Source organism: Aedes aegypti, chromosome 3 (assembly GCF_002204515.2).
Source record: "Aedes aegypti strain LVP_AGWG chromosome 3, AaegL5.0 Primary Assembly, whole genome shotgun sequence".
Taxonomy (NCBI): Eukaryota; Metazoa; Arthropoda; class Insecta; order Diptera; family Culicidae; genus Aedes; species Aedes aegypti.
The window spans coordinates 401,453,545-401,573,340 of NC_035109.1; the positions used below are offsets into that span (position 1 = coordinate 401,453,545).

General features: G+C 37.7%; 3 protein-coding genes across 5 annotated transcripts; 1 reads left to right on the top strand and 2 right to left on the bottom strand.

Moving 5' to 3' along the window:
• Positions 1-11,446: 11,446 nt before the first annotated feature.
• Positions 11,447-63,511, bottom strand: LOC5564131. 3 transcript variants are annotated; one of them, XM_021855363.1, is made up of 7 exons: positions 63,111-63,511; positions 25,430-26,173; positions 18,015-18,223; positions 12,767-13,538; positions 12,417-12,697; positions 12,211-12,357; positions 11,447-12,073 (listed from the first exon to the last, which is right to left on the bottom strand). In XM_021855363.1, exons 2-7 carry the CDS (start codon positions 25,774-25,776, stop codon positions 11,955-11,957), a joined length of 1,875 nt encoding a protein of 624 aa, XP_021711055.1. In that variant the 5' UTR covers positions 25,777-26,173; positions 63,111-63,511; the 3' UTR covers positions 11,447-11,954. The 3 variants fall into 3 exon arrangements, with proteins under 3 accessions (XP_021711055.1, XP_021711054.1, XP_021711056.1); XM_021855362.1 differs by lacking the exon at positions 63,111-63,511 and adding an exon at positions 41,674-42,006; XM_021855364.1 differs by lacking the exon at positions 63,111-63,511 and adding an exon at positions 26,243-26,326.
• An 8,155-nt stretch (positions 63,512-71,666) lies between these two features.
• LOC5564111 lies at positions 71,667-73,158 on the bottom strand. Its single transcript, XM_001648419.2, has 2 exons — positions 73,013-73,158; positions 71,667-72,950 (listed from the first exon to the last, which is right to left on the bottom strand). The coding sequence occupies exons 1-2, from the start codon at positions 73,110-73,112 to the stop codon at positions 71,803-71,805; spliced, it is 1,248 nt and encodes a 415-aa protein (XP_001648469.1). The 5' UTR covers positions 73,113-73,158; the 3' UTR covers positions 71,667-71,802.
• A 9,803-nt stretch (positions 73,159-82,961) lies between these two features.
• LOC5564107 lies at positions 82,962-84,383 on the top strand. Its single transcript, XM_001648418.2, has 2 exons — positions 82,962-83,113; positions 83,177-84,383. Exons 1-2 carry the CDS (start codon positions 83,014-83,016, stop codon positions 84,322-84,324), a joined length of 1,248 nt encoding a protein of 415 aa, XP_001648468.1. The 5' UTR covers positions 82,962-83,013; the 3' UTR covers positions 84,325-84,383.
• The last annotated feature ends 35,413 nt before the right edge of the window (positions 84,384-119,796 follow it).

Here is a 119,796-nt window from a genome sequence, read left to right on the forward strand (position 1 = left end):
AATACTTTAACTGTTATAAAGAATTTATCGAGTGCGCAGAGTTAGGAACCTAAATGCGCAGAATAAGGAACATTGCAAAAATGAGTGCGCAGAGTTAGGAACACGGACACCCTTGGGAAAAAATAAAAATTAGCAATAAAAATCATTACTTAGTGAAGCTTTTATATTTTTTCCTTATACATAAGATCAATAAGTATTTACTCCCAAAATTTCAGACTATTAAGACGGGGTTGGTGGTCTGATGGCTACCGCTTCTGCTTCATATGCAGAAGGTCATGGGTTCAATCCCAGGCATCTCTCACTTGCTTTTATCTTCCATTCTAAATATATCACACTCAAACTATTCGTTCATAGCAATCGCTAGAACCAGAGACGGACAAGAAACCGTTTCCCTAACGCTTCCTACTTCCAGGCGCACGCCTTTCTTACGCCTGATACATAGGCAGTCTGCTAACCACAAAAGCAAACCTCTCTGCCATGCCTTTCCCCCAATCCATACACTCCCGCATGAACTGACGTGGATGCAGTGGAATATACGGTCTACGTGGGAGTCAGTTCAATGCATCATCAATTCCTCCCCCTTCCCCTCATTGGTCTGCATTCTGACGTGGCAGGTGCCATTGTTGCCTAAAAATAGAAGATCACCAGCACTTATACACTGAGGATGCCTGTTAGTCCGATACTGGAGTGCATCCACGGGCGGCCAATCAAGCTCAAGCTCAAGCTCAAGCTCAAATTTCAGACTATTGTGTTTTGTTTTCAATTAATTACAGCTCTTTGAAATTTGAAAAGCTTAAGTGCTTAGAGTATGGGGCCTTCACGGTACATTTGTAATGTAGCGTTAATGCTCTTTTGCTTGACAGCTCTTGTAATTTATCGAATAAAAGCAATGTTGCATCAGTATTGTTGATATGTAGTAGAATACGTGCAATGTTAAAATGCTTGGTGTTACTTGGGATTGATCAGCGGGGTAACATTGATCGCAATGACCCTCCTCGTAAAAAATTCAAATCAACATTTATCGATGAAATATTTTCAACGCATGAATGGTGATTGTTTTTCTTCTACTTATGAGCTAATAAACCTTAAGGTTTTTGCGAAAACTAAATTGTGATCATGCGTAAATTTTTCAACTTTTGTAAACAATGATTTTCATGATTATGAATGACACGATCAAAGAAACATGTATCACATGTGTTCTCAGCGGCTCGCAAAGGAAGAGCGAACTAAACCGAGCGAACGGGAAAAAGAGCGGTTCGCTCCCTGTTGCACGACATGCGTCGCGACGCCGTGGCGCGCAAAGCAAGACACGTGTCAAGCGTAGCCGAGAAACGAACGAAGGAAAAGAGGGGAAAAGAATCGATTTGTTTATTGTCTGGGTCACTTTTTGCCTGATCCGAGCTGGTAATATGAATCGACTCTCGCAAAAAAGTGCCACGGATCACTTATTAACGTTAACGATTTGAACGGTTTTTGAAAGTGTTGTAGCTGATAAACTGTGGAACTGTTACAATACTAATTCTCGATGACACATGACCATAACTATGACCGGTTGAATGTGTTATTTGGATTTCCAATGGCAATTTCCATACAAATAAGTCCTTCAATTGTGCAGTCTCAGTTTTCATAGAAATGAGCTCAAATTTGACCTAGAATCGCATGGGCGGTATTGAGTAAAAATTGTTTTTTGAACCACCTTCACGGTCTATCTATTTGAAATGCATACAAGTTGCAGAGGGGTGAGAGAAAATAGGTAATGTATGTGCATTAGAGGCAATATAAGGAATGGAAGCTCATAGGTATACAGTGGAGAAAAAAATGGGAATTCAAAAATGACGTCCATATTTTGGGGGACGGGGGGTCTACGAAAGTGTGACAGTACGCGTGTAAGGTATTGGAAAAGCGTGACAGAGGAGGGAGGGGGTCTAGAAATCCCGGAATACGATGGACGTCATATTTGAATCGTCCCTATCGCCCAAAATCGTATTAAATGTTACTGAGACTACTGCAGAAACTACCGTGTAGTCCTCCAAGTATTTAGATAGGTATCGATCAGAGCGTTAATGATTAACGGGTCTCAATGATTGATTAAGTGATTAATGATTAAATTCAATTTTATCATGATTAATGATTATGAATAATGATTAAAATTTTTGAAGTCATGATTAATGATTGTGATTGATTATTAAGCTAAAGTATGATTAATGATTATGATTAATGATTAAATTACAATTTTAGATGATTAGTGATTATGATTAATGATTAAACTCAGTATGATTAGTGATTATGATTAATGATTATGATTAACCCTTACGTGCCTAATATCAAATTTGATCAAAACTTTCAATTTCAAAATAATACATTTTTTAATTATCATTTATCGTTTTTATATTGAGAACGTCGCGACCCATTGTGAGCACTATACAAATCTCGTCCAACAAGTCGTTGGCGAGTAGAGTGTGATTATTGAGTTCAAATCGAATTCAGGTTAACTTCTGCGTTCATTAGTCCTCTCGTGGTATGTCTCGATTCTCATCGAGAAGACGTGTAAATGTATCGCAAATTTCACTTTTTTACACATTTTCATTTTTCCATTTAATCCAAATGCGAAGTGTATACAGCGTTTAGTTTGGCGGTAGTTGTTCAAAATTATGTTTTTCAGTTGTATTCTAACGTAATTCCGAAAATATTAGGATTGCTGTTTGTCTTTAAAACTGAGGGTATCGATTCAAAAATTACAATAGTTCCGAATTCAATTACGGGGAGTACTGGAGTAGTCCCCCCTAAGATTCAGTAGCCACTTTCATATCGAGTCCCAAAAGTTATTAACGATTAATCAAGCTTCATTTTTGGCAGACCGAGTTTAAAGAAGAGCAGAACATAAGTTAACCATGATTGAAAAATCACGATGAGAGATATTTGATTCATATTTGAAGTGTGAATTCGAGAGAGTGATGCATTCGTTGCATACTTAAATGTGTTTTGGGCATCTCAAGTCATTTATTTATTGTTTTTATGATTAACCTTTGATTAATCATTAATCATTCATCAACTAATGATTAAATTCCCAAAAAGATGCACTAAGCGGTTTGAAGTATGCAACCAATGGGTTATACACTAAGACTAGATAATGATGATGATATTACTCATGATTAACAAACAATCCTATATAATTATCTTGACGAATTCCATCCAGAATGAGTCGAAAAAAATAAAAATCGTGCTCGATAGTCTTAGATTTGGATTAAATTTTGCACATGTTTTTGGTATGGTAGAATAAGTGTTTTCCATTGAAAAATTGATCATTTTGACTCAAGTGTAACTTTTGAAAATGGCCTATAAATTTTTGCATGCAACTTATTTGAAAAATTCTAACTTCAAAACTGTTGATTTTAGAGAAAAATGTTCTAAGAAGAAGTTGTAGTTAACCATTTGGACTATAAGAAAAAAATATACACTGAAAAAATATTTTATTTATTTTCATAGAAAAATCAAAAATAAAACTTAAATTTTTAATTACACAAAAACCCCATTTTTAATATTTTTTAAATTTTCACCACGTAATTTTGATAGCAAACAGATCTTTAAGACACAGTTTCATGATGGGGAAATTATTAATAAGAAAGTTTTTCTAAGAACAACTTTTGGTCGATTTTCAAAATTTTGATATTTTGTCAAAATAAATACATTTTGATGATACAGTAAGCATCTTGAAATGATTCTAAGCCATAATGATTATGTGAATAATTTCTATAGAAGAAGCCGTTTTCGAATTATGCCGAGTTTAATGCAAACATATTGTTTAAATATTAGAATAGGCCGTTTTCATTAATTATTCGTGATTCTTCATCAAGGAAAATAAGTAAATGGAATGAAATATGGTCTTTACTCTCGAAAACGTATTATTATTAATAGAGAAACGCAAATAAATTATAAAAAATGGCCTATTTTAATATTTTAACTATATATTTTTGCATAAAACTCGATATACAGTCGACTCTCCATAACTCGATAACTCAAGGGAATTATCGAGTTATAGAACATACCGACGCAAAAAATCCCAAAATCGAATGAACAAATTTCTGTATTTTCAGTACATGTATGATTACTTCTGTAAGAAAACAATATTATTTTGTTGATAGTATTTTACAAACTATTATTTGAATACTTTTTTCACATTGCTCGAAAAATCATGTTATTTTCACCTACAATATTTTTTTTATTTTCATTGTTTTCATCTCTTATTACAACTTACTAGTATTTATTCACCTCCAAATAAGAATTAGTCCAAGCTTCCCCTAATAAGAAGGATTTTAAAATAAATATCGAGTTATGGAGAGAAATTTACCTCTCACGTAACATCGAATAGTGGAGATATCGAGTTATAGAAATATCGACTTATGGAGAGCTAGATGTATGGAAATTTGAAGGGACCGAAAAATCCATCGAGTTATAGAGTATATCGAGTTATAGAATATCGAGTTGTGGAGAGTCGACTGTAATTCGAAAATGGCTACTTCTAGAGAAATTATTCATATAATCATTATGACTTAGAATCATTTCAAGATGCTTACTGTATCATCAGAACGTATTTATTTTGACAAAACATCAAAATTTTGAAAGTCGACCAAAAGTTGTTCTTAGAAAAACTTTTTCATCAATAATTTCTCCATCATGAAACTTTGTCCTAAACATCTTTTTACTATTAAGATTGTATGGTGAAAATTAAAAAAAATATTAAAAATGGGGTTTTTGTGTAATTTGAAATTCAAGTTTTATTTTTGATTTTTCTATGAAAATAAAAAAAATATATTTTCAGTGTATATTTTTTTCTTATAGTCCAAACGGTTCACTAAAACTTCTTCATATAAATTTTTTCTCTAAAATCAACAGTTTCGGAGTTGGAATTTTTCAAATAAGTTGCATGCAAAAATTTATAGGCTATTTTCAAAAGTTACACTTGAGTCAAAATGATCAATTTTTCTATGGAAAACACTTATTCTACCATACCAAAAACATGTGCAAAATTTAATCCAAATCGAAGATGGTCGAGTTCTGTGACTGACCGATTTGACATGGAATCCGTCTCTTTTGAACTTCGTTATGGCAAATTGATCACAGTGTTTAATTATAACTCAAGATTAATTGCTCTGGTTCAAAAGTCAGTATCCTGGAGGTAGGTGGTCAATATATTGGCTTTGCGAAGCGTAGCTTGTGACACATCCAACTTCATGAATATCAAGTTTTAAACGGATGTTTCAAGCGTTATTGATAAGAAGGATGCCGGGTTGTTAAGGTTTGTCGATTTCCCGGAGAAAGTATTCAAAATATTGGTAATTGAATTTCAACACTTTACTTCAAGTTAGAAGAGTGTTGAAAAACTCATTAGTAAGGCGAGCAAATCCCGGTAAACTCTAATATGCTGCTTATCTTGTGATTATAATATTATCATAGGGGAATAGCTCGAATTTTCGACCAATAAGTATTCTGTGCCAATTTTCGGATTTCTATACAATCCTATATGATTTCTATACAATCCTATATATAAAAGTTTAATGGTATTTGCTCGCCTTCCTAGTGATTATTAGTATTTTTTTGTAAAGTGAAGTGTTAAAATTCAATTAGTTGTTTATTCATACTCCAAAGTGAAAGTGAAGCACTATATTGACAGTTCTGAAACCTAGCTTTCCATATATTGAACTTCATGAATTTTTCAAACCAAGCCATTGAATTCCTTTTCAAGGGAATTATTGAAGTATTAGATATACAATTTTTCGGGAGAATTTGCTTGTTTTATGTATATTCTGAATCTACGTTAAAGTTTGAACCAAACCCAAAATTTTAAAATTGTCCGTATCCTGAAACTATTTTAATAACGCGTTTAATATTAGTATGAAAATCACTTTTGAATTACCCCCGGCAAATTGTTCTTCGAGCGAGCTGTCATTATGTACATTGAAATGTCTTTGAGCAGTTGAGAGTTGATCTTTTGAACAAGCTACAAAGCACTGCAAATATTTCATTACTTCTTCTTCTTTTTGGCATTAACGTCCTCACTGGGACAGAACCTGCTTTTCAGCTTAGTGTTCTTAAGAGTACTTCCACAGTTATTAACTCTATGCCCAGGGAATTCAAGGAAATTTCATCACTAAACAATTTGATTCTTGGAGAAATGTTGGGCGAAATCAGTTTGAACATTTGCTAGAAATTTCCTAATCAGATCTTTATGAAAAACTAGAAAATATTGTTTCAAACAATTTGCCATAACACTTTACTCATTATTGAAGAGAACAGTTCAAGTTGAAAAGCTTTAAGCATGATTTATTGTTTATAATCATCAAATGTTTAATCAAGATTGACTCAATGCTCTGTTACATTCAGTGGATATCTGCAGGCGATGTTAGATTGCAAACATCAAACGTGAACATAAACAGCGAGGAGCTATTGACAGGAATACCACCTACTAGGGGAAAAGGAATAATTTTTGATCTCGCAAATGTTGCGCCAATTTTCGGAATTTCATACAAAGTATACACAAATCTTATGAACGGCTTAAAAGCTAGTGCTAGGTCGAAATTTGGTGATCTGCCCCTTCATGTAGAATGGTACCACTCACAAGCTTCCAACCGGATCTTCGGATTCGGATCAAATACAACTGAGAAAATGCACCGTCTTATATGAAGGACATATTTAAGGGTGTTTTTAGTCTGTGGGAGGATTTGTCACGGAGCGGACGGATTGCGGTTCTACGGAACGGATAACGAATAAAATATACGCGACGTTTACTTTACAAACTACTTGTCTTTTATTCAAACAGAATTCGATGCGATACTCGCGAAAGCTTCTCACTTACTGCTCTTTCTCTCTAGGTAAGCTGCGGTTGTCGTTGGGTGGCAGTGTTGCCACAGAGTCCCCTTCCAGTTACGCCAGAAATCGGACCCTATGACCCGATGGCGTAACTTTGGTTTTGTTGGATTCCTCGTCGTTTTCCAATCCACAGTTGTAAATGTATGCTGGTTTGATGCGATCCAACGAGATTCTTTGTTTCTTCCCCTTCATGAACACCAGGACCGATTTGTCGCTCCGCTCAAGGACTTCATATGGACCGTCATATGGATGCTGTAGTGGACGCTTGACTGTGTCGACTCGAACAAATACGTGCTTGCAAGTCTTCAAATCGTCGGGTATGAAAACGTGACGTTTAGCATGATTACTGTTGCTGATAGGACCAACTTGCTGCATCATATTTCGTAACGATTTTACAAATTCCGTCCGATCGATGTCCTTAGAAGAGAAATCGTAGAATTCTCCCGGTATACGAAGCTGTTGTCCATAAATCATCTCTGCTACCGAACAGTTGATATCTTCTCGTACGGCTGAACGCAAACCCAGGAGGATTAACGGCAATCGATCACACCAGTGTTTAGGATCTACGCACATTACGGCTGATTTGAGAGTTCTATGGAACCTTTCGACTAACCCGTTCGACTGAGGGTGATAGGCTGTTGTTCGAACGCGATGTGTTCCTAGAAGTCGAGTCATTTCTAAGAACAACTCAGATTCGAATTGCCTACCTTGATCGGTGCTAATGATCTCCGGTACACCGAAACGGGAAATCCAAACACTGCAGAACGCTTTCGCGACAGTCTCAGCAAGCATGTCTGGTAGAGGAACTGCTTCTGGCCAGCGACTGTACCGATCCACCATTGTCAAAAGGTATTTGTTTCCTCCTGAAGTTGGCAGTGGACCAACTAGGTCGATGTGCACGTGCTTGAAGCGGCCATTGGGCAGATTAAAATCCTTCAATGGGGTCACAGTATGCCGCTGAATTTTTGATCGTTGGCATTCGGTGCACGATTTGACGAAGAGACCTACATCTCGATTGATAGATGGCCAAACAAATCTTGCTGATACCAACTTCCTCGTAGCACGAACACCCGGATGCGACAGACTGTGAAGCGTTTTCATAACGTGCTGCCTATGTTGCTTTGTCACGAATGGTCTAACTCGATAGTTTGTCACATCGCAGTAGACAGGTTGATCCAAATGATCAGTCTGTTTCAACTCAAGATTTAGAGATGTTTTCTTTTCATTTAGAAGTCGGTTTAGTTCATCGTCGTCTTTTTGTGAAGCAGCAATTGACGCAAAGTTTATTCCGGATGGAACAACAACTGCATCTACCCTAGATAGTGCATCCGCTGCAGAATTGTTTTTACCACTGATGTGCCGAATGTCTTTTGTAAAACTTGATATGTATTCCAGGTAACGTTCTTCGTGCGGTAGGTGATTTGAGTTGGAATTTAGAGCATACGTTAGCGGGCGATGATCTGTGTAGATAACGAAGTTTCTACCTTCTACGAGATACCGGAAATACTTAACGGCAAGCTTCATCGCTGTTAGTTCACGGCCAAACACGGAGTACTTCTTTTGCGAGGGTGAAAATTTTTGAGAAAAGAATCCCAGAGGTTTCCAAACACCATTCACGAGCTGCTGTAGAACCGCTCCTGCTGCAACATCCGAGGCGTCGACCATTAAGCCCAGCGTTTTTGACGCATCTGGATACTGCAGTAAAGCTGTATTTGCCAGGCTGTTTTTGCACTCCAGAAAAGCTCGTTCAGTCGCAGAGTTCCAACATAATTTACGCATATCGTTCCTGCGATTACCAGGAATCATCTCCTGTAAGGGTTTTTGAATTGCTGCTGCTCGGGATATGAAACGTTTATAACCGTTTACCAGAGCCAAGAAGCGCCGAAGCTCCTTAACGGTTTCAGGTTGCTTATACTGAAGTACGGCACGGACGCGTTCGGGGTCAGGTTTAATTCCATCGCTACAAACACGATAACCGAGGAAGTCTACCTCGGTTTGGGCAAATTTGCACTTAGTCAAATTCAAAACCAGTCCGTTTTGCTGGAGGCGCTCGAATACTGTACGTATATGTTCCCGATGCTCTTCCTCCGATGCAGATGCAATGCATATGTCGTCGACAAATACAACAACAAAATCAAGATCTCCGAAAATGCGATTCATAAAACGTTGAAACGTTTGGCTAGCGTTACATAACCCAAACTGCATCCTCGTGAACTCGTACAGCCCGAAAGGCGTGATTACCGCAGTTTTTTCTATATCCGAGTCTTCGACTGGGACGTGATGATACGCTCGAACCATATCCAATGTTGTGAATATGTGCTTTCCCAGGAAGTTGTTCAGAAGATCGTGGATGTGTGGGACGGGATAACGGTCTGGAATTGTAACCCGATTAAGACTACGGTAATCCCCCACAAAGCGCCACTCACCATTTTTCTTCGGGACACAATGCAACGGACTTGCCCAACTGCTTTTGGATGGTCGACAAATTCCGAGCTCCATCATAGTTTCGAACTCCTTCCTTGCAGCCTTCAGCTTGTCGGGTGCCATTCGACGTGACTTGCATGCGGTAGGCGGACCTTTTGTTTGGATATGGTGGGTTACCTCATGATGTACTGCTGTTCGCATTGTTGGAGGCATCGTGATTTCTCGAAATTCCGCAAGAAGATCATGGAACGGATGACACTGATCAACAGTAGTTACGCTATGCAATTTTGCATTTATAAACCCACCGACAGAATGTAGCTTCGTACGCCCATCAATCAGTTGGCGGTTTGCGAGGTCAATGAGGACACCAAAATTTGCCAGAAAATCGGCGCCTATGATCGCTGTAGTGACATCCGCAAGAAGAAAATTCCAAGAAAATCTGCGACGTAAACCGAGGTCCGTAGTGATGAAACGACTTCCGTAGGTGCAAATTTTCGATCCGTTCGCAGCATGTAGTTGAAAAGGTGACGGACCGTTTAATTTATCCTTCCTTGATGCTGGTATTATTGACACGTCGGATCCAGTATCCACCAAAAACCGCACATTTGACGTCCTATCGTATATAACCAGCCGACGGCTTTGTTGTCCTGCGCCCACTTCACACGTTTCTGGTGGGCGGCATACTAGTTTTTTGGCTGTTGATACTTACAGGGGCTACGGCAGCGTTCAGCTTGGCCACCGTACTTACGATGATACCAGCAGATGTCAGTTGTGTTTTCACTTCGGCGACGAGATGCTGAACGGGAACGTGATCTTTCCGGGCCAGATTTTAGGCGGCGTATTTCTGCAGTTAGTGCAGCAATTTGTCCAGCGAGGTCTTCCTGAGAGTACAGCTCTGCATGTGCTGATGCCGGGATCACTTTAACTTCTTTAACGACGTGTGGAACGAGGTCAATCATCTTGTCCCCCATTTCAGCGATATTAGCGAGACTGCTTTCGTTGATGCTCAAAACTGTCCGGATGTTTGCCGGAAGCCTTTGGAGAAAAAGCATTTTCAGGAATGCATCGTCCACGTTCAGTCCAGAAGACAATTCCTGCATCTTGGCCAGCAGGTGGGTGGGCCGCAAATCACCCAGGTCGCAGGCTCCTAGTAGTTTTTCCAATTTTGATTGCGGACTGAGCTCGAATCGTGAAATCAATCGTGTTTTGATGGCGTTGTATTTACCATCGGCGGGTGGTTCCTTGACAAGATCCGCGACATGACAGATCACCGATTGATCAATCTTGGCGACGATATGGTGGAATTTTGTCACGTCTTGTGTTACGCCAGCCAATGCGAATTGCGCCTCGGCTTGTGCGAACCACATAGTAGGATCCGATTTCCAGAAGTCGGGTAATTTCACTGCGACGGCAGCTGTAGCGGCTGGCTCTGGATTTGCAGCGGGAGTCGCCATTTTGTTTTCTTTTCGCGTCGTAATCGTTTCGATTTTTTCCGGAAACAACCGTCGGAGGTCACCACTTGTGGGAGGATTTGTCACGGAGCGGACGGATTGCGGTTCTACGGAACGGATAACGAATAAAATATACGCGACGTTTACTTTACAAACTACTTGTCTTTTATTCAAACAGAATTCGATGCGATACTCGCGAAAGCTTCTCACTTACTGCTCTTTCTCTCTAGGTAAGCTGCGGTTGTCGTTGGGTGGCAGTGTTGCCACAAGTCTTATGGTAACGTCCGCGGATACCAAACAAAGCCATGCTTGGTTGGATTTTAAACTTCCTTGAGCATAAACTATCATTGTTCATGTCATAATATATAAAAATGCAAAATTTATTTTGGAAGGCGATTTTGTAAAATTTGTTTAATGATTGATTAATGATTGATTAAATGTTAGACTTATGATTAAGATTATGATTACTGAATAAAATCAGCGATCTTTATGATTATGATTAATGATTAAAACATAATATTTCAATGATTATGATTAATGATTAAAGATTAACTTTTGATTTTTTGTAATTAATGATTAACATTTTTGATTAATCATAATCATTAATCATTAATCATGATTAAATTTATGATTAATCATTAACGCTCTGGTATCGATAATGCTGTGATATCTTGTATAAAAATTTAAATTTCAATTCCAGTCGGTTAGGTTTAAACATGCTAATCTCTATTTATCACATGACTTACACGGTTGACCATTACGATAATACCCTACGATTAGACTAATGACTACAGTTACAAATCGCGCTTCGATAAATGTGGAGCATTTTCCGTTTTACTTCATTCACTGAAAATTTTCAAAACCACTTTCCTATTCCTACTTTTTTCAGAAACTTTTTTTTTGCTTTTTAAACAATTTGAAGGTACTGCGCTTAGGTAGCGATTATACACTGTCCTCTTCTGCGTTAATATCTGATTGAATTATTGCTCTCGTTTCATTCAACTGGTTTGCTTGGCTATGCCGCATTAAAACGTATTTTCGACGTATGATAACTATTCGACATTTAGAAATTGAAACAAATCACTAACAAAAACGTACTTGAACCACTTCGAACAAGTAGCTATAGAAAATATTTTAGAACAAATATAATCACGCGAGCGGTCGATCGCCTAGTTGGCGTTCTGGCGGGTTGCTCCGGTGGGGTTCTCTTCTTCAGCTCACCTTTTTGATCATTTTGACCAACTCGGTGTAGAGTATGCAGTTACGGCTGCGAGGTTTACAAATTTCCCGATGGTCAAGGTGTACGCCGCAAACATCGCCAATGCCGGGATCTGTCGCAATCCGCGATGCGCGCGTTCGTGTTCGTTGTCGATGGAAAAATCGAGAAAGAGAATGAAACAATCCAAGCATGAAGTTACAATTTGCTGTCTATATGCACCTAGCACGTGTAAGGAAACTGAGCACTTACCGGCCGAGTCGATTCCAACGATACGAAGGTATAACACCGACATCAGTGTCAATGCCGTTTCGACGAAGCTGAACACATCGATCTTGAGGTGGCCGCCCTGGTAAAGGGCTACGAAGCGACGGTGCAATTCCAGGATGCTGGGACAGTCTGCGGAAATTAGATCGATTAATTTTAGGGGTCTACGAGGACAATTCTAGGGCACTCACTTTTCTGTATTTCAGTTAGCTCGATCGACTGTCGTAGCAACGGTAGATTAAAATCCGCCAACGGAGATCCTCGGTGTGGTACTGAGTAGAAGAACGTACCACGTGAAGACCGCCATAGGGGTTCTGCAGCTGGACGACCGCTCTCCCATGCATCGACGATTATCTGCTTGATGAAAATCCCTCCCTTTGAGTGGCCAACCCACACGATCGGGTGCCCTTTGCCCACTCCCTTCTCGATAAGCATATTGGCCATTTCTCGCGATCGATCTACCAAGTTGGACCTATGGAAAAACGGAAATATAAATGGGATGAGCACATGATCACAATCAATTCCCGATCGCCAAACTCACCTATTGCGCTTCGTTATCCACACCGGTCGCCACAGATATGGATCCGTAGTGTAGTTGATCGCAATCACTCGTACGCCGGGACAATCCAGTGGCAACCAATCTCCTGGCCAACAGGGTGACCACGATTCATCCTTCTTAACCTTCATTTTCCGCTTACCATGGTGGCGATTTTCCGTGTATCCTTGAGCAATTGTATGACCACCGCCTTCCTCTTCCATCCTCAGCCTAAACGTGGGAAAGCTGTACTCCATGTCATCGGCAAAGTGGATCTTGCTTGGTTCACCACATTCGTAGGTGATCTTCCGTTTGGCAAATCTGTACGACGTCGAGCGGGACTCGTCGTACTGATCATCTTCGTCGCTCCGATCGGCAGAGTCTTCTTCGATCTTTGGCTTCTTGAATACGTGTGGTGGGGCTAGAAGATTCGATCGCGAGTGACGCTGCCGCTTTGGAGGTCGTATTGGAGGCTTCGGAGGCCGCTCGAAATGCTCCAGTTTGCCTTCACTGTTCCACAAGCCTTGCTTCCAAGTGTTGACCAGCGATCCGTGAAGACCATGAATCAGTACAATATCCGCACGTATCGGAACTCCAGCAGGAGGTTCAGCCAGCACAACTAGGTCCACACACTTGTCCGGAATCTCCCGCAAGTTAGTCTTCGCATGCCTGAGCTTGCCACCAGTTGACAAGGACTGTTTTCCTGGCTCGATCGCACTCTTGGAAGAATCCTTTCGCAGCTTGATCACCCGTAGCAAGGGGTCAATCCGGTGGGCAACTAGAAGTATAATGAGGAACCACGTAAGGTACGATAACTGAGGAAAGGATCCATCTCCGTTTTCACGGATCGGTCCGAAAGAGGGTATGTTGCGCAGTGACGGACTGAGGTCACCTAGCGTCTGAACCATTCCGATTCTGAGCGTAGAGTAAGAATTGTCCCGTGGTGTCAATGAGTAGGTGTGGAAAATGGCCAAGAATGGCTGTTTGTTATGACCATGGATTCGGACGTAATAGTGAGCTAATTGGATTTGAGCTGCGTCAGCTGATCTTGCAAAAAGCGTGTATTTTGAATGGCTATTTCTGTCCAAGCAGTATCGATTTTGTATTTGAATAACTTTAGGTAACATACAGTAGCAAGGTTGCAATGTTTTGTTTCTTCTTCAGAAGTCTGAGAAAATCAATGCATTTGGTAAGAGGAGCTTAGAATATATTTCATTTCATATATCGAAACAATGCAACACATTTCAAGTTGTCGGTGAGACAAGACATTAGACTCATGAGTATATTGATAAACCAAAGCTTTATATACAGTGGCAACGTTTTTGGCAACAAAGTCGAAATTTTCAGTGGTGAAATAGGGGACCGTTCAAAAATCGGAACCCATTTTTTTTTTAATTTCAACAATATCATTAGGATGTTGTTACCTCATCTTTATGAAACGAAATGATAACTAGACTTCGAAGACCATTTCGAAGCTGTGCTATGGGGCCTTCCTTAGCCGAGTGGTTAGAGTCCGCGGCTACTAAGAAAAGCCATGCTGAATGTGTCTGGGTTCGGTTCCCTGTCGGTCCAGGATCTTTTCGTAATGGAAATTTTCCTTGACTTACTTGGACATAGAGTATCATCGTACCTGCCACACGATATACGAATGCGAAAATGGCAAATTTGGTAAAGAAAACTCTCAGTTAATAATTGTGAAAGTGTTCATAAGAACACAAAGCTGAGAAGCAGGCTCAGTCCCAGTGAGGACGTAATGCCAAGAAGAAGGAAGAAGAAGGGAGGATGTTGTTAACAATATGTCACAAAAAAAACTTAATTAAGTTTTGCCAAATTAGGATGATAGTGTTATCTAACAACATTTAGATATCATAAATAAGTGTAATGTTTAAGATAATACTGACAAAGGAATTAAAAAAAGACAAAAAGGATCCGAAGAAACAATCAGTAGGTTTAGAAAGAATACTCAATGTTATACAGTAATGACCCGATTTTGTCAGCCCCCGATTTTGTCTACCCCCGGTTTTAGCACCCTTTTTGAACCGATGAATGCAGCATGGGGCTGACAAAATCGGAACATTACTGTAATACGTGAAACTTTCTAATTACATAGTATACTAAAAATAAATCTATTCAAGTAGCTCAACCTACAGACCTATATTTAGAGATCGTGATAAGTGATTGTACCCCGTTTGGCATAAAGTCATTTGGCATAAGGTCGTTTGGCATAAAGCCGTTTGGCATAAAGTCGTTTGGCATAATGGTCGTTTGGCATAATGGCCGTTTGGCATAATGATTGACTTGAAATAAATATCGGCATTTTTAAGCTTTTACCGAGATCAACACCACCGAGCCCACAGCAAAAAATTTTGGTAGGTTCTAAACAAGCGTGGTGTTCGTTCAGAGATTATCCGAGCTAAGAATTGTTGTGACATTATAGAGCATTACTAAATAAAACTCGTGACGGGTCTCTACATCTCATAACATAGAGTACCCTTAAGCTTGTTGCGATATACATATTTGAAAACAGTAAATTGGCAAGGAAAGTTCGCAGTTATTCATCAAGGGAACGCTCATAGAATATTTCGCTGCATATCAAGCTCTGTCCCAGTTTGGACGTAACACTCGCTGAAAATTACTTGATAAAAAAATGTTTTTTTTTGCAAAATATCAAAAGCTCTAATCAAAAGATCTATTAATGCGACTTAATGCAAAAATATCTTTTATACGAGAGCAGATTATTTTTCGTTTAAAATGTTTCAGACTCTATCGGAAAAAAATATCTTTTCACAGCACAGCTCAAATGAACAACACATCTTTAAGAGAAAATATTTGTGGCAAAACTTTTCAACGGTTCAATATAAATTCTAATTTTGGAAGTGTACATCAAAAACACCGTCTATTATCGAGAAAAGGGAAAATTTGTGATTGTAATAATATTTTTTCCAGCATATCTCGTAAGGAGATCACGCGTTTGCCCCAAAAAACAGAATATATTGAATATTGGCAGGTTCTGAAATAATTATAATTCTAACAACACATCTGGCAAGAATTGATAATAAAAATGGTTCACAATTAGCTTTACTAAATAATAAAATTTATAACAGTATAAACATAAAGAACAGCCTATTTTTAAAAGAAGGCAAAATTTACAATTGAACCAATAAAAGAATTGACGCCAAAAATTATTGCGGTAATGACTGGTTCCCCCGAAAAGTGGTGACGAGAAAGAACGATAAACAGTCAAAAGAAGGAAGTCATTCTCGGCTATACACATGTTGGCAAAAATGCTGAAGACGGTAAAACTCGAAAGAACCGCCAATTAAATAAAAAAGGGTGCATATTAGATGGTCAGTTCGTTCACCCCCCTGAAATGTATATAGTTACGACAATTATGGGGAGTGGGCTAGTCGAGGAAACGGGATATTCGGGAAATGGCATTCGGAGAAACGACATTCGGGGAAAAGTAGCACAACCCATCAAAGTAACTGCAGTAATCGATTTCTCTTTTCGCTGATAATTTGAGCAGATCAATGTTATCGATTGCCGCCCTTTTGTCAGTTGTATACAAAAATACTTAAAAAATATAGCTCCAAAGGACAGCCTATGCATAAGAGAAAGAGAAATGTATTGAAATTTAAAATCAACAGTTTTCATACCTATAATAATGGTTACATCATATTTAGGAAAAAAAATAGAACAATTAATAGTAAATTTGTGCTGAATACATAAAAATCTTCAGTGCAAAAATTTGTTCCAATAGCGAAACTCAAAAGATGAATTAATATATGAAAGAAGGGTAATTTCTGAATAAATAATAAAATACTATCGGCAATAACTTTCCTAATATGCTTAAATTTATTCAAGAGCGAATGATTGTTGAATAGAGTGCCATTTTGCATCAATGGACTCCAAAACAAGCCTTGTGTCATCAGAAAGATTCAATAGAAACGTAAAAACGAAAATTGAGGAATTCTAGGTTTCAGACTCATTATGCCAAACAACCATTATGCCAAACGACTTTATGCCAAACGGCTTTATGCCAAACGACTTTATGCCAAATGACCTACCACCGTGATAAGTAACCATTTAGAAAAATGTAACTTATTCTTTTTATTCTTATTCTTCTTTTGTTTAACAAATGAATTTTAAATAGGTATGCCAATATCTATTCGAGTTTTATGACCAAAACTCAAACATGTGCCCAACCTACAGACTTTCGTCTTTTCTCTGGCGTTACGTCCCAATTGAAGCAGAATCTGCTTCTCAGCTTCGTGATCCTATGAGTTATTTAACCGTTATTTATTGAAAGCTTTCTCTGCCTATTGACCATTTGTTCATGCCCTGGGAAGTCGAGAATATTTACTTTACAAACATGTCCTCGACCGGTGGTATTCGGGGGCCATCGAAACCTTACTTTTACTATGGGTCTCCAACTCAATATCGATAATGTCGAGTAAGGGAGAGTTGGCTATATAAAATATTCGAGATAGGGAGACTTGACTGTACTTAATTTGTGTTATGGCAGCATAGTTATTCTAAGGCCTTCAATATACTTGTGAGTTTGTGCTTCAAATCTTGAACAACCAACAAAAAATATTGCGGGATGATTTGCGAGATTACACAAAAATTACCAATGATAAATGCAATTTTCTGTAATATAAATCGTTAATTGACAAATAGTTTGTAAGAAATGTAATATGGCGAAATAGAACTCCTCATAACGCAGAGCAACCAAAAGAATGATATGCATCTCGGCATCGGAGGTGATAGATAAGAAAAACACTCCGAAAGCAATTGCATGTCATGTTTCAATTTTCGCTAATGATGAGTTGTGAGGGTGAAAAGTGCTTTCGAGTTGAAGTGCGACTTGTTTTGCCATCGTCGAATCGTACCCGCTACATTTAATTCTCAATTGAAGAAGCCGTATCGGCAAAAGGAAAATTGCCCCACTCAATTGAGTCAAATGCAGCGCAATGTTCCTCGCACATGGCAACAACTTGGTGTATGAGCGCAGGTGCATTATCGATTTCTAGAAACATTTTTGCGTTTCAGAACGTCAGATTGGCGGGCAGCTACTTTGTAGTATCAAACGAAAGAGTCATCCTAGTTCAATTGTTTCTCCTAATAAATGATGGTCATCGTCAATTGTCATTCTGGCAACATACCTACAATTAGATATCTACAACTGCTAGTGTATTTCGAGCTAGCGACATCAGCGCCGATGCTTCGCTCTCTACACATCAATCAAATTCACCTTGAACCGAGGACAGGCTCATCGAGACGGTGTTGGCGGCGAAGGCGAAAAGCGTCGTCAGTAGGCCGCGACTTTCTCGGATCTTTCGCATCAGTTGCAGCAGGCGGAAACCACGTAGGCCGTTCCATCCTCGAGCTAGACCATGCGTCAAGGGTACCAGCAGGCGGATCAGTACGCTCAGAGCCACGCGGATTCGGTTGTTGGGCGATCTGTGGGTAGCAAGAAATAAAAATAAGTCAAATTCATGTTAAAGTACGGCAAAAGGTTTACAGTATGGCCCATAAAACAATGCGAAAATTGTTTGACCGTGAATATAGCATCCACAGGTGTTATTTTCATTAAGGGTATTAATTTAATTTAACATTCTGTAATAGAAGATATGCATTATTTTTCTAATTCTAGCGGAGAAATGCTTGTGGCTAAATAATGACTTCCGGAGATTGAGGCTCTAGGAGCAGCCATACATACTACTGATCGATTTGGAAAGGCTTCGTGGAACCAGATGCAACATTTGTTTGTTCTTCCGTAGAATTTTGTGTTAAAATTTGCCTTTCCTGTTTGTAATTTTATTATATTACTTTCAATGTCGTGCTAAGCTAGCCACTGGGTAAATACTTTAACCCAAATGAAAAAAATAATAAAAATATTCAGTTATACCTCATTTACATGACACAGAAAAGTTTAAGTGCGTACCCCGACATCCAGAATGTACGTATAATCAAATCACTTTTTGCTTTATGCGACGCTTATATGTGCAAAGTTTCACGTATAAGATGTCGCGAAAAGGTTTTATGCGTACAATAGTGGAGGCGATATACATACATATTTCATGTGATGAAACATAACATTCAATGCGAGTGTGCAGATTTTCGTGCGAATTGGTATGTACTCTTATGCGACTTAATTTATGATAATAAAGATTATTTGACTGCTGTTACGGATTGATCCGATGAACTCATAAAATAGCGTTTTATGCGAGGTAACTCATCGATCAAGCAATTTCAACCACCATTTAGTGATGTAGTTTGTACAAATAAATTACTTTCTTCGTATACTGTTATGCGACTTCTGGTTGTCTGGGCATGGATTAAAATTTCCTTGACTTCCCTGGGCATAGAGTAGCATCGTATCTGCCACATAATATACAAATGCGAAAATGGCAACTTTGGCAAAGAAAGCTCTCAGTTAATAACTGTGGAAAGGGACGAATGACTTTCGGGTTAAAGTCCCTCACAAACAACAACAACAACAACAACAACAACAACAACAACAACAACAACAACAACAATAACTGTGGAAATGCTCATAAGAACACTAAGCTGAGAAGCATGCTCTGTCCCAGTGAGGACGTTAATGCCAAGAAGTAGTAGTACGTGCTATTTTTCGATACTGATATTCTCCATTCTCTTGACAAAAAGTACGCTAATTTGTAACGGAATTACAAAATAATTTTTTCAAGGCATAGTTCATTTGACGGCGAAATTCTATCTCTTTCGCACTTCCACAAAACATGAAAACAACGGTGCCAGTACCAAGGCGGGTTCAGCCCCTGGCTACAGAGTACAATGATTTTGACTGATACTGGCACCATTGTTTTCAGATTTGGAACCCCTCTCATCGTGACAACATGTCTTCTTGATGGTTTCAAATAAAGAGCTTTTAGTTTATGATGGAATATTATTAGTTGAGTTTTGGAAACATTAGGAGAAATTTTACATTTTTGCAAGTATGAAGAAAATATATCCAAACTTTTTTTGCAATCGATTACAGATGACACGCAGACTTCGTCCTTTGGCGGAAAGGCCTGTGTCATCCGCAAGCAAGGATTTTCGACATCCCTGAGGTAACTCACACACTCCGAAAATATCATGTGATTTTACGTCTTTTGGATGCACATAAAAGAAGCGAACCGAATGCCGTGAATTTATGTCACATTGCAAATACCATAGCGTCTGATTCGGGAAATGCCGGTCATAGTGACATCTTTTTCGTTTCCTTTAACGTGTAAAATTACGTTTTTTGTTCAATACATCTTTAAGGACACATTTTTGTGTCGTTTTATCATTTACATCATGTGTCATTCAGTCATACTATGAATTACGTCCACAGTAATTTCCATTATTTTTAAGAGTGCAGGTAAGTCAGATGTGAAAATATTGTATAATATTGGTCCCAATATGCTGCCTTGGTGAATACCAGCTCTTACAGGAAGTTTTTCAGATCTGGAGCTCTGGTAATTAATCTGGAGTGTACGATTTGACAGATAACTTTGAATTAATCTAACAATGTTTGTTGGAAAATTAAAGTTTTTTAATTTTACGATCAAACCTTCATGCCAAATACTGTCGAATGCTTTTTCTATGTCTAGAAGAGCAAGACCAGTAGAATAGCCTTCAGATTTTTTTTGGAACGGATCAAATTTGTTACACGTAAAAGTTTAGTGATCTAATGTTCATAGCGGAATCCAAACTGTTCATTGGCAAAAATTGAATTTTCGTTGATGTGGGCCATCATTCTGTTCAAAATGACCTTTTCAAAAAGTTTACTGATGGAGGAAAGCAAACTGATTGGACGATAGCTAGAAGCTTCTGCAGGATTTTTGTCTGGTTTTAAAATTGGAACAACCTTCGCATTTTTTTATTTGTCAGGAAAATATGCTAATTGAAAACATTTGTTAAATATATCAACTAAAAATGATAAGCTAATTTCTGGAAGTTTCTTAATGAGGATGTAGAGAAATTCCATCATCACCAGGAGCTTTCATATTTTTGAATTTTTTAATAATAGTTCTCACTTTTTCCAAAGCAGTCTCACAGGCATTTTCGAAAACGTTCTCTTGATTGAATATTTTCAAAGTCCTGAGTAACTCGATTTTCAATTGGACTAGTAAGTCCAAAATTAAAATTGTGCGCACTTTCAAACTGCATAGCAAATTTGTTAAAGTTTCACGAGCATTGTCAATTACAAGTTTTGGTTGTAAAGAAATGTTAACATCAAGATTAGAGTCAATATGTGTTTCATATATATTCCAGTCGGCTCGAAAATAATTGAAAGTGGAGCTGATAGAATTGAGAATCGCTTCATGGGATATGTGAAATGTAACAGGGACATGATCAGAATCAAAATCAGCATGATCAATCAGTTGGCTACAAAGATCACTAGAGTCGGTTAAGACCAAGTCAATCGTAGAAGGATTTCTAGAAGAGGAAAAACATGTAGGGCTCATCAAATAAAATTCTGCCGTTGGAATTACTTTGAGAATTATTCCATGACCGATGTTTGGCATTAAAGTCGCCAATGACAAAATTTTTTGACTTATTGCGAGTCAATTTTTGCAAGTCAGTTTGGAGCAAAAGGTAAATAGGCAGCTATGAGAGTATATTTACAAAGCTGTGTTTCAACTGAAACTCCTAAAGTTTCAAAAACTTTAGTTTCAAATGACGAAAACAGTTGATGTTTTATACTCCTTTGAAGGAATGCAACTCCCCCACATGCCTCATCAAGTCGATCATCAGCTTTAGCTTAGCTTAGCTTAGCTTAGACTGACCACACTATTATGTGCTATTATGTGATTGACCGAAGTCAGTGAAAATGCACAAAGAATCAACTAGAAGTTTGGCTGGGATTGGCCATAATCTTCTTCAATGTGCATAATTCAGTGCCTCTATTTATACAGGGTCAATAACGGCGCCGGCCACGTCCTTGCAGTCAGGTGGGATTGGGGGATGGAATGTTAGTGTGTAACTTTTGCTATTTGGAGACCGTGTTTGCCTCTGCATCTCCACAAAGGTTACTGGGAGGGATGTTTGTTAATGAGAAGGATCGTTGGGTCACAGGATTCACTTTGATAAGCGATTAGACCATGATAAATAATGATTTATGAGATATATACATGCTTATTTGTAAATATAATATTTTCATTTGATATGAACAATTTCTATGTAGTGGAAAATTATGCCGACACTTGGGGTGACGAACCATTCAAAGTTTGTTGAACAAATACCTAAATGTAACATTCCTACAGCTGTCAGGACGAAAGCATGTGTTATTATATTTTACTTATTTGAAAAGAAACAAAAACCTTGATTGGTTGGAATATCATAGAACACTCTTATTCTTATGCCGACACTTACAGTGGCAAACCATCCAAAGTTTGGTGAATAAGGTGAACTTTTCGCAAGTCTACACTTGTAGTGTCGAACCATTCAAGGTTTTTTTTTTATTACAAAAATAAAGGTAAAAAGGGGTGTTCTGAAAATAAAAAAAAATGTAAAACATAAATAATTCATGAATCAGAGTTTGTGTCGACACTCACAGTGACGAACAATTCATAGTTTGTTGAAAATTCATATTTACGTCCCCCAATTGTAACGATTAAATGTGCAGTCATACATATTTTATAGATTAGAAACAGTAGCATGAAACGAGCTCACCAATTGATCCTTTATCCTTCACTGTGCAGCCACAATCCACTCTCAGCCTCACTCGTTTGCTCGGCTATATAAAAGCACTCAGAAAAAAAGGCGCGCGACCCGAAAAGGAAAAAAAACTTGGCTTTCTTGACGCACTGCCCAGCAGCAAGCGTCAAGGTCAAAGGATCAAAAAGAACTAACCGATCACGCCACTTTTTCACTTACTAGACCGACGCGCGACATGTTTGATCCTGCCTCCGTCGCTTGCCCCCGTAGGAGCAAACGTCAAGGTCGATAGATCAAACAGAACTCACATGCCTCATCAAGTTGACCATTACGATAAACAAAAAAGTTAGAATCTCTTTTGAGTTTAGATCCAGGTTTCAAATTCGTTTCAGTAATAACTGCTATATGCACGTTATTAGCTGTAAGAGAATTAAACAGCTTGTCCTCTTTACCATTCAGAGAACGAGCATTCCAATTTAAAATATTTAAACTATAATTTGGATTCCCAAAGTTTGAAATGATTTGGATGAATTTTGACTGTGCACACGCCATTTGAAGTTTATATGGAGATTACTATGGAAAACGCCAACATTTTGTATTCTGCCCTCTCTCTACGTTATAATATTTTATGGAAAAGTAATAAAACTCTTCTCATGTGAAATTCTTCCAGCTACAACTTTGCTGAAGACTACATTTTGATTGGACGTCTAGATAAATTGTTATTCATCATTATAAAGTGGGTTTGCATTTTACATGCTGCTCCAACTGTTCAGCAGGCAACAGTAGAGCTCCTGAAGAGAAGAATAGAACAAAGTAGTCCAGGCTACTATGTTCTACAGCAAAAATGCAGAGCTGCTCTGAAAGTAATTGAATGATCATCTCAGCATGATTTAGACTTAAGTACCATCAAAATGTAGTCTTCGGCAAAGTTGTAGCTGGGAAGATTTCACATGAGAAGAGCTTGTTCACTTTTCCATAGATTATTATGATGAGCAGTTAGAGGACTGAACACAAAAGGTTTGACTTTTCCATAGAAATATCCATGTTAACTTCAAACGGCGTGTGCACAACCAAATCTCTTCCAAATCACTTCACATTTTGGGAGAATGATTTTTATCATAATTGACACCGTTTAAGCATAGGAGAGCAAAAACTTGAATATTTGCATCAGTTTAATGTACATTCATTGCCCTTTTTTATTTTTGCGGTTAAATTAAGTTGAATCGTGCTTAATACCTCTACTTTTCGAACATTTACCTTAGATGCACAAAAATATATGTATAAGAAAGTGAGATAAAGCCAAAACAAGCATTTAACAGCAGCTGAACATTTTTTTCAACTCCCCATGGTCATCAGCTACTCACTGTCCCCTAAATAAAAATTTAAGTACTATACTAGCCATCAATGATAATTGAAATAAAGATAAAATACATTGACATTTTTGAGAGCACAACTCTAGATAATTAAAAAAAGAGTAGTGCTTCGTGAAGCCCAAGCAGGACAGTTCGGTTTTGCGTCGTCCGATAGATTTAGCTCACGGTTTCGCGCGTGTTTTCGTCGCCGGAGATTTTTTTTCCTGTTTTGGAGCGTCTTGCTGGGTAGTGCTTCGTGAAGCCCAAGCAGGACAGTTTTTACATTCAGAAATGGAATAGTGAAAAGTGAAAAATGAAAAAGTGATTTGTTTGATTTGTGTCCTCAGTACTGTTGGTTTTTGGCTGCCCTAAGTTCACCGAACCATCCGGAAGTGACAGGCAGCACATAAATTTAGAGAATCAATCCGGTGAGTTTGTTCCAGTATGATACTTTTTCTTTTGTGAGCCTTCCGGATCGTTTTTATCCGCGTCGTAGAACTTCTGATCGTTTCTTGAACGGGAAATGTTATTTTCGGAGTTTGATAATTATGTTCAGATTGCGCATTCTGTCCGGGCGGATGTTACGCAACTAACAATCGGTTGTGGATGCTTTTTAACCGTTCGATGACCCTGGAGGGATCGATTCTGCTTTTCGTATAATTTTGAGCAGAAAAACCGACTGTGTTATCCTAGGGTGTTTAGTTCGAACGCGCTTCCTTTCGTTTTTCGATTATCTGAAAATACAGTACCACCCAGTACAGTTTTTCAATGGGCACAGTACAGTTTTTCAATAGGCGTGATTTTTTTTATTACGCGTATCGTTGTTTTATACAATCTGATGACCCTGGAGGGATCGGTTTTGCTTTTTTCTGGTTATTGAGCAAAAATATTACTGCACAATCGACAAGCATTTCGCGAAATACTATTTATACTATAAATAAGCTATTGTTTTCTCTTTTGATTGCCGGCATTCAAAAGATTAATTTAAAAACGCTTAAACAACAAATATTTATGGTCTATCGCCAGATTTCTAGGCGAATCCTGACAATATACCTTCCCCAACCTCCAACTCCGTAGCACTTATGAGGGTGTCGCTGAGTCGGTGGCCTCTCATTAAGTAGGTGCTACATCAACATTTCCTTCCCCTATCCCAAGTTACGGCAAAGATGGGCGTGGCCGGGAATAGTGATATTCATGCTTTTAGTATTCTTGTTTATGATTTGAACAAGGTATACTCCCCTGCCTTGTTCTTGAAAGTAGTCAGGATGAGATTATTGAAAAGAAACATGAATGTTGCTAGTATCCAATCTACGAAGTATACCGTAACTACGCTAACGCTAACAACTCTAGATAATTAAAAAGTGATCTGCTTTAAAAATTTGATCGATTGGTCATAACCATTGAGTAAAAGAAAATACATTTGTGGAGACAATATTAGATAGGATTCTATTGTTATAACCTCACGGTTTAACGAGGAATGTGGATGACATACAAGTTCCAATAATACAGTCAGTGCTTTGTTCAAATTGGATTTGCTTTCCACAGAGTGACCTAAATAATAATTTCACTTTTTTACCATCATTTCAAAATTTGCTTGATTTGAATATCAACGAGCTAACTGCGCGGGAAACAGAATCATACTCACTCCACCATGACGGCAAATCCATCCGGCTGGGCGGTCATTTTCATCTCACAGTCGGCATTCTTCATACTGATCTGGTCCGATTCAGTGCCACATTCCGCGGAAGTTCTCGCCGCAGCAACAGTGATACAGTGGCTGAGCATCGTTTCGTTCTGCTGCATCATGCTGCTGTTGGCGCTTATGGCAAATTGTATGGCATGCCGGTTCCTCTCCTGGCCGTCCTCACCTTGACATTGCAAATCACCCGAACAGAATAACTCCTGTATCACCTCACCCCCAGTCGACGTTTTCGAATACCGCCTACGAATATCACTTTGTGATTGAACATTTTTCATCAGACTCTCTTCCATTCCACCCAATTCCTAATTTGCGGCACGCACTCTTCCGTTTCTTCTGCTTTTGCTTCTTGGTTTAATATCACAGTTTACGCAAAGCTCTCCCACACCGTCTTTTTGTGATAAGTAACTCAAGCTGTATAGCTCACACTACCCATAACTTATCTCCTACTTATATAATTTGGAGAGTAGAAACTTTGCCACAATTTTTCTCCCGTATTAAATTTTTCCGTTTAAAACCACGTTGATCAATTTAAAACAAGACACTTTAAAACTTTTAAAAACTTCTGCTCTCTCTGTTCGTACTTCGTTTGCGGCGCTGGCTGCTAGTCCTCATCGTCACAGAATGCACTTCCTACGCCTAGCAAGCAGCTGATGCAGTTGGTCAAGATGTTAATTAAGCTTGATTGATCTGTAATAGAGGAGAATTTATGTGATTAGTTAACTGACACGGCCGTATGTGTTGGGAATTGCTATTTACATATCATCATTTAACGGAGTGATGCTCTACAATTGTACGTGCGGGTCGAGTGGGAATATTCCATCGACTGACGACGAACTTATACTAGAGATCGAAGTCGTTGCTGGCTCTAGTTGATTGTTCATAGGTGTAGGAAATTTGAATGCTTTGTTCAATATTTTTAAAAACATGTTAGGGTATAGCAAGCCTACTTTCGGAGTTATGGAATTCAGGGCAATGGCACATTCAGGGTAGATGACATTCGGGGAGATGGCACTCGGGATAGTGACATTCGGGGTTATGGAATAGAATCGGCAATCGGCCGCTAGAGTTTCCCACTTTGGGCATTGAATGAGATAGGCTGTGCTCCATCCTTCCATGAAAAAATGGAGTGGAGGAGGCGCATGGTTGTTAATTGGGCAATGTCGTAAAAACAGTGCAAGATGGCTTAAATCTTGTGCGCTGTACACTCCACATTATTTCGAAATGTGGCAAACCTTAAGGCCCAAACGCAATGATAGCGGAACGGCAACGGAATGCGGAACCGGTTCGCCAGCATGAACTATAATCAACTTGTCGACTCAGTGTTGATCAAGTTTCATTCGTTGTAAGCTCAGTCGAGATGTTGTGATACATGCTGGCGAACCGGTTCCGCATTCCATTGCCGTTCCGCTATCATTGCGTTTGGGCCTTTAGTCTTCCCTCATTGCTTTCAAATTAACCCTCTAATACCCATTTTTTTTAATTTTGATCTAAATATTATCTTAAATCAATCTAAGCGCGTTTTCAATAATAATTTATTTTTAATCGCAAATTTGTTAATTTTGATTTTTGATTTTTATAATTTTTATTTTTAACATCCCTATTTTTTCTATTTTTTTGAAGCCTTTTCTGGATACCTCTTTTTGACAATAATAAAAATTTGAAGTTTTACATTACCTTAAAATATTTGATATTTTAGAATTTTTCTGAAACATATTTTATTTTCCGCGCAACTAATGGAAAAACATATTTGGAGCAAAATTATTACAACCAAGCTCTACTTTCGTGATAGGTTGATAGTGGCATAATATAAAATGTATGATTTTTAGATTACACATCAAACGAGAATCAAGCATTTGTAGGTGTTCGGGCTCACCGCAACGACATCACCCATTCGATGAATGCTAGGCGCACTCAGCAATAGCAGCAGCGCTGCAGTGTGCATTCAATTTGTCTCCTTTCGCCCCAGCTAGCAGCAAGCAGCCCGTTTGCTTTCATGCTGTTGCTTTGGGCTGCGTGATGCTAGCCGATCGGCGCATTACAGTATTGTGATGTTACACTCTGCCGTACTACCTCTCGCATATATAAGCGAGACCGTTTCCATGTAAGTTAGTTGTAAGTTGTGATTGTAACGAGTAGTATCCCCCACCGAGCAGGAGCACTGCCTCTCGGTGGTGGGCAATAAATTACCGTTGGAGTAATTAGTTTGTTCGTTATTCGTCTGCCCCTTCGGGACCAAAAATCACACAACGTAGGGCCTGGTCACCCCTGTACGAAACAGTAGGTTATAAAAATCAATTTTTCAGTCATATTTCAAAAACACAAAAATGGTCCAAAAGTCACGAAAAACTTTCCTCATATGCGTGTAATAGGCCAAAGTTATAAAAAAAATATTTTGATTTTCGAACTTTGAACGAATTGAACTATATTGGATCTAGTTTGTGTACATCTGCAGCAAATATCTTAAATATGAACAAATAACAACAAGGGATTTTGTCCCCGGAGGGCGTTTTGGAGCACGTTCCCCTACTTCACAAAATTATCTTGGAAAAGCAACCTAGGTCAGCCGCGTAGAAAACCACGTCTGCTCTACATATCAGAAGAGGCGTGACATTGATGCTATCCTGGCTGAATTTACAGCCAACATAACAAAAATGAGAAATCAAATTAGTTCGTCGGATAAGAAAGTCACAGTATATTCTGTTATCAATGAGTTTGAGTTGATAACCAAATTATTTACCATCATATATTTTTTTAAAATATTATAGTAATAAATCACAAAAAAAAAACTTACGCTCTAAACAATTTTTAAAAATGTTATATGACTTAAAATCTACTTTGTTTACAATATCCGCTTTATAAAAATATATGGAAAAGATGTGTCATTTTGTTATCAAACATGTCTGTCACGGATACAATGATAACAAATTTGGTTATCATTCGGTTATTGTTATCAATAAACATCAAAATGATAACAGCGATAATGAGAGTAGTTATCAATTTGATATCATCCAGTTATCTGACTTTCCTTGGGATGACGGTGCACAACGGTCGGGCTCCATATAAAGAGACGGCCAAACCTACCAAAAGCTTTTTTGAGATTTTTATGTTTTTTATGATTTTAAAATATACATACTGTATTATATTTTAATGATCCTTAATTAAAATTGAATTAAAATTTAAATTACTTCGATTTTTTTGGCGTCAAATTGGCTGAAGTCAAACAACTGAAACATGTAACAATAAAATAAAGTACAAAATTCATATTTATTCATCTTATTATGAATGGAAAGATATTCTTGACATACCACCCAATGCCTGTACCCACGGATAATGCTGGAATCCTAACAAGATAGTCTGGATCCACTAAGTATATTAGCAGGAGTCTACCAAATATCATCCCAACTTTTAAAAAGGATATTACAAAATCTAATTAAAATAAGATTGTTGAGAAGCCAGCGATTTGTCAAAAATATTTCCAAGAGTACAATGATTTTTTTTAGTTATCTTCAAAGTTCCATCAGATTCCGCTTCCATGTTCAAGGCAAGAAATTTTCCATAGTTAACCACTCTACCGGCAGCTTCATTTTTTACCGCTAAAAAAATATTCAAATCGCGATAACTTTTTTGTTTCTCGATATTTTTGCACCATTTTTTCACAACATCTCAAAAAACTCTTCTAGTTTAAGAATCCGCGTCGATATTAATCATTGGTGATCTAGTTTTGAAGATATTCCGATATTCCTAGGGGGACCGACATTCTCCATACAAAATGTCTTTGGCGACATTTTTGTTTTTGGTCAATTTATCAAAAAAATAAAATGTGTACTATACAATGCCAGGTAATAAGGAGCTACTCTGAAAAAATCATACAAATCGGTTCAGTATTCTTGGAGAAAACTAAAAATTACGATATGAGGTTTTTTAGAGTATTCAAGATCTTCATTTTTCCAGCGTGGTACCAGAAACATAAATGCTTATTACTCAAAGACGGCTGCACCAAATTGCTTCATTTTTTCATAACATACTCGCATTAATATATAATTCCGTGGAGTGAATATCCGAATACGATAAAAATTTTGTAGCCTGAGAAATTTACGTGGGTTATGGCTACGCGTCGGTCCCCCAAGGAATTTTAGAAATATCTCCGGATCCAGATGATCAATTATCAATATCGACGCATATTTCTAAACTAGAAGAGTTTTTTGAGGGCTTGCGAAAAAATGGTGCAAAAATATCGAGAAACAAAAAAGTTATCGCGATTTGATTTTTTTTAGCGATGAAAAATGAAGCTGACGGTAGAGGGGTTAATTTAGGTACCCAATAAATACCGTAATCCGGGGCCAAATTGATCACTGGGGCGAATTTGATCAGGTCGGTACCAAAAGACATTTCCTTCCAAGGATGCTGAAGGTTTCGATGGCACCACAGACATTCTGTGTTTTCTAGTTCATAGATGTCTAATGATGATTTTGAACTATTTTATTTTTATTAGGGTTACTATGGCATAGAAATATTCACACTTTTTAAAGGTGTAAGTAATACAGTTGGAAATGTCGGTGCTAAACAATCCGCTGGTGCTATGCCTACATGTCAACTTTGAGTGTTCAAAATGTTGTGTAAGCTTAAGCTGAACTACTGAACCCATTTTTGATATCATACAGCATAGCAAGTATAGTTTTCTAATCGCAAAAACGTTTATTCTCAAATAATGTGCTTATTTCAAAGGACATTGCCTACATTTAAGCGTAGTAGGCAGATTTTAAAAGTTTAATTTTACAATAAAATTATCAAATACTCGAATTGTGAGAATTTTGACATCATTTTCAGAATCAGGAGACCCAAATTAAGTAGATAGGAAATTTTTTATTCTTAAACCTTCTTTGTTATATGGTGATCAATTTCGCCCCAGTGTGTCATTTTGATTTTTTGACATTAAAACTATTTTTATGATATGCTAAATATAATTTCATGAAAAGTCGATAACGTACACTAATAAAGATCAACGGATTATTGATTTTATCGAAATTTATTTGACAATATTTCATTTCCGAAGGATAACACAACAAAAAGTTGTTAATTGTGGTCAATTTACCCCCGGATTACGGTATCACCTCTGGAAGCTGCTTTGAATATGTTCAGAAACTTGCTTATAGATTTGTAAGGAGTGAACTTACTGATTTTGAAAGAATTGTTTTCAAAAATATTGACTGATATTCAAATTTCTACGCCGAAATTTTCCGACGAACATCACATCAGATATTAGTAGAACACCTCTTCAGTAGTGATGGATTCGAGAAGATTACGCCTGTAGTTTGTGTAGAAATAGTGAGCAATTTCGAACTTCTCTAGTTTTGTCTAAGAAATTTTACAAAGATCTCTAAAATTTGGTTTGTTAGTAATTGTGTAAAGTAAGTTTAAAATAATTTTAGTTTTAAAAAACTGAAGCCAGCGAGATAAGATATGTTTTACATTTATTCATCAATCTTCAAAAAGCTTATTTTCAATGGCTTCGCGGACCCCCTGAGAAGTTGGCACGGCCCCCTATTGGTCCGCGGACCACTGGTTGAGAAACCCTGATTCAGATGATTTGTTTGGTGGCGAGTTTGTTCTGGATAGTAAGGGATATGAAATCAGCTTAAGGAAATCTGGCAAGTGTTCCTTCCAATTACATATAACTCCAGCCATTCAGTAAAGAAATCATCGAAGCTTTCCCCTCTCAACAAATCCTCTGAATTGTGTTCAGAGATTTCGGTAATATCTCCCGAAATTCTTTACTCCAACAACTTGAGACCTTTCTGGGAAACAAATCCTCAAGGTATTCAAGGTAAAGGTATTTTTTCTAAAAAGCACACGGAATTAATTCATGATTTTTCCAGGATTCAACAAAGAATGCTCAATAAACTGGGGGGGGGGGGTCTTAAAAGTAGATTGGAGTACCTTGTACCTTTTAATTCCTCCTCAATGCTTATCTTTGAAAGATACGTGTATTTCGACTACAACTTGCAGTCTTCTTCAGTGTCAGTTACTCTTATCCACTGAAGAAATCGTCGCATCTCTCTACCTTAAATACTAACACCAGATAAGTACCTATACAACTAATCTGCCTAGGAAAGTTGTTGATTATTAATAAATTAATAATTAAAAGGAACAAGGTACTCCACTCCAATCTACCTTTAAATTTCTCTATTGAGATGGTGGACGTTTCGCATAATGGACGTTTGACATAACCGTGGGACAAGTGGGTAATGAAAATCTATACTTGAGATTCTTGAAATTCTAAAGACTTTAAATTGAAATAAATGAGGTCATGTATATTATTCAGCTTGACTTCCATCAAGTATCTCTTCTTCTTCTGTTCAGTTATGTTTGTCAAATGATTCGACAATATTTTCAATGTTAGTTCTTACATCATGGGACAGCAATTGCATTACGGCGCTATAGGATTTCCACTGCTCGTTATTTGTATTTAAGAAAGTCGGATATGACGTCGAATAACCGTTCGGGAGAAATCATTTCTTCAATAAAGTATTAAGAATCTTTTTTGTGCGGATAGACCTATACCCCATTTTAATGTTTGGACCTAGCTTTACATACACATTCCACGGGATTCCCGTGGGTTTTCTTAATTTGGAACTTTTCAATCAATGTATTCTTTTAAATCGGCTGTCCGAACTAGGCACATGAATATTGTAATGTTTTGCAACCTCTTTTAGAGAAGTTCCATAATTATCAATAGCTTTTAACGCATTGAGTAAGGTGATTCTTGAATTATCAGCACGTTCAGTTTTTCTATGTTAAATGCGTATCTTGTTTACTTATAGCTACACAAAGAGCAAACAAAAATTCAATCTCTAATCAGAAACTTTTCACTTGCCCACTGTGATTAGGAAATTGAGGGTTTTTTTATTTAGTTATTTTTAGGTCTGCGTCGAATTAAACTTTTTTTTTATTTCAGTTTGAAACTGTCAGAGAGAACATAGAAGTGGTACAGAAAATTATTTCTCGTAGCTTTTTTTCCACTGAAAATATTTAAATGGGATTGCACCCCACCAATTCATTACGGAGTTTTAGTTGAAAGCCTAACAATCTTTCGCCTTATTATGCAATAAAAAATGAAAAATCTCAGGAATCTTAGCTATCGTAATGTTCTGAATAACCTCAAAGGTTTGAGTTTAAAACGTTAATTCACATATTCAGTAAAATATACAAATTATTTCCACTTACCCCACGGTAACTTATATTTTTCAAAATGCTACCTGTTCTTATATGAAACTGCTTAATGCCAAACGTCTTTATGCGCAATGGATCATCATCCTCAAGAAACTCCATCAGAACTTCATACAGAGATTTTTGCACGATTGTTACCAAAAGCTCTCTGAAATTTTCAGCAAGCGTTTGATCGAAAATTCCTTTTGGAATAACTATAGCATTTTTTATAATGACTTTTGGAGCAATTTTTTGTGGATTCCAAGAAAAAAGATTCTGAAGAATTTAATTGTCTGTATCTATTCTACAGTCATCTCTCCCTAACTCGATATTGAAGGGACCATCGAGTTAGGGAGGTATCGATATACAGAACACAATTTTTTCAATTTTTGAAATTTTGAATATTTCGAAAAAGTACATTCAAAACAGTAAATTAAATGTGAAAAATGGTAAATTTTTAGTACATTTAGCAATGTGACACTTTTTGCATAGGCTTCAAAAATTCAATTTTTTATCACCCTGAAATGACTTGTATACCTTCATTTTACTATCACTATAATCAAAATTATCAAATTCATGAAATTTATTAACATTTAGGGAATATTTGAAACAGTTCATGAAAATATCGAGTTAGAGAGGTAAACTTGCATAGCAAACTGAAACAGATCGCATCGAGTTAGGGAACATCGAGTTAGAGAAGTATCGACTTACAGAGGGATCGAAGTATGCTAGATTGAATGGACCGCGCATTCCATCGAGTTAGGGGAAATATCGAGATACATAATATCGAGTAAGGGAGAGTTAACTGTATATGTATCCCAAGACGAATTTATTATCTTGTGATATTGAGAAATCCCGGCATCATATGTTGGGAAAATTTTGTCATGTGTTTGATCCTTTGGTTGCGTCGCATGTTCCTGCGGAGGCGGGTGATGCGATCAGGATCAATCGTGTTGCGCGTCGCTCGTGTAGCACGGTGAGTTCGGTCGTGAGCCCAACGTTTGTAGGCGGAGTGATAAACCGGGAGAAAGGGATACCAGAACCAATTCCAGAGCAAGGAAAACACGAGCAGCTCACTGTACTGCTGCTAATACCAGGCTTTATTACTAACGGCTTACAACCAATTTCGGTGTTAACTTCACTATTCACTTGTTGACTTCCATATTGATACTGACTCGCTCGAGCCGGGTACCTACTTTTTATAGTGCTGAAATTGGCACGGAAAATAATAACCAGTAAATATTTTAAAACCATTGAAAAATTCCCAATGAGTATTTAGAAACACACATGAAGAGTTAGAAAATAAAATTTTGTTTACCTCTCTTTTGACTTTGGCTCATGACCCCACTGGGAAGCCCTACTCACTACTTTGGGTTTTCAATGAAAACAAATAAATGTCAATGAAAAGTTTAGTTATGTCACAACGACTGATTAAGTGTTATTTATTTTTGAATAAATAAACTCTGATCTATAATTTGAGAATTTTCTTGAAAATACAGCTCTTTCTTATTAGTCTCTATGCTGGATCAGCTGGATTGCCGTATTTTACAGTAAGTGATACACAGAGTTCGCCTAGCGATTGATATGTATTGTCATTATTTTTATAAACCATTGTATTCTTTGCTTTTCATTTATTAAAGGATTCCTATCTCCAACGCAACTCTTCTTGTGAGAATGAAAAATGCCTGGGATTAATGGCTCTTAAAGCACATCCTGGGGAATTCCCTGAAAAAAATTACTGATTACTCATTTTCAATGTAAACAAACGAATGTCAATGAAAAGTTCAGTTACGCCATAACGACAGATTAAGTGTTGTTTAAGGACTGTGACGAAGTTAATTTGTAAAATATAAACAACGATAACTTTGGTACCAATGCATCTCGCTTCAGGTGTGTTTCAATTAATAAGTAATAGTCTCAAACATATGTCAAACATGTAGATAGACCTCTTTTTAGCTCTTTTTATCTGTGACAATGAATCGAAAAAAGCTTTCCTGCGAAAATTTCAAGCACCCACGTGGTTTTAGAGAAAAAAAATGGAACAATTGTAATATATTTTTGTTAATTTTCACTTAAACCGATAATTTGAAATGATTTCATTTAACAGGACGTTAACGTTACAGATTTGATTTTTTTTTTCGGAGTCCTAGCAGGCGTGCAAAAAAGAGGTTACAATGGCAATTGCTAAGCTTTTGGAGTTCTCTATGAAATATGTGGCAAACGCAATAGAAAGAAAGACTTAAAGTAACAGAAAACATCATTAATTCAAGGGTACACCGAAAGTTAGTTATTTATGGACAAATATCGGGACTTGATTTTTTGTTGAAAAAACATTGATTTTTTATATGTTAACAAATAGAATTCGTGCTCATAACATGGATGTAACTATTAGTTCGCGACTGTTGTTTAAACATAATATAGCAAGTGCAAATAATTTTCAGTCATGGGACAACAATTTTGAAGCATATACTCAAACATCAATAATATTTGAAGTGTAGAATTGAAGCTTAGAAAAAAGATACAGGACTTTGAACTTTACAAGTTTAGTTCGTCACAGTCCTTATTTTGGAATAAATAAATTCCGCTTTACAACTTATGAAGTTTCTTGAGAGTGCACTTTTTTCTTATTTGTCTCTATTCAATGCCGCATTCTGCAGAAAGTGATACACAAACTCCACCTAGTGGTGCTATCTATTATCATTATTTTTAAAAATCATTGTGTTACTTGCTTTCCATTTCTTAAAGGACTCTTATCGCAACTCTTCTAGTGAGAATGAAAAATGCCTGGGAGGGATAGCTCTTAACCCTCTAATACCCAACCCCGCCTTTAGACGGGGTACACTTTGGAATTTTGTGTATTTTGTCGTAGCTCGCAAATCAAAATGATTTTATTTTTGGCTTATACCTTGACTCATAACACGCATATAAGGAAAGTTTTTTATGACTTTTAAAACTTTTTTGTATTTTTAGAAATTGTTTGAAAAATTGCATTCTTATATAACCTACAAATGCCTGGGCTTCATTTAACGTGTAATATAAAACATCGTACCTTTTATATTTTTCTACGGTTAACCAATCACAAACGAAGAGCCTGGTGATATTAAAATCATTACAAACCTGTTTTTCCGTTAGTTACACGGAAAATAAAATACGCTCCGAAAAAAATAAAAAATTTAATATTTTTACAAATACCGTAACAATTTAAATTTTTATTATTGCCAAAAATCAACAACTAGAAAAGGCTTCAAGAAAAAATGAAAAAAGCTAGGGATGTTCAAAAATAAAAATTATAAAAATCAAAAACCAAAATTTAAAAATTTGCGAATAAAAATAAATAAATGCCCAAAACGTGTTTAGAACGATTTTAGATAACGAAAAATAATACTTAAATCGAAAATAAAAATTTGGGTATTAGAGGTTAAAGCACATCCTGGGGAATCCTCTGCATAAACTTATTGATTTGCACTGTAATTAACATAAATCATTTTCAATGAAAACAAGCAAATGTCAATAAAAATTTTTAAGCTACGTCACAACGACTGATTAGGTTTCATTTATTCTTGAACAAATGAATTCCACTCTCTATCTGGTGAATTCTCTTGAGAATACACCCTTTTTCTTATTAGTCTCCTTGCAAATTGCATCAGCTGAAGTGCCGCATTCTTACAGTAAGTGACACACAGAGTCCGCCTAGCGGTTCATATATGAATCACGTGCCATTGTCACGTTGAACGGCATCAGATTGCATAAAGCGTCCTATATGCAATTAATCCAGAGCTGGAGTACGAATGGACGGCGCGGCAGTAGAATAGAGGCTTCCACATGTAGAACCGGTAGTCTGACCTTATTGTTTCATTCATAATTGGTATTTGTGGCAATATGAGTGGGACTCGATCTCAGTACAGGGAACTTACCGATAGAATGGAAGATTTCTTTTGATTGAAGGAAATTGGCGTTGATTGCGATGGAATGATTTATTTGTGTTCGATTATTTCCAAAGGAATCCGGTGAAACCTCGACAATGACACACTTGCCCAAAAGGCAAACTCGACACTTCGTTATCGTGTTCGGTAATAGGCACAAAGCACACAATTGTAGAGATAACCTTTGAGCCGTACGAATGAAACTAATGTAAATAAGCGGGAACAGATAAGCAAACCATGCGGTCAGCTAAAACCGATTGCTTGGATCAACCAAGCAGGTATACGCATGGAGAACAAAAAGTTTACACAAAGCGAAGAATTTGAAATCCAATTCTTCAAACGTAAATAGACCAGCTTATCATTTTGCTCGCTGCAGACATACCAGCTCACAAATTGGCTCGAGGTTATTGCTCCTGTAGAACTATGTCATCTGGTCGGCTGTTGGAAGGCATTAGAAACGCGAGAAGCCGTTAAAATGTGTGTGCTTTTTTTTTTCTCAACAGGACGGCACATTGAAGGAGCTAACAGCGCACAGTGGCGGGCCTATTTATAAAATTCGGACATAACGTCAAAAATCGTCCAAGCTGGTTGAAAATTTACATATTTGTTAATTGTGGTTCTCTGATTCCATTTTTGCTGTTATCTTTTCAAAATATATCATGGGTGTTTTCAGTCATTGAGGACTGAGCCTAAAGCATGGTTTAATTTAGATTTAAAATTTAGATTTTCGCTCTAGCCCACTTTTGAGAATGCATTTAGGCCCCATAACAACTGTGCAAAATTTCATCTCGATCGATGAAACTATATTTACGCACCAGCCGTTCAAAGTTTGTATGAGATTTACTATGGGAAAACTTATTTCTGCAAATAAAAATCGCCATAGGTTGCCAATTGACCAATATAAAAATTCTAAACACAGATCTCGATAGGTATTTCTACGATGAAGATTAATGCCGAAGACCGCGAAACAATCATCGGATCTTGTTAAAAAAGTTATTCAATGAAAACCTCTTAGCAAGGCGACATTGATTAACACGTTACGGAATAACAATAAAAACAAAATTGGGCAAAATTTCTGAATAGTATAGTGTTTGACAATATTGTTTATAGTAGAAATACCTATCTTGATCTGTATTCATAATTTTTATAGAGTACAATGGGCGATCTCTGACTATTTTTCTTTGCAGAAGTAAGTTTTCCCATAGTAGAGCTAAAATTTTGCACAATTATTATGGGATCTAAAAACATTCCAAAAAGTGGGCCGGAGCAAAAATCTATTTTTTTTTTGTATAACCGTGTCCGTGTTCCGTAATGGAAAATGTTAGAAGATTCGATTGGTAAAGGTCCCATTGACCGGCAGTCAAGCCACGGTTTATAAGGATTTCGTAAAGTTCATCCAAGGGGAATTCCACATGCATTTTTTTATAAGAATTTCTCCCGGCATCTAGATAGTATTCCTCCAAGGAATTGGACAGAAATGATCTACGGAAATTGTCTACGAATTCATGCAGAGATTTTTCTAGTATTCGGTTTTGATTTTTCCTTCGGGTAATTTGTAGTCTTCAAGAATAATTTTCAGAAACTCCTTAGATAATTTATCAAATTGATTGATTTAAAAACAGAAGGCATGAGTTCATAAGTTTCTTACCAACATTTATTGGAGAGACTCCTCCGTAAACTATTCCAATGATTTTGTTCTGAACTCCACCTAACTTTTTTAGAAGCTTAACTAACAAAACATCTATTTTCTCAACAAATGGCTTCAAATACTTGCTTTCGAATGTATTCAGGAATTTCACTCGAAATTACTCTAAAAAAAATTTAAGGGTATTGTCGATGTATTCCAAGAATCGATTTAAGATTTTCAAGAAACTCTTTCAAATTTCTTCTAACATTTTTCTCTGGTAATACTCAAGGTATTTCCTCCTGATAATATTGGAGACCTGCCATCTCTTCTGCGAGGAATTTTTCTAGATATAAAACTTTCTCATCATAAAATAAGTTAAGATGTATAAGATGTAGTCCTGAAAAGTCTCTGAATTCCTAGTGCATTTTTGGGATAATTCCTGTTTGAATATTTCGAGAAATCCTGAGAAAATTCATTTCATTTTTTCTAGGGAACAACAAGAGAAACTCTTGGACAAATCAATGCGATACGGCTTAGATATAATTCCTGTAGGACCAAGAGATTCATCTCGTAACTTGTTTTTATCTTCTTTTAAGAAGCCTCGAAATATATACAGGAGAAATTCATACATAAATTCCAATTGAGGGCAATCTGCAATCCAAAAACTGTTTAAAACTAGTTGTTCCGACAAACCTTGTTTTGTCCCAAGGCTGTTTGATAATGTGAAACAAAATTCTACTAAAAAGTTCAATTTCCTACCCCTGTTTATCCTATTTTTCCCATGAAGTTCTTCGACTTTTTTACACAATAACACGTCGGAACACTTCAAGAACCCTACTGTGAAAGAATCAGACAAATCCGTTGACTTGTTCTCAAGTTAATTTGTGACATACAAACACCATTCCATTTTTATTTATGTAGAATAGAAATGAATTAAATTGACGCTTATATTGAGCTGTTCGGCAATCTAATCCGCATGGTTTTTAAATTATTTAACTCATAACGCGTGGTTAAGATGAATAAATTATAGGTGAAATTATGAAAAAAATCCACGTGCTCGGCTGGGATTCGAACCCAGGACTCTTGAATGCTAGACGAGAGTTTTACCAACTAAGTGGCTCGGTAGCTTAGTTGGTAAAGCGCTCGTCTAGCATACAAGTGTCCTGGGTTCAAATCCCAGCCGAGCACGTGGATTTTTTTTTTCATAATTTCACCCATAATTTATCCATTTTTGCCACGCGTAATGAGTTAATTAATTTAAAGATAAATTAGTTTGAAGAATCCATTTAGCAATTTCTTGTGAAATTCCTGCCTATGGTAATGCCATATTTGGAGATGTTCCTAGTAAAATTCCTTATCGAATCCTTGAACATTTCCAGGAACATATCCTGCACGATTTTATTTTTATAATATTTGCAGTGTCTGGTTAAACTGTTCAGAAAGATCCTAAGAATTAAGTGTGGTGTAAATTTGGCAAAAAAAAAACCAAACAAAACTTATTGTTATTTCTGGAATCTTTGAAAGAGTTCTTGGAGGAGTTTCGTGAAGGGGGACTATGCACCAGAGAAGAACAGTAACCGCCTATCTCGATGCGTGAAAATGTTCTTCTCAGAAATCGTCACGAAAATCACATTTTTTGATCGCAGTACTGAGAAGAAATGTAATTTCAAATGGGGCTCTCTGTAGGAAATTTTTTGACCTATTAAATCAAGGAATTCCTTTACTTCTCTTGAGTGAAACAGCATACTCAGATTAATTTTACAAAAATCCCGAAGACTAAATTTTCGTTCAATTTATTCAAGTTTATATTTAGGTATTTTCTTACTTAAAGTACAGTGCCAATCCGATTTTGGCAAAATGTCCAAAAATAGCAATGTGTTAAAATTGAGAGGATTTTTTTTAATTAACTGTAACCATCATTAAAATCAATAAACTAAATACAATACATCTGTAGATTCGTCTACAAGATAATCATTGGAACAATCACAAAAAAATGTTTTACCAAAATCGAACCGTTCCACAAACGATTCGTGCAAAAATCTCACGGCACTTTCATTGCGAGAGATATGTATTGCTTGATCCTTTATAGAAAAGATGCTAGGATTGATCGATTGGATGTTGCATACTGAACCGGAGCAGACAAAAAGGTTGATACAGTCAACTCTCTAAAGCTCGATATTTAAGGTACCATCGAGTTAGGGAGGTACCGAGATACAGAACACAAAACCACCCCAGCAACACACATGTTATAATTGTGTATTATTGACTGATATATGACCAAAACTAGTCATATTAGAGTTGATAATACACAATTATAACATGTGTGTTGCTTGGGCAGTGCAACTGCGATACAAGGGACCATCGAGGTAGCCATGAAAACCAACTTTTACTATGGTTCTCTAACTCGATATCGATGTACGGAATATGTAGTAAAGGATATTTGACTGTAATATAGTTAAATGAGGGGACCTTCCTTAGCCGAATGGTTAGAGTCCACGGCTACAAAGCAAAGCGATGCTGAAGGTGTCTGGGTTCGATTCCCGGTTGGTCCAGGATCTATTCGTAATGGAAATTTCCTTGACTTCCCTGGGAATAGAGTATAATCGTACCTGCCACACTATATACGAATGCGAAAATGGCAACTTTGTAAAAGAAAGCTCTCAGTTAATAACTGTGGAAGTGCTCATAAGAACGCTAAGCTGAGAAGCAGGTTCTGTCCCAGTGAGGACGTTAATGCTAAGAAGAAGAAGAATATTTAAATGAGACATTTTGATATCAATTTTTTAGGTTTTGTCCGGCTTTTCACCACTGTGCAACGTCGACGTTGAGTAATGCGCTAATGAAGCTGACAAAAGCACACAGACAGCGCCTGTCTGACTCGCGAAAAACCATATTGAAGCGGAGTGACGATTGCACAGATAAAGACAAAGACGGACAGGAATAAGTTTTTTTTTTCGATAGCAGGAACGTCGTTTTCTTGAGTTGGTCAATACCTTCCATTGTACAAATACAACACACGCGGAAGGTTGAATACCGAACAGTTTACAACTCGATTCGGCATGTGTGTACATCAAATACGAACTGCAAAGCCTACTTAATCGAGTTTTCGCCGTCAAATGCCAGCCAAGAGAAGCGAGCAAAAGTTTGTGTTTTTCACTTACGACATTGAAGTAACAACATGCCAATTAGCCAACACCGAAGGATTACCGACAACAAGAATGATAATCGAGAAATTTTTGAACCGTAGTTAGAGGGGCGTACGTTGTCAAATTCGTTCGCAAATGATATGGAGATTTATAGAAATGTGACCTACTTTGGCTGTTGATTCATTATCTACTTATACTAGAACGTGATTAGTGATAAGCCTATTTGTACATCCTAACTTTGCAGAAAAAGGGCAAATATTTTGAAAGATAGCAACGAGCTTTTACCTTAGATGTTTATCTTCTCAATCGAAAACAACTTGCATCAATCACATCGTAAACACAAACACTTTTAATATGGCCAACTAAGATGATTCTGATATTAGTTTGGCATGCTTTGTTGTTGACGATTTCTCACTAGTTATTTATGTTCCTACCAAACAGCTTCAACTCGTCCCCTCTGCCCGTTCTTCATTTTTTTTTCCACAGGTGGGTAATGTACGATTCGCGAACGCGATCTTTTGTGTAGTACGCCTCGCGCTCGCGCTTTGAATAATTATTCGACAGACACTGGCCGCTGCCGAGCCGTTCGAAAGCTCGCTCACTACTACTGACTGGCACAGGCGATGCGCGGGAGGCAAACCCAAGCGCTTACCTCTAAGACAAGATACCTAACACTCGGCATAGGTCCTTCCGTCGGTGGAAACCTCAGGGAGGTTCGCAGTAACTGAGTCAGTTTGTTAGAATCACTCAAGACTGAACAGGCTCTGAACCACCCTATGCATAAGCGCTGAACAGGTCGTTGAGACGTTCTCACACAGCTGTTTCTTATCGCAGAGACTCACATGGAGAGTTGTCTATACAAACACATTCCATATTTCTTGAACTGATAAGGGTATATGTGAGTCACGATAAGAGCCTCCATCATGTATAAGAACGCAGGAACTTGAACGCTGTGTACTTAATAGGTCTGATAAAATCAAATTGCCAGGGAACAAGGAAGAACTGGAAAACGCACGCCTACTGCGGTTGAGAGGCACTGTAATCGATCAATTGTCACTGGCGGTGAAACCCAATCCGGTTATGCTAATTAATTCGCACCAGGTGAATCGAATCAGTCAACCAGAAAGAATAGAATGGAATATTATATTCTCTCTGGGATGTGAAATACTGACGTTTCCATATGGGTTGCCGTTGCATAAACCAGTCGCTCTAGAGTAGATCCCAAGTTATAATCTATTTAAAATACGCTAGTCCGCGAACGGTTGAACGCTCAACGAACAGATGAATGGTGACTTGCGAAAAATACATTACGGCTTGAAACTAATCGGCTTCTAGCTACAGCCAACTCTCCGAAGATCGGTATTTTACTATGCGACTTGAGCGCATTAATAACACAGTCAACTTTCCCTTACTCAATATTTCATATCTCAAAATCGCGTTGGTCTCTAACGGTTTTCAAGGCTTCCTCGATAGTCCCTTAGATCGCATTTGCACTGGTTTTGTGTTCTGTAACTCGATACCTCCCTAGCTCTATAGTCCTTTCAATATCGAGTTATGAAGAGTTGACCGCAATTTGAAAAAAATGTGTAATTTCAATTAAACTGACTGTTTCATAATTGAAATCCGAGTAGGCAGAGTCGACTGTACGTCGAAGGTTGTCGTGTGCCTTGCAAGCCAATGATTGCTTTGATTCAATGGGAAGTAAGAGTGAACTTTCATTCATTGCAATTATAAACACAACCGGTTCTTGACGGAGAAGTTAATGCGTTGCGACCATAACAGTTTTTTTTGACATTGAATCTGTCGCATCGTATAGTTCGTGATCTTTGGACATGGCAGGCGGTTGGCAGTTCTATTGCGTGAATAATCATAGAAAACTTGTATATCTGCAATTTTTATCCAATAATTCTCGCGGAACATTACTAAAGGACCTATGTACAAATGAGAGATTCTCTCCTCTCTCTGTCTCTTTCGATTATAACAGTGGAACACTAAAGATTTTGGGAAGTTTTTCACTATAGATCGAAAGTCAATTTCCTTGACTAGCGTTTCATACAGAAAACGCAACAGAAGAGATTAATGTGACTTAGTTATTAATGAAAGAGAAAGTAAACAAAGAGAGCCTCTCAATGTTAGATAGGTCCTTTAGTTATGTTACGCGAGAATTAATCGATAGCAAAAAACGCACAACTACAGCTTAGAATTCATGCTCTTGAGATAAGGATTGCAATAAAAAAGTCCACAAAAAAACTAGTATATTGCTTCTGCTTTGTGATAAAAAGGGTTGTTTTCTTCTCCTATTATTCCATGATGATTTATGGTAATCTGCATTTTATATACTTAATTAGAATCAGAAGTTTTTGAAGAATTTGAATTCTACTTATTGGACACTGATTATGTATATAAAACTGCCATTATAAAATCATATACATGGTGATGGGCAATGGACGGGTGGTTAAGTGACCTTTGAGTTTCTGAGGGCCACATCGATGACGAGAACGGGTAACTATGGGATGTGATGCTGCCGTTTGCATTAGTAATCCTTTATAAGAGAGATTCGCGGAAGCTGACATTTCTGTCAAAGTGTGAGCCAATCGAGCAGCGAGAGCTGTCAAATTGTGAGCCAAAATGTTTTGAACTTTTCTAGAAGAGTAATGTAATCCGCTTGAAATTATTTCGGTAAAAGAAATTTTACATGAAGCAAAACAAATAAAGTTTTTTCTTTTTTAATTTTTTTTAAGGCGATTTTTAGTTGTTGATTATTTTTGGCTGTTTATTAGGATCACTGTTTATAAAGGATCACTAGTTTGCATGATACAGGTACTCATCAACCTCAGCGACAGTGGGACGTGGAATAACAACGGTCGAAAGAACATTGCTTCAATCGAGCAGATCGACGTATTTCGGCACTATCACATACACCGACAGCGAGAATTCCATCCGGCTGTGGTAATCTTCGGGATGGGGCACGCTATGTCTAATCCAGCAGATTATGCAAATCGAATATACCTCGGATTTTTGCCGCTAGAGTTCAGTAATTGGGTTATATTTTCATAATCGGAAGGTTTCAAAATATTCCATCGGTGAAATTTAGATTTTTTTTTCCATTTTTTAGCCATTTTTTCATATACAGACTATGAAAATCACGTTTTCCTACACATTTCAGACCATACAAAATGTATGGGAAAAATTTCACCGATAAAATATTTTATAACCTTCCGATTATGAAATTATTGACCAAACATTCGATCTTTATAATCTGCTGGTTGAGACATAGCGTGTGGGTTTAATGGCAAACTGACAGTTTTTCGGATAGACCACGCATTGAGACTTGCACATATGATAAGCTCTTTGTTCTAACTGTATTTCGATGGCATAAAATGACAAGCATCAAAGAGGAAAAGAAGTGAAAGGTTCAAATGTTTCAGACACAGGGGTAGTTCAATTTGAGCTTGAGCTTGAGCTTGAGCTTGAGCTTGATTGGCCGCCCGTGGATGCACTCCAGTATCGCCAGATCAGCTGCACTTACACAAGGAACCAACCGAATGACTGCTTGGGACTAACAGGCATCCTCAGTGTATAAGTGCTGGTGATCTTCTATTTTTAGGCAACAATGGCACCTGCCACGTCAGAATGCAGACCAATGAGGGGAAGGGGGAGGAATTGATGATGCATTGAACTGACTCCCACGTAGACCGTATATTCCACTGCATCCACGTCAGTTCATGCGTGAGTGTATGGAATGGAGGAGAGGCATGGCAGAGAGGTTTGCTTTTGTGGTTAGCAGACTGCCTATGTATCAGGCGTAAGAAAGGCGTGCGCGTGGAAGTAGGAAGCGTTAGGGAAACGGTTTCTTGTCCGTCTCTGGTTCTAGCGTTTGCTATGAACGAATAGTTTGAGTGTGGTATATTTAGATTGGAAGATAGAGAGTTCTGTTTGATACTTCGACCTTGACACTTGCTTTTCCCGGGGCAAGCGACGAGGGCAGGATCAAACATGTCGCGCGTCGGTCTCGTAAGTGAAAAAGTGGCGTGATCGATGAGTTCGGTTGAAGAAAGTGAAAAAGTGCCGCGATCGGTTAGTTCTGTTTGATACTTCGACCTTGACACTTGCTTTTCCCGGGGCAAGCGACGAGGGCGGGATCAAACATGTCGCGCGTCGGTCTCGTAAGTGAAAAAGTGGCGTGATCGGTGAGTTCGGTTGGAGTAACTGAAAAAGTGCCGCGATCGGTTAGTTCTGTTTGATCCTTCGACCTTGACGCTTGCTCCTGGGCAGTGCGTCAAGAAAGCCCGAACAGTTTTTTTTTTTTATTCTTTTTGGGTCGCGCGCTTATTTTTTTTTTTTTCCTGAATGCTTTTTTATAGCCGAGCAAACGAGTGAAGCCGAAAGTGGATTGTGGCTGCTCAGTCAAGGATAACGGATCAATTGGTGAGCTCGTTTCATGCTACTATTTCTAATCTATAAAATATGTATGACTGCACATTCAATCGTTACAATGGTGGGATGTAAATATGATTTTTCAACAAACTATGGATGGTTCGTCACTGTGAGTGTCGACACAAACTCTGATTCATGATTTATTTATGTTTAACATTTTTTTTTTTCAGAACACCTCTTATATACCTTTATTTTTGTAATTAAAAAAAACTTTGAATGGTTCGACACTACAAGTGTAGACTTGCGAAAGGTTCACTTTATTCAACAAACTTTGGATGGTTCGCCACTGTAAGTGTCGGCATAAGAATAAGAGTGTTCTATGATGTCCCAACCAATCGAGTTTTTTGTTTCTTTTCAAATGAGTAAAATATAATAACACATGCTTTCGTCCTGACAGCTGTAGGAATGTTACATTTAGGTATTTGTTCAACAAACTTTGAATGGTTCGTCACCTCAAGTGTCGGCATAATTTTTCTCTACATAGAAATTATTCATATCAAATGAAAATATTATATTTACGTATAAGCATGTTTATATCTCACAAATCATTGTTTATCATGGTCTAATCGCTTATCAAAGTGAATCCTATGACCCAACGATCCTCCCCATTAACAAACATCCCTCTCAGTAACCTTTGTGGAGATGCAGAGGCAAACACGGTCTCCAAAAAGCAAAGGTTACACACTAACATTCCTTCCCCCAATCCCACCTGACTGCAAGGACGTGGCCGGCGCCGTTATTGACCCTGTATAAATAGAGGCACTGAATTATGCACACTGAAGAAGATTATGGCCAATCCCAGCCGAACTTCTAGTTGATTCTTTGTGCATTTTCACTGACTTCGGTCAATCACGGAATAGCAACCATTGATATGTGTAGTCAGTCTAAGCTAAGCTAAGCTAAGCTAAGCTAAGCTAAGCTAAGCTAAGCTAAGCTAAGGTATATTTAGATTGGAAGATAGAAGCAAGTGAGAGATATACAACTACAAAGTACGAGGAAAGGGACGGGCCTGGGATTGAACCCATGACCTTCTGCATATGAAGCAGAAGCGGTAGCCATCAGACCACCAACCCCGTCTAATTAGAGCAGGTCACGGTATCATTTTGCGGTTTACCGTTTTGTGTGTTTCAGACACAGGGGTAGTTCAATTTAATACCAAACACACTGTATATGATTTTGTAATGTGGCTACTGCACACATTTTGCTTGCGAGTTTTGATTTCAACACGGATTGTTGGAAATTTCTTAAAGATTTTATCAAAGGTAAACTGTAGAAATTAACTCTTTTTTGATTATAATACTATTTTCTTAATATATTTCAGCATATTTAACCACTCTTCACGAGGTTTATCTTGTTCGTTGAAGTATTATACAGTTAAACCTCCATGAGTCGATGTTCCTTTATTCGATATCGACTCATGGAACCATACTAAAAATCAAATTCCATGGTTCCCAAGTAACACAACTTGTCATATAACTGTTTGAAATGCACGTTTTATACATGTTCGATTGTTATTTTCTATTATTACTGACTTAATATCGTACGCTTGTATAGTTCGAACAGCGCAAAAAATGGCGGCTTATATAACATCTTACTTATGTCCCGTAGTCAAACCAGAGCACGTATAATTCTGTTCAATGGACGATTTATAGACGTATTTTTAACATAATAGAAGTAACGACTGAATCTCAAACAGCAGTTAGTTATATTAAGGAATTCTGTAAGAAATACATGCAAACAAAAGATGTGAATTTGGCAGCTACTTTCATTTGTTGTAATCAAGCTGATTTCAAGCAATATAACTTGCAAAGCCCATTTATATTACAGCAAGGTGTATCAGTTGCAATGTAGCTGTTTGCTAGTGATTGTACTTGCAGAAAGCATTTATATAACAAAACTTCTTATCATCAATTTCAATAACGTGGAAATCAAAATAGATTGTACACATAAATACAAAAAAACATTTCTGGTTATACTTATACATCTTATCCCAAAAAGTTATTTCTAAGTAATGATGTCGATGATTTTTTATTATTTGGTTTTACTATTAAAGAATGCATTATTTTCATTATTTTTATTAATATGAGTCATGTTTCCAATGCGGTTCGACATATACGGTGCAGTTTTTAATTTGACTCTCAGAAAAATCATGCGCCTTTGATGTAATGAAATAATGGAATACAAAATTATTAAAATTGCAGTTTTTTGTCAGATTAGTTTTGACTCACAAAAAAACAATATGGCACGAAGCTTATAGTGCTGTTTGAAAATGTTTGGAATACGTATGAAATATGAACTTGTATTATATTTCAATAACTGGATATTGAATCGGTCATATTAATTCCATATGATAATGTTTCTAATTTACAAAAAAAAAAACACATCTGGATCGCATAACAAAATTGAATTCAGATCCCTTATCTAAAGTTTGGAGTTCATCTTCCTAGCTATCATAGTTGCATATTTTTAATCGGTACTTTGATGTTCATTTTTTCTGATTCAACAAATCTTACTTCAATAGTGGTCTCTGCTCTCGTGTACATACACGTTTCATGTCACCAACACTACTTAAAGAGTGCTGGTGGAAAATATAAACAAAGATCAGCTGTTCCCAGCAAAATCAAACGGCGGTATTTTTCACCAGCAAATTTGCGCATGTGTTCGTGACACCGTTCGGCGAGAGCTCAATTAAGATGTTGACATTACGTTCAACATATGTCTTGATGACAGCTTAACAACAGGTATGCGAAAACACTTATAATATACGTTAATAAAACATCTTAAGAGCAAATTCAAAAAATATTCTCGAATAAGCTATTATTTTGTTTTTGCGATAGTCATTATAACATCCTAATAATTTAATTATAGCTTCTTTTTCAAAACCAAATAAAACGTCAAAATATTATTTGTTTGTAAACAATGCAGTAATAATGATGGAGGCAAACAACACAAAAGCTTCCATTTCATCAAAAAAAATATTCTTTGATTTTAAACCAATTTCGGGACTTTCAAAAATGGTAGAAATGTATTCGAACGAGAGTGTAGCGGGCTGTTGGTGACAAAGTGAAAACAGTGATACGGCATAAGCAATAGTGTAAGTTCTAGCGTAAAACTCGAGACGAAACTGTACGGTACCAGATTAAAAAGCCATCAATGGAGCAAAACGCCTTTAAAACATTTTTACTTGTGTAGTACACCATTGTTTTCAGGATGCTACAGTATTTCAATAAATAATTCCAACCTAACGAGGCTGTTGACCTGGCACACGTGAAAATACTACGAAAAGTGAGTTGTTTCTGTCGTGTCGTCTTTGAAGCTTTTACCAGCTGATCTTCCATTGCTATGGCGAAACAGGACTATCAGAATTTGGGAAGAAAACACTGGCAGACGGGATTGGGTAAAAAATGATGCAGGTCAATTCGAACAATCATCTGACGGCAATTCACTTTTATGTTTATGAATTCGGTAACCAATCAATCATAAACAAAAATCTTTGAAGCTTATTTTTGTCAATGGTTATAAGTACTTATGAAGTTATAATAACGCTCATGGAACTATATTTTTACCAAGGCAATTGGTCACTTCTTGATTTAATGTGATTATAATATGTTTTAGGAAAACTATTTTATAGCTTCAATATTGCAAAAGTTGTCATGGATTTCATTTATAAACCTCTTATATAACATCATCTTCTACCTGTCACTTATAAAGATGTTTTTGGTGTTACTTGGGTTACTATGATGGTTCCCTCAAACGCCTTTCATTGTTATTCAATGACTCGATATTTCCATGAGTCGATGGTCCCTGCAATATCGACTCATAGAGGGTTGACTATACTTCAAATTCCATGCAACTATGAAACTTCTGAGATCTGCCTGACGTTATATGAATGATTTATTTTATTTGACAGCTAGTTTTGGGCTTCATATTCAGGGAAATTTGTCATTATTTACATATTTGATAATTTAATTTTCTATGACTTCCTAATCGAATATGAATCGAAATATGAATATAAAATGATAAAAATTTTATTAAAATAAATGTAAAAAAAAAATTAAACCGGTTTCTTACGTAATCAAATTAAGAAAAAAATTACAACCTTTTGTCTATATATATTAGCTTGGGAGCAGGAGCTACTAACCAGGACTGCAAATTGAAGCGAGTATATGCTTCCAGTATTATTCCAATTATCTACCAATCGGCGGATTACTTCTGATGCTGCCATTGGCTGAAAGGCAAACCGTTAACATTCGTTCAACACTCCAACTATTGTGAACGGGTTTTCAAGGATGTAGAGAGCAATATCTGGTCAAAATAGATGTATGATAAGTTATATTTTCTTGCCACTCGTTATGTCTGAAATAATAATTTTTACATTTTCATCGATTTTTTCAATTTTGCGATGGCCTATTTAATCAGGTTCAGATATCTCGGATCAACCAAGTAATCCACCATTCCTCAAAAGTTCAACAAATTATATCGATTTTACATTGCGATCAACAAAGATTTGTAATGTTGTTAAATGTAAAGATGAGTTTGTCTTTAAAATTCGAAGCTGTATGATTTGGCCGAATTTGGCGAAGCTGGACGCCTTTTAGTATGTCTTTGAGGTCTTTGTGAATTCCACGAAGACCGGTGCTGTGTATGATAATAGTTTAGTTTGCAGTCTGGCCTTTAAGCTAAATGCTTGGACTTTTGTCCATAGCCTCTGCGTTGTGGCCGCAATCAGTCTTGGGAACTGTGACCACAATTCACCACAGTTCATCGATTCTGCCATTCCACCAAAACACAAAGCAGCAGCAGCATCAATACCATCAGGCGTTGCGCTGCCAACGGTTCACACACTGCTTGACTGTTTTTGTCTCTCCACTATGACCATTTTCGGGCAGCCATTCCAAGCTGAATGATTGAAAAAAGTGTTAAATCATTCAATCGCTAATATTTCGCTTGTGTTTTCAACTAATTGAAATCTATTAGCTCTAACAGAAAGACCACAATCATTCCGTTACGATACATATAAACAAGTTCAATTTCATACTGCCTTTATCGAGCAAAAATGCAAAACCCCGAAAACCGCAAAAATCGTGTCACCACTGTGCTCGAGTCATTTCGCATTCGGGGTTGAAAAACGTTAGGAAGAAGAAGATTACATTTTTTGAAGAGCCGTGACATTTTTTGTTTTGAACCGTCATGGTTTGCTTTGGATTTTGATGGTCGTGTAGAAAGATGTAAATGTAGAGGCGGTAAATGTTTGCTCCAGTACTTTTCTCATCCCTGGCCGCAATACATGATTAAACTAGACAATTTGTAGACTGCAGTATCTGTTTTTGAAAAGCACATAAAACTTCAAAATTGATTCTTTAAGAAAATCAGCATTTAAGAGTATTTTGCAACAGGCTCCCTACTTCATATAATTATTCGAATTTCAATGCAGCAACTATCCCATTTTTGTTTATTTATTAAAATAAATTAAATGGTATGTAGTACTAAATTCGGGTTTGTTTACTTAAAGGTATTCCACTTAAAAGCTCGATGATTTATTATCATTGATTTTAGTGTTAAAGGAATTTTACTCTTCTAAAGTTTGTTTGGTTGTTATTATTAGGCATACAGTTAACTTTCTCTTACTCGATATTCCGTATCTCGATATCGAGTTAGAAAATCAAAGTAAAAGTTATATCTCTTGAGATATAGCCTTGAAAAACATACACCAATCACATCGGAGTCCACCAGTATCGGAAATATGTAGTTGTAGAAATATTTCTACCCAATGTCTTTAGTAATCATTTTAACAAAATTTCACCATTTATTATTTTTCCTTTAATTTCTTAACCCGTATAGGCCTGAGTGAAAGAAAAATTACTAAAACTTTCACCGCTCAGTGAATACTTAACGGATTTCAATTATTTTTTGTCAGTATACTCGTACACATATCTAGTTTCTAAAAGTGGTCAAAGAATCTCGGTAATGTTCCTGTGGCCGGAGTTATTGCGGTGGATCACTGGGTCAGGTCTGGTGACAAAGGATTTGTGCTTCTGTGCCCCTGGAGGTAGGCAAAGTTCAAGTCACAGATAATTTACAGAATCGACTATAATGTGACCACTATATCAAGGAGTTTTAAGAAAAACGCATCAGCGTAAACCTTTTGATAATCGATTAAATTGAATAATTATGTCAACTGCATTTGATTGATCCTACAAATGACCTTTTTCGGGTCCTCGGGATGCCTCAAATTTATGATAAAATGCACAATTTGTATCTTAACATCTGTGTCAAGCTTACGGGAACGCATATTAGTGAACTATTATGTTCGATCTATACTTTTAGAGTTTAGAAACAGTTTAATACCTTACAAATCTAGAGCCGGTTCTTCAGGACATTAAGTCCGAATGGCCTCATCTGGTACACTCTAAACAATGCAAAATTATGCATTTGTAATATTGAATATCAGATCTTAATGATTGGAAATAAATAAAGATAACTTGGTATGTCCCAAAAAATCGAATTTTTCTACCCGACTTGACCCAGTGACCCACCGTGATAACTCCGACTACATGATTATTCCCGAGTTCCTTCGGCCTTTTCTAGAAACTAGTTATGTGGGCCAGTATACTGACTAAAAAATATTTGAATCCGTTAAGTATTCGCTGAGTGGTATAGGTTTTAGTATTTTTGCTTCTACTCAGGCCTATACGGGTTAATCAACTACGCAATGGAAGCGTTAGGTCATTCCTCATTCTACGCAATCTTCTTCTTCTTCTTCTTCTTCTTCTTCTTCTTCTTCTTCTTCTTCTTCTTCTTCTTCTTCTTCTCCTTTTTGGCATTAACGTCCTCACTGGGACAGAGCCTGCTTCTCAGCTTAGTGTTCTTATGAGCAATTCCACAGTTATTAATTGAGAGCTTTCTTTGCCAAAGTTGCCATTTTCGCATTCGTATATTGTGTGGCAGGTACGATGATACTCTATGTCCAGGGAAGTCAAGGAAATTTCCATTACGAAAAGATCCTGGACCGACCGGGAATCGAACCCAGACACCTTCAGCATGGCTTTGCTTAGTAGCCGCGGACTCTAACAATATGGCTAAGGAAGGCCTCTATGCAATACATGATCAATTTTCGAAGACCTCCACGAACCTTCAGAGACCATTGGAAAGGTTCGTGGTCTTCCGGAAGCCTTTGCGAGTTTTAAGGGACCTTCGAATACCGTTGTGAACATTAACAGACTTTATGGACTGTCTCAGATCTATGAGTACATTTACTTTTAAGGACCTTGGCAGACTTCTACAGACCTTCGTGAACCTACGTGGAACTATTGGGGCTTTGGAGACTATCGCGAACTTTCGTGACTCACATCTGTGGATTCTTGATGACTTGAATAATTACTTATATTGGCTGCGGACCACTTACAAGCCGATTTAAAATGGCCGCCAATCAATTGAACCGCCACTAATCGAATCTACAGAGTATTTATTCTGTGGGATCGAGTTACTTTGAATCTAAGTACTAAGTCATTTAAATGATATGTAGTTTTAATTGTATTAGTGTATTATAAGTTAATTTTGGTGTTTAATCTTGGAGGAGAATGGCATATCACCTAAAATAACCCTTGTGCTAAAATATATGTTTTTATTGGTTATGAACATAATATAAGCCTTAATTCCAGTAACTATGAAAAAATACTTTTCACTTCAAAGAACAGCCTTTGATCGAAAGAAGGAAAAATCTTGTTTGAAAATGTTCGCAAGTGTAATGCAAATAATCGTTTTATCAAATATGTACAAAGAACTGCCGATTATTTAAAAAAGATAAAATTGCCAATTAAAATATAAGCTAAATTTATGCTGATAGTAATGAAACCAGTATAACTCGAAAGAACAGCCAATGTTTAAAAGCAGGTAAAAATTCGGATGAAATCATTAAAAACTTTTAAAACTTTACAATACCTTTGGTAGTCTGGAGACGAATCAACTATCAGCTAAGTATCTTGACGCAATGTGTGAGGACGTCCCGTCACATCATAAAAATCAATAAATTAATTAGCTGATCAGTTATTGGGTCACACTCATGAATACTACACATGAGCGTTGTAGAAATTTGTTCGTTTTCTGTTCGTAATTTGGCCAAACGGCAAACGACCCGTTTGGCCAGATGGCATTTGGTCAAATGGCGTTCGGCCAAATGGTCGGACACTCTAGGAATCAATTTATTTACACATGTTTGAATTGTTTATTATACCGTTATATGTTGAGTTTACATCAACTCAAAGTTAGGAACCTTGGTGAAACGAATAAACTACATAACATGCACAATATACTTAAAATTGCGTTTCTGCCGTATTACTTCGCTGTCCCTTAAAATAATTTACCGTATTGTAGAGATCCACATAATAGAAGACCATATTATCAAATCGCGTTGTACGAGACCTGACTGTACCTGAGTTGTTTCTTAAATCCATTCAACTCCAGACTATTTGCTATATTCGTAGCACATTAAGCCGATTATTTGCCTTACACTTTCCAAGCAAATAGGGAAGACAATCGAGTCTTATCTGTCCTCACCGGCACCACAGTGAATACATCCATATAGTTGGTGATTTATTTTCAGCGATTTTCAGCCCTAATGAAATCTTATCAGTATTTCATGGGTTATCAATCTTGACGGCCTACGTGATAAGTTAACCTAGGTCTAAAACAGTTAGCGATAACGTAACCGGTCGAAGGACAGTGATCCACTGGGGCTAACGAGTCTTCAAAGAAATTAAGAACACTCAAGTAAAGCGACATATAAGTCTGGGATAACTTCCATTCGGTTGACAACATTCGTAGAACATACATATGTGCAAACTTTATCTTCAAAGCAATCAAAAGAATGTGAGTGTACGGCTGTCTTGAAGTGCTAGCGGTATTCTAGTAGATATTATTACAATTACACTGCTTGTAACCGCATATCAGTCCTTTGTGTTTATTGTTGGTATTTCATTTGCCCTATCGTGCACAGTCAGACTTTACATGGAGTCGCTCAAAGCCTACTTTTTCAATATGGGACTGGCATGCAGTTATATAGATTACACCTTCAGCTTCAGTTGAAGCGTGTCTATATCTGAGTACCTAGTCTAGAGTATTCGCAGGCAAGTGTCTTGTTGCAAGCCTCTAATTGCCGGGTTAGACGTGCGTCAAACCGGTACCGGAACGATTAACTTACCGTTTGATGGATTGATTAATATTTTTCTCGTAACAGTGGCTCCCATTTCAACACGGGTTTCATTTTAATCCACTTTTTGCATTTGATTGATAATTTGTTTCTTGGAACTCCAAATTTATGTCCGCATATACGAGCTTGGAATGGGGGCTAATAATAATCATTGTTCATCATTATCTTTGGGTGCTATCGCGTTTCACACAACATCCATAAAATTACTTTTTAGCCCACTCAGGCAGAATATAAAACTGGTTTGACGTTTTTTTTGCTCACTTTCCGGTAATTTGCTTCGCGCTCCTATATTCCGGAGGACGAAGACATGCGCCAAAAAGCGGAGAGTAAATTAAGAAAACTTTCTGCTTCTATGATTAGCACGCACAGATGATTCAAAGTGTTAATGGCAAAAACTGCTTTGCTTTGGCTGCCTCGCTCCACTTGCCATGAAGTGTCACTAGTTCGAAGTAGGGCAACAGCACCTATTTTCAACTAACGAGAATCCTGATTGTGAATCACTGTTCAGTAGTGAAACGATACGCTTACCCTATAATCTATAAAAATCTGTCAAGACTTCAACCGCCAGATTGTTTAAACGGTTATTGTACACCTCTGGGTCAATTAAAAATAATTAGATGAGATATTGACCGTCAAAATTTTTTTTGAACGTTCTATTTCAATGCCAAAATTCGTTTATGAGTGTTTTCAATTGCATAAAACGATTTGGTCTAGTGAGGGCATTTTTATATTTAACTGTTAATTTGCCGGCTCATGCGCTATGAGCATGTACGGAGCCATGCTTACATAAAATACCGTTTTTTTTTCAAACAAAGCTTATCCGATGGATTGGGTTAATGTGCTTAAAACCATAATAAATTATTAAATTTCTGCGTTAGTTTTCCTTTCAGTTCATATTTTATACATATTGAGCGTTTCTTTGGAAAAATTGACGAACGGATGCCATTAGGGGTGCACTTTACTTTGGTGAACAGTGAAATCAATTGCTGTCACCATGTTTGTTGTCTTTATTTAATAGGTTTTGAGCCTAACGCTGGTTTACCTTTTTCCAATTGTTTAAATTTATTGTAAGTGATGGTAAGAACAAAAGTTGGACGCAAAAAAGTAGAACTCGTAAAAGTAGAAAGTACTGTGTTGCACCGAAATCTGTACCGGATTAAAAAACGTACATTTCAAACAAATAGTAGACATTTTAAGTTTGCATACTATTTCATACAAAAAGCATAGCATATCATAGCATAGACTGACTGTACATATCATTGGTTGCTACTCCTTGATTGATCGGAACTCATAGGAATTGCACTGCGATTCAAATGAATAAGGGATGGATATTTCCGCTTATTCTCGAAGTGCACATTTTAGCAGATTTCAATAACGGCGCCGGCCAAGTCCTTATAGTCAGTTGCGATGGAGAGGAATGTCATTGTGTAATGATTGTTGCTTTAGAGACCGAAAATATCTCTGCATCTCCACAATCACCACGGGGAGGGTATTGGTTAGTGAGGACAGAGCCGTAGCGTTGCCTGACGGCGCCCTCAAAGCTTAACCTTGTTTTACTTTTAATTTAACACATTTGTGTTAAACATACTAGAAAATTCAACAAGGATTTAATTTGAAATTATATGGTGAGGACTTTAAGAATTCATCACCCTAATCTTCAAACGCCCAGATAGCCGTAGCGGTAAACGCGCAGCTATTCAGCAATACCAAGCTGAGGGTCGTGGGTTCGAATCCCACAGGTCGAGGATCTTTTCGGGTTGGAAATTTTCTCGACTTCCCAGGGCATATAGTATTTTCGTGCCTGCCACACGATATGCGCATGCAAAAATGGTCATTGGCACAGTAAGCTCTCAGTTAATATCTGAGCAATTCTCGCTGAAGCCAGATTTTTTCACTCAAAATAATACTCTTATTCTTCACTTGACTCAAATAAAACACCAACGATTAAAAACTTGTTTCTTTGTTGTTCAGAAAATAATGTTTGCATTGATTGTACTCGCCATATACGTCAAAATCGTAGAACATGATTTAGAAAATCGTTCATTTCATAGGGTAAATACCATTGCTCACCTAGTTTCTGTAGCCTACCTTACGCAATTTTTTCTCAGCTTTCTGATGGTGATCTCAGAATTCAAAACGAGCGGTGCGCTAATGGTGAAAAAACGATTTTTCTAACAAAATTCAAAATGGCCGCCAAAATTTTTTTAACTTTAAATTAAAGCTATATCCTTTCTCTATACGATGCCACTAAGTTTGCTATGTGTTCCAAGCGAAATATGAGACATATCACGTGAAGAAATACCCTATATTTATCAAAATATGAGCTTTTTCGCAAACTGTTTAGCTAGCTGGCGTACGAGGGGTCCACCAATTTGAGAAAACAGAAAGGACCACCCTTAAGTTTTATCAAAAACTACCGATCAGTGACATAAAATTGAAATTCTAAAGATGGGTGCCGATGGCGGCCTGGTTTCAGCGAGAATTGCTCATCTGTGGAAGTGCTCATAAGAACACTAAGCTGAGAAGTAGGCTTTGTCCCAGTAAGGACGTAACGTCAGAAGAAGAAGAAGAAGAATCCTCAAATGTATCACGACAAACCATAAGTAAGAGGTAAATTTTGGAATATATTAAACTTAAATTTTGGAATATATTAAACCTTAGAGGGCCCATATAGCCGTAGCGGTAAACGCACAGCTATTCAGCATGACCAAGCTGAGGGTCGTGGGTTCGAATCCCACCGGTCGAGGATCTTTTCGGATTGGAAATTTTCTCGACTTCCCAGGGCATAGAGTATCTTCGTACTTGCCACACGATATACACATGCAAAAATGGTCATTGGCATAGTAAGCTCTCAGTTAATAACTGTGGAAGTGCTCATAAGAACACTAAGCTGAGAAGCAGGCTCTGTCCCAGTGGGGACGTAACGCCAGAAAGAAGAAGAAGAAACCTTAGGTTGATTAGATTGTAAGAAATTCTTAAAAATTTGAAATATAATGGTTTATTTTTTATATTATAATTATTCATTTTTTATGTATTCTAAGAGAGATTGTCCAATAATTTAAAGGAAATAATCTGTTGATCTCTTAAATATAATACTAAGTAAAAGATTGTTTCACAAATAAGCAGAGGTGTTCGTTTTTTCAACTTTTTTAATATTTTATTCCAATATTTAAAACTTGTATTGGAAAGTTTCACCATCCAACCATAACGAGCAAATTTAGTCGAAGCAGTAGATAAGATTTATAAAAAAACTCTTTCAGAGAGATAGAGAGACAACCCTACACCTATAAATTTGAGAAAACTTTGTCCAAGATTTCCTGAGCTCTGTATTTTATGAGAATCCTATCTTTATATATTCTGCAAAATCCTCAAGATCTTATAGCATTCTTACCAAAATGTTACAAAACTTATGCTTAAATATATGTGAGAAATTCAACCGAAAATTTAAAATAACTGATCTTATCCAATTTACTTCGGGATTAGTGCCCATAATTATTTGTGAATTGCTTTCAGGATAGTATCAGATTCAAACTCAGGATCAAGGGGTGGATCACTTGTTCAATGCACATCGAATGTACATCAATTTGCATCAAATGCACTTTTTTAACATTCGCATCAACTTTGCTTTGGCGTTAACAACACCACCTTCTCAACGAAATGTTCTATAGCAACGCGTATTTGTTTGTTGTGAATGTTCAATTAGTTTCTTTCAGGGAAGCCCGCAATCTATAAAGCGAATCAGCCTTACGGACGTGGACTGGATTCAACAACTTTATTTGATTATGAGAATTTTTATCGAGTTGTATACTAAAGAAATTATATTCAGGTGGATGGAAAAAAAAAAACAATTAAAAAAAAATCAGACATTTTGTCAAAATAAATAATTTAATTTGTTTTATTGGTAGTTAGGAATACAAAGGATACTTAAGTTGAAGTTTCTATTAATTGTTTTCTTCTGCTTTATCTTCAGGCTGTGAGGCGAATTGCACTTTTTTTTCTTCAGAATGTGTAATAGAAGATTACGGAACAAGTTGCAGAATGATGATTTTTACAGCACGAGTCGTAAATTTATCCTGCGAGGCTTGCCGTAGGATAATTGCGACGAGTGCTGTAAAAATCGAGTTCTGCAACGATTTACGTACAACAATTTTTGCAATTTCGTAAAAGACCACTTGAGGGTATCAGAAATTATATCGGAATGCATTCTCCATCATTTTACAATTTCTGAAAAAATCGTGTTATGATTCATTACGCAATTCAAAACAGTTGTGTTATGAGAAAGCGTTGCGTAATGAATCATTACAGCACTGTTTTCAGTTGCGTAATGACTATTCCCGCACTGCATACTTCAGCGCAGGAAAGTAGGCCTTTTCATGACATATTGGCGTGATGAAAAACAGCCTATTACGATGAGAAATAGCAAAAAAAAATATACTCATGCCCACAATTTAAACTATTCTTTTGCACCAGGGTTCGTTGTAATCTCACCGCACCGAACTTTGTCTCTAACTTGCCTCATTCTGGTCAGCGGATAAGATCCTTGACTGGAATAAGTGTATGGTCAACCATCAGATTGACCAAAGTTAACGATATTGGATCTTCAGGGTCACTAGAATGGGCCAATAGAGGTTAATATGAAGATCACTTCCACTGTCACTATCTAGAAATAGTATTACTCCGCGTACCTACGGGGACAAAAATTCTTGGATCAAGTAAACTCAACTCATCGGTGAATAAGTCAATTAATGATTCCACTATTCAGGACAGCTTCCATAGCTACTTTTCTTCAAGTTGAATGGAAAGGCAGCCTTGTCTGTCAGGAAGAGGAAGAAGAATTATCATATTAGATTTAATTGTTAAAAAGTTTCAACGGCTATTAAAACTTCGGAGACGACTTATTCATTTTAAATTCATAAAATTCTATTAATTCTTAAAGAGTGAAAAACTATAGAAATAATCACTGAATCCGAATTTAATTAGCAATCAGCTTGAAGTAGAACTTTGAATGAAAATGAATTTTAGTCATGATTTGTTCTGATTTCCAGTAAGTTAAACAATCGTATCAACATTATTTATTTAACACTACTATATAGTGCATTAGGTTATTTTGCTATATAATGCTGTGATAGTTGGGCACATTTCTGAGTAGGCCGTGACTTTTGGGAAAAAGTAGTCATTATTATTTGGCTGTCAAATAAACATATATAGCACATTGGCGACAAGCCCACTGCGGATTGTTCGTAAGATTGAGTGAAATTTGAGTGGGAATAAATCACAAGTCTCCAACCAAAGGTAAATATAAATTGTCTGCATTCCTGGCGGATAGAATCTGTATGGATCAGACATAAGGAATAACGAAAAGTCTCGCCTCTAAGGAGAGAGACGCCTTAACGGCGGATGAAAATCCGACCGTAGAAGGCACGAATGGCTCGCCTCATACGATGGAGTCGCCTTAAAGACGGGATGGATGAAAATCCAGTTTTAGAAGGCAAGAATATCTCGCCTGATAAGAGGGAGATGCCGAAACGGCAGATGTAAATCTTACCGGAGTAAGCAAACATGGCTCGCTTCATATGATGGAGTCGCCTTAAGGACGGGACGGATGAAAATCCAACAGCAGAAGGCAGCAATATCTCGCCTGCTGAGAGAAAGAGGGAGAGAGGCTCAACACATTGGAGGGAGACGTCCCAACAACAACGGACGGCAAATCAATAAACCAAAGAAGACAGGTGGAAGAGGCCGCATTGAAAGCGATATTGGAAACAGTATGTGAAAAAGCAGCTTGAAAGGCAAAGAAATTTCAATTTATAGCTAAGTAAAGCAAAGAAATTCCTTGACTGAATGGGTCAAGAAATTTTCTACAGAGCACCCCCCTTGAAATGACATTTCTTCTCAACTGCGTACTGCGATCAGAAAAATGTGATTTCTTGGACCATTTCTGGGAAGAAAATATCCACGCATCGAAATAGACGATTCCTTTTCTTGTCAGTAGCGAACCAGCTTTAAGTATGTTTATACCATTAGTGTGCGCTATTTGTTGAAGAAAAAGAGATGTGATAGTTGGGCACATTTCTGAGTAGGCCGTAACTTTTGGGAAAAAATAGTCATTATTAATTGGCTGTCAAATCTATAAGTAGCACAAGAGCATTAGTTATTTTGCATATCGATGATTTTCAAATGTCTCAAAAAGGTTTAAATATAAATTATCACAGACACCTATATTGAACTATCATTGCTATAGGCAATTACGTTAGATGTTCAAATATTTATTTATTTATTTTAATAATGAATCATCGGACTGTTTGATTGGGTTCCTGTAAGTTAATGAAATTCGGTTTCAAGTTTTATTGGCAATCTTTAATTTAGTAATTCAGTAATTTTTTTAGACACTTTCCGTATAAATTGTTAGAAGTGACTTCTGAATTGTTTCAATTTTATACAATAACTTTTGAAACTAATACGTATAAGGCACCATGCTTCATTCATTTTGGCACCACCCTAAAGGCTGGCGCCCTTGGCGGGTTTTGCATTTTTGTCTCGCAGTAAAAAATATATTTATAGAAGATTAAAAAGTAGACATTCATAATGTCAGACTAGTCAAAAGTTATTTTAAATATGAAGAAAACAGAAAGGTTTGTGGATTTTAAAATTATATGAAACAGAGTTTGTGTCGACACTAACACACTACTAGTGACGAACATAGGTGGAAATGTTCGCATTACAGAGCACCTCACGAGTGTAAACAGCTCCGAACAAGTTCACGAATCACTTCAGCTTCGTTTACTCGCGAGCACGACAAATGCGAATAAAACAGCATTCTGATGCTCGCGAGCATTTTGTTTTGTTTTTGTTCCGATTCAGTAGACATGTTTGCCACTTTCCATCACTGATCACGAACCGTTCAAAGTTTATTTGAAAATTACATTGAGGACACATAGGCAAAAACTATAAGCGATTGAATGGTTTACTTGCGTTTTTCATAGCAATTCTCTTGTAAACTGTTAAAGCTTGTGCAGTCTCATTTTGCATCCAAATGAGCTCAAATTTTGGGAGGAATATAGGTCTTAGAATCACTCAGAATTGAGCTAGAATCGAATGAGTGATGTAGAGCAAACGATATTTTGCATCATCCTAATGATTAGACATCGATTTTCCATGACACATGTAACCGTACTAGAAGCAAAGCTTCTCAATAAGGTACAAATTTACAGAATTGGAGACATGTTCAGATTGTGTCCGGTGTTGGATGATTAGCCTTATACATCTTTATTTATACATCTTAGATTTGTTATTAGATTACAAACATCATCAAAATGTAATTCGTATAACTCAAATACAATCGAACGATTTTTTTTAATACAGTCGTTATAACGACTTTTATACGACAAAAGCAAGTATTTGAATTATTATAACTATTATTATATTGAGCAATTTCACCTGGTGCTTAACTTTTTAACCGGTACTGTGAAAAATTAAAAAAAAATGCGATAATAAAATTGAGGATATTTGTAGTTCTCCGCCAAAATTTCATGCCGATTGCTCATAGGGAAACAAAGTTACAGCATGTCTAAGTTGAGCATTTTGTATGAAAATCGGCTTTCACTACTATTATTCTGAACACAACTGTATATAAACAAACTGATGTTTCAAGTCTAATTGTTTTTTTTTCGATAATAACGGTAAATGAAGCACCGTGCATATGACATTGGGATAATCATGTTCAATTTTTCAGTTATCTGCCTCCTGTGATTGCGTTGCCATTTTGAACAATCCTAGCAAGCGATTGTCGGTTCACATTTCTGTTTACTAATATTACACACACAACTGACACCGTTGTCGTCGTCGTCAGCGTCGAAGAAGGGACTTATTATAAATAGCTTAAACTATCTAGCACACCGCACATAAGTAAAGTGGATTACCGTGGTGCCAAGGGGCTTCCTTCGTCGCTGTTTGAAAATACAACACAGAAATCGCACAATCGCAGTGGATTTTTGTTGTTGTCCGATAGAGAAACTGACCACCATTGTCACAGAAATCAAGCAAAAAAAAAACGACTAAGACAGGGAGGGGTCATTACCTCATCAAGCAAGAACATACTGCTCGCCTCCGACTTGCCCCGCTGCCAATTTGCACGCTTTTTCATACCAAAAATAAGCACTTAAGACAACCGAAAAGCGGCAATTGGCTCATTTGCACGTGGAACAAAACCACGCGCACTTTACGCTGCGCAAATCACAATTAATCCGTTCGAAACACTTCACTCAGCCGGACACATGGCTTGTTTAATTATGCTGCACACAATAATTGCAGGCAAATGTTACGCCGCACGATTGTCACTCCCGTAGAAGGGTCGGGGCTCCGCTTCACTGTGTGGCAACAGTTCACAACGCTATGGAACAGCGAATAACGCACGGACAACGTGGTCCCATCCCACCGCGGAATTTAGCGCGTCCGAGCGAGTCGAATCAAAGAGCTCAACTAATTCGTTGGTCGCGAGAGTCAACCGCTGTTGGATCACTCGCACAATCAAGAGTTAACCATCAGAATGTGGAGGAATGGACATCTAGTAGGCGAGCGTGCGACCGTAGGAGATGCTGCTCTAATGTCGCGTTAGTGAGAATCAACATTAGAAGAGTAGGCCGGTCGGCGTTGCTTTTGCTAGGGAAGCCAGCTGCGAAATTATGAATCTCTCACTTTTTTTTGGTGGTTGTAGGCTAAACAAAGAACCGTATTGGTGGCATAAGCATTTGATTTGTTTGTTTGTGGGGTTTACGAATGATTCGCGAAGAGACTGCACAATGGTTTGAATCGACAATTTAGAATGAAAAAAGTTTTTTCTGTGTTCCCACTGACTTCAGACGTACGATGTTTTCATAGAAGTGGATTGTACACAATAATATGGTCACCTAGTCACGATTATTATTCACTCTATTCTACATGTAATTTAAATGCAAATGACTCATAAAAGTGTGACCACTATAATTAAGATTGTAATTTTCTGTAGAAAAAAAATGGATAGTATGGCCTTATTTAGGCTTCAATTGAATCAAACTTTTTTGTTTGAGGTAATTTGTGATTGTTCATCAACAAATTTTTAGAAAACGTGATGAAGAACAACTTTGCTGAAGACACTTGTAATCTAACTCTTCATTTGAGCTTAGCAAATCGATGTTGGAATTTTAAACTTATGGTGGCCCAAAACAAGAGTTTTTTGTCTGACTTTTTTGTTTTTAGTTTCAAGTGAATGTGGTATTCACAAGAGCTGTAAAGGAAGTGATGATATACATGTATGTTCAACAATTAGAGTTCATAATTGAGGGGTTAGAAGCAAAGGGGTATAACATAAATCACATACCCCCAATAGTAAACGAGTGATAAAAATGGGATTTACCATCGCTCTTTCTGGCTTTCGCTTGCTGCCGATCAAGGGCCGATACAGATGGGATGTTTTTCTTCGCTTGCTTTGACCGTGCTTTGAAATCAAATGACAACGAATTCTGCAATGCTACTTCCTAAAGTTAAGAGAAACATCTTTTTTCCTGCTGAATTGCCTATTCGGACCATTGTGGTCTAATGGTTAATTCACAGTCATACAAATCAACGTTGTATTGTGCACAATAATTCTGTATAGACTACGAATGAAGGAAGAATGATGGAATAAGTTACAGTTAGTTCTCTATAACTCGATACTCCATATATCGGTAATGAGTTACAGAATCATAGTAATATTAGGTTTTCATGGCTACCTGTATAGTCCCTTGAACAACATTTGCACTGAATTTTTGTTCTACAACTTCCTTCAATATCGAGTAATGGAGAGTTGATTGTATTTTAATAGACACAGGAGCAAACTTTTTATGATCTTGAAGTTTGCCTTTCTAGTATCATAATTGCTCATAATCTAACCTTTAAATTTCGAATCTTTGCGCCAATTTTGAATTGAGAAGTGTAAAACTTCCGATTGATATGTTTTTAAAAATGGTTGACCATATATAGCGACATTATACAGAAAGTATGAAAATTGTTTACACTGTACCTTATGCTATTCTGATCCATAATATGGTTAACATTATGATTATTGAAATTCGGTCTGATCACACTACCACTCGCTTACAGTGGCTATGGCCTACTACGTTCGATTTCGGTCTCTGGTTTAGCAGCGTGTTTACCGTTCATCGCTGTGTATGTTGTAAATCGAATATAAACTTTTTGTTGAGAATGAGAGAACAAAACGTAATGGCAAGCACTCCACGTGCATTTGTCTGAGGGAAAACCGATTGTCCAATAGCACTGCTATGCTCAAAACAAACACGTGCACGTGAAGGGTGCATACCGAATGGTACTGCGTCGAAACGTGTTGATCATCGGATTATATGTTTTGCAAAAGGGGTGGTAGAAATGTCCTTGAAAAACGTTCATTGAAATGAGTCATGACGTTCCCCTAAATTGAGACGCCATTCTCTTGAGATGGAGGCGTCTAATGTTTGCAATTCATTTAAAATAATCAACTATCAAGATTTGTGGATTACATTTCCGAAAAAAATGTTCTGCTGATTTACGGTAATTATCATTTTTTGTTTTTGCCTTAAAATAGGCACACAACGAACAGCACTTTGCTTATAAGTCAATGATGGGCAGCCGTAGAGGAGTCGTCAAAGTAATATTATATTTAGAACACATAGGTCACTCGATGTGATCTGTTTGTGTTCCCATGCAAGTTTACCTCTCTAACTCGATATCTTCATAAAACTTTCAATTACCCTCCAAATGTCCAAATAAAATACATAAATTCGAATGTTATGATTATGTTTCTAGTAAAATTAAGGGTTTAAATGGTTATAGGGTGATAAAATGTTGAAACAATTATTTTAAACGTATTTTGTAGTATTGACAAAAATTTGAAGAATATTGTTCTGTATCTTGATACCTCCCTAACTCGATCGTCCCTTTAATATCGAGTTAGCGAAAGTTGACTGTATTATTTTTTTTTTCAAGAATACTTTCATTTAGAATAACTGTTTTATTTAATTTATTCCGCAAATATTGCTCGAAATATACCCATGACGAAATCAACAAATAAATTATTTTAACAGTGCATGCCAAGCCACAACCGAGAAGGTTTCACAAGCCATGCCTACTTGTAGGCGCATGAGAGTAACTGAATTTCGAATCATCAAATTTATTACGCTGAAAGCCAAAGAGCATCATCTTCGAAACAACGACGGAACAACATGGACTGAAATGCACCCATGGCGAATTTGAACTCTTATATGCGTTGTATCCCTCGTATGCGAGAATTTTTAACGTTTTTCTTAATTAAATAAAGATTTATAAAATTTTTATACCTTTTATGAGAAGGAAGACTTCTGGCACCACAATACTACCCCATAGGGAAAAACGAGCAATCATCTTCGGTTCCGGAAGGGGTTACCCAAGAGAGTTTAATGTTAAAAACAAATAGTCGTCCCGGGACAAACAATCTAGAATGGCGAAAAAAATGTATGGGGGAAATGTGTTTAATACTACTTTTAGCTGATTTAAACAGACACACAGTTGAAAACGCTTTAAATATTTGTTTCTGAGCGAAAACGTTTTCTTATGGTGAGCCTCGAAAACAGTGGAATGGAAAATTATTATTGATTCGATTTGGCCAAAGTGAATAATTACTCTTGAGTTTGATGCTCACTACAAAAACATGGCTACTTAGCAGTTGACTGTTATAAGGTAGTTCGCATGCTTGGTACAGGAACAACCCCAGTGTTAAAAAACAAAACAACGGTGGGTTTTTGTCGTCGAAGTTAACGTCAGAGATGCTAAAAAAGGTGATGGAAATTTAATGCATTTTTTTAAATAAAACCAAGATTCCATCGAAAGTATTATGACCTCATTCAAAGCATATTGGGCATTGAAATGGGAAATTTTTGTTGAAAATAGCTGACAAGACTTCTGGAAAAACATGTCTTGTTAAATGTTTTCACGTTTAAGGATGTTGCACTCAATGTTTTTTATCTCATTTTTATTGCATATCTTAGCAATTACTTTTGATCTTGCTTGTGTATTTTAAATTATTTTGTTAATACTCAAAACCATTAGTTATTACGTTGATTGTTTATTGAGTTTTTTTTTATGCAAAAATGCATATTTCAAAGAGTAGATATTCTAGGCAAACATTGCCTTCTGAAAAAACTAACTTTTCTTCTTCCACAGCATTTTCATTGGATTGTAATTTTTCATTTTATCGTCATTGTCTGGTAGCGGGAGATCTCCCCATTCTCGGTATTACTCCAATGATTAATTCAGGATATGTTTCAGGCACAATTCGTAAAAATCAGGATTTTCTACCAAAATTTATCCTATTTTTGTCTTGGGTGAACTTCTATATTGCTTCAAAAGATTTTATAAGGAATAACTCCTTGTAGATTGTTGATTAGAATCATATCATATATTTCAATAAGTTCATCAGGACACTTTAAAGCATTGGTCTGAGAATTTTTCGAGATATTTTTTCAGCAGTTTCTACAAGCTTTCTTTAATGGATTCTCCAGAATTTATTTAACGTTTTTTATTCAGAAATTACCATATAGAATGCCCTAGGAACTTTTTTCGAATTCATCCTCGAAGTTGGAAAGGGTTTGCCTGATACTTAGTAATCTTCTTAAGATTTATAATCAGTCATTTATTCTTTATTTGTCCCAAGCATTTCTTCTAGGATTCTTTCTGGACTTATTCAAAGAATTATTTGGAATGCCTCCAGTAAATGATTTCAAGTTTCCAATACCTTCTCCATCTTTATGATTTGCCTAGCACACCTTTACAAATTACTACAGGAATTCCTCAAGTAGTGTTCTGGATTACTCCAGATACTAATCTACCAGGTAGGTATGATGCCTTTAAGTACATATTCTGAATAACTTGCATTTTTTTTTTAATTCCTTAGTTATCTTAAGAGATTTCTCCAAAGATTTTCATAAAATTTTCTGTCAAGAATTATCGTAGCTTACATACAATTGTGTTCAGAATAATAGTAGTAAAAGCCGATTTTCATACAAAATGCTCAACTTTGGCATACTGTAACCTTGTTTCCCTATAAGCAATCGGCATGACGTTTTGGCAGTGGACTACAAATACCTTCGACATTATTATCACAAAATAAATGCCAGCCAAACATTTAAGCACCAGGTGAAATCGTTCAAAATAATAGTAGTTATGATAAATCAAATATCTTCGGTATTTTGAGCCAAGCTATAAATGTATGAAGTAACCAATTTGTTTTCTATAAAATTGTTGTTGAACAAAAAAATACAAAAGAAACACTAATATTATTTTGTGCTATTTCACCTGGTGCTTAACATTTTAGTCGGCATTGTTAAAAAAAAATTGTGATAATAACATAAAGGATATTTATAGTTCTCTGCCAAAATTTCATGCCGATTACGCATAGGAAAACAAAGTTACAGCACTTCAAAGTCGATCATTTTTTTTGAAAATTGGCTTTCACTACTATTATTCTGAACACAACTGTAAATATTCAAGGATACAGATTTTTCCTGATGTTCCGATACTTGCTTTTCGAAGCAATACTTTACTGAGAGCCTCTAGTGAAAAAAGTGAAACAATTTGGTGCTACCGTTTTGAACATTTATCTTTTTGATACCATCCTGGCCGTATCTTGAAATCTTAAAAAATATAATACTTGTTACATTACAATTTTCACAGCTCACATTTCAGTCGGTCAAGGAACATCGGAATTGGTTCAAAATCAAACGATCAATGATCAATATCGACACGCAGAAGAGTTTTATTGAGAACTGGTGAAAAAATGGTTCAAAACCATCGAGAAACCAGAATGATATTAGGATTTGCTTTTTTAAGTTGGGGGCGATGGGGCAGTATGGACACCCTAAGAAATTTTCCTGTTTGGACTGGAAGGACATACAAATAATACTGTTTTTATGTGTATGTAGTAAACATTTATGAACTATCAAGCATTTGATAAACATGATTGTATAATTATTAAACATTTATTTTATTGGAAAATATAGATTTGGAGAAAGCTCATATTTGGTAGTCACTATTAAGCGGGGTAAAATGGACACCCCTATGGTGCAGTATGAACACTTTAAAGTTTAAAGGTCATATCTAGGAAGACAAAAAAGATTGCGCCTAAGCCGTAAATTTTAGATATATGGTGTCTTCAGCAAAGTTTCTCCATATTTTTCTTGCTAGCTATCTCGATAATCTTTTAAATTATGAACGGTTTTCGTTTGAAAACATATTATTTTCAAACATTTGTTAATCTCTTCAAACAAAAAACATCCCTACCGTTTTTTCATCATAAACAGAGAAAAAGATTATCTTTCTAATGGCGATAAAAGTTTGAAAATCCGTTTGCGCCTTTCAGAGATATTGGCATATTAAAACAATCATTTTTTCGAACAAAATCTCCGATAACTCTGTAACCATAAGAGATAGATTAGTAGTTTTTTGGGCAAAAAGTTGCGCAATCAAAAGTTCTAAAAGTGCTCGGAACAAAGTTTTTGCGAGAAATTATTGTTTATAAAAGTTATCGAAAAAAAATGATTTTTCAGTAGGGTGGTTTAACTTATTTGTTTAAAAAAATCATAACTCGTGATCCATAAGAGATAGAAATTTGGGTTTTTGGGCATAGTTGCTCCAAATTGATTGTTCTAAAACATTGTGGCCTAAATGCGTCAACAAAAAAGTTTATATTCTGACCTTGTAGACCACGTGGGCCACCCTAATTCAACATCACTCAAAAAATGTCTGAAAAGTATGGAGAAACTTTGCCGAAGACATCATATATCTTAAATTTTAGGTTTAGGTCTGGGTTTCCCAACGTACGGCCAGCGGGCCATATCCGGCCCGCGAACTCATTTTGTACGGCCCGCGGAGGGCTTGAAGAATTTTCTCATATTTGGTCATATTTCCCACTACTCAAAAGTTAGAACATACCAAAACTATTTGAGTTTTAATTTAGTTCCAACCTAATATTTTTTTTAATTTGTTTTGTTTCTTCTAAATCTTGATACCTAATTTTATGAATGATTCAAATTCTAAATCTCTAATTATGTGTGTTTCAACAATGTTTCTATCATGACTTTCTTCGGCATTCAAGAAATGTAGCCTAAACAAGAGGCTAACTTTCCATACACAATTTCACTGATTCATTGACTAATATTCTCACAGAATCCTGGAAAAAAATTTAACAACACCTGGGCGTTATTCATGCAGATTCATTGACAGGATTATAAAAAGACACGATTTTTACAAAATCTTGGACAGATTTTTTTTTTAAGAATTCTGGACACGACTTTTACGGATAACATTGGCAAGATTCTCACAGAATTTTTACTAGGATTCCATAGGCTTCTAGCAAGGATTAACTACGAATCAATACATAATTTTCTGAAATCCTGGGCAAGTTTAAAATATACCACTATTTAACATTTTTCTAGAACCTCAAGCGAATTAATAATTAAATTTTGAGCAGCTTACTTTTGAACTACTCTTAAGCACCCTCAAAGATATCAAAGTTGCATTTAAAAATGTTTGTTGAGTGAGATTCTGAAGGAATCCTGGGCACTATTCTTGTGAAATCTTAGGAGTATGATTTTTATAAATTCCTGAGCATTATTCACACAGAATCCACATTTTTTGGAATAGATTCTTCAAAATATTCTGCTCTAGAAGTTTTTAAAGAACCCCTCACAATATCCAGCAGAATGGTTAGCATCAATTATCTGTTTGTCAATTTCTTCAAATTAAATTTACTTCATTCACTGATTTCGTCAGATTTAATGAACTTCATTCATTTACTTTAGTCAGACTTCATGCGAATATTTGAGCTTTTTTTTTTTTAATATGGCCCGCGACACAAAATTGTTGCTGTGATTTGGCCCGCGTTTCTAATGTTTGAAAGTAGCAGAAAAAAATCAACCGTATTGTTGAGTACCTAATTGAAAAATCAATCAAGTGGATAACTTGTTTGTTTTTTCATAATAATTTTCATACAAACTTCGAGGGGCTTGTGTAGTCTTAGTTTTATTCAAATGAGCTTAAGTTTTAAGAGTACACTCAGAATTTGCCACCCTTTTATGTATGTATGTATTTCCTCTATGAACAAGCCACATAGGATTACAACAAAAATACTTCCGGGAAGAAGAATTTGTTCAGGATTAGAAATTATTTTGGATTTTTTTCTGAATATTTTTATAAGATTCTACAATAAATTCCAATCAAGATGAAGAACTACTCAGGCATTTCCATGATTCACTATGGCATGGGGCTTTTTCACTGTCGAATTGTATGAAACATTGCTATAAGAAACACCTCAATACGACACATATTTTGACCAAATATAAGCTCAGTAGCTCTTGAGGAACCTCGCAATCGAAGTGAACATGCCAATTGTATTGGTTGTTGTATTCTTTCAGAAATTATTTTTGCGAGCTGTTTGAATTTTCGGATCGAAAACGACCCTATATCCTAGTTTCTAACATTTTGTTAGGGACAAAGGAAGGTTCACAGCTCAGAGTAATCACTCCTGATTATTCAGGAGCGTTTCATATTATCATATTTTAGAAAAATTGCATAATTTGTAACACCTGGAAGATATCGCTGAGAAAATTGCTTATATTTATTCATGTTTTGTCATTTGAAAGCATAACTGTTTTTATTCATCATTCCCACCAACTGGCCCAGCTCTTTTTTCCTATTTTACATCGCTTTTTCATTAATGTTCATGTTGCTCAAATCAACAAATTGGGTACATCCAAATGTGCCAGATGCCCAATCCGTTTTAGGAATGGGTTCACTTCACACGCGTAGGCGAATCCTTTCTTGAAATTTCTCCTTTCCCAATTGATCCAGCTGACTTTGTCGCCTATATCTTCACAGAACATATACTGCTCTTCGATTTGCTCCATCGAAGTGATGTGGATATCATTGACCCCCACCAGAGCGATGCCGGCTTGGTTCCTTTCGTCGTGCAGAATTTTGTAGTAGATCTTTGGCGCTGGCAGCCGTTGAACCCCATTTGGATCGTAGTCCAAGAAGATCGGTTGTTGATCACCATTGGCATCGGTCTGGGTATGAGCCCCGTATGTTCCACCGTAGACTGTGACGTTGAGATTCCGCGCGGCAATGAAAACTCGAACCTGCTCCTCAACACGAAGCCAGTTGCCGTCGTTGAAGTTCTGCCACTGGGGAGCAACCACCAGGAACCAGAACGTGGCGTTTTGCTGTGTGCCGTATATGAAATCCACTCGAGCAGCGATGTGACCTCGAGCCATGTAGATACCCGAGTTGACGTCTCTGACGATGTCATCAGCTAGATCTTGTGACTGAAGAATTTGAGCAATGGTCTGTCGTTGTTTGTTCACAGTGTATAGGTAGTTCGTATCGATTCCCGGATAGAAATCTCCCTGATACCAATTGGGACGTGGGTTACTGGATTGATATCCCGCGTTGGCAGCATACATCTCATGCTTTATCCAATGATTTTCAAATGTTTCCTCGTTATGGCAGATGTCCATGATCTTGGGAAATCGCGCTCCCAAATCGAAACCGATCTGAATGATCGATGAACTGTTTTCGCAAGGCTCATAGGTTCGCCGAGCACTGCTGTACCAAATTTGCCTACAGGAGAAATCACTGAATTGACGCATGGTGCTATCGTAATTGAACACTGTATCGATGACACAGGATACAATGATGGAGTTTTTGCTCGGAGCCAGGTTGAACCCATTGCTGCAAACGAGCTCTACCGTTTCTCCAGGGTTTAACCGTAACAGCCGATTACTGGTGGCTGGATAGCGGAACTCTTCCGTACCGGGAATCAACAGCAGAGGTTGTGGTCTCGGAAGCTGAGTGTTGATGTTTATCGAGCAGGATGGAGCTGTAATTCAAAAGTGAGATGTTTGAACCTTTTCAGCCTTCGTGTCGAGTGAACAGTCATACCGAATCTCTGGTTATCGGACACCTTTGAAGGTAATTCTTTGGATTCACTCCTAGCTCCGAGCAATATTAGGAACGTCACCAGAATGGTAAACTGCGCCATCGCCAATCACATTTACGGCCAACGTCCGGAAATAAGAACTAGAAATACGGGTGTGTCAATTGCTTTTATATCACCTTCCAAATTGATTGAGTTCCTATTTTTATCATTTTGGCAGTGATTGCAACATTTGTCGATACGATAACGAGCCTTCATGCACCGGCGGAAAACCCAGTACAAGGTGACCACAGTTTGTCTGGAGCATTCCAACCATTGGCGGCTTGAGGTGACTTTTATGGGAGGATGTCATGGTACACGACACTGAAGACGGCCTTACAGTTGAGGTCGAAATACGCATATCTGTCAAAGGATTCAAACTCTAGCGGAATTAAATGGTATAGTACTTAATTCGGTTTTTCATTTATCAATAATAACAAGTTTTTCGGCGTGTTAAGTACTGTTTTACTTATCTACATCAAGATTCTAACTAGCTGATCTAGTGTAATATTATACATATCCGCTGTAATCCATGGTTATACATACACTCTTAAAAATAATAAAAACCACTGCGGACGTAATTAAAATTATGACTGAATGACACATGATGTAAGTGATGAAATGACGTAAAAATGTGTTCTGAAAGATGTATTGAACGAAAAATGTAATTTTACATGATGAAGGATATGGAAACGCTGCCATCATGATTGACATTTCCCAAATCAGACACCATCGTATTTAAAATGTGACACAGATTCACGTCATTTGTCTCGCTTCTTTTATGTGTATCCAAGAGACGTAAAATCACATGATTTTTTCGGAGTGTGTATATCGTATTGAATGGAGACAAAAATAACCATTTCAGTTATTCGAATTATTAGTTAAGAGTTCCACATGTGAAGAACCTTGTTATAAATCGCCCCCTGATGATGGTAAACTTAAAAATATTTTTTAAATTATCAATTAGCCTCTGCTTTGTAAGTATGTATAGGAAATAAAGAAAGTTTCATTACAAGTAGAATTACATGCGATGTTTCTTCGGTGGTCGTCTTGCCTCATGGTTTATGGACAAAAGGAGGAAAGACAAAATGTCGAAAGGACAAAAGGTCGAAAGACAAAAGGTCGAAAGGACAGAAGGTCGAAAATGATTGACTTGGTGGGAATTTTTTCCTTCATTTTATTTTTAAATGACACAGTGCTTATGAAAAGATGAGAAACTTACATCATGAGGTGGGTTTAAAAGCTTTGGACAAAGTTAGAGAACAATTTGCTGAAGGTGGCACACTTGACCCACATCCCGCTACTAATTACGTATTATATTCCGAAAATTGTAATTTAAATTAGTTGATGGTTCAAAGTGTCCTCAACCTATATCTAATACAAAAAATAAAATAAGAAATCTTATTTCAAAATTAAGCATAAAATATATATTTTAGGATAGCAAAATTTCTTATGGTAAGCTTATGGTTAGACACTTTATCGTGCATGAAGGTAGAAAAAATATTCGGTTGAAGTAGTTGGTACAGTCAACCCTCCATGAGTCGATATTGAAGGGACCATCGACTCATGGAAATATCGAGTCATGGAACTGCAATGCTATGGAAAGCTGTTTGAGGGGACCATCATAGTAACCCTGAAATTTGATTTTTAGTATGGTTTTATGAGTCGATATCGAGTAATGGAACATCGACTCATGGAAGTTTAACTGTAGTACTATTCAATATTACACTTTAGTAATTTTGATGATTTTGAACATGAAAAACAACTCTTGTCGCGTCATGTCGTCGCCATTCCGAATGTTGCACATCAAAACAGCATCTTCATATCTTACAAAAAAAAATCATTTTTTTTTGCAGAAATTTGCTGATTTTTAAGTTAGAGGTTCAATATTTTACATTTATTTTGACGATATTCAAATACAAACAATATTTTCATTTTCAGTTAAGTTTCGAATAAAAAAAAAGTAAAAATAAACGATTTAAAAAAAGTTAAGTAAGATGTGAATGATCCCTTCAGGAACAATGAAAACGACAAGTAACATATTCAGATTTCATATTTCATCGATTAAGGCGATAAAGATAGTTTTGGTCAAACTTCATTTTTTCCGACTATTGTGCAATAATTCCTTAGAGTTCAAGAATCTACCTGAGCAAATGAATGTCTACTCAATATTTCTATACATTAGAATAGGGCTGCCCAAAGTACGGCCCGTGGGCCACATCCGGCTCACGATTTCATTTCGTGCGGGCCGCTGAGGGTTTGAAGATTCTTCTAATAGTCTATTCTACCGAATTGAAGTTTGAACAAAGTTTGGCTAACTGTTTTAGTTTTCAATTAAGTTTCAAACTATTATTTTACCTCGGTAATTATTTTAAATATTTTTTTTCGAAATCTTCTGTAATCATTTCAAACACTTGATTTAAATAAAAAGCATTATTTAGCAACTTAAACATTATTTAACATAACATAAACATGAACAGATAAACATATTTAGAATATTAGGTTTACGAAAACAACTTTCATATAATGATTTTCTTCATTCAACATTCTATAATTAAACCCTGAACAAAACTCATCGCTAAAAGGCTAAATTTTTAAACTTTTTTCACTGGAGCATAGGCTGATATGCTCACAGAATCCTTCCAACTCCTCAGAGTGATTTACACAGAATGATTAGCAGGATTATAAAAAAAGTAAACTTTTCACAAAATATTGGTAAAGATTCTCAAAGAATGCCGGAACTGACTTTCACAATTAATGTGGAATCCTGCCTCACAGAATCTTCAACAGGATTTCATAAAGTTTTTCGCAAAGATTTTCATCAAATTCAATATCAAATTTTCTGAAATCCTGTGCAAAGTAACAATGCAAGCCTAGGTAAGATTTCGACATAATCTTAGACCCATTTATAAAAGAATTATAAGCAGGCTTCTTAAGGTGAAGATGAATCGAAGCCAAACCTCAAATTTTCAAGAGCACGGATCTGGAGAACCAAACATCCGTTTGAGCTGAAAACTTAATCGATTGGTCACTCGCTGGTGGTGACCAATCGATTAAGTTTTCAGCTCAAACGGGCGTTCGGTTCTCCAGATCCGTGCTCTTGAAAATTTAAGGTTTGGCTTCGATTCATCTTCACCTTAAGAAATCAAGTAAAAAGATAATACTAGGATAGTTTCTGCAGAAATCCTAGTTGAAGTGCTTATAAGTGACTTAGATTGTCCACGAACACTTTAGGCTGAAAATCATGCCTAGCTTTAATTAAAATTAACTGCACTAATTTACTATGAGCCTACACTGTAGTAATAACTGTAGTAATGGAACTGGACAATACAACAACAAAATCAAAGCAACATATTGCCTTGCACTTCTATGCATTTGCAAAGATTTTCAATGTTCAATGTTTTCACGCTATTTTTTTTTTCTTTTGTTGGGATTTGAACCACTGCGACCATTAAGTTGATCTATTGTGCATATTTTCAGGACGACAAGTTACTATTAAGAGTAACTGCCGTTGACTGATACTGCGACGTACCCTAATCTGGTATGATTCTTAAAATGAATTCAACTACCATATTGGGATTTCCTTGCCAAATTTCAAAAGGACTCAGTATGCCCTTGTTGAAATACTGTTTTCTTTGCGCAAATAGTGCTGAGCATTCACAAAGCAAGTGTTGAGAGGTCTCTATCTCACAGTCGCAAAACCGACAGATATCAGTTGGACTTCGACCCATCTTCTTTAAATGATATCTAGCTGGACAATGTCCTGTAAATAGTCCAATAACTATACAGAATGATTTTTTATTTAAGTTTAGAAGTTTTTCTGTAATTTGTTTATTTGGAGTCATAAACAGTTTAGACTGTCTTGATGTATTTGTACCAATCCAGTTCGACTGTATCATATTACGCTCCCATTTTTTTTATTTCCATTTGTATTACACAATTTGAAACTCCACAAAATGGTTCTGGTCCTAAAAACTGTGTATTCAATCCTCGTCTAGCCAGAAAATCAGCTTTCTCATTTTTTTTCGATTCCGCAATGGCCTGGTGCCCAGTACAGGGAGACCTGGTTTTTCATAGCCAGTTGCTTCAATACTTGTATGCATTCCCAAACCAGTTTTGATTTGCATGTATAGGATTTTAATGCGTTCAGAGCCGCCTGGCTGTCTGAAAATACGCAAATCCTTGCATGTCTATACTTTCTTCTAAGACATATAGAAGCACACTCTAAGATGGCGTATATTTCTGCAAGGAAAACAGTTGTCCATCGTCCTATTGGTATTGAAACATTAACTCCTGGGCCTGTTATTCCAGCCCCTGTATTATCACTCATTTTAGAACCATCGGTGTAGAACATAATCGATCCTGGTGAAATACTAGGCCTACCCGATTCCCACATTTGGCGGTCTGTTTCAACCACCTTATATGGTATATCTAGGTTTAGGGTTTTTTCCATCCAGTCTTCGTTCATGACTACTAATGGATTAATTTGAAAATCTTTCAGTATACTTAGATGTCCGGAAAGATTTCCTTAAAGAAAGATATTCGTTCTTCGCAGTCTTAGTGCATTCTTTTCAGCTTCCATTTGCACGTGTTGATGTAGTGGAAGCTTATACAGAACTGCCTCTAAGGCCTTTGATGGCGTACTACGCATTGCTCCTGTCATAGCCATGCAGGCCAAACGTTGCAATTTTTCTAGCTTTTTTTGGGCTGTGCTTTGCTTTGTTTTAGGCCACCATACTAGTGCGGCATAAACTACCCTGGGTCTTACAATAACCGTATAGATCCAATGAATCATTTTAGGTTTGAGACCCCATTTTTTACCAAAAGTATTCTTACTCACCCACAGGGTGTAGGTATCGGGTGTAGATTATTATGTTATTATGCGACTGAATGAAATGATTAGTACGAATGAATTAACGAGATTTAGGTGTATGAAATTAGAATAATTATTCATATTTAACAATAATCAAATTTGATGAGACAAACTTTAATGATTCATTTTGAATAAGCGTGTTGAATAGGAGAATATAAGGAAACCATGCGAAAGCGCAGTACCTGCGGAGTCTCTAAAGTTTTGGAAAAAAGGAAACAAAAAAGAACGAGACTAAAAGCTTGCTCGAGTGGAAGAAAAAGCTTGTACGATGTGAAAAGTGGAAGGGGTGTTGAAGAAGAGAAAAGGATCAGTTTTGAGACTAATGTGATTGAGACCAGTTCGGTGCGCTTTTGGTTTTGGTTTGAGTGAGTGATTATTTGGAGATTCCGTGAAGTTCCGTGAAGGCTAGGCGGAAGTGTAAAATGGACAAATCCTACACAGGGCAATAGTGGCTTTGCTTATTACCTGCTCTAAGTGCAAGTTCCAATTAAGTTTATCATCTAGAATAACTCCTAGATATTTTACACTGGATGCATGTTGGACAATACATCCCTCAATTGTTATATTTTTAAAAGTTACTTTCCGTCTGCGAGTGAACGGTACCAAAACCGTTTTAGATGGGTTTATATTCAACCCTTCGTTTTGGCACCACCGCGAAATGAAGTTTAGTGCAGACTGCATTAAATCTGTGATGGTATGTTCAAACTTTCCACGAACTATTATGGCCACATCATCAGCAAAACCTATAAGGTAACCCGGGGCAAGTGAGAATACGGGGTAAGTGGGACGAAATGGCATAATTTCTATGTATATTATTAAATGGGTCTATTTCTTCTTGAAAGTTAAAGGTATATTATTAACGGTCACTTTAAATATAAAAATAGTTTCTATCCCCACCGCAGTGAGCGCTGGGACAGTGTTGTTACTCAAACGTCATTTCCAACTCGCGTGGCAAAATAAACGCGCTGTGTTTCGTTCGTGTTTTAATAACAAATATTACTGGAAAAACTTGACATTATTCACGCCAGGCAAGTATTTAAAGTTCATTTTATAGTATTTTGACAAAAAACTTCTATAAAACAATTATTTTGTAGCTTAAATTTACTGATCCCACTTGCCATAGTGATTTTCTATTCCTGGGGTAAGTGGGACCTATCACTACAAAGTTTTGTTTTCTAATTTTCTAACCTATTTTTCCAGTCAGGAGCCAGGATGGTACGGCATTATACCAAGAAGAGACCTCCGGCTGCTTACACCGAGGAGTCGTTGCTGGAAGCGGTTGAGGCTGTGAAAAACAAAAGTTTGTCGCTGTACAGCGCGGCGAAATATTACAACATCCCGAAGACCACACTGTTCAACCGAGTACAGGGGAAACGGGGCAATAAAAGTTCGACTGGTGGCAGACCAGCTGCTCTGTCTGCGGAAACCGAAGCCCAACTGGCTTCAAACATTAAAACCATGGAGCGATGGGGTTTCGGATTATCAAAACAAGAAATCATCGAAGCCATGGGACGGCATTTCAAGGAAACCAAAATTCGTACACCGTTCAAAGATTCGACACCCGGTAATGACTTCTTTGTCAACTTCATGCGACGAAATGGGCTCTCTCGAAAGAAACCGCAGGCTGTTGAAGTAGCCCGGAAGAGAAGCATCGATCCGTTTGAAATTTCGCGTTATTTTGATATGCTCAAAGATGCCATCAAACAAATACCTCCAGAACGGATTTATAACATCGACGAAACCAGTTTCTGCTTGGATCCTAGCCGAGTAAAGGTGGTCGGAGAAAAAGGGAAAGCAGCTCACAGAGTGACAGCCGGTCCAGGACGAGAAAACTATACGGTATTAATGGGAAGCAGGAGACAAATTACCTCCGCTCATAATTTTCAAAGCCAAAAATATGTGGAACTCCTGGATGGCCAGCGGCGATAAGGAATATCCTGGAATGTCTTACGCTGCAACAACGAACGGTTGGATGGACACGGACGTCTTCACCAACTATTTTCGTAACACATTCCTGAAAAGCATTCCAAAAGTAAGACCGGTTGTTTTGATCTACGACGGACACAGCTCGCACACTTCTTTGACGCTCATTGAAAAGGCAGTGCAAGAAAATGTTGTGATTCTTAAGCTTCCACCCCATACAAGCCACCTTCTTCAGCCAATGGATTTATCGGTTTTCAAACCGTTGAAGCAGAAATATGACGAGGCATTTATCAAGTGGCAAAGGAATAACTACGGAGTGAAATTGCAGAAATCTTCATTTTCCAACATCATTTCAACTATTTGGGTGAATTGTGACCCAGAGATAATTAAAAGTGGTTTCCGCAAAGCAGGAATTTATCCGTTTTGTGCTGATATTATTCCCAAGGACAAGTATGACCCATTGGCCCTCAAGCGGTTCGAGCTTAGCCGTACGTCCAACAACTCAAATCTTGCCACGGACATCAACCAAGGTTGTGGCATGGTCACAGGTTCTATTCTAGGCTCAAGTAACTCCACAAAGAAGGATAAAGCATGCCAAGTGAATATTACGGTCGGTAACGATCAATCTGATTCCAACAACGCTTCTTTGCTTTCGGTTGAAAACGTAGATCCAAACCTTTCCCTACCGAATACCACTTCAAACGAAAACAAGGTTCCCCAAAAGAATGAATTCTTCGGCGAGAATTCGTTCGAGCTAATCCTTCTTGATCATGTCAAGCAGAGTGCATCCACACACAATGTTCGAAAGAGAAAACTGTGCCCGGGTGCTGAGGTAATCACATCGAAAGATGTGGTTAATAGAATTAAAGCTAAAAACGAGCAAGACAAGATCAAGCAGTTGCCGAAAATCAAACATGAAGAGCAGAACGATGCAGTTCAATTGAAGGAAGACAAAAACGTCAACCGTGCAGCAAAAGCGAAGTCACGAAACAGCATCAAACGAGCTAAACTTGAAGAAAAATTACCAATGAAGTCTACCTCACTTCCCAAGAAGCTGCGTAGAAAGCTGATTCGTATTTCTTGAGCCGAGTCGACAGATTTTTTTTGTTCAGACTTAACGAACGATAATGATTTGTATTGAATTCACAAAATCAATGAACTTTTGAATTACAACATGAAACTGTTTTGAAAACAAATCATAGTTCGCAAATCTCATTTCCTAAATTTATCACATAGTCCCAATCATCATTTTATTCCATATGCAAGTTATGCGAATTTTGCAATTCAAGCGGATTTCTTCGAATTAGAATGAAAAAAAAAGGTTTTCAAGTTTTGATGATTGCTTATAATTGAATGAAGGATTCTTGAATTTGAGGATTCAAAGTTTGTTAAGGCGAAGTAGGCCGTCATTGAAGTTTGTACGCATCGTTGATGATTGTTGCTAATTCACCTCACGATTACGAATCAAAGAAAATCAGTTTGTATTGCACTGACACAGCTGAAAAAGTATCAGCATACTTAATGCATGTTAGCGCGTACAGGGACACTTTTTCAAGCCAATATTAACTGTCAAGACTGAGTTTTATCACTTTGAAATTGCAAGCAGCAAAGTTATCATTGCTGCTAAAACGGATGACGGGCTACTTAGCCTTAAACATGCTTCGAAAAAAGACTTGAAGATTTTTAAATATTGTCATCTTTGGGATCTTTGAAAATGTGTACGTACAGTGAAACCTTCAAGAGTCGATGTTCCATGACTCGATATCGACTCATGTCACTATACTAGAAACAAAAGTTTATGGTTACTAAGGTCCCTTCAAACAGCCTTCCAAAGTATTTCTGTTCCATGAGTCGATTGTCGCTTCAGATATCGACTCATGGAGGTTGGACTGTAACCCCCCTCATAGCGTGACAAAATGTCTACATGACTCTTTTTTAAAAACATATAAATGCATGTAAAAAAATGAAACATATTTATTAAATTTACGTATTGCTTCATGAGTCCCACTTGCCCCGTTTAACGAGGTAAGTGGGACCTATTGAACAATTTCAATCATTTATCCAAAAAACTAATTTCATTAATTTCTATACATTCAAATGTACGCTAGTGACAAGAAAGGTATCATGAGGTTGTATATGTGGTGTTAAATTCTTAAAATTTTACTCTGCTGGAATTATATTCCATAATGTAGTGTAACTATCAATTTTTTATGTCCCACTTGCCCCGGGGTACCTTAAAGATAGAAAAAAAAAGATGTTCTTATTGTAAACGGGTTGCCAATTTCAATCAAGGTTGACTACTTTCAGGCGTGCATTGTGTGTTATTCTGAACATCACAAAATTCAATTCAGAAAGATTGTAGTTGTAAGATTTTGAGACTTTATTCAGATTCAATGAACCCATATTTAGTGTAAAGCATACCTCCCTATTTGTGGAAACCTATCGCAGTAATTGATTAACTACATTTCGTCGAAATTTTGTTAACATTATTCGATAAACATCCAACCAGTACAGGGTTTAAAAATATTTGGACGATAATATATTCATCCTACCAGATATTATAGTACAGCTACTCAAATTGGCTTTTCCTCATTAAATACTTCATTAAGCAAAAGTAGATGAAGCTATAAACCAAATAAACAAGTAAACAAAATCGCCTAAACTCCATTTTACGGTAATGAAATCTGTTTGAATTAAATATATCATTTTTTAACATTTTACGTAACTCAGGATATAATAACAAAAAAGATGACTTCAACCCGAAATGTCCCAATCGTAAATATACACCAGATGAAACAACAGCAATGCAGCACGACACCTAGAATCTCAACGATGTAATCCACAATAACCCCAGCAGACGTTGTGGTTGTCTTTTATATGTAAGCACCGATCAGACGATCAGCCAGACGCTGATTATTTCCGTTGATATCATTGATCAATTTTGATTGGTTGTTGATTAAGGACATAACACGTAAAAATTGAATCCCCAACGACTGAATGATAACGAAAGCGACCAGTCTCTAGCGTTGACGTTATCGTGACGGCTAGAAGTGGCTGTGTTCAAGATGTTCGATAACGAGGCTACCATTGTCAAGCACGAGACTTGGTATAAAAAGTCTCTCTCTCACGATAACCTTCAGTTTCATTCGGTGGCTTAAAATCTGCTGAACAATGAAAATCCTTCCGTCTGCGGTGGTGGTGGTTTTGACCTTTGGGTCAATGATTGCTGCTAGGGAAATTCCCCTCAAAGAGACCGAGTGGAATAAACTAGGTGAGTTTGATAGAACTACGTCAGTTGGGTGCTTTCTAACCTGAACCTCTCTATACCTTACAGCTTCAGCATGTACAATCAACATCAATTCTCATCTTCCAAGGCCACAACCATTGATTTTGATTCCTGGAACTGATCAATACCGATACCCTCAATCAAATGACCGACTACTGCATCTTCAAGCAGGCGAATACTTGGAGCTTGCTTGCGAAAATGGATTCAATGTGGCTCCTGGAAAGAACACAATTATGGTCTCTTGCGTGTTCGACCAGACGTTTAACTTCGATAGTACCATGTTCCGGTTCAGTGACTTTTCTTGCACAGAAAACTGGTTCAGTAGTGCTCGTCGCACTCCACAATCTTGTGAACAGAATGGAATAATTGTTGAAATTGGTTTTAGCGTGGGTTCGCGATTCCCGAAATTCATGGAAGTCTGCCACAACGAACAAACCTTCGAGAATCATTGGATCAGACATGAATTTCATCGTGCTCATGCTGGATTCCAACAGGGAGTTCCGCGGCCATCGTGGCATCAGGGCGATTTCTATCCTGGTATCAATATAAACACTTTGTACACTGTCAACCGCCAACGGCAGACTCTGGCCACTGTTCTGGGTTCCCAAGCGATCGCCGATGATCTGGTTAGGGATGCATCTACGGGAATCTTCATGGCGCGTGGACACATTGCCGCACGAGCTGATTTCATCTATGGTACGCAACAGAATGCCACCTTCTGGTTCTTGTGCGCTGCTCCTCAATGGCAGAACTTCAACGATGGAAACTGGCTGCGAATTGAGGATAGCGCTCGCAACTTTGTAGCTGCTCGAAATCTTCATGTCACAGTGTATGGAGGAACCTATGGAGCACACACTCAAACTGATGCCAATGCGGATCAGCAACCGATTTTCCTGGATTTCAATCCAAACGGTACACGACGTCTGCCGGCACCAAAGATCTACTACAAGATTTTACACGATGAGCGAAACAATGCCGGAATTGTGCTCATCGGCGTGAATGACATCCATATCACTTCGATGCAACAAATTCAGGATGAGTACATGTTCTGCGAGGATATCGGAGACAAGATCAGCTGGATCAACTGGGACAGGAAAAACTTTGCGGAAGGATTTTCCTACGCGTGTGAAGTAAATCCCTTCTTGAAGAGAATCGGACATCTGTCGCATTTGAACATTCCGAATTTGCTGATTTAAAAATGCAATAAAAATTGATAACAGTATCAGCAAAGCAACTGCTTGTGTTTACAATCTGATTGATTGAGTTATTCAATATCCCAAAAGTTTTGAATCGAAATCAATCCCCATTCTAATAACCTTATGATTACAAGAGTTTTAAGTGCATACAACAACTTCCTGGAATACATATCTTCGATCAGTCTGAATAACCTAAGAGGTGAACGCGCAGCTATTCAGCAAGACCAAGTTGAGGGTCGTGGGTTTGTATACCACCGTTCGAGGTTTTTTCGTAATGGAAATTTTCTCGATTTCCTAGCAGGGTACAGCGTATCTTTGTACTTGCCACACGATATGCAGCTGCATAAATGGTCAATTGATGCTTTCTTTGCCAACCAATAACTGTAGACGCACTCATAAGAACGCTAAGCAGAGAGAAGTAGACTCTCTCCCAGTAGGTAGTTATCACCAAAAACAAGAAAGTTGCGGTAGGGGAATTGATGGTAAAATGAACAGGGAAGGTAAAACGAACTCCTAGCTAAATACAGAGAAAAAATAACAAACTTTTATGATTTTTTTTCATGCATGAGCTTTTTAAAGTTAAAAGTTGAATACACATGTTGATACGGAGGTCAATTGAACTGAAAACAAAATTAATAAAAACGCATTGTACGACGAAGTGTTCATTAGACTGATGCAAATTTTGAAGTTTTTGCTCCCCTATGCTTAAACGATGTTAATTATGATGAAAATGATCCTCCCTAAATTTGAAGTGATTCGGAAGAAATTTGATTGTGCACACGCTATTTGAAGTTTCTATGGAAATTACTATGGAAAAGTCAAAACTTTTGTGTTCAGTCCTCTAACTGATCGTCATAATAATCTATAGAAAAGTGAACACACTCATCTCATGTGCAAACTTCCCAGCTACAACTTTGCCAAAAACCACATTTCGATGGAACGTAAGGATAATTTGTTATTTTTGATAACAAAGTCTGAATCATGCTGAGATAATCATTCAATTACTTTCAGAGCAACACTGCTTTTTTGCTGTAGAACATAGTAGCCTGGATTACTTTGATCTATTCTTCCCGCCAGGAGCACCACTGTTGCCTGCCGAACAGTTGGTGAAGCATGGTACATGCAAACCAACTTTATGATGATGAATAACAATTTATCCTGAGGCTCAATCAAAAAGTGGTCTTCGGCAAAGTTGTAGCTGGGAGCATTTCACATTAGAAAAATTTGTTCACTTTTCCATAAAATATTATGACAAACAGATAGAGGGATGAACACAAAAGATTGGTGTTTTCCATAGTAATCTCCATATAAACTTCAAGTGGCGTGTGCACATTCAATTTTTTTTCGAATCACTTCAAACTTTGGGAGGCTGCTTGTTTCCATAATTAAAATCGTTTAAGCATAGGGGAGCAAACATATCAAAATTTGCATCACTCTAGTGTTCATCACTCGATCCGCAGGAGCAAGCGATGGGATTTAAGGATCAAGCACTACTAATGAATCATAGAACTGTTTTAGTTGCCCAAGCTGCAATTCATGCATATATGTAACTGGCATATATAAAGCTAGTATTACTACAATAAAAGTTGATTTAAAAATGTCAAGGGCCCAACAAATGTCGAGTTAATTATACTTTTCATAACTTCTATATGGCACTAGTAGGGCTATTTCCCGTTTTAAATGAACTGTAATTGCACTTATACTGTAACCGTTTATATGCATAAATCGCAGCTTGAGCATCATGGTGACAAGAGTTACATATATGTACTGACGAGTCTCCAACCAAACCGTCTCTCAGCTCATCGAATCCTAGTGTGCTGCGCTAGCCGGAGGCTCTCAAAAATTCTGAAAGCGCGGGCTAGGTGATGAGCACCCGGAGAGACTCGTCTTATGCGCTGCTCGGCGCTACGGCTCGCCATCGGTATCCAAGTTGTGAAACAACTGCATAGAAACGAACTGAGAGTAACGTAGAGCCTCTACAATTTTATTCGCCTCATTATGCAGGTGTCTAGATGGTCTACATGAAATGGTCCAAGACTCACGATCCACGAGTTACAATTTCGATCTTCGTTGAAAAATGTTGTCATCACTTCAATTATTCCGCTGAATTTTAAACAACACATGTGACGGAGTGCATAAGACCGTATTGAGACACATCCCAAGAAAAATGAGGCGCACCAAAAAAGGTCTCACAATGTACAGCGCGCCCGTGCCTTTGCAAGCAATGAGGCTCCAGCACCTAAGTCCACAGCACGTGCACAGTAACTCTAATGGCGACTAGGGAAGTTTGATCCTGATTCCATCGCCTGCCCCCGCAGGAGCAAGCTTTAAGGTCAAAACATCACACACTACTCCAGATATAATCCGAATGACTATAATATAGTTAAAATATGGAATGAAAAATAATAGTAACATAAAAGTTGAGTTTTAGTCCAATTTCTGAAATTAAAACTCTGTGGTGGCAAAATGAACACCTAGGTCGTATCCTCATAATGCACTGAAAATAATAAGCACATATGATCATTTATTGATAATAATATAATTCCTGTATAAAAATATTGAATTACCCCTAATTGATTTTATTTAAATACAGAGTGCCGTTCATGCAAAAACTCCTAAAATTTTGGATTTTTTTGAATGGGTTACCATCATTTATAGACATATTTTGAGTACTGCAGGAGATTTTCTTCCAAAACTATGTTTAGGACATGTGTTTTGTTAGATGTATATTTTAATACAATCACTTGTTCATATAGTGTAGATAAAATGAATATTTCGACTAGTTTTGTTGGCGATAAAAACATGTAAAAATCTAACAAGCCTTTAGCCTGAACTCATATTTCTGCTTTATTTAGAAAACATTCCTATTTTCAAGGCAGTGCGATTAAATCCATACAAGTTCGTCGTTTTTTTCATTGGAAACGATATGAAATCCTTAAGGTGTTCATGTTATCACCACTTCTTTCGCCGGCATGATCATTCCGATTCAATTTTAACATTATCGATTTCACCTTTGGAATCAGGCATGCATTTCTAAGAAGGCGTTCCTTTTTCCATTTTGGACAATTTAGCGACAGTTTCAAAACCAATTATTTTAAGACGGTTGTGAATTTAGAAGTTTACTGTTTCTATCATATTCAGTGAACATTCAGTAGGGACCTTCCAATAAGTGTTTTATTCTAAGACGGTGTCCAAGAAGGATTACCACCTTCAAAGAACTAAGGACTGTTCATTTAAGAAAGTGGACACTTGTTTTTTTACAGTAAACTGTTTATTTTCGAACAAATTCATGAGTTTACCTAAAATACATGGAAATCAACGTAATTTCGATCAAATTCACATAAATTTGAACATTTATTGAGCATTGCTGGAGAATGCTGAGGGCTGCTTGGGCACGTCAGGAGTTAATCATCAATATTAACCTCCTTTTCCCGAGCAGCCTAGATAGCCGCGTAGTGTCGGTAGCGGTTGTTTCAACTGACTAAGAATTAACACTACGGACTGCCTGTTCCGGTGGTAAAAGTCCACCTCACAGGTGACCCCTAATTTATGGTGTGATGCGTACCGTGCCTAAGAATGAATGGTTAGGGGGGTCTAAATAAAACCTAACCGCAAACGGAGCCTGTGGGGTACCAGGGCGCCCTCCACAGTATTGAGTCCTTCCTGTGCTACCCGGAGCAATGGTGCAGGTGACCTTGTGTTTCTCCGAGATAATCGGCTGCCCTTCTTCAGTCTCTATCCTGAGGCTTAATAAGGGTGGGATTATGAATATGTTGACATTTAATTTAAATTATCACCTACATGGATTCGCATTATGCGTTTTACACAGTGTATTCTGTGCTCTTTCGCCTTTGGCGACTTTAAACAGATACCGATCTGGTTTTTTCGTTGATGGTCTTTTTCGTGCTGAGATTGCAAAAAGCTTAATCCTGCCTAGTTTGGGTAGTGGCTACGGTTAGGTTAGCTCAGATCAATCTTCAGCATAAAAGAACAGCAACGATCAATCTTTGCAGACTCATGCAAAATGGTGCAGCCCAAGTGGCGCTAGTTCAAGAACCCTACTTTCGTAGAGGGAACTTCTATCTAGGTAACCTTGTGGACCCAGTTTTTGCTACTTTTAGCAAGCTTGAAATGGCAAACTCGCGCTCCATGCCCCGCGCATGCGTGCTCGTTAATAAAGCAATCGTTGCTACACTCATTTCTGAGTTAACTACCAGAGATGTATGTGCTGTCACAATCGATGTTTCTGTTGGTGACCTCAACAGGAAATACGTCTATTGTTCGGTATATTTACCACATGATGAACCATCCCCAACGGATGACTTCAAACGAGTTGTCGTACACTGCGTAACAAAAGGCCTTCCGCTGATTGTGGGCAGTGATGCCAATGCTCATCACATCATCTGGGGCAGCTCGGATATCAATTTGAGAGGCTCCAGTCTGATGGAATACTTAAGTAGTACAGACCTTGGATTACTTAACATAAGCAATCGCCCAACCTTCATGGTTTCTAATAGAGAAGAAGTGTTAGACATAACGCTCTGCTCGAATAGAATCAGTCACGAGTTGACGAATTGGCATGTATCAGATGAGGAATCATTATCTGATCATCGCTACATCTTCTTTGAACATTCAAATGTAACTGCGCAGACTTTGCGTTTTAGGAATCCCCGGTCAACAAACTGGGAACTCTACATTGAATTGGTTGCGACCAAATTTCATGGATATTCTCCGTCCATTGAAAATCCAAGTGATCTGGATGATGCCGTTGATACTACAACATCCTACATTATGGAAGCTTTTGAAGAAGCATGTCCTCTGCGGTCTGTAAAGACTACAAGAGGGACCCCATGGTGGAATTCCGATCTGACTAGACTCAGGAAACAATGTAGAAGGAGTTGGAACAGACGCCGTTCAGCTGGATCAGAGTCGTTCAAGTCGGCTCGCAAGGCTTACAAGAAGGCTCTTCGTTCTGCTGAACGATCCGGCTGGAAAAACCTTTGTACAAATGTTTCCAGTTTGAGTGAAGTCAGTCGGTTGAACAAAATTCTTGCTAAATCTAAGGATTTCCAAGTGAACGAAATTCGCTTACCTAATGGTGACTTTACTTCTTCCGATGAAGAAGTTTTAGAATGTTTATTCAATACACACTTCCCCGGATGTGTGGACATAGCATCTACGGATGAACCAAATGTCTTTTCATGTAGTTACGAGTCTCTGGTCTCGGCTCGCAGTATCGTAACTACTGAATCGATTCAATGGGCACTTAATAGTTTTGCTCCTTTCAAATCTCCAGGAGCGGATGGGATTTATCCTGTTCTGCTCCAAAAGGGATTTGAGTCTATCAAACATGTTTTGAAAAAGCTACTTGTAAGCAGTTTTGCTACCGGGTACATTCCCAAATCCTGGCGTGATATTACTGTAAAGTTTATCCCAAAAGGAGGACGTGCGTCGTATGAGGAAGCGAAGAGTTTTAGACCAATCAGTCTGACCTCTTTTCTTCTGAAATGTCTGGAACGCATTATCGATCATCACATCCGTGATGTTTATTTGGCAAACATGCCTCTTCATGTGAATCAACATGCTTACCAATCTGGAAAGTCCACTGTGACTCTTTTACACAAAATTGTATACGATATCGAGAAAGCATTCGCTCAGAAGCAATCGTGCTTGGGTGTTTTCTTGGATATTGAGGGTGCCTTTGATAACGTGTCTTTCGATGCCATATTGGAAGCCGCACAAAACCATGGGCTACCTACAATGATTACCAATTGGATACATCAAATGCTCAAAAACCGACATCTCTTCTCGACATTGCGTCAAGCAGCGATTCGAAAATTGAGTGTTTGCGGATGCCCCCAAGGGGGAGTCTTGTCACCACTTTTGTGGAATCTCGTAGCAGATACGCTATTGAGGCAACTCAATAATTGCGGTTTTCCAACTTATGGATTTGCCGACGACTATCTAGCTTTGATAGTTGGTGTGCATAAGCACCTTATTCGACCTGATGCAAAGTGCTCTTCAGGTAGTCGAGAGTTGGTGTCGCCAATATGGCCTTTCGGTTAACCCGAATAAAACATCTATTGTTCTTTTTACGGAAAGACGAAACCGCGATGGAATTCGACCTTTACGTCTTTTTGGCACTGAGATTAATGTGACTGATCAAGTAAAGTATGTCGGAGTCATTCTAGATTCCAAACTTTTATGGACAGCTCACATTGATTTCAGAATCAAAAAAGCTTGTATGGCCTTCGGTCAATGCCGGCGAACCTTTGGTAAAACTTGGGGCCTCAAACCCAAATATATCAAATGGATTTACACAACAGTTGTTCGACCAATATTGGCATATGGATGTCTTGTGTGGTGGCAAAAGGGCGAAGTGAGAACAATCCAATCAAAATTGGGCCATCTCCAAAGGATGTGCTTGATGGCGATGTCTGGTGCGTTCTCTACAACTCCCACAGCAGCGCTCGAGGCCCTTTTCGACGTTGCGCCACTACACATATATCTTAAACAAGAAGCACTTTCTTGCTCTTACCGTTTATGGGTACTAGATCTACAGGAGAAAAATCCAGTGAATCGTAGATCTACACACACTTCGTTGTTTCCACTTTTGGTGAATTGGGACAAAATTGTCCTTGCTCCAAGTGATCTCACAATTGCTTGTAAATTTCCTTACAGGACATTTACCACACAATTCCTTTCACGGGAAGAGTGGACGCCTGGCTATTTGGAAAGAAGTATATCAAACAATATAGTATGTTACACTGATGGCTCCCTTCTTGAAGGTAGAGCTGGTGCAGGAGTATATTCTCGTGAGCTAAGGCTGAATCAGTTTTACTCACTTGGTAGAAACTGCACCGTTTTTCAGGCGGAAATATTTGCTCTTATGTGTGGAGTGCAATCAGCACTTCAACAGCGCGTAATGGGTAAAGTCATATACTTCTGTTCAGATAGTCAGGCTGCTATAAAAGCTCTCGCTTCGGCCAACTCAAGGTCGAAGCTTGTTATCGCATGTCGAACTCAAATTGAGGAACTGAATTCAGTCAACTCTGTAAACCTTGTATGGGTACCTGGCCATTCTTCCATCGCTGGAAATGAATTGGCTGATGAGCTAGCTCGCGATGGAGCATCGCATGACTTCATTGGCCCTGAGCCGGCTATTCCAATTTCGAAGTGCTGGGTGAAGCTTCAGATAAACTCTTGGGCGGCAACTCAGCACAAGCAATATTGGAATAGTTTGGAGTCGTGTCGTCAAACAAAATTATATATTACTGAGCCATCTCCAAAGGTGGCGAAGTATTTAACAAATCTGTCAAAGCAGAATTGCAGTCTCTTGGTCAGAGCGTTGACAGGCCACTGCCGACTCAACTATCACATGGCAAATATTCAGCGTGCTGACTCATTTGTGTGTGATAGTTGTGACTCCGATTATGGAACTTCGTATCACCTGATATGTAACTGTCCAGTTTATGCGCAAATGCGATTCCAATTACTTGGTAAACACTTATTAAGTGAAACTGAATTCAGAAGCCTGAATCTTCAGGACATTCTGTTATTCTTAACCCACTGTGGTAATGAGCTATAGGCTCTCTTTACGCTCATGCGTTTTGCAGTGCCCTTTTTAGGGCGCTGTTCGAACCCATTTGTGGTATGGAGCTACATGCTCTCATTTCGCTTATGCGATCTTCCCTCTTCAAGGGACCCCACTCCTATTTCCTCCCATCTTTCCCTTTCCTTTCCTCTCCCATCGGGTAGATGATGAAATAGGCTCAAATATGGCGATGGCACAAATCTCCCAACTGGTGGGGAACGTGCCTTTGGAGCCGGCCTTCTGATACCTGATACCTGAAGAAGGCGTTCCTTTTTCCATTTTGGACAATTTAGCGACAGTTTCAAAACCAATTATTTTAAGACGGTTGTGAATTTAGAAGTTTACTGTTTCTATCATATTCAGTGAACATTCAGTAGGGACCTTCCAATAAGTGTTTTATTCTAAGACGGTGTCCAAGAAGGATTACCACCTTCAAAGAACTAAGGACTGTTCATTTAAGAAAGTGGACACTTGTTTTTTTACAGTAAACTGTTTATTTTCGAACAAATTCATGAGTTTACCTAAAATACATGGAAATCAACGTAATTTCGATCAAATTCACATAAATTTGAACATTTATTGAGCATTGCTGGAGAATGCTCTTACTTTTCTTTTGATACCTCCCATAAAATTATGCACAACTTTTTTCGGAACTTTCCGAACTGCTTTTTGAACTGCTGACCATATTTTCTTGAAAAAATCGATGGAGCTTGCTTCTCTTCCATCCTTCTTAAGATGCCGTTTGATTATTGCCCAATATGTTTCAATGAGGCGTAGTTCTGAGCAATTTGATGGATTCGATCATTTTTCTACGAATTCGACTTATTCCTTCCTGAGCATCTCCAAAGTAGCTGAAGCATAGTGAGCCGATGCTAGGTCTGGCAAAAACAATGGAGGCATGGTATGCTTTCAGTAGATGGGCAGAAGCCATTTTTTAATGCATTCAGTTCTGTAATTTTCGCCGTTGATTGAACCCGTCGTGAAATATGTAGTACTTTCATACCGCAGGAGCAAACTGCTTGCCATACCAAATCATTTTTCCCAAATTTTTCTGTTGGGATGTATCGTACGTCGTCAGGAATATCTGTTTTGGCCACAGCGTTGAAAAAATTCAATTTGGACACTTCGCGATTTAAGCCAAATCTCGGAACGGCAGTTTTTCTGTACACCATTTGTGCAGAAAAAAATTGAGAGTCGCCATGTCAATTCGACCCATCGTTTAGAATTTATAATTTTTCATGTCAACTTTTGTCTGCTGTCAAAATAAACACTTGAGATCACACTGAAACAAAATTTTATTTGTTTTTTATGGAATTTTTACACCAAAATGTTAATATTCAGGTGTCCACTTTCTTAAATGAACAGTCCTTATGTTAAAGTGGTTATCCAAGGAATAAATTACAAATGGTTTTATTTCAACAAATGTCTACCTTTGTATAGTTTAAGGCATAGCTCTACTTGAATTCTAGAGTGAATTTGTGATAAAAGTGCAATTAAACTGTTTGTGAAGAGTGAAGGCAACAATGGCCGCCAATCATCATGCAGCGCAAGGAAGTATTTTTCTTATTGCCTACATAGAATTTTCGTTCACGGTTGTGGTATTTGTTTTTATGTGAATGTGTATGTCAAACTAGCGAGCGTGTTGGATGTGTAACTCAATCACGTGGCTTATGGACCGATGCACGAGTTCACTAATTTGACGTTTGAGCGGTGCCGAATTCACTGGTTGCCATGGTCACATAAATAGCGCGGCACCGCTAAAACGTCAAATAGTGAACCCGTGCATAGGTCCATACGTCGAATTAGTGGGCTCGTGCACTGGTTCATAGGAAAGCATATTCGTTATAGGTACTTGTGTGAGTGAGTAGGTAGTTACCGTAGTTACGCATTGATAACTGATACATGTGTAGCTTGCAATGAGATATCACGCGTCACGTGGACTGTTCTACGTATTGCGTTGTTGCACTGTATTTGAAATGGTGTAGGATTTCGCGGTGTTGGCGTTTGAGCGGGGCATAGGCTAGGGGAAGTGGTTCACCTAGCATGAATGAGGGATGAACTTATCGCTGAGAAAAAGTAGATTTTGTATGAAATTTGACAAGTATTTGAATGACAGATTCATCTTTGTTCATCCACTTCTCCTAGCCTATTGTTCACTCTATGGACCGATGCACGAGTTCACTAGTTTGACGTTTTAGCGGTGCCGAATGCACTCGTTTTCATGGTCACATAAATAACAAGGCACCGCTCAAGCTTGAATCGGAAGAATTGTTAAGCTACAATCTTCTTTTATGCCAATGTTTTGGTAATGCGCGATGATAAATGTATGATAAAGATTGAGGATAGGCGCGATACAGGGACCATCGACTCATGGAAATATCGAGTAGTGGAAACAAATGCTTTGGAAAGCTGTTCGAAGGGACCATCGTAGTAACCATGAAATTTTGGTTTTAGTATGGTTCCATGAGTCGATATCGAGTTATGGAGCATCGACTCATGGAGGTATCACTGTAGTTGAGGATAATAGAATGAACATCCTACAAAATACGTGATCGAAACGAATACATTTTGAAAATTTTTCTCGCGGTAAATTGTAACCCTTTCAAAAAAAAAAAAAGTTCAAAAGGACCCATAATTGATTTTTATTATTTATGCCATAATGCAGCATTTATATTTTAAATAAAAAAAATCAAAATTCAATTAAATAACTTATAATTAATTAAATAAAATATCTAAAATTTTACTTAATAACTTATTCTTAAATTGATTCAGGAGAACTAGAGTACGTGTTTCATTTTATTACCACGTGCTTTTGTACAGAAATCAGTCCCTTAATTTTAGTTTTAATGTTTAATTTATTTTTTTATTGCACCTGCCTAGAGTCTATATTACAGTGTTTCAAAGCTCATTGGAATCCTCAAGACCTTGTTGGCAAACATGGTTTTCTAAATATCGTTCTTTGTGCTGATGTTTTCAGCTTCATGAGTATTGTAATTTAAATCCTGGAAGTCCTAGAAAAAAAATTTGCTCTGTTATCAGTTTGGTATTAGTTTTCCACCAATCCATCTGAGTCTCTTTTTTGTATCAATGTCGTATCATGCTTTTGTGTCATATATGTAAAATATTATAAAACACATTTTAATCGTGCCAAGAATAGGAATGCTACTTTTATGTATTTATTCTGCAAACTATGAGAGGTGCAGCACTATAAGTGTCGGCATAAACACTTGTTCATGTTTTTCATAATTTTAAAAATCACTTTGAATGGTTCGACACTAAAAGTCTCGACTTATGCGTAATCTTCAGAGATTGATAAATAACTTTTTAAACTGAGGTTTCATGAATCGCATCACTTACCAAGGTGAATCCAGATCATGTAGCTTTTCATCCCTTCCCACTCCCAAACCTCCTTCTCTAGTAACAATGGATGTCACACCAACATTCCTTCCCTTCCCCGATGACCGTAAGGACGTGGCCGGTGCCGTTATTGACTTTATCGTGTTTAGATTCCTCGAAAATGTACATTGATGATGACTGGCTACTCCCAAGCCACATCTGTTGGTTCCTTGTGCAATTTAGATTATTCTGGTCAATCACGGAGTAGCAACTACGAATTGTACGGTCATATATGCTTATGCTTATGCTTTGAGGCATAGTTCTATTTAAATTAACTTCTTAAAGTGCTGCTGAAACGGTTTCTGAGCCATTTTCCATGTTTCATGGACTGTCTCTCACCAAATGCTGGACTACGATGAAAACAAGCTAATTCCTTGGTCAGCCCCACAATTGGAAATGATACAAGTCATGTAATAGCATGTATTTCACTATTCATGAACGACTAAGACTTGGACGAAGATTAATATATGGACATATCAAATCATTTCTTGTAGACTAAAGGCTGGTTTGCTACTGACAAGAAAAGGAATCACCTATCTCGATGCGTGGAAAATTTCTTACCAGAAATGGTCCAGAAAATCTTTTTTTTTATCGCAGTATACAGTTGAGAAGAAATGTCATTTCAAAGGGGGATCTCAGTAGGAAATTTCTTGACCAATTCAGTCAAGGAATTTCTTTACTTTTCTTGAGCGCATACTTAGCATACTTAGCTTAATGATGTGCATGTAATGTAATGTCCCTAAAGGTTAAGGCGAAGTAGGCGTCATTGAAATTTGTACGTGTCGTTGATGATTGTTGCTAATTCATCTCACGATTTCGAATCAAAGAAAATCAGTTGGTTTTGCAAAGACACAGCTGAAAAAGTATCAGCATACTTCATGCATGTTAGCGCGTACAGTGATACTTTTTCAACTCAATATAAACTATCAAGACTGAGTTTTATCACTTTGAAATGCAAGCTGAAAAGTCATCATTGTTGCCAAAACGAATGACGGGCTACTTAGCCTTAATGGAAGATATTAAAAATCTAACGGCGGGTTTCGTTATGTTTGCTGTCTGTGCTTGTCAGAATATTCAAACCAAAGATGGCAAACGATACTTTTGAAACTTTTCATCTCTACAAGTTTGGCCTAGAAACGCTTTCCATTTTTATAATTGTGGTCTACTCGTGCCTAAAATGAGAAGAAAGCAGTTTTGTGAAAAATGAAGTTGATATTGTGATACAAAAAAAAAAACTGCAGATTCAAAACAAATCCAGTGAAAATTATTGACATTTCAATAATTAACCTAAAATTTTTGCTTACGACGATCATACTATAAAATTGGAAGGCAGGGAATCTCAAAGTCAAATCACCCCCGTTGTTGTATAGCTAGCATGAAAAGCTGGATAAAAATATTTCGTAGCTTAGGTCGCTTAGAAGATTGTTATCTTTGGAAAAATCATTTGTCATGTCAAAACTCTCTGTTTTAATTAATTCATAAATGTTTTAGTTCATCCAACAACTTCTTGGAATATTTACCTGCATATTTAGTAATCTTTTGCGTTTTTATATTGCTCTATGTATATAAGCGACCGTACTATTGTATTTTTAGGTAAGGTACAGTGGGGGAAGTGTATCAGTGGGGTAAGTGGATCATTTGTCCATATTAAGCTTAAATACTTGAATATGTTGAATGTTTTTGCCCCATTGCTTCGTTTTAGGTTATATTCTTACGTCCACACTAATACTATTGCAAAACTGGTACTACACGTACACTAACGCAAGCAAACTTGTGAGCCGCAAAAATTGATTTATTTTGAAATTGTTTTCTATCAATCAAAAATCCATTGTATCTCTGTCTAAAATCGAATACTATTAGTTTTTTCAACACATGGTGAGCATTTCAGTTCGAATTGAATGAATCACAATGAAAAATATGAGATTTTTTTAAATAAATACAAATATATTGGACATGGTACACTTACCCCTAGTTTTGAATGGGGTGGGGTAAGTGGATCAAGTATTATTATCATTTGTTGACACACTGTTTACGAGAATTTGAATAAGTTCCAATATCCGCAAATGTTGTTTTCCTTTAATTTTTCTCATTCCTAGCTTAAATTTGTCAAATTGACTATAAAAAAATTGAATTAATCCACCTAAGAGTTTATTTTTAATCTTTCTGGTATAAAACATATAAAAGAATGAATATTGCAATATTTAAACCAAAACTTTACGTGGTTTATCTAAGTTGAGTTGCAAAAGGCCAAAAAGTTTGTTTCTTTCAATTGAATGCCCTATGTTGCACCTTATTTGACCATATAAATTGTTCTAGACATATGATACAATTATATTCATCAGTAGAATAAAAATATTTCAGTTTTTTAATAAAAAATATGTAACTGTTATGTAACTTATGTTTTTAAAAATGTTTACCACAATAGATCAATTAATGGTCGCAGTGGTTCAAATCCCAACAAAAAAAAAACTTATGTTTTTGAACAATAAGTGTTTTTGAAAACATCGTTTGGAATACCCCTGCAATACTTCTGTATAGCTTATGTGTATAAATGGATGAATTTCCTCCAAATTATACTAGCCATAATGTTTTTGTTGTTCGAATTAGTGTGAACTAATGTAAAATATTTTAAATATTATTTTGATAAAATAAAGATGTTTTTTTTAATGTTTAAACTATTAAAATGCAATATTACTAGCACTATTGACAAGAACGAAAGTAATATCATTCATACTATACATAATTATACCATACTAGTTTTGAGAATAGATTTTTTGTTTGGTGATCCACTTACCCCACCATGGATCATTTGGTGCAAATTTTCAAGTCGCTCATACTCAATACATAACAATCAGAAAAATCGAAACAAGAAACGATTTGAAGCACATTAGTCCCTCATTTGTTATCCACAGAAAAAAATTTGAATTGCATTATTCACGTTAGCTGTACATAACAATGAAGTTGACTGTTGATTTTTCTGTATCCACTTACCCCACGGTACCTTATATCGTTCTTCCAGAGTTTTAAATCATGGCATAGTATTGATTTGTATGGATGTGCTGGGACCTCCAAGGACTTTATGGAGTATCCGCCTTGTAATTTACAAACTCAACCAGTAGTCTATTGCCTTTTTTTTTGTAGAACAGTCTTATAGTCTTTGTTTGATTCATACCGGTGTTCTAGGTCCTTCTAGAACACCACAGGCCTATATAATTTACAAGCGTAAGCTGCTGTCTATTGATGGCTTTTAAAAATGGCACAAACTTCCAACCTGCTGAGTGATTAAGGGTAATAAGTGGCTTGAAAGTCCTCATCATCTTCTAGCGATTCTGGCATTTGAACAACGACTCTTATAACTATTTTTTAAAGCATTAGTCTACTGGGCGTGACCTGTTTTTTTTTTAAGGAAATAATCAAAGATTATGCAAATATATCCTAATAAGGATGGGTCTGGTGTAGTGGTTAGTACACATGCATCTCACGCCGAGGATCATCAACGAGAAAGTCATTTATTTATTTGCTTCTGTTGCTTCCAAGATGAACTACACAGGTCTAAAATTTTCGTAAATAAGATAAAAAAGTTACATGTACTGTACAAGGAACTTCAGATTTGAAGACTTTTATTCAGACTTTTAAATACTACACTCCTAGCAACATGCGGGCTTCGTGGCCGTGCGGTTAGTGTTACCAAGCATTTAGCCGCATCGATTCCTGCTTCAGTCCGGAAAACTTTTCATCAGGAATGTATTTCGATTGTTCCACTTGCTGCAGGCGTTGCATGCTAGTCCGTTGGCTAGTGTAATGCTTCCTTCAGAGGCCGGATCGTCCACTGGAAGCATTAACGTGTCGATATCTTAACTTATTGCCCTGTTTTTCTGAACATTTGGAAATTTGCAAAGATTACGCTGATCTGCATCTAGATCTGGAGATTATAGTTCAGACGTAGACAGACGTTCAAGTTAGACTCGGCAACTTGCGTAAAAACATGGCCGCCATAAATTGCCAAGTGCCAAAAGCTAATAGATGGCGTTAGTGCTGTAGGGGAACTGGGGGTAAAATGAACACCCTAAGCAATTTTCATGTTTTCTTGCTTATGAAGCTGTCAGATCCTTTTTCAATTGCTCAGAATTGAAGAAGGATGTTTATGCAATGTAACAAGTTGAAATATTGTGATGGAAATAGAATTTTATCAACATTATTATAATTTTGAAAATTTCTTTCCACAGAGTCAATGTTCCAAACATGTGGGTAAAATGAACATGTAACGGGGGTAATATGAACATGTAGTGGGGGTAAAATGAACACCATTCAAATTGAGCGGGTTGTCGCATGATGCTCGGCATCTAGAACATGTTCAATGCATATCTCACGGACAATCCGGAATCGAGGGAACGTTTAGCCGCGACCATTTGGATGGCTGCCCATGTATGTCTTTGTATTTTCTCCGGAAAACTCTCGGCATCTGGAATAAAATCCGGTAGTATTCACCCTTCGATGGTGTTCATATTACCCCCATCTCGAGTGGTTCATTTTACCCCCAAAGGATCAACATCTTCAAATCATGTGTTCTAAGAAATTATAAAATAAAAATACTTTCAATTTCCGTCTACTTATCATAAATACTTTGAAGATATGATGTGATACGCAGTTGAATAGATTTTTGATGGATCTAGTCATTAAAACATTAAATTTCAGGAGTGAAAATTTACATCATATGAGAAAACGGAGAGGCGTACTTTGTTTTTGTTTACTTTTTCAGCTTTTGACAGTTCTAGATCGCGCTAGAGTTGTCGAAATAGTTAAGGAACTGAAGATTATTGATGGTGCAATGTTTTGCATAGATTTTTAGCATAATTACTGTAAAACACAAACCTGTTCATTTTACCCACAGTTCCCCTATGCGTCCCACCACCACCCTGATCACACGTCGCTGGCAATGTGACAAATAACTGCTCACACAGCCAACGTACCCAACGCTAAGAATGATGCACCTTCATATGCGCTGGGGTGGGTGATGATCTCTTATGATTTTAATTTATTATGTTAAAACTTATCAGAATATAATGTAATTTTTATTACATGTTGGTATTTAATTTACACGCAGATTGCAAATAAGTATCACAATTGTGGGCATGATGTTAAGAGTCATTGTTTTGATATTTTTGTACAGTCGGTGGTGGACTGGGTGGTAAGCGAGCAGTCGAAGCCACGTGGTTATACGAAATGTCATCGCACTGTAGCAATTTATTCCATAGATGGCAAAAAATTTGAATAAATTTGTTCCTGCTTGAACGTCTGTCTGCGGTTCAGAGTTCCTGAACGCCGCCTACAAAGTGCTATCCCAGATTGTCTTCCGTCGTCTATCACCTACAGCATACGAGCTCGTAGGAAGTTATCAAGCATGTTTCATCGACGGCCGCTCGACAACAGACCAGAACTTTTCGGTGCGGCTAATAATCCAAAAATGCCGTGAGTACCAGGTCCCTACGCACACCCTGTCCATCGATTTCAAAGCGACATACGATAGTATTGACCTGTAGAGCTATGGAAGATCATGGACGAGAATAGTTTTCCCGGTAACCTAACAAGATTGTTTAGAGCAACGATAGAAGGTGTGCGAAACTGCGTGAAGATCTCGGGAGAACACTTCAGTTCGTTCGAATCCTGCCGGGGACTACGACAAGGTCATGGAGTTTCGTGCTTGCTGTTCAATATTGCGCTTGAAGGTGTCATGCGGAGAGCCAGACTTAACAGTCGAGGCACGATTTTCACGAGATCCGAACAATTTGTCTGCTTCGCGGACGACATGGATATTATTAGAAGAAAATTTGAACGGTGACAGATTTGTTCACCCGCCTGCAACGTGAAGCAACAAGAGTCGGGCTAATCGTGAATGCGTCGAACACAAAGTTCATGCTGGTAGGAGGAACTGAGCGCGACAGGGCCCACCTAGGAAGCAGAGTCACGATAGACGGGGATACCTTCGAGATGGTGAACGAGCTCGTCTACCTCGGATCCTTGCTGACGGTCGACAATAGCGTTAGTCGTGAAATTCGATGGCGCATCATCTGTGGAAGTCGTGCACGATGCACGATGTATAAAACGCTCATTGGACCCGTAGTCCTCTACGGGCATGAAACGTAGACTATGCTCGAGAAGGTTTTTGAACACCTGGTGTTTAGGATGATCTTCGATGGCGTGCAGGAGCGCGTTGTGTGGCGGCGAAAGATGAACCACAAGCTCGCCCAGCTCTACGACGAACCCAGTATCCAGATAATAGCAAAAGCTGGAAGAATTCGCTGGGCAGGTCATGTTGCAAGGATGCCGACCAACAGCTTTATAAAGATGATGTTCTCTTCTACACCGGTTGGTACTAGAAGACGTGGGGTGCAGCGAGCTAGGTGGATTGACCAGATACACCAGGACCTGGGTCGAAGTCGAAGTGGAGAGAGGCGGCCATGAACCGAGTGAATTGGCGACATATTGCTGGCGAGGTTTTCTCAAGTTGTTGTATGTAGAACTAAATAAATAATAAATAAATAAACAATAGCTCAGAGTTTTCTGGAGTTCACGACGGGTACCAAGAATACTTAGTACTATTTTATAGGTTAAATAAGTCTGAATTGAATTCAAAGCAATCTGTCAAATTAAAACATTGGAATTTCGTAAAAAATATCATTACAATACATTGGTTTCCGTTAAATCATCTTAACTCTATAGACGAACTTCTTTTGAAAGTTACATATATAGAACTTATGTAGAAACCACTTTGAAAATCGAGGTGTAAGTGACCAAAGAGAAAACTCACGATTCGTCGACATATTTTAGAATTGAAATAAATCAATGGACCGATGTACAAGTTCACTAATTTGACGTTTGAGCGGTGCTGAATTCACTAGTTGCCATGGTCACATAAATAACACGGCACCGCTAAAACGTCAACTAGTGAACTCGTGCATTGATCCATAGTGTTAGCTTACCAAATTTGTTTTGAAGCGAATCTTCTTTGCAAATCCTTGTGAGAAAAAATAAAGACCCCAAACAATAGAGCATGATTACGCTATTAACGGCATTTCGGCCTGCCCTCACGCTCTCTTCACACAAATTTTTGGCAATCTACCATGGATCGCCACTTATTCGCGTATAGACCATTTTTCACCGGTAAGTCTGCATTCCAAGAGACAAACGCGGACGCAACGCCGGCAATGCACTCACTCAGTTGTTGTTTCTTAAGTATACAAGCAGAGAAAAAAAATCAAACGTAAAGATTGCAGCCATAGTGGCTACCCGCGTTAACGATTCGCCGACTACAGTTGACCAATGGGTAGGGTTACCATATTTTCTTTCATTTGAAAAAGTGCATTTTTTCAGCTCTGTGAAAGATTACTAAAAAGTATGCTTAGCCTATTTTGAAAAATTTAGAATGCTCTCTCTACTAATGTGCTTGTCTTAATTTTCTTGTGTTAACAATTTTTGTTTTTTTTTTTCACAATTCTAAAATCGCCAGTCTTATTAACCCCATTGACAACCCAATGAAAGGTTTCGATAAAATCAAAATATGTATTCATTTATTACGATTTTTCCACCTGAAAAATGCCAACATTTATCAGATTTCTAATCACATCCACTTTTTCTATATTTTAATCACTGTTGAATAAATCATGGGAAAGGGGTTGAACTGGATTATTCAACAAGTTATTTGATTTGTTTGGAAATTGTTAGTAATATCTGGAAAAAGTACATTTGAGTCCGGTCGTCAAAATGTCCGTTTGTCAAAATGGAATAGCACATATAATTTCAAGGCAAATGAAGTACATGTACTCTAAAAAGAGTACGTTTGGTAACCCTACCAATGGAGCACCATTATCCGTAGCGATAAACGCGCAGCCATTTAGCAAGACCATGCTGAGGGTCGTGGGTTCGAAACCCACTGGTCGAGGATCTTTTCGTGAAGTAAATTTTGTCGATTTCCCAGGGCATAGAGTATCTTCGTGCTTGCCACACGATATACGAATGATGCAAAAATAAACAATTGATCAAGAAATCGCTCAATCAATAACTGTGGAAGTACTCATAAGAACACTGAGCCTTAAAGCTGAGAAGCGGGCTCTGTCCCAGTTGCAGCATAACGCTAACAAGAAGAAGATGAAGAAGAAGTTGCCAACGATTGTCTCGTTGAACCAAAGATTCCTCGTCGCCGGTTCTAGTCGTCCACCAGTGCCAAAATTTATCCTTTTTCTTTTAGTTGATCAGTGCATTTGAGAAGAAAAAACGCACATCGCCTACTAGATCGCTGTTGTCGCCTTGGCTTCGAACGCAACCGACCAACAAACAGTGGTTCTACTTATCTCGTTTATTTGGCAGGCTCAGGCGCCGTAGGGCATAACAGAGCCGAAATCTTTTCTTTTTTTTACATTATTTACATTTTGAAATTTGAACTTATTTTAAAAACTATGTTAGTTTGCGGAAGTTTTAAGGTTAGTGGATACATTTGAAACAGGGAAGGAAAGGATTTTTTGGAATTTCTTAAGCTACTTAGACTACTAAGCTGATGAAGCTTGAAGGGACAGGATGTCCAGATCTGTAATGAAACTAAACAGAAACGGTTTGTGGGAGACACGACGAGAAGAGGACAATTTGAATGGGAAAAAGAAAGACAGGGAACGAACACAATCAAACCCGGATATTGATACGCTTCAAAAATAGATGGATTAAATTCATATATTCTAAATCAAGGCCCGCCAACACTTCCCTGACAGGTTTCTGCTGTTTTCCTCGGATCCGGAGAGTTTCAGTCAGCACAGATCTGACGCCACGATGCTCAACGCATCCCCACAAAACATGTTCGATATCCTGGTAAGCCACGCCGCAAACACAGAGATTGCTTTCTGAGAGCCCAATACGGTGGGTATGCGCGCTTAACGAATAGTGATTGGACATAAGCCGACACATGACACGAATGAAATCACGGCTCATGCCCAACCCCTTAAACCATGGCTTTTTCGACACCTGTGGAAATATGGAATGCAGCCATCTACCCATTTCTCCGTCTCTCCATTTCTGTTGCCAGCTGATCAAGGTCTCCCGACGGGCCAATGCAAAAAAATCTTCGAAGGCGATTTGACGCTCGTAAACATCGCCTTCTTTAGCGCCTACCTTAGCCAGAGAGTCCGCTTTCTCATTGCCAGGAATGGAGCAATGCGAAGGGACCCAAGCTAGGGTAATAGTGTAAGAGCGAATTGACAAAGCACTCAATGCCTGGCGTATTCTATTCAGGAAGTACGCTGAGTGCTTCACCGGCTTCATTGACCGAACAGCCTCCAGAGAACTTAAACTGTCGGAAAAAATGAAGAAGTGCTCGGGTGGGAGAGAACTGATGTACTCTAAGGTGTAATGTATAGCTGCTAGTTCAGCAACATATACAGAACATGGTTTTTGAAGCATGAAGGAGGCGCTATGAGAAACGTTGTAAACACCGAAACCAGTGATATCATCCATTTTTGACCCATCAGTGAAGAACTGTCGGCTCTCGCTGGCATGCCCGAATTTACTTGCAAACATGGGAGGGATAAACTTTGAACGAAAGTGATCTGGTATACCATGGATATCTTGCTTCATGGACAAATCAAATACTACAGAGGAACAGTCGAATTCTAGGAAGTTATCACGATTGGTGTTAACCGAAGATGGGCTAACCTCCAGCGTCATGTACCAGTAGTACACACTCATGAAACGAGTTTGAGGGTTATGTTCAAGCAGCTTTTCGTAGTTTTCAATAACCAATGGATTGAGAACCTCACAACGGATGAGGAACCTGAGTGTTAACTCCGCGAAACGATCTGTCAGGGGCTGTACTCCTGCAAGTACCTCTAAACTCATTGTGTGAGTCGAGTTCATGCAGCCTAGCGCGATGCGAAGACAGCGGTACTGAATCCGCTGTATCTTCAGCATATGTGTTTTCGCCGCGGATTGAAAGCAAAAGCTACCGTACTCTAAGACCGACAGGATGGTTGTTTGGTACAGCTTGATCAGATCTTCCGGATGGGCTCCCCACCATGTTCCGGTTATAGTTCGCATGAAGTTGATTCGTTTTTGGCATTTCTGTGTCAGATACACAATGTGTTTCCCCCAGGTGCATTTGGCGTCGAACCAGACCCCGAGATATTTAGAAGACAAGCTATGAGTGATTGTCTTACCCATGAGTGTAAGCGGAAACTTGGCAGGTTTGTGTTTCTTTGAAAAGACAACCATCTCAGTTTTCTCCGCAGAGAATTCGATACCCAGCTTTAAGGCCCAAGTAGACAAATTGTCCAGAGTATCTTGTAAGGGTCCTTGTAGTTCGGCTGCTGTTGGTCCTGTGACAGAAACAACACAGTCGTCTGCAAGCTGTCTTAACGAGCAATTTTCCATGAGACAGTCATCAATGTCTCTCACATAAAAATTATAAAGAAGGGGACTCAAACATGATCCCTGGGGGAGACCCATGTAGCTAATTCGTGAAACTGACAAGTTGCCATGAGTAAAACTCATATGCTTCTCGGACAACAAATTGTACAAAAAATTGTTCAAAACTGATGAAAGGCCACTTGCGTGGAGTTTGTCTGAAAGGACATCAACACAAACTGAGTCAAAAGCACCCTTAATATCCAAAAACACTGAACCCATCTGTTCCTTTTGGGCAAAGGCAAGTTGAATTTCTGAAGAAAGCAGCGCAAGACAGTCGTTCGTTCCTTTGGCTCTGCGAAAACCAAACTGTGTATCTGACAGCATGCCATTCGATTCAACCCATTTATCCAGCCGAAAGAGAATCATCTTCTCTAACAACTTGCGAATACACGACAACATCGCAATTGGGCGGTACGAATTATAGTTCGACGCGGGTTTCCCGGGTTTTTGGATGGCTATTACTCTCACCTGCCTCCAGTCATCCGGAACAATGTTACACTCCAGAAAGTGATTAAACAACTTCAATAGGCGCCTCTTTGCGACGTCAGGTAGGCCCTTAAGCAAATTGAACTTGATTCGATCCATTCCTGGAGCGGAATTGTTACATGAAAGGAGAGCAAGTGAGAATTCAACCATCGAAAAAGGTCTATCCATGGCGTTCCTATCCACCGGAATATCTCGTCGCACGCGATCAACAGGAACGGAATCCGGACAAACTTTCTTAGCGAAATCGATAATCCACCGAGGAGAGCTCTCTCGATCTTCATTAACCGACGATGTATTACGCATTCTTCTTCCGACGGTCCAAAGCGTTCTCAACGAGGTCTCACGTGATAATCCTTCCACAAAATGACGCCAATAACCGCTTTTCTTCGCTTTGACCAAGCTTTTAAACTTGCGTTCAAGGGAAGAATAGCGCTCATAGTTGTCAATTGAACCATGTTTCCGGAAGTCTTTAAACGCGGCGGATTTCTCGCGATAGAGTGCCTTACACTCTTCATCCCACCACGGATTGGGAGGCTTCTTGCGAACCGACGGACCAGGCACAGGACGGCGTTGGGCTTGAAGAGCGCTGTTGAGAATCAACTCGGATAAAAAGCGATACTCTTCCAACGGAGGAAGTACTTCTACCGCTTGTTCTCCATCAATGATCGTTTCCGCGTACTTTCCCCAGTCTATGTGCTTTGTGAGGTCGTAGGCGAGATCGATGGATGAAGACTGTTGTGTTCCATTGGAAATTGAAACTACGATCGGCAAGTGATCGCTACCATGGGGATCCTGGATTACCCTCCATGAACAATCCAGCGATAACGAGCTTGAACATATTGAGAGGTCTAAACGGCTATCCCTAGGACTTCCATCTTGAGCTGGAGGTGCCACTCGTGTAACTTCCCCAGTGTTGAGAATTGTCATATTGAAGTCGTCGCAGAGGTCATATATCAACGTTGATCGGTGGTCGTCATACAGTTCCCCCCAGCCTGTTCCGTGGGAGTTGAAATCCCCAATGAACAACCGTGGTTCAGGCATAACAGAGCAGATGTGAGAGAGATCTCTGCGAGATATCGCCGATCTCGGAGGAAGATATATGGAGGCGACACTGAGGCTTTTGCCTCGGATAGTCACCTGACATGCAACGACTTCAATGCCTGACATCGGCGGCAGATCGACTCTGTAGAACGAGTGATGCTTTTTGATCCCCAAAAGCACTCCTCCATATGAGTCGGATCGATCCAGGCGAATAATATTAAAATCATGGAAAGGAAGGGTCACATCAGGTGTTAGCCATGTTTCTGATAACGCAAAAACATCGCACTGTAAACTACTAACTAAAAATTTAAAACTATCTAATTTAGGCATAATACTACGACAGTTCCAGTGTAGAACAGAAATCATATCTTCGACCTCTGTGGATAATTTATCCATCAAAAGATATGATCGTTGCAAGGAGGGGCATTCTAGAAGCCAGTTGCTTCAAAAGAGGAGTCACACATGGAAGCAATCCTTTGACAATGTTCTTCACTGGGTCAGAAGCATTGAAGAAATTAAGGATGATATCTACAATGCCAGAAAGCGTAAACATTGGAACGCCCTGAGGTTGCCCTAGGGGCTCCGAATGCGAACTTTCTTTTGGCTGAGCAGTTTGAAATTTTGGAATATTTGGGATTTTAGATTTTCCCGGTAGTGGCGGAAAGTCTCTTTCCTCTTGGAGTTTGAATCCAGGAAGTGAAAGCTTTGAGACTTTCGCGACAGGCTTAGTATTTTTCATGGCTGGTGGGTCATCACTGCTAGACAGATTCCGAGGCTTTTTTGTGGGTCTCTGGAGTCTCACACGCTTCCTCGATGAACCCTTGAAAACGAAGGAAATTCCTTCACCAACCTCAGAGTCGGAGCCCTGATCATCAAGAGACAGAGAAGAGTAGATATTTTGGGATTCAGCAGACGGAGCAGCCTTTTTCAACATCTCGGCAAAACTACGCCGAGAGCGCTGCTCTAATGATCGTCGCTGATGTTGCTGCCGGCGTACGTACGTCGGGCAGTTTTCGAGGGCATGTGGTGGACTTTCGTTGCAATAAACGCATATTGGCGGTATACTACATGCACCATCCACATGTCTCTCCCCGCAAGAAGCACAGCGAGGTTTATTGCAGCAATACTGGGCAGTATGGCCCAGCTGCTTGCAATTTGTGCAATTCATTACCTTCGGTACGTACAGCCGCACAGGTAAACGAAGTTTGCCGATTACAAGAAAACTCGGCAAAGCAGATCCGGAAAAGGTCACACAGAAGGATTCAGAATGTGAATAGATCTTCTTTTCTCCCACCAGGGATACGGAATGCAATTGCTTGCATTCCAGTATGGGGACAGATGGGAGAGAAGGGTTTTTGAAGCGACCACAACCCTGCATCAATTCTTTGCAGGTCATACTGCCTTCGGTGACCACTCCCGCAATCTCAACCCGATGGCTTGGCAGATAAGTTTGGTACTCACGAGTAAAGAGCTCACAGGCCACAATCTCATTGGCCTGTTTACGGTCACTGACGGTGACGCGCAGCCTACCAGAACCCACTGTGTCAATGGCGACAACGGAAGAGAATCGCTTAGTCAGATCCTTACTAATCTGAATAGTGTTCAACCGTTTGCCTTTGGATCGAAAGAAAACAACAAAAGGCCCACCAGAGTCGGGCGGGTAGGCCTTGAGGCGAGGGGACGTCGGAGATGGTAGAATATTGGTGTCCATTTGAGACACATCAGATTGAGGGGACACACATGGATTGGGCATAGAGGTGTTTGTGTTTTGTTGGTTCAACACATTCGAAGACTCAGTGAGGGGATACGACGTTCCCCCGCCATCATCATCTACACCCATTGCGGTAGCTTAACACCGCAAAGGGCGCACGAATAACTCAAACTAACACTATTCACAGAAATGGAAATTGAATCAAACTGAAAAAAAAACATACAAAGGGGAAAGGGAAGAGGGAAAACTTTCACACGCAGTAAAAACTAATCAAAAAAGACGTGAAGAGGAGAAGGACAACGAGAGGTACTTATCTTTTACTCTATCCACGCTGGCGTCGTCGATGCTGTAACCGATGGGCGTCTACGCTTGGGGAGAGGTAGCAAGTAACGTACGACCATTCGCTGGGACGCGTAGATGTGTGGTTGATCTCCGCTGTCCACGCTATACGCACACCACAGACGATGATCGCACTGATGAACTCTGCACTGCACACAGGTAGCACACGGGACGGGGTGCGAGCTGCCTTCGATGATACACGTGATCAAAAAAGGACGGTCTGGTTCCTGGTTCGCTGGTACGGTGTATGGGTGATGACATATTGCAGGAGTAGAGAAGGGATAAAAGGAGAAAAGAGAAAAGAGTCAAAGCTCTCTCAATGCAAACTATATGGAAAACGCGCTTACCTGGTATACTGAAGGCGAAGCAAAGAGGTTCAAAGAGATCTGTGGAAATCATCTGCTGCTTCGACGCGCAAGAACGCTAGTGAACGCTAGAGAAATATGATATGACTGCGCTCGTTTTTGGCGTAAATGGAGCACGGATCAGAACGTTTGCTAGTAAATTAAATCCACAAATAGGGAATTTTACAATTAAATGAATTAAGTTTAGTAACTTATCATAATTACAACTGATTTATTGATAAACTGTTACCGTGATAAATCAAAATCCGGACAGGACCAATATCCGGACACTCTGGTGAAATTCAATCATTTCAATGATAAATATCCTTCCTAGTGTGAGAATATTATTCCTACTATTAATGTTAACTATTGTTGACCATTGTAACATGAATTGACATCAAGTTAGCCTTGTAAAACACAATTAAAGACAAAATCAAAAGTCGGTTCCGCTAGGACGCGTTTGCTTTCAAAATTAACGATAACCAAAGAAATTCTACTCAATGCGCCATCGCGTTTCGGCGATTCATCACGCGTTTGTTACGTGCTTATCATATGTGATTCATGTTCTGTAGTGATTTGTTTGTATTTTGTTCTCGGTAAAGTCAATAGTTTCGTAAAAAATTTACAAAGCATTTAATTCTTTCCCAGAAAAAGACTGTCCGGATACTTATATGTGTGGTTTCGAATCCTGACACAGTGTGTTAGCATACAATTTTTCAAAGTTCAAAAAGAAATACAACATCATAATTGTTCGAAAACCTGGAAAACTCGTTGAATGTTGAACCGTTGTGATTTTAAATAGTATTAACTGAAAATGTTTGTAAATTATGTGAAATTATTGGGGGAACGATGCACATATCACAAGTATTTTTTGAAGACTTCAAAACCTACGTTTTATGATGTTTCTGTATAATCCAACAGAGGAACAACATTAATTTTACAAATACATGAATCTTTGTATCGTGATATCAAGGTATGTTTAATGATTTTTATTTATTTTAAGAACTACTGCGATTTTTTGAATGTCCGGAATTTGATGCACCGATGTCCGGATTTTGATTCATGTGTCCGGATTTATGGACACGACATGATGCAGAATTAACTCAATTTTCATTCAATTCATTGTAAATTTGGTGAAAATTATCAAGTTCTAACCTAAAAGCTATCATCTCAAAGTAATACATAATAAAATAACGATTAACCAATCGTATGCAAGCATTTGAATATGTGTATCATCTTAGGTGTCCGGGTTTTGATGCATCACAGTAATCAGTATTTTTGTTTTCTATATTATTTTATTGCTTTCTCCAGTTGATAACAACTTCAAAACATCTTTTATCATTAAATGTGGTGGAAGAATCCCTACTTGGTATTGTTGGCGAAAATGAAAAACTGTTTTCGATCGAAATGGCATTTGAATATAAACAAGAACAGGGGTGAATAATATTTTGCTTGTTCAGCACTAATCTCTCTTTTAAATATCTAGATTTTTCAACAATTTTATTACAATCATGAATAATTATAATTCGTCAATCATCTATTCCTTATTTCTATTTGTCTTGTTTCCTGTATACATTTTCCTCATAAATCGAGATAAAAAGATGTTGAAGTATTCTTCATATGATCAGTTGATCATGTAAGCTCAGGTTTTGATTTAAACTTTCATCAGTTTGAACATTCACTCTTGTGTAATTTTCAGAGTACTCTTGGCTTTATGTGACTCCATTTTGCTGATTTGAAGAGCAGAGTGTTTGCTGTTAGATGATTTGACAGCAAATAAACAGAAATACAGAATGATAATACTGACATCTAAATTTGAAAAAAAAAAAAAATATTCAGATGTATTTTCCATCGAAAATTGAAATTCAAGGTAAAAGCATTCCGTCCCAACCTCACCTCCCAAATAATCTATCCAGCCCAATGTGAAACAAAACAACGCCATTATGGGTTCCGGGCAATTCGATCGAATAAGTAACTGTTTGTAAAACGCCTCAAGAAACAGGAAATTTTCCTAGAGTTCTTGATTACGATTCAATATCAAGCACCAGTTCAATAAAATTTTGTGAAATATCTAGATATTTTGTGCAACACTATGGCTTACGTAAAACAAACTTGCTCCTTGTGGATCACTTGTCAATACGGTATATAAAAAATCGACAAGGCATGTTTGATAAAATCTCAAACTATATCTAATCTATAATTTAATTTAGTACAGACAGAAAGCGAGGATGTGAAAGAGGAGCGTACGCGTTGAAGGTCTCTCCATGCATGTTGTATGAAAATCGCGCTTACCTGGCATACTGAAGCGATGCGAAGAGGGATGGAAAGTGTGGTCAAGCGTGAAAGCAGTTCGTGTGGTGCTTCGACGCGCGAAAACGCTTGAAGATAATTTGAACTATTATTGGCAGCACTAATATTGCGCGTGAATTTCGAACTGATGAAAACAGTTGTAAGTAAACTAAATTAACAAACACAAAAAAAGTTCTTTTTTATATTGAAAAAAAAAATGTGTGCTTTGTACCACTGAACTGATCTTATACAATAAAATTCCCCAACTCAAAATTATCACTCGGCCATTCCGTAGAAAAAAAAAAAGAAAACCATGGTTTTCTGGTTGTGCACAATGTTCCTCGACTTATAAATAAGAGAGTCGATTTGTTATCAATCATTAAAACCATAGCTTTTACTTTAATAAAGCGGGAAATTGCTCTCAAATTTGATCGATTATTACCCGTTCGGAAAATCAATATTTACTTAAAAATTAACTGCAATTGGAACCATTCGTGATCTTGTTTATAATATCGATGATTCAAGCTTAGAAAAGATTCCCATAAAACATTTACAGTACTCGTAGAAAAGGTATGCAATTAACATACTATTTCATTCCATAGATACAAACATGATATTATATCTATAACTAGTGTATTGTTTAAACTTCCAGTCGTCGCGCGGTTCACCACCGTCAAAACCACCACACTGCTGTTGAGGACGAAAAGCGAGTTTTTTTTTTCAAAAGTGTTGTACAAAATACAACATCGCGACGACTGAAGTGTTAAGTGAATTTAAAGAAATTATTCGTTCATAACAGCAGAAGTTTAATAATTCAATTTTGTGTGGAAAAGGCATTCAATTTCAAAATTCTCGAAAATTATAACCTTTTTTGAAAAAATATTCGGTAGGCTTGATAGATATCATTTTTTTAATTTCTTTATAAGTATCCTTAACCTTAATATATAATGCATTAATCGTGGCAATACAAGATTGTAACTTTTTTGCCTGAAATTATTAATTATTTTATTTGAAATTTGTTCCAATATTTCAACACTGGATATTTTATGTAACTCATTAGTACTATATGTACAAGGGAGGAAGCTTCAGAATCATTTTCAAAATTTTATTTTGAATTCTCTGCAGAGCTTTTTTCCTGGTTACAATTACAACAGCTAGTCCATATTGGTACAGCATACAACATGGTTGGCCTGAAAATTTGTTTGCATATCAAAAGCTTGTTCTTAAGACAAAGTTTTGATTTTCTATTAGAGACATTTTACATATTTGTTACATACGACTTGAATGCCCTCAATGTGATTTTTGAAAGTTAAATTCTTATCTAGCATGAGCCCTGGATACTTACCTTCATCTGACCAATTTATTGGAATCCCTCTCATCGTGACAACATGTCTACTTGAAGGTTTCAAATAAAGAGCTTTTGGTTTATGTGGGAATATTATTAGTTGAGTTTTGGAAGCATTATGAGAAATTTTCCATTTTTGCAAGTATGAAGAAAAAATATCCAAACTTTTTTGCAATCGACTTTTGGCGGAGAGGCCTGTGTCATCTGCAAATAAAGATTTTTGACATCCCTGAGGTAACTCAGGTAAGTCAGATGTGAAAATATTGTATAATATTGGTCCCAAAATGCTGCCTTGGGGAACACCAGCTCTTACAGGAAGTCTTTCAGACCTGGAGTTCTGATAATTAACCTTAAGTGTACGGTTTGACAGATAACTTTGAATTATTCTAACAATGTATGTTGGAAAATTATTTTTTTTTAATTTTACGATCAAGCCTTCAGTGCCAAACACTGTCGAATGCTTTTTCTATATCTAGATAAGTAAGACCAGTAGAATAGCCTTCAGATTTGTTGGAATGAATCAAATTTGTTACACGTAAAAGTTGATGAGTGGTCTAATGTCCATGGCGGAATCCAAACTGTTCATTGGCAAAAAATGAATGTTCGTTGATGTGGGAAATCATTCTGTTCAAAATGACTTTTTCAAAATGTTTACTGATGGAGGAAAGCAAACTGATTGGACGATAGCTAGAAGCTTCTGCAGGATTTGTGTCTTGTTTTTAGATTGGTACAACCCTAGCATTTTTTCATTTGTCAGGAAAATATGCTAATTGAAAACATTTGTTAAAAATATCAACTAAGAATGATAACCTACTTTCGGGAATTTTCTTGATGAGGATGTAAAAAATTCCATCATCGCCAGGAGCTTTCATATTTTTGAATTTTTAAATAATAGTACTCATTTCTTCCATATCAGTATCCCAGGAATTTTCCAAAACGTTCTCTTGATCGAGAATATTTTCGAAGTCTATTTTGAAGAACTTGATTTTCTATTGGACTAGTAAGTCCTTAATTAAAATTGTGCGCGCTTACAAACTGCAAAGCAAGTTTTTGAGCTTTTTCGCAATTAGTTAGTAGTAATTTGTTTTCTTCTTCCAATGCCGATATTGGCTTCTGAGGTTTTTTTTTTCAAAATTTTAGATAATTTCCAAAAGGGCTTAGAGCCAGGGTACAATTGAGAAATTTTATTTTCAAAAATGTTTGTTTCTTAACTGAGAAAAACGTTTCTTGATTTCTTCCTGCAAATCCGGCCATATAATGTTCAGAGCAGTATCGCGAGTGCGTTGAAATTGCCTTCTCCTCACGTTTTTTTAAGACGGTTTATCATCATAGTATATAATCACGTATTCAAATTTTACTTCACATTTTGGAACTGCAATGCTCCTGGCTTCAACAATGGAATTCGTTAAAGTTTCAAGAGTATTGTTTATATCAAGTTTTGTTCGAAAGAAATGCAAACCGATTAGAGTCAATTTATGTTCCTTATATATATACCAGTCGGCTTGATAGCTATCATCATTATACACAACCAGTACCATATATGTTTTGATTTATTTTTGTTCTCTTGAATTAATTAATTTAACTTTTTAGTTGTTATTTTGATAATATGTGATAGTGATTCATATTTAAAAACTATGTCACGAAAATCTATTCATTGGTTATTTAATTAATGTAGTCAATCGTGTATTCAATCAGATTAACAACAACTTATTTATTCTGTTATATTTTTTCCAATTTTAATGTTGTACCATGCCCACACAGTTACGAATCACCCACAGTGACGGATCACTTTGGCGGCGTTCAACATCGAATAACTTGCCTAAAACATAAACGTTGACGTAAAACATATTTTTCCCATGTTATACTATTTGTCTTCTACCATTTTTAATGTTAAGCACAACATTCAACCGCTAAATAACGGTGTATTTGACAACTGTTTAGTTGGTACCACACAGCTATCATTATATGGTCGTTTTCTGTAAGAAGTGCCGTCAGCATTCAAAAGCTCCCACAGGTGGTAAAATTCAAATGTTATAGCATAAAACATGCTTGTTCGCTTCGATTCAGTATGAATTCATCATTGGAAAACATTTTTCTTGATTGTTGATTCTAAATACCAAATATTAGCACTTCTAACTAGTGATCCATAATATGGACCAGGAAATGATTGTTTACCACGGTTATGGATCACATCCAAAGAATGTAGATTTCTGCCATTTTAAGCATTGGATTCGACATTTTTAGACAAAAGCACTTAGGATAAAACTAATAAAACATCAAGGTATGTCAAATTTTTTTTTAGCAGACAAAAATGGGTGGAAAACTTGGTATGGAGCGAAAATAGTTCATGTCTCAGTTACTACAATGCAGTATCACAAAAAAGGGCATTTTACCCTTGTTTCCAGCACTAATACTGCTATTTTTTTTTGCAGTATAATGTGACACATTGTTAACTTTCGCCAAATCAAGCAAAACAGATGAATTGAGTTGAAAATCTCTTGATTTTGCGCACTGATCCGTAATATGTCACAATTTGATCCATAATATGAAAATTGATCCATAATATGGTTTTCAGAAACCGATACAATTTTCTATGTAAAAATTACATTCAAAACAGTTTACTATACGAAGATCCAATTTGAAACGATTCAATTCGTGCTTTTAAATTACGTTTACCATGTAGTTTTATTGAATTTTATAGGTTGGACTCCACACTATTTGATCCATAACTGTGGGGTCATGGTATATACTATGAATGATAGCCTATGATTGCTATTTCTGCTTGTTACATCCAAGTTGTATCGGCCCTACATTGTAATTTCTAGCGGACTTGAGTGCGGATGATGACGGAAAATAAACATGCTTAGTGATTTAAATGGTTTTCTTCGCACGCCATCGAGAAGCAGTCTTCCTGCTTGATGAGAAATGATTTTAACAAACTTGCTACATTCTACAGAGTCGCCTTTACAGGCCTCTGTTGATGCGAATGGGACATGGGAAAGGAGAAGAAACCGAATAAAGCAGCCGTGCGCGCTCTCTCTCTGGTCGCAGGCAGCATGCTGCTGCCGAAGCACAAAATCAATGAAAACACGGAGCGCATTGAAACTCTTTCGAAACCTCTCCCAATATGCCATACCATTTTTACTTCTTCTCTTCTCTTTTCGCCAACACTTCACTTCACTTCTCTTCTCTTTCGGTATGTCATCGGCCTATGTGTGGTTGGTCTCTCACTGCCTGCCACCAACCAACACAGGCGTTGATAACGATGGTGACCACTGTCGGTGTGGAGAGCGCACCGCTGTGCACGCTATATGCACACCACAAACGATGATCACTCAGGTAGCACACGGGACGAGATGCAAGCTGTCTTCTACGATACACGTGATCGGAAAATAACCACGCAATGGCGAAAACGTTCAATACTTTTGCGCAAAACTCGATTAATCGGCAACACAATGGCTTCGCCAAAAGTGTTCCGCTTCCAAGCCGAACTAAGGCTCTTCACTGCACTAAAAAACACTTTGCAATAGGCGTCGAAATACCAAAGATTTGCAAAAACGGGGGTGAACCCGGACACACGAGAACTATCGACTGTCTCGCACGGTAGCTCAACAAGGAATCCCAAACAGTGTTTCTGCACCGACTACTTCGATTTAATTTATTTTAAGCAAATCGTCGATGGCGTGAGAGACAACAAAGCCGCAGCTCCAATCATTAGCTCCGATACGGACGAAATTCGGTAGCCGAGTGCATAGAAGAAAAATAACACGCGAATTTTCAATCAGTAATCACTGCGGACGTGAATTGCGGCTCTCGGCGTTCCTGAGGGGTTGCGTATGTACTTTGACTTCCTGTTGATTGAAAAAGTGCGTTGTTGAAGTGATAGACTCTGCGGTGTTGATTACTTAATCCGTTTGTTGACAATGTGCGCGTGATGTTCATCGGTATATCTTGAGTGATACTTTCGCTGGAATAAAAGAACACTACTGGCAGGTGGTTGTGATGTGATATGTGATCGAGTGATGAGGATTAGTTTAAAGAAACTGTAAAAAAACTCACGTGTTGATAGTTTATGATGTAACATTGAAACTGGCGATTTTAGGTCATTGTCATGCAGGCAATTGATAGACTGAGTGGTAATTATAGACTGAGTGGGGCTTTTCTTGGTTTCGCGTTTAAGAGCGTGATTGCTAAGTGATTGGGACTTTCCGGGTTAGAGTGCTCAACAACATTTTACAAAGTTTACTACTAGTGACATGGTCTTAAGTTTCGCGAATTGTTGGGAACTCTTTGAAATTTAAAACCCTTATATTGAAATCACTAGCTCAGGGAGGATGGAGTCAGAAAATGCTCCATTACGAGCTAATTCACCAAAAACAATTCTGTACTGGAATAATGACTAGGTAACCATGAGTAAACCGAATTCATTTCCAAATTAAGGACATATTCACCATTTTGAGTTAGCCGATGCAAGTGCTTATATCTGAATAGAAATGTATTATGTTCATCTAGAAGTATTTCATAGCAGTTACAATTAGTCCTACTTCCCAGACAACCAAAATGTACGTATGACGAAATAACTTGGAGGCTTTGCACGTGCAACATTTCACTTATAAAATGTCGCGAAAAGGCCTTCTACGTACAAAAATGGAGGCGATGTACATGCATATATTATGTGATGAATAATAGCATACAATGCGAGAGTATGTATAAATTTTCTACCAAACTAACCTGCGATCTTATGCGACTTAACTTATGATAACAAATGTTGATTTGACAGCTGCTACGGATTGATTCGACTTACTTTGTACGAGTGTACGGGACGAAACAAAATTTACAAATGGACTCAGAAAAAAAGTGTTTTATGAGATTGATGAGTTTAATCTTACGATTTTAACCACATTATTTTGCGGGTTTAATATAATTTGTATGAATAAACGACTTATTACGTGAACTTTGATGCGACTTCTGGTTGTCAGGGTTTATTTATATTGTCACCTATATGGTTTGGAATTATGTGTTTCACACAGTGTGCTCTGTACTTTGTCGTTTTTGGGGAATTTTATGAGATATAGGTTGTTTCGCTGCTGATTTCGTGCTGAGGTTGCTAAAAGCTTTATTCTGCCTAGTTTGGGTAGTGGCTACGGTTAGGGTAGCTCCGATCAATCTTTAGCATAGAAGAACAGCAACGATCAATTTTTACAGATTCATGCAACATTGTACAGCCCATGTCGCATTAATCTAAAAACCCTACTTTCGTATCTATCTAGGTAACCTTGTAGACCCAGTTTTGCTACTTTCAGCAAACTTGAAATGACAAACTCGCGCTCCATGCCCTGCGCTTGCGTGCTCGGTAATAACGCAGTAGTTGCAACCCTCATTTCTTAGTTAACTACCATAGATGTATGTGCTGTCACAATCGAAGTTTCTGTTGGTGACCTCAATTGGAAATATTGTTCATTATATTTACCACATGATGAACCATCCCCAACGGATGATTTCAAACGAGTTGTCATACACTGCGTAACAAAAGACTTTCTGCTGGTTGTGGGCAGTGATGCAAATTCCCATCACATCATCTGGGGCCGCTCAGATATCAATTTGAGAGGCTCCACTCTGATGGTATACTTAATTAGTACAGATCTTGGATTACTTAACATAGACAATCGACCAACCTTCATAGTATCTACTAGAGAAGAAGTGTTAGACATAACGCTCTGCTCAAATAGAATCACGAGTCACGAGTTGACGAATTGGCATGTTTCAGATGAGGAATCATTATCTGAACCATCATTCTACAACTTGTTCCGTAATAGTAGTTTACGGAACAAGTTGCAGAATGATGAGTTCATCGTCATCAATGTGAATTCTGCTACCAGATCCACTTCCATTATCTCCGTTCAACAATGAGCATGAGCATTGATGACCGTACAATTCGTAGTTGGTACTCCGTGATTGACAAGAATCATCGAAATTGTACAGGGAACCAACAGATGTAGCTTGGGAGTAGCATACCATCTTTAATGTACATTTTCGAGGACTCTGAAATTAGTAATGTCAATAACGGCGCCGGTCACGTCCTTACGGTCATCGGGGAAGGGAAGGAATGGTAGTGTGAAATCCATTGTTACTAAAGACCGAGTATACCTCTGCATCTTCATGGTTGCCACGGGAAGGAGTTTTGTTAGTGGGAGGACTTCAAAGCTACATGATCAGGATTCACCTTGGTAAGTGATGCGATTCATGTAACCTCTGTTTAAAAAGTTATCTATCAATGCATCGACATCTTAAACATTGAACTATTCAAAGGTTTGAATCTCGAAATTTTATAAAACATGAAGAGGCGCTTATGTCAACACTTAAAGTGACGAACTATTCATAGTTTGTTCAACAAATTCATAAAAAAAATACATGTTATGATACAAATATGTTATTACAAGCATGAAACGAGCTCACCAATTGGTAATCCATCCTCGACTGA

Excerpts from the sequence above, each read along its gene's own strand:
- LOC5564131 (XM_021855363.1), bottom strand. The coding sequence starts at position 25,776 with ATGGAAGAGAGTCTGATGAAAAATGTTCAATCACAAAGTGATATTCGT. Across the intron at positions 13,539-18,014 it reads GAGCCTGTCCTCGGTTCAAG|TTGCCCACCGGATTGACCCC; the intron begins GTGAATTTGATT and ends TTATACTTCTAG. Across the intron at positions 12,698-12,766 it reads TGGATAACGAAGCGCAATAG|GTCCAACTTGGTAGATCGAT; the intron begins GTGAGTTTGGCG and ends GTTTTTCCATAG.
- LOC5564111 (XM_001648419.2), bottom strand. The coding sequence starts at position 73,112 with ATGGCGCAGTTTACCATTCTGGTGACGTTCCTAATATTGCTCGGAGCT. Across the intron at positions 72,951-73,012 it reads GTCCGATAACCAGAGATTCG|CTCCATCCTGCTCGATAAAC; the intron begins GTATGACTGTTC and ends TTTGAATTACAG.
- LOC5564107 (XM_001648418.2), top strand. The coding sequence starts at position 83,014 with ATGAAAATCCTTCCGTCTGCGGTGGTGGTGGTTTTGACCTTTGGGTCA. Across the intron at positions 83,114-83,176 it reads GACCGAGTGGAATAAACTAG|CTTCAGCATGTACAATCAAC; the intron begins GTGAGTTTGATA and ends TATACCTTACAG.